This window comes from Electrophorus electricus, chromosome 6 (assembly GCF_041902795.1).
Source record: "Electrophorus electricus isolate QZ-2024a chromosome 6, ASM4190279v1, whole genome shotgun sequence".
Lineage (NCBI taxonomy): Eukaryota > Metazoa > Chordata > Actinopteri > Gymnotiformes > Gymnotidae > Electrophorus > Electrophorus electricus.
The window spans coordinates 36688076-36832254 of NC_137502.1; the positions used below are offsets into that span (position 1 = coordinate 36688076).

At 38.6% G+C, this 144179-nt stretch overlaps 5 protein-coding genes and 1 pseudogene across 8 annotated transcripts; 1 reads left to right on the top strand and 5 right to left on the bottom strand.

Moving 5' to 3' along the window:
* Nucleotides 1-2112: 2112 nt before the first annotated feature.
* Nucleotides 2113-9335, bottom strand: LOC113587481 (tripartite motif-containing protein 16-like; annotated as a pseudogene).
* A 12829-nt stretch (nt 9336-22164) lies between these two features.
* On the bottom strand, nt 22165-37212 carry LOC113587473 (tripartite motif-containing protein 16-like). Of its 2 annotated transcripts, XM_035525268.2 has the most exons (8): nt 37176-37212; nt 35915-36070; nt 35029-35602; nt 31087-31182; nt 30644-30877; nt 30264-30423; nt 25448-25504; nt 22166-23494 (listed from the first exon to the last, which is right to left on the bottom strand). In XM_035525268.2, the coding sequence occupies exons 2-8, from the start codon at nt 36007-36009 to the stop codon at nt 22968-22970; spliced, it is 1743 nt and encodes a 580-aa protein (XP_035381161.1). In that variant the 5' UTR covers nt 36010-36070; nt 37176-37212; the 3' UTR covers nt 22166-22967. The 2 variants fall into 2 exon arrangements, with proteins under 2 accessions (XP_081572864.1, XP_035381161.1); XM_081716738.1 differs by lacking the exon at nt 30644-30877 and having other exon boundaries at nt 22165-23494.
* Nucleotides 37213-54315: 17103 nt separating this feature from the next.
* On the top strand, nt 54316-62737 carry LOC113587480 (tripartite motif-containing protein 16-like). 2 transcript variants are annotated; one of them, XM_035525270.2, is made up of 7 exons: nt 54316-54945; nt 55818-55913; nt 56125-56358; nt 59136-59295; nt 60503-60559; nt 60765-60818; nt 60985-62737. In XM_035525270.2, exons 1-7 carry the CDS (start codon nt 54358-54360, stop codon nt 61506-61508), a joined length of 1713 nt encoding a protein of 570 aa, XP_035381163.1. In that variant the 5' UTR covers nt 54316-54357; the 3' UTR covers nt 61509-62737. The 2 variants fall into 2 exon arrangements, with proteins under 2 accessions (XP_035381163.1, XP_035381165.1); XM_035525272.2 differs by lacking the exon at nt 60503-60559.
* Nucleotides 62738-68752: 6015 nt separating this feature from the next.
* LOC113587479 (interferon-induced very large GTPase 1-like) lies at nt 68753-87469 on the bottom strand. The gene is made up of 7 exons (XM_081716716.1): nt 84305-87469; nt 77811-77912; nt 76686-76763; nt 76078-76203; nt 74897-75004; nt 74328-74420; nt 68753-73717 (listed from the first exon to the last, which is right to left on the bottom strand). Exons 1-7 carry the CDS (start codon nt 84326-84328, stop codon nt 68936-68938), a joined length of 5313 nt encoding a protein of 1770 aa, XP_081572842.1. The 5' UTR covers nt 84329-87469; the 3' UTR covers nt 68753-68935.
* Nucleotides 87470-87607: 138 nt separating this feature from the next.
* LOC118241182 (GTPase IMAP family member 8-like) lies at nt 87608-93617 on the bottom strand. Of its 2 annotated transcripts, none has more exons than XM_081716734.1 (5): nt 93402-93617; nt 91370-91470; nt 90623-91249; nt 89416-90054; nt 87608-89283 (listed from the first exon to the last, which is right to left on the bottom strand). In XM_081716734.1, the coding sequence occupies exons 2-5, from the start codon at nt 91425-91427 to the stop codon at nt 87947-87949; spliced, it is 2661 nt and encodes an 886-aa protein (XP_081572860.1). In that variant the 5' UTR covers nt 91428-91470; nt 93402-93617; the 3' UTR covers nt 87608-87946. The 2 variants fall into 2 exon arrangements, with proteins under 2 accessions (XP_081572860.1, XP_081572859.1); XM_081716733.1 differs by having other exon boundaries at nt 90605-91249.
* A 4303-nt stretch (nt 93618-97920) lies between these two features.
* LOC113587477 (uncharacterized) lies at nt 97921-116066 on the bottom strand. The gene is made up of 8 exons (XM_081715726.1): nt 115851-116066; nt 113095-113145; nt 111209-111892; nt 109776-110384; nt 107407-108723; nt 100285-100380; nt 99616-100206; nt 97921-99226 (listed from the first exon to the last, which is right to left on the bottom strand). Coding segments are annotated over exons 2-8 (4038 nt in total). The 5' UTR covers nt 113096-113145; nt 115851-116066; the 3' UTR covers nt 97921-98486.
* Between the last annotated feature and the right edge of the window lie 28113 nt (nt 116067-144179).

Consider the following 144179-nt stretch of genomic DNA (forward strand, 5'->3'; position numbering starts at 1 on the left):
TTATTGACTCACAAGTACACTTGGGTGGGCATCAAGGACATGTGCTCTGCTCTCATTTAAACATCTTGACTCATCTCTCCTCTTTCCTCTTCTAATCTCCTTTTCAGTCATCTTTTCCTCTCCTCTGCTCTCCAGTCACTTCTTCTGTTACTCAACTCTCCTCTCATCTCTAGGTCTCTCCTCTTCTTTGTTATCCATTCTTGTCATCTCTGCTATCTGTGTCTTTCTTTCTCTCCTCTGGTACTTCTTTGCTTCTCCTCTCCAGTGATCTATTCTCCTCTTTTTTTTTCTTTTTAAAAGAACGCACACACACACGTGTGACTAATTAACTTTCCAGGTAACTTAGCTAGTGTCAGTAGTGGTTGTTCATTGATTAGGATTTACAAATTGGCCCATTTTCAACAAAAATGTTTGTTTCCACTTCATACAATTACTAACACTATTTAGTAAAATATTTCTTCAGTTACAGTTTCAGCGCAAAATTATGTACTGACATTACCTTTTCCTACAGGACAGAGATGACTGCTAGTCAGCAGTGCTAATACAGTGGGATGGTGTTACAATAATAAGTGTACCATCAACAACAGACGGGAACATTGACGGCTCTGCTGCTGTAATTTCTAAATGTAACCACCAGAGGAAACCCTTGACCAGGTAAAGGTTCAGAACAGTTCAGGTAAAAGTGAGGTGTAGGTGAGTCATAAAGATGAATTAAGGACTCATATACTTCACAGTGAGGATGTCTGGTGTCTCTGGTGTGCTGTGGGGGAGTTTGGCTCGCATGATTTGGGTATAAACCATGTCCCCTTCAAGAAACACTTGTCCCATATAAAGAGTCATGGAAAGTTAATCAAAGTTTTTCTAATTATCCTATAATTAAATATTTCTGTCATGATTGGAATTATTTTCAGTGTGGCAATGCCCCCACCCACAGGGCATCAGAGGTCCCCAAATGGTTAGATAAGTATGAAAATGATTCCTATAACCTTCACAGTAAGGTGGACTCAACAAAGTTAACACCTATGGGACATTTTGGATCAACATGTTAGACCAGGAGGGGTCAAGTGCGGTCCTGGTGCTCTATCACCTTGCAGAGTTTAATTCTAATCTGTAATGTAATACACTTGATCCAGATAATCAAGTCCTTCAGTAGCATCTTAATACTATAGTCTGGTGTGCTGGTTTGTGTTAGCAACTAAACTCTGTTCAGTCTACCTCTGTTCACTGAGGAGATGTCTTTAGGAAAACTCCCTTCAGCACAGCACATCTTGTAAAGTCATATAATTTGTTACCTGTCACTTTATATATTTTAGATTTGACAAACGTGTGCCTAAATGTAATTAAAAATGTATCTTGTGCCTTATATATTGTTGATTTCACACTGAAAGGGGAGACATCTTTTGGCAGTGTTTGAACTCTGTGTGATTTGTTGGTACTTGTTTTTCTGTAAGGCTGTTATAGTATTTTTCTTGTTTTCTCATGTTTGAGTGACTTGTTGGTATGTTTGTCTCAGTGAGGGCTCATAACTGTGTTTTCCTAGATCTCTCATGTTTGAATGACTTGGTATGTGTTTCTCTGATTGTGGTCTTTTTCTCATTCCCTCATGTTTGTCATGCAGCCCTTGTCACCTTGTCCTGCTGCACCAAACCACCTTCACAGAGAAGGTCCAAGGTGCACAAAATCCAGACCTCCACACAAAATCCACCCCCCCCCCCCACACACACACGCACAAGAGAGAGTGAGTGAGTGTGTGTGAGTTGTCTTGTGTCATTAAATGAGACTACTTGAGAAGTCTTAAGATACTTTCTTACTTTTACTTAAGTGATGATTTAAATGACTACTTTTACTTCTACTTGAGTAATTAATATTATAAACTTACATTACTTTTAATTGAGTACAGTTTTTGGATACTCTACCCACCTCTGGTTGTACAGCAGAGTAACTGAAGGTTCTAGATCAAGTCTAAACCAGAGGGGATGATCTGGACTAATGAATAAAATTGACTATTTGAGAATCTGAGAAACATCAGAAAATGATCACAACTGAGGAACAATGTGGCATTGTACAATATGTTTTCATCTCTCCAATATCAACCACAAGATACTGGAAACATTAATCTGGAACACATAATCTCACAGTTGAATCCCAGCCAACCCAGAGCCCACCATACAGGGGCTGAATGAATGTGGTGTGGACTGTGTGTATGAGGGTCATTGTGTCAGAGACTCTAGAAGGACAGAGTTCCTGCACTGTGATCCACATACACTCCTATTCTGGAGGATGGTGGTCCTGGGATCTCATTCTTAATGTTATTATGCCAGAAAGAGAGAGTGGAAAAACACTGCAGTCTCCAGGACTGATTGTTGAATCCAAACATACAGTCCTTACCGTGTCCTTTCCTGCTGATATCTTTATATGAGACTGATATAAACACATAAGACCCATTACTTAGCTCAACCTCCCAGTAACAGCATCCACACACACTCTTCTTACTCAACACCTGAGGCAAGTAGTCAAATCTCTCTGGATGATCAGAATATAGATGGACTTTCTCACTCCGTGTTACCACTTTGTTCCTCTCAGACAGACTGAGGCGACGATGTGTTGTGTTTGCATCCAGACTCAGCTGACAGAAATCTGAAACAGAACATTTGAAGTTTTTATTTACAAATACTTTTTAATGTTAGTTAATATGTGAAGTTTAAAATATACTAATGTCGATTAAAATACTCCTCATACATTTTGATAATGAAAATGTAAAGATTACACCATGTGTTACCATGGTAACAATAGCATGATCATATTAAAACAAGCTGTGCAAATGTATGTGTGTGAGAGAGTGGGGTTTGCATGTGTGTGTGTGAGGAAGCGAGAGAGAGACTGGTGTGGGTCTGTGTAAAAGGGAGTTTGTGTGTTCATGTGTATTTGTGTGTGTGAGAGGGAGACAGGAAAAAAAGACTGCAGTGTGAGTCTGCGTATGTGTGTGTGTGTGAGAGAGATAGAAAAGGAGAGTGCAGTGCATGAGTACATGTGCATGTGTCTCGTTTAGCGGTACATGTGGGTTTTCTGTCCCTTTTATTTGCAGCTAAGATCCAGAACTCCATTTCTGTCTGTGTTGTGGCTCCTCCACCTTGAGTCCAGACTAGGTGTGCCTTCCAGTGATTGCGTCATCCCCGTGTGACTATAAATGAGACTGCACAGTTCCAACAGCCTAGCACTGCCATTTGCACTTAAAATGGGGCAGTGGTTAAAGTACTTAACTAGTTATCAGAAGGTTGCTAGTTCAAGTCCTGCCACTGTTGGGCCCCTGAGCAAGACCCTTAGTGCTCAATTGTTAAGTTTTATTCAATCAGAATTGTAAGTTGCTTTGGATAAAAGTGTCAGCTAAATTCAGTAAATGTAAAATTCTGTTACTAACCTTTTTTAGAGTTTCAGATTTATACTTAGTTTCACCTTTTTGTACTGCTAGTATATATCTTGTATATATTGTGTATAGTCCTGTTGTAAATTGTACTTGTATATTAACTGTTGTAAATTATTAGCCACATTAGGTCTAGGGTTACATCTCTTAGCAGAGATGAAAACGCAATATTTATTTGAGGAGAAATAGGCTAAATGCTAGCACATGGTCGTAACAGTAAATATCACACTGGAGTATAACGTTATTTTCTCCTCCCAAAATGACAATCTTGAGTTTCTTATGTTCCCTGTTGCTGATGTTACCATCACTTGGTATTTCTACATCCATCACTACGGCTGTTATGTTTGGCCCCTCTTAGTGTCCATATTGTCATGGTTACCCTGTCTCGTGTATTTGTTTTGTTTCTGTGTTTTGTTTATCTCTGGCTCGCCTGTGTCTTGTTAATGCCATTACTATATGTATATACACCCAGTGTTCTTATCTTTGCATGTGTTATGGTTACAGCCGCCTTCTCCTTTTTGTCAGTGTGTTTCGTTTCTTTTTTGATTATCATGTATCCGCGGTCTCTCCACATTGGTTCTATGACCCTCGACTGTTCTAATGATTACAATTCTGGATTTGCGCTTAATAAATCTCCCTCTTCTGCTGTTTGTCCAACACTATGTCTGGTGGGTTATCCATTACCATTTTGTCAGTCTCTATCTGGAAGAACTTGTGGGCCCTTCTTAAACAGGAGATTTACAACGAAGGATAACAGTACAGCTCTCTGAATAGTGTCCATCTATTTGCAGAATATTTAAAGGACAACTGACCCTGCTCCCATATTGACTGACTAAATTAATACTTATTGTAGGGTATTGTTTATTATTATGTTGTTTAACAAACTCTAGCACTTATTGTTTATTGCTCGTATCGTTGTTTAAGATGGACCTTATGTATTTTGTACTTCTAGGTATCAGCATTCATCCCTGTATTTCTACAGTATTCTAGTTCATTGGTATGTTGGACTCTAACCTACTGTACTGTACCAGGATATATTCTATGAGTAAATGACAAAGCACTTTTGTAAGTTGCTCTGGATAAGAGCATCTGCTAAATGCTGTAAATGTAAATGTCTTGGAGGCTGTGGTTGCTGCTGCAGAAAAAGTTGAACGTCAACAGATTAAGAAACTGAAAGACTTCATGAATGGAAGGCTTATGACTGTTATTCAAAAGAAGGGTCGCTAAATTGATCACTGATTTTTTGAAATGTCAGAAATGTTTACTTACTAATTTTGAGTTGTTTGTTGATTAATCTTACTTTAACAGATGAAAATAAACAAGTGAGATGGCACAATTTCCATTTTTCATTTAGTTGCATAATAATTCTGCACACTAATAGTTGCCCAATAATTATGCACACATAAATATTCTTCTAAGAAATCCAAAACCTCACTTTTACTTTCTTAGATATTTAGGTTTGAGGTTTATTAATATTTTGGATTGGCAGAGAACACTATAGTTGTTCAATAATAAAATGAATCCTCAAAAATACAACTTGCCTAATAATTGTGTACACAGTGCATCTGAGTTTTTACCAGGGTGTGGGCAATATTTCTTTCATTCTATTTTTATTAAAATTCTAGATTTCTAAAATTCCTTACTAAGCACAATATTCTGAGTAAAAGCCAAGTCCGATTTTTACCAAATGATTACAACCTACACACCCTAATTGATAAATATATTGTCCTAAGTTTTATAGACTTTAAAAAGATTTTGATTCTATCTGGTACCAACATTCATTTTACAAAATTATAGAAAACGGTGTAGGAGTAAAACATGTATAGGAAAAATAGGTGTGGAGTCAAAATTGGCCATAAATAAGCAAAGTCTACAGCTCCTGATCTTTGCAGTCAGTCCCCCACTGCACAGGGTCTACAGTAGAACCTGCACCTGCTGGACCAGTACTGTCATACCTGGGCCCTGGTGGTCAACCTAGAAAACACTAATGTCATGATATTCCAGAAGGTTTAAAATGCACAATTATGTTATATATCAACAATATTGGATGTTCAAACAATTAAAATTATTTAGAGATGAAATTGAGTTCTTCTGGACACTTTAACTTGGCAGTGAGAGAATTGATGCTCTCATTTTTGGGAGCCTCAATCAAAATCACACAGTAAAATGGGTTATCTGATGTTAAATTGCAAATACAGTGTAGCAGATTACCTGAGCATGCTTACTAATTGTAAACTGAATTCCACCTTAATGAAGTACAGACTCAGAGACCATTGTCTGGCCATAAAGAGAGGTTCAGCACTGACTCAGTGACCACTGCTATAGAGACAGCTGGCCATAGAGAGAGAGGCAGATGCAAGAAGTCTTGGCTGCCCAAAGATCAAAGACTGTGCCAGCAATGCCAACAAAATAAGAAGGAGACAAAGCTGTACTTTTTAACTGAATGTACAAAATTCAATCAGAAGAGAACAATATTTTATTACAATTAGCCACGTCAGTCATAGATTTAAAACCCTCTCCAGTCAGAGAATTTGCTTTCTGTTCTAGGAGAAGATAAAGAGTTCTGCACACAGGCTACACAGTGCATTAGACACAGTACACTACACACAGTGCATTTACACTGCACATTACAGACAGCACACTACACATAGTACATTACACACAATGCATTAGACAAAGTACATACCCACAGTACACTTACACACAGTACATTACACAAGGCACGTTAGACACATTAAACCTACACACAATACATTTACACACTGCACATTACACACAGCAGTTACTTGCAGTACGTTTAAACCTGCCACAGTCAGAGAGATAGTGAGTGATCACACCATGTTATGAGCGGTCCTTTAGGCCATTATTCAAACTTACCGCTCACACACACTATCAAACCTCTTACACTCACCATCATGAGAGAGTAGGATGTGTGTACATATGGGTAAGAGGAGAGAGAATGGTGTATGTGTATGTGTTTCTGTGTGAGTTTAAAAATAGGGTGAAGTTATTTAAACGAATCAAGATGATTTAAGGTGTGTGTATGTAAACAAATACATAAAAACAAATAATGGTTGAGTGTGTGTGTGTGTGTATTACATTTCAGGAAATCTTCCCTGGTCTTTGGCTCTGAGGGTAAAATCTGAACCACTGCAGCTGCAGAGAAACAGAATCAAAATGGTCCAACAAAATGAATGAAAGAGGTCAAATTGTTCAATTCAGAAAGATGATCAGACTAAAAGTGGGATTATATGTGGATTATGTGTTTATGACAAAAACATTCTCTAATCGTTCTGTTAATTATGGACTTTTGGAAAGTCACTATAATCAGGAAGATTCTCTTTCTCTATATCTGTGTCTCTGTCATTTTGTCTCTTTCTCTCCATCCCTCATGCACAACTCTTTTACACTTTCTTTTGCTCCCTTTTCTTTAGTTTTAATTTTATTTATCCACCCTTGTGCTTCCTGCTGATGGTATAGGCTCCACCCCGAAGATCAATGAAATAGATAATATTAATTAATCTGGAGATGAATGAATGGATTAACATTTTAGATGCATGTTTTTCACTTTTAATTCTTGCCTGTCCTATAACAACACAAACACAGTTGGGGCATGACATTGAAATGTTCTACAAGACGATTATTATGGGAACATCAAGGTAAAAGTGATTTAGGAACAGTCTGCAGAAACCTCAGACAGACACGTTTTGTGAATTAGATTTGTTAGCCCATTACAGTATAGTTTTGGGGGGTTGAGATTGGCAAGTGCTGATCAAGCAGAGGTTGGCAAGGCTAAGCAAGCAGAGATTTCCATAATTATTACCAACCCTGTCCAATTTCAAAGGCAAATGACAGCTCCTCTTACCATGTTGAAGGATTTTGTTGAATTCCTCCTTGCAGAATTCCTTTAGTCGCTCTTTCAGATCAGAGATAGATTTCTTCACTCCATCAAATGAGGGATGTTGATGGACAGGGATACTGGGAGAGTCCTCAGATCCAGAAGAGACACAGAGAGACTGGAAACTCTACAAAGAGAAGAAAACATAATGGAGAAAGATAAAGGTGCACAAGAGTAATGAATGATCTCACACCAAATCAAACCAAAGACACATTTGTTATTAGACAGAAGTTATATTTATTGTTGGCTTAATGAGCTTTTGTGAAGATTCATTATAGAAACTTGATGAGGAGCAGGTTCCTCTGTAGCTGAGACAGAGTTTGTTACCTGGAGGAAATGGATGTCATCATCTGTTTGGGAGAACTGCTCCAGTTCAGTGTCTCTCCTCTTAAGATCAGCAATCTCCTGCTCCAGTTGCTCCAGGAGTCTTTCAGCTCGACTCAGTTCAGCCTCCTCCTGAGCTCTGATCAGATCTCTCACCTCACAGCGCCTTTGCTTAATGGAGCGGATCAGCTCAGTGAAAATCCTCCTATTGTTGTTCACTGCTGCCTGTGCAAAGCGCTGTTAGGAGACACACAGACAAGCTGAACTATCATTCACTCTCTCACTGTGACCCCGGATGACTTATAGTGAACATTGTGATTGTGTAGGATCCCAAAGTGTGACAACTCAGGTCTCCTCACTGGATGACTGGAGGAGACGCCTGACTGAGCTCTGAAATAGCTGCTCCAGCAGCTTTCTGCTTAGTACTCACCTTAAGAGTGTCCACAGCCTGTTTTAGCTCTTGGACCTTCTTCTCTTTCTCCTGGATTCTGAGCTGGAATTTCCTCTGCACCTCCATTAGATCCCTCTGTGGACAAATACATTTATCGGTTTGTGTGTTATGAGCTTTATATCTGAATATTGCAGTTTTCTAGAACTTCTTAGACATATTTTCTAGTACTCTCTATTTTTCATAAAATTATAAGATTATAAGATCTATATATATATATATATATATAAATCTGTGTTTTCGTGAGTAAAAAAGAACAAAGTTAAATATGATAGGATGTACTGAATATGTATCATGTACTGAATGTATCATATATTGTGGTGGAATTTTGAACAAACAGCAAGTCAGATGTGATTAAGAGAGTAATTTAATAAAGAAAATAGGACACACAAAACACAGCTGTGTGAGAGCTAATGCTCGAAAGCGAAAGCTCTAAAGGGGTAGACTGACTCTACTCCTTATATCTAAACTTCAACCCCCTCCCCAAGGAGGGGGTGCTCTGTGATCTTGTTTACGCACAAACAAAAAAAAAAAAGCCTAATCCCTCTTTACGACCCCTGCAGGTCACAAAGCACATGCAGGTCATAAAGCAACATTCCCACAGTCATTTGTTCACACAATATACAGAGACAGAGTTTGCAGACTAAACCATTCATATAGGATTATATGATGGAAAGGATTAACATGATTATATATGAATCATTACATATGAATCACATGATAATACATGATCAAATAATATTTTACATCACATATATATACACATACAGTCTGTCCTAGATGGGTCCTAATGGTATGTAGAAATACAGTCTAAAGTAATTGATTACAGATCAGACAAAGTTAGCATGAAAAGATTTCTTGTTCTCACCTGTTTTTCATTTATTTCTGCTACAGCAGCAACTGTATCATGGCCTCTGTGTTCATACATCATACACATATAACATGCAGTTTTGGTCAGTATGACAGTAGAGCTTGATCACTTCATCATGCTGAGAGCAGATCTTCTCTTGTAGCTGTGAGGAGGCATTAATCAGTTTGTGCTTTTTCAAACCAAGAACTTCATAGTGAGGTTTGAGATGAGTTTCACAGAAGGAGGCCTGACACATTAGACTAGACTTAATGGCTTTGAGTTTTCTCCCAGTGCAGAAATCACACTCCACATCTCCAGGTCTAGTGTAACAGTGAGCAGGAGAAGCAGCTTGGAGTTGTGTCCTTTTCAGTTTCTGTACAACTTCAGCTAGCATGTAGTTTCTGCGTAGTACAGGCCTTGGACCGAATGTCTCTCTGCACTGAGATAAATATCATGTTCAGCTAGGAATGCTTGTAGGTAAATAAATACAACTTTATCTAAGACATTTGAGAGAAAAGGTAACTTGAAGATAGGTCTATAACTGAGGGGTCTAATAAGATTCTGCACTTCTTAATGAGATGCTGTACTACAGCATATTTAAAAGCAGCTGGAACACAGCCTGTGGTGAGTGATGTATTTATCAAGACAAGAATGTTATTCCCTGGTCTCTTAAATAAATGGTAAGTACAGTAATATACAGTATGTAGATGTACAGTATGTAAAGTAAGTAGGCTTCAAACTGTGTAACGTTGAGCGGTAAGGTGGCGGACACATGCTGAGAGGAACGAGATTTAATAGGGGCAAATCCAAAATCAGAGTCGTTTATATGGTCCAGGGTCACAGAGCCAACATGGAGGGTACTCAGATACATTACATAAGTTAGCATTACATTACATTACATAAGTTAGCACAAGGTCCAGAGTTTATCTTTCTTATGCACACTCCATAGTATCAACATATGGAAAGTGGCTGGACTGGAAAGAGTTCCAGGATGGGTTTTGAGAAACTATGCCACTGAGTTAGCTGGAGTTCTTACTAACATTTTCAATCTATCCCAGTCAGAGTACACTGTCCCCACTTACCTAAAGTCATCCGAAAGTGTGCTATTTCCAAAGCAAACAGATTTAACATGCCTCAATGACTAAAAGCCAGTCACATTAACACCAATAATTATGAAGTGGCTGGAGACAATGGTCCTTAAATACATCAAGCCTGCACTTCCAGTCATCCCAATAAATTGGGAACTGAGCCCATTCACCTCTGCAGCGATTTCTCTACCAATAACATACTCCTTTCCTTGATCCATCTGCGGACCCTAGATGACCTGCGCCCTCTTAGCCAACAATCTTTCATATGCAATGTGGAGCAGGGCAACAGCATGAACCATATCAAGTAATACATTGGTTACATGTTTCAGAATATGTATAAATTCATCAAAGAAATACTATGACTATTAAAATAATAGTAGAATGATATTAAGTCATATAATGCATGGCTCAAAAAGCATAACTCAAAATCAGTGTTCTCATTGTTCTGGCCATTGATTGTAAATGATCTCTGATCCTGCATCCATGTTGAGGAACTGAAACACTAGTACTTATTGTAGGATATTGTTTGTTATTGCATGTATTGTCTGAGATGGAGGTTGTATGTGTTTTTCACTTCTGGGCATCAGAATTGATCCCTGTGTTTCAACAGTATTCTAGTTCAGTGACATCTTGAACTGTAACCTACTGTACTGGCTATGAAACTTATCACTTTGATAAGTCGCACAGGATAAGTCCATAAATGTAAATGGCCTGACACTTTAACTGCAGGTCCAACACTGCAATTCACCTTTGGAGCATATGCTTTTGGAAGTATTGTCATGTTCATCAATATACATTTGGGACGATAGTGATACAACTGCTCTTACAATTAAACCCCTGATACATAAAATGACTTAACAGCCACATAACACCAATAAAACCATTCCTACTAACAAGGTACACAAGAAAGCCACAACAACTTTTTTTTCATTTTCCAAACAGTGATTCAAACGATCCAGTGAAACTTGTATCTACCTCAAAGGTTTTCTCCAATTTGTTATGTAATGTCTCTAATTTTGATAATGCTCTTGTGGTAGAGCCATCTGAATCCGATAGCATGCTTTGTTCACTGGTTATGCTCATGGTTCATGTTTCTGTTCATGTTTATCATTTATATCATGCTGCACTGGACTGTTATACATGAGTGCATTTATTGTTGCTCCGTGTTTTGTCTTGTCCAATAAATTGTTTACATCGAGAGTCTTTTGTGTAATCTGTTCCTTACCCTGAAGCATTCGGGCTGTCAGAGACTGACCAACCACCACAGGACGCTGACTCTTCACAGATGGATTGCTCATGGGGGTACACTTAAGGTTGAGTCTTCTGGACGGCACTGAGCATGCGCATTCTGAGAGGAAGTGTGCTACTCATTTGCTAGTGGGCATTCTCCTAGCCGTCTAGGTGGCTCCCTGTTTGTGGCACCCCATGCTGCTGCCTGGTTCCCTGGATATTGGAGAGGAGAGGAGAGGACCAGATCTTGCAGCCACACCAGAAGAGAAGGAGTAGGAAACAGCATGAACTATTCCTTTCCCCCTCATTTTTTGAGAGACTTCTCTTGATGGTGTCTCCTAGACAGTGTTGTATTGTGTAGGCACCAGGCTTTGCCATGTCATAGTGGTATGGTTCACTGTCCCAGTGGTCGAAGTGCCAGGAGCCAAAATATTGTTCATTATAAGGTAGTGCTAGGCTCACCCCTTTAATCCCTGGGCAACAGTGGTTGAAGTCTGAATTAAGAGCCATAGCCAAAGACTCTAATATGACCTGTGGAAACCTTAATCTGGATCTTCACTCTCAGAATGGTCAGCTGGTGGAGTTTGTTGATCAAAACTCCTGGTCACTGGTCTAGGGACTCTGCTTGGTCCGTCTTGTTCACCTACTTCGGTGTCTTGTGCTGGGTTCACCTCTCTCGATGGGTACTGTACTTCAGCTTCAATCCATTCTCTGGTGGCAAGCACTAGATAAAGGTTTGAGGTCTGCTTCTGTTCCAAAGTATATGGAGGCGGTTTTCCTGTTACTGTTTGAGGATATTGTCCACATCTCTTCTCTGCTTCACTACTCTGCTTATAGTCCAATGCTTTCTCTTTCAATTACTTGTTTTGTCTTCCAAATGCTCGCAATATTGTTAATCTGCATTGCTTTTCAGTAGCCTTTGCTCCAAGTTTCTTTAATTCTTCAGGTCTTTTATTATTTGACACAGCTCTCCATCAAAGGATCCTCTCATAGACCACTACTTTAATTTCTTTTTTTGTCATATTATTCAATTTCTTCATACAGCCTCTGAGCTCTTTTTTTCTCTTCCTACTTCATCTAATAATATTAGACTAATTGGTGTTGATGGAAGATTTTCCTTTTTTAAACAAAAATGATCTCAACTCACATCACCAAAAACCTGCAAGATAAAGTTGTTCTTCTGCACCACGCTGTCCTTGGTGGTAGGATAATGAACCATGTTTAGCCACGGAACTCTCAAAGAGAGCTAACAGACTGACTACCTTGAGTCAGGATAGGCCCACATCATTCCTAACAGACCGACCACAGTCAAACAGGATGGACCTCCATCACTCCTAACAGACTGACCACAGATAGTTACACACTCTGGTAAGGGAGACACAACAGTTGCTTTACTTTAAAAGAACAGGAAAGCCAACTTGCCACAAAAGCTGCTAGTGTCCTTATATCAGAGCTCCATCAAGAGTGTTCTAACTCATGGGATCTTGCTGTGATTTGGCAACAGTTCTTTAGCTAGCAAGATGGCATTGCAGACAATTATAAACACAGCCCAGAAGACACAAACCTGGCTGAAGTGGAAGATATTTGCAACTCCTGATACCTGCAAAAAGCATCCAGCATCATCTCACCCTGAAAGATCCATCTCACCCCACCTATCACCTGTTTGCTCTTCTGCCCTCAAGAAAGCACTACAGGTCAATCAAAGCATGCAGTACATGGGTAGTGAACAGTTTTTTGCTCAAAGACTATTACCATACTGAATTTGGCAAAGAAATTAACTGAACTCCATGTGGACTTGAACTCAGCTCTACACTCTCTGTACACTGAACTCTACATGGGGTACTAAGCTCTGCACAAAAAGAGAACAAAGCTTATAGTGAACAGAGAAGATGTGCAATAACTTTCTGTGCAAAATTCAATAGCTACCCTTGAGCAATATTTATGCAACACATATGAAATAACAATACCTATTCTATCTGTGCCAAGAGCTATTCTGTAAAATACTTATTCTGTAAATATATGTGCAATATTTATCATAAATACCTTTTAGCCTTCTGAGCACACAAGATGTACATGTAGACATCTACCACATTGTGAATTGTGTATTTTAAAAAATACCACAAGAGCTCTTGTAACGTTGAGTGTTAAGGAGGTGGACACGTGCGGAGAAGAGTGAGATTTATTAGGGGCAAATCCAGAATCCTAGTTGTTGGAGTAGTCCAGGGTCATAGATCCAATACAGAGATTATGGGGATACATTATAAACAAACAAACACTTGAAGGCAAACAAGGGAAGCAGGCTATAACATAGGCTAGGAAACACGAAGGCTAGGGTAACAAAACAGGCTAACATAAATGAAGGCCTTGAAACACAGCCGGGCTTTCATACATCCACCAAATACATAAATGCAACCATTCAAATAATGAACAGCCAAAACACAGGGAATCAGACAGAGTTTAATTACATGAACTTAACAATGTAGAAACAAGGGACAGGTGTGAGCAATCAAATGGGGGGCAGAGAAAATGAAACTACAGTCTGGAACTAAAATACACAAGACAGGGAAAATATGGAACATGGAAGATGGGAGGGACTAACCATGACAGCACTGCCAAATATTGAGCTTTAATTCCATTGTATATAGAGTACAATGACAAGAAAGAAAAATGTAATGTGCAAATTCCTAACGTGTCAAAGTCTAAAACAGTAAATATGAAAACATTATGACCTCTGGTGATTAAACACTTGTAACTCTATTTTATAGTGTACTAACTGAGGCTAATTCTGCTTCTAACTCAGGTACAAATCTGGCATAATTTTGTTTACTAAATAACTGGTTTAATCACATTTGTGTACCGACTGTTATGTACCAACATGTTGTTCGCAAATTGCTTTCAAAAGGATGAAACAAGTTACTAAAGAGGGTTTGCTACACAGCCAGGACTATCTTGACTGGCTAAATGGCCAGAAAGCTAATTAACCTTAAAAACTTTGGTAAGGCAATGTGCCTCACTTAGCATATAACAAAATAAAAATTGTTTGTGTAATGGAAATTTAAACTTACCTAAGGCTGACACAAAACTTTTGTGTTCCTTGTGTTTAGCAGGGCAGATCTTTTCTTTCATTTTCATTCTCATATAACAATGTCTTTCAGTAACCAGCATAGGGAGACACGTGTGTGTGTGTGTGTGTGTGTGTGTGTGTGTGTGTGTGTGTGTGTGCTTATATTTAGGGCATGTCCTTGTGTCTTTTCATGGAGGCAGTCTTTAATATGGGTTTTGCATTGACTTTTGCATCGACCTATTATAGGTTTTGCATCCTTTTTTGCATCAGTCGTTGCAACCAGCGATCTTTGTCAGAATCAAATGACATCCAGTGATCTTCAACTGTTACTTTCTTTACTTTAACATTCAATTGACATGCTTTATGATAAATCAAACCCCTGAATTGTATCTCAACAAGCAATTCTTAAAGAATTCTGCTTTAACATTTTCTGTAATTTTTATTCCTTTCTTGCACTCTCTCTGTTTCTCTTTCTCTATCTCTCCTTTTGCAGAGCATAACATGAGAAATAACCTTCAAATAGATTACTAGTTAGGATAGATAAGTTAGGAAATAGCTAACAGTTCATTTTAACAACAAAAAAATTAAGGAAAAGTTTCAAAGAATAGTAGATGAAGAACTAGTAGCATTATCCCTAGGATTTATAATAGAATTAGTGACATTAAAAAAAATTAGGCCTTTGAGACAAGCATAGAAATATTCTGAGACTTGGCAGCTTTCACTGCTTTCTGTTCATCACTCCTATAAAAACCCTAAAGAGACATGAAGCTGATCTTTTTCCATGTCCTTTCAGCTTATCTGAATATTCATAAGAGCATGCATAGTATTAATTAACCAAGGCCCCCTAACTGGGTTAATGCCCTTTTTCCCTGAATGGAGAGACAAAGTTTAAAATATTTATACACACTGAGTCAAACTTGGTAAAAAGCTCTTTTACACTCAGAAATTAGGTGACATTTCAAAAAGTGCAGTGTCACTTCTGTAAAAGCAGTAAAGAATTGTCTCACTGGTAATGGAGTAATCTTATGTACATGTTGTGCTGTATTACTAATTTTATCCTTAAGACAAAGTACAGTCACAGTCTATCCCTGACACAGTGCACTGTCCCTACCCATCCATCCATCAGCCTGGATGATTGAATAGGTGCCATCGAGTCATTGTTGGTGACTTCACTGTAGTTTTGGAGCAGTGTCTGTCTCTATCTTCCAGTGGGGAGAGGCAGGGTGAGTGAGGCAGTCCCTGTCCTTCAGCTGGGAGGAGTTGAATGTGTGCATCAGCGTGTATATCTTGCAGTTGGGAGGGGCAGTATATGTGTGTATATGTGTATGCTCACTCGCTGAGTCCACAATCAGGATCCAAAGTACACAAGCCAAGGTTGTAATCCAGAAAAGCAGTTCACGATGCAAAAAAAAACAAACAAAAAAAAACAAAAAAGCCATGGAACAGGCAAAGAGAGTAATCCAAAGCACAGGCAGAGGTTCAACAAACCAGAAGTAACAAACAATAACAAATGGCACAGAACCGTAACACAGGTTGACGAGACTTTGCAAAGACAGACCACAAACATGGGGGTTTTAAATACAGAAACTAATGCGGACTAACACAGTACATGTGATTACAATAACTGGTAGGTAATAGAACTAACTAGGGAGTGGAACCAGAAGAAACCAAAACAAGGAAGTAAACAAACATAGAAGCTTTGTCGTGTGAACCACGACGCCAAGGCAGATGCCAAACATGACATCTGCACTGGTTTCTAATAGTCACACATATACTGTTTATTATTATCACTTTTAAAGGGTCCCCATTATTGCAAAACGTTATCATTAAGTATCTATAACGTTCTCTTGTATGTAATTTGTCACCAGCCCTGCACCATGTCTGTCACTAATTAACAGGAATCATATTAACCCTCCCTCACTGTTTATTAGCTTTAAAAAGTAAACACATGTTGCAATTTAATCCTGAAGTATTGCTGATTGCTCTCTTCTTTCAAGCAATGCACCATGACAGCTTCCTGATTACAATCAGACCTTAAGATTTTATATAGTGTACATTTCTTTTCTTCCTTTGGAAAAACACTCAGCAACACTTGACATATGAGCAACAGCCATTTTTCTATATCTAGTTTATTCTACTTTGAGTCAATATGTTCCTGGGGATGACTTGATAATTAGTTGAAGAGAATAGCTGGTCTCATTCTTTATTGCAGTCTAATGGTAACAAGCTTTATTGAGCATCCTCCAAAGAATGTCTAACAATCACACAAAGAACCAATATTTTTGTATATTATAAAATTCATTTTACAATATCGACACTTGTGCAATATTCATGCAACACTTTATATGAAATAACTAGAATACTTATTCCATCTGTGCAATAGCTATTCTGTAAAATACTTATTCTGTAAATATATGTTCAATATATAATGATTAAACTTTTAGCCTTCTGAGCACACAGGATGTATATGTAGACATCCACCACATTGTGAAGTGCATACTTTATATATGCCATAAGAGTTTTGCCAAATAGTGAACATTAATTTTTGTTGTATATAGAGTACAATCAAAATAAACATTTTTTAAAAATCAAAATTCAATTATATAGTGCTTTTTACAAAAGATATCACAAAGCAGCTCTACAAACGTTCAAGTCCAAGCCCCCAGTGAGCAAGCCAAGGGTGACAATGGCCCTAGAGCATAAGGAAGAAACTTTGAGAAAAACCAGGACTCAAACAGGGGGGGGGCTTCCTCCTTTGGCCAACAATGGTACAATGACAAGAAGAAAAAATCTAATGTGCAAATTCCTTACACGTCAAAGTCTCAAACAGTAAATAAGAAAATTTGTTAATATGAATTTTTGTGTAACATTTGTGTACCCACTATTATGTACCTACATGTTGTTTGTAAGTTGTTTTTAAAAGGATGAAAGAACTCACTAAAATGTTTCAGGGGATTTGCGTCACAGGCAGAACTAACATAACTGGCTAAAAGGCCAGTAAACTAATTAACCTAAAAACTTTGGTAAGGCAATGTATCTCACTTAGGCTAGAACATTAGGTATAAGAACACCCCATTTATTAATCTGTTTCACATTTTATGAATGCTGAATTATACTGGAAAACTGAACTGTACAGGGGTTCAAAAAATGGTTGTGTGTTGCCAACTTTATTAAATTTGTTCTGTTAACATTCCCCAAATCTATTACTATAGGACGGAATAATCCACTATCATGCTACAATACACACTAATTTGATTCAGATGTTCTGATTATATGTAATCTAATCTTTACTCTTTAAAACGGCATCACAAATAACATATTCTGCAGCAACTCTACTGGGTTGCTAGTATTCGATGCCAACATCCAGGAAGTATTGAGAGGCTCTATGATCTGCCATTGCTGTTCAAAAAAAAAAGTGGTGCATTAGAGCTGACACTACTCTCTCACTCACTCTACATGGCTCTGCTAATTTTCACTTGTTTAAAGAAAATCAGCTATTCAATACGACTTGGCTCCCATATTTTACTTAACAGAGCCAACTCATTCGAACCAACTCACAAATGACACATCACTTCCCTTTGCCACTGGTGCAAACATTACAGACAGTCTGTTTTAAGACTTTTGAGGTAGAGATCATTTCTGAGGAAACAAATATCTACACCATTTGGCCAACACTTGATTTCAGATGTGGAACACCTGATAAGACTTTAAAGATTCACTGCGGTGGAGTAGTTCCAAACAGAACCGGCTTGTGGCGGAATTCCTTTAGTCCTTTCACACCTTTTTGCCTTTGAAGTTGTCCACACCACCATCACAGATGGATGGTGTGCTGAACTGGTAACTTGTCAAACAAAAATTAAGCCTAACTTCATCCTCATGGTCATCTTTGATGCCATATTGCTATCTGTAATGACCATAATATATACACACTGATTAGCTTTATGAGTGGCTGAATGACAACATAAAAACCCACACTACAAAAACATCACATCTAACTATACTCCACCAGACAAAATTAAAATACAGTCTAAATACAATAAACAGACAATAACTCCAATCCCAAACAAACCGTCCTACAACCCATAATTATGTACATACATACATACCAGAACATGTACTCTAACTCAGGGATCACAGTTATAGACAGAAAACTGGAGCACAACACAAGTGAAACCCAGTGTATGCTTACATGCCGATCCAGATGTACATAATACACAAACATGCTAACTATAGATATCAAGAGATAAGGTATGCACAGCCAAGACTGCAAACAAATGATGTGCTAAGGCAAAAACCACACAAAGCTAGGGAAATCCTAGAGTAAGCATTGTCTCCCAGCAGTGTACTTATATAGGCCACAGCAATCATTTAAGGCAGGGCAGAGCCATTAATGAAGAAGACCACAAGACTCAAATCCAGGAGCGCACTGTAGCAGCCCAGGAGCATAACACCAGTTCAATCCCACAGGGGGCTGTGGTTTCTGGCTGAGCGTGTGCAGTTGGCTTCTGCTTTTCAATGGCATTTCACTGGATGTAAAAACTGTGTGTGCTAATTGTAAGTAATTTTATATAGCACCTTGAAAGGTTCTATATAAATGTAATTTCATTCATTGTCTTGTTTATGTTAATCCCCACCTCCCTCAGGTGCTGTGTGATGTCCATTACTAGTCATACCATCTGGGGGTTTTGTCATTACTTTTTTTCCTTTAGCCTGTTTAGTTTGCATGACCATTTGTGTCATTGATGTTACATTGTCTTTTTCTGTTGGAGTTAGTGTACTTTTATGTTCATTTTTATTACTGTTGTTAAATGCTTGAGTTGGAGAACTCATGTTTGCTTCCTTTTTTTCTGCACATTCTTCACCCATGACAGGGTGGTTTCTTCTAATTTGTTTGTTGGTTGTTTTTTTTTTGTTTGTTTATGACTTTCTGTCATGGTACAGCCCCCTTCCTCCCAGACGTCTTCCTGTGTGTGTGTGCCCTCCCCTTGTATCACACCTGTTCCTCATTTTCTGTCATTACTGTGTGTGTATTTAAGGTCTTGTTTAATTGTTGGTGATTAACCTTACGTTATCCTGTGAGCTATGGTGTCTTTTGATGTGTGTAAATAAACGTCACTTTGTTTTACATGGCTCATTTCAAGTAATGGCTGCTTCTCCCTCATTTATTATAAAATTAATGTCCAGGTTGGTTTATATTCATGAGCCGATAAATCTCCAATTAATTATAAAGTTGGTGTTTGTGGGTGATATTTCTAACTGGCAATTTAATATCCCTGACCATGTTAGAACTTTGACCAAAGTGAGACAGAATTAATATCTATTAACATTAGTAAATAAAATCCTAATGTCTGTAGCCTATTGTCAGTGAATTAAGGGCTGTAATGAAATTAGATGAAAAATGTTTCACAAATGCAAGGTAGTTTCACAAATGTTTCACAAATGCACATGACTAAAACCTGAGAAATAGCTGTTGTCATGGCCATTTAAACTTGTTATACTGAGATTTAAATAGTAGCTTAAACAATGTATTAGAGGACACACTGACCATTACACAGTAAAAAACATCAAATTTCACTGTCAAATACCATAGACAAATACATTACAATATCCATCTAGAAATCTTTAAGCAGTCTTACCTTTACAAGGTTCCGTCTGTAAATATTCAGTGAAATTCCAAGTGTTTACTCCTAGAGCAGGAAATATCACTTTAAGCCAACACGGTCACATACTCAGTCTCCATTTCTATACTGCAGCTTCACATAGTACTACATAGTACATGTACTGTACCTATACTGTATGATTCTCCACTGAACAATAATATGGCCACACTTTTTTTCTCATTAGAAGGAAACAAACCAGTTGGAGCACACTTCAGTCACAATACAATTACAAGCATATATGGACTTGACATGTCATGCTTAGCATATCTCCCTGAAAGAGTGATGTATGTATATTGGTGTGTGTGTGTGTTTGTTTGTTTGTTTGTTTGTTTGTTTGTTTGTTTGTTTGTTTTCTTTCATGGACTTCTATGGAATGTGTTTGTACATTGTAGTTCATATACGTATGGCCTTTGGTAACCTTAGTATAAGTATAGCATATGTATGATCAGGCATAGTGTTAGAAATTCAGCAATGAAGAGTCAGGACAGTGATTGTGTTAATCCACATATTCTCTGCTTATTTGTGCATGTGAAGAAACTTCATATTGCTTTCTTCTCATCCAGAAAAAGGGTAGTAATCTAACCTCCAGCAGCCTCCTCTCTAACCCCACAGGAGTGCAATGACTAACAAAGGATGGGTGTAACGCCCGAGCGCCACAGGGTGCAGAGCAAGACACACAGACTGCCTCAATTTGGTGAAACATTTAATGACATAAAACATTAATGACAGTGGTGGCACTCACACATAACATTAACAGTGAACACGAATACACTTACCGCTAATGACGATGACTAGAACACAACAGAGAGTATACACACTATAACCCTAGCACTAACGATATACTGACATTCTACACAAACACTAACAGTGACAATAGCAATGACTAACAATGAGGTGCACACTGACACGGGTTTAACTAGACAAACACTTAACATCAAAAACCCTGTGCAGGTGTGTGCCCTCATGGAGGGCAAATGTGAACTCCCCTGCACACGGCAGACCGTACCACATGACTCGTGGGGGGGGAGGGTTCTGTGACAATGGGGAGTTAACTATATACCTGATGTCTATGGTGGAAGGGTAAATCTAATCCTGAGAAAAATAGTCACAATAGCAGAGATGTACATCTAATGACTAAACTAGTCAGAATTATTTATTCTATAGTGGGAAAAAAATGGAAATAGTGACTTTAGGTAGCATCAAATGTAGAATAGATGAATAGAAACCCGACCTTACTTTGTGCTGGCAAATTTTTAGCTCAGTAACTGTCGGCAGTCCGCCCATGCAATGGGTGCGTAATTCCTAGGATCTTTCGGCACCACCGATGCAGCCGTATGTTGAACTGTTGTAGATGTTCCAACAGGACGCCATGACACAGCCCTGCTGCAGTACTGCTCACAATCCGTAGAGATCCGTGAAGCCTCTGAAACCATCCAAGAGATGCATACAGGTAGAATCTTTTTGCCTGGCTAACAGGGTATTCAGAGTGCGCAGTTCACAATTGAATAAAATAATAATAATAATAATAATAATAATAATAAATATTTAACTCTATAACCAACAAAAAGAAAACAAAATGGTGGTGCAAATTAACAATTTCAGACAGACTACAGACAAAATAAAATAAAATAACAAAATAAAGCACAATCCTATTAATTATGTCTTCTATAGCAAGAGGTTCTGGAATTCTGGACATTTCTAAAAGTTGTTTTGGAAGAATCCCTGTTCTCTGTTGGGTATTAACTGTTAATCTGGGCCATTATGAGAAAGGAGTGGGCTTTGATTGCCATATAAATTAATATAGAGAAAGAAGTTCTCCTGACAATTCAACAACGACATGAGTTAGATTTTTCCCAAGATTGAGCACAGTTCTGAAATGTTATGTATCCCAATCTACTATGATGAGGTAATAGACAGTTAACTGATCTATGTTTAAAGCCTTGCACATGATGGGGTGCAATGTGGATCCATAGTTCAAAAAGCAGTCAAATGTGCAACTTTTTTATGGACAAATTTGATACTGATGTACATAAGGTTAGAATCCATTCAGGAATATTTAGTTTTAATATACATTGCAGATCTGAACACTCTAGAATGTGAATCTATTCTTAAATTCCATGTTTTATGTTTTATGGTTTTTGAGTCCCCCAGACTGAGGTCAGACGAACATGGACGAACATTTAATTACACAAAACAAAAAAGCATGGACGAATATTTAATTACACAAAACAAAAGACAAGAGTGGCACTTACGTATTACAAATGATAAATATGAACACAACATGGTCAACATTAAACAAACACGATAAACACGGATACATTTAACAACTACGAAAAGAACATTTAACATTAACATGCTACATTAACATCTACGAGTACAATGACCAATACCCTGCACACAAGGACAAGGGTTTATATACATAAAGACAAGGTGCAGGTGTTTGCAGGTGTAGCCACAAACAAAAGATCCTCCCACTTCACTTCAAAAGATCCTCCCAAACCATGTGACTTGCGGGAGGTGAGCATTCCGTGACATTAACAGAATTCTCTGCTAGTGGAGAATATCCTTAACCTGAAACAGCATAGTTCTAATAGTTAAATAACCTTAAAACCCACAAAACAAAAGTTAAAACTCATGTAAAGTTTTCTTTTAAGTTTATTGATGTTGTAATCAGTCGAGTCTTTACACAAGAACATTTTTGATACTTGATGCATTTTCAACTCAAATGCATCCTAATGTAATGATGTAATTTTAACACAGCTGATATTAAAGAAAACCTGTTTTCACTGTTTATGTGTATGTTGTACAGCAGAGTAACTGATGATTCTATACAGAATCTAAACGCAGGCTGATCTGGGCTAAAGAACAATATCGATTATCTGAGGATCTGAGAAACATCAGAGAATGATCACAACTAATGAACAGTGTGGCATTGTGCATTAATTTTTTAACTCTTCATTACTAAACGCAATACACCACAAACATTAATTTGGATCACATAATCTCACAGTTGAGCCCGAGTCAACCCAGAGCCCAGCATAGAGGGGCTGTGTGAATGTGGTATGGACTCTATGTAGGAGGGTCATCCGGTTAGAGACTCTGTAGAAGGACAGAGTTCCTGCACTATGATCCACATAAACTCCTATTCTGTAGTGTGGCAGTTCTGGGATCTCAGTCTCAATGTTATTATGCCAGAAAGAGAGAGTAGCAAAACACTCCAGACTCCAGGACCAAGTGTTGCAACCAAACCCACAATCATAACCCTCTCCTTTCCTGCTGATTCCTTTATATGAGACTGATATAAACACATAAGACCCATTACTTAGCTCAACCTCCCAGTAACAGCGTCCACACACACTGTCTTTACACAACACCTGAAACCAGTGATCAAATCTCTCTGGATGATCAGAGTATGGCTGCACTCCCCTTCTGTTTGTGACAACTCTGTTCATCTCAGACAGATGGAGTGAATGATGAGCTGTGTTGGGATCCAGAGTCAGTTGAAAGAAATCTGAAACAAAGAGCATTTGAGATTTTAAAAAATCTATTATTGTCAATAAAAATATACTCACCAGTGCTTGAATTACATGATACATTCTGACAATGAAAATGTAAAGGTTACACAGTATATTACCAAGGTAATAATGGCACTTTCATAAAATGGAAGAGGATTGTGTATGAGAAAGAGTGGTTGGGGTGTGTGTGTGTGTGTGTGTGTGTGTGTGTGTGTGTGTGGTTTTATGTGTATATGTCACTGGGAGAAAGAGAGTGGTGTGTGTGTGTGTGTGTGTGGCTTTATATGTATATGTCACTGGGAGAAAGAGAGTGGTGTGTGTGTGTGTGTGTGTGTGTGTGTGTGTGTGTGTTCATGAATGTGTGTGTAGTTGTATGTGTATATGTCACTGGGAGAAAGAAAGTGGGGTGTGTGTGTGTGTGTTTATCTTTTTATTAGATACATCCACAGAGGTCAGCCTAGTATGAGGTAGCTACCCGTAGAAGTCATCCTAGTACGAGTGCAATATTACAGAGATGAAAGAAAAAAGATTTAGTGAGAGATAAAGGACTCAAGGGATTGTAAAATCTAGAAGTTGTTTCAAGTTTCCAACAACTAGGGTGGGTTTCACAGTCATATCTACAATTTTAATAGCAAAACTGCACAGTTTAGAGACACGGGTCTTGGGGCCTACTAGCATGATCGCAGTTTTATCAGTGTTTAATTTAAGAAAATTCTTCACATTTGCAGTGTTGGCTTGTCATAGAAGTCTACCATATGAGAACATATGTCAGCTTGTAGACATTGTTATGTTTTATAGAAATTTTCATTTTCATTTGCTCAGTAATACCAGGAATATCAGTAATACCACTTTTGTGTGCACTAAGGAGCTGTATTTATTATATTAAAATAGCCTGGAATGTACTAAATAGCATTATAGTAGCACAATACTGAAGCACACTACAGTATCACAATACAGTAGTACACTACAGTAACACACTATAGTAGCACACTACAGTATCACAATACAGTAGCACACTACTGTAGCACACTACAGTATCAGAATACAGTAGCACACTACAGTATTATTATTATTATTATTATTATTATTATTATTATTAATCATACTACTTATAATAATAATGAAAAACATGAAACCCCGCTGACAGTATGTTTGAGAGGGAGGCCGAAGTTAGCTAGCCAGTAACACTAACAAGACTTACTGCAAAATGTAACATCAGCTTGCTAGTAACTCCAAAATATTTTTGACACATTGATTCTAACTAATATTAACATTACAAAATGTATAGTGAAGGTCATCAAAACTATCTAAAGTTACTTATAATGCACTTTTTCTGTCTCTTTGGTGATCCAAAAAAATAAAGCAAATTAAGATGCCTTTTCATTTTCAGTTTTTTTTTCTTTTTCTGATTTGTACTTTCAGTGCTGGTTTTGACACCAAAGGGAGGGCATGTTTTGAACCAGTAACCAATGGAATATGATCTTAGAAAAAGTGCTAACCAGTGCAAAATGTTCTTATCAAACATGTTCATAATGTTTGTGTTAGTGGAAAACAATGTAATGTCTTAATTTGGGGTCAGTGGCAAAAGTGGGGGGTCTCCCCCTGTATTGTGTGCCAGTGGATGGCGAGGTAGGAGTAGGTCCAGCTGACATGATGAAGAGTGAGACTTGGTAAGAAGTTCACAAGTCTCACTCTTCATCATGTGTTGGTGAAATTAGTGAATGTAATATTAGGGATTACAAAAGAGAAGACTGGTTGAGCAGCAGAGGAACTACTGAAGAAGTTTAGTAGTACTAAACTTGAATTTGTCCGTGGTCTTAAAGAGCTAGCCCTATTGCCTTTAATAATAGAATGTATGTGAGAGAGCGAGTGGGAGAGAGAGAGTAAGAGGGAGACAAAGTGAGTGGGGTGTGTGTGTGTGTGTGTGTGTGTGTGCGTGTGTTAATTACATTTCAGGAAATCCTCTCTGGTCTTTGGCTCTGAAGGTAAAATCTGAATTGCTGCAGCTGTAGAGAAACAAAATGAAAATCAATCTTCATATTCCATCATTGATAGAATTAGGATTAGTTCTGGTCGATCAGCATCAATTAATCAAAGTCAAAAAGTCAGCGACAATTAAGAGCCCAAATAGCCTACGTCCATGGCTTATCACAAGGCTAAAACACCTGCAAGCATCTCTGGAAGACGTAAGAGGTATTGCAGATCTCTACAGATTCTTAGCAGTTCTGCAACAGGGCCAGTTTGTTGTATCATATTTGAACATCTACAGACAGTTCAGTGTAGAGTTGGGATGTCATTGGTGCCAGAAGGACTTTGGAAGTGCTCACAGTTGATTACACTGTGTCCGGGCTGTCATATGACTAAGTTAAGGCCCCTTTATTATTATTAGTCACATGTAAAAAAATAAATAAATAAATAAATAAAATAAAATAAAATAAATAAATAAATTATATATATATATATATATATATGTTAATATTTATATTTATGTTCTTAACTCAAGGATGCTTTACAGACAATCAGTCAAATCACTGACATACCAATGAGAAGTGGCAGTAACTTTGCCACAGTATACTCTCTATCAGAAACTACAGCCCCCTGCAGAACTGCACTAGGTGCAGGGGAAGGGGAGGAGGTTAAGACCAGAACAGAGCTCCAACCATCACTGGACATACATACACACACACACACACCACACACACAGACACACAGACATATATATATATATATATATATATATATATATATATATATATATATATACTTACATAGGTCGCGTTCATACAGGCCAATTTAGAGCCGCTATTTAAATTTAATTGCTTACCCTTACAAAATAATGAATAATTAATAAATGTAAGATTCATTAATACACACACAAAATTACAGTTATATACGGACATTTCTTCAGTATTTATTTATAATCAAAGCTTTTCAATGCTAGTTTCTACTAGTATTAGCCTGTTTCACGTGGACAGACATTGTACTGTATGCTAACAAGACTACAAATGATATTTAGTGGCTGCCATCATTACAGGTCAGGGTTTTATTTTTCTTTCAAATCTGATTAACATGAAACATTATCAGTATAAGATGAGTTTATATTTGCAGGCACTTGCTACCAGGCCAGGCTGCTAAGAGTTATCCAGCTGGTTGCTGATAAAATCCCATGCAGTCATAGCAAAACTGCACAGTTTAGAGACACGGGTCTTGGGGCCTACTAGCATGATCGCAGTTTTATCAGTGTTTAATTTAAGAAAATTCTTCACATTTGCAGTGTTGGCTTGTCATAGAAGTCTACCATATGAGAACATATGTCAGCTTGTAGACATTGTTATGTTTTATAGAAATTTTCATTTTCATTTGCTCAGTAATACCAGGAATATCAGTAGTACCACTTTTGTGTGCACTAAGGAGCTGTATTTATTATATTAAAATAGCCTGGAATGTACTAAATAGCATTATAGTAGCACAATACTGAAGCACACTACAGTATCACAATACAGTAGCACACTATAGTATCATTATACAGTAGCACACTACAGTAACACTATAGTAGCACACTACAGTATCACAATACAGTATCACACTACTGTAGCACACTACAGTATCAGAATACAGTAGCACACTACAGTATTATTATTATTATTATTGTTGTTATTATTATTATTATTATTATTATTATTATTAATACTACTAATAATAATAATGAAAAACATGAAACCCGGGACAGTATGTTTGAGAGGGAGGCCAAAGTTAGCTAGCCAGTAACACTAACAAGACTTACTGCAAAATGTAACATCAGCTTGCTAGTAACTCCAAAATATTTTTGACACATTGATTCTAACTAATATTAACATTACAAAATGTATAGTGAAGGTCATCAAAACTATCTAAAGTTACTTATAATGCACTTTTTCTGTCTCTTTGGTGATCCAAAAAAAATAAAGCAAATTAAGATGCCTTTTCATTTTCAGGTTTTTTTTTTTTTTTTTTTTTTTTTCTGATTTGTAATTTCAGTGCTGGTTTTGACAACAGAGGGAGGGCATGTTTTGAACCAGTAACCAATGTAATATGATCTTAGAAAAAGTGCTAACCAGTGCAAAATGTTTTTATCAAACATGTTCATAATGTTTGTGTTAGTGGAAAACAATGTAATGTCTTAATTTGGGGTCAGTGGCAAAAGTGGGGGGTATTGTGATTGTGTGTGTACTTCCAACAATTGATGTCATTTTGTACAGTAGATTTTTGTATTATTCTTTTGCTTTGTTGAATTATTGCTAATGGTACAAGGTTATTTTAAAAATGATTGATCATATGATGTACTCTCCAGCTGTGTCTATTGACTGTTTAATTGTATTAATAGTGCAACTCAAGTCACCACTGAACGATTAGTCATTTTCTCAAAAATTGTGAAGGGCTGTGAAACTCAGGTTTACTTCTAGGTTTCTCACCCTAACAGTATGGGTTTAACTCGCAGCAGAACAGATCATGCACTGCTGCAAATGCTGTATGCTGAAGAGACTACAAGTTATGATCTATTTTGTGGTTGCAGACTATGCTGAGTATAACCATGTATCATCCACTACTGAACGTCCATCCTGACTCAAGACAGACGACAGTGTTACATGTATAACTGAGCCAAATCTGCTATTTTATACAACCTCTGACTTATAATGTTTAAATGATATTGATTAATCAATAAACTTCACATTTCTCACTTTCAGTGTAATATTTGTTGTCTTTTCTACACTTTATCCAACTATTTCTCTTCCATTCTCACTCCAAACACTCAGTTCCTGTCCACATATCCCACAGATCTCCTTCACGCTATCATCATAGACGTCGCAATCTGAGCAACCTCGCAACGTCCGGCACCATCACAGATCGTACTGGCAGGAGGGCTCTGGAATTGCCAATCTGCTGTCCAGAACGCTGACTTCATCTCAGCACTAGCATCCCTCCGCTCGCTACACTTCCTGGCTCTAACAGAAACATGGATCACCCCTGAGAATGCGGCAACTCCCACTGCCCTGTCCTCTGCCTTTTCATTTACCCATTCTCCAAGGCATCTCAGCAGGGTTGGTGGCACAGGTTTACTAATGTCTCAAGAGTGGCGTTTCACTCCACTTTCCTTCTCTACTCTTTCCATGTCCTCTTTTGAATTGTATGTCATTACAGTGTCTTTCCCCACCAAACTTCATATCATTGTCATCTACCGCCCTCCGAGTTCCCTAGATCACTTCATTGATGAGCTCAACATCCTCATGAGTCAATTCCCCATAGAAGGAAATCCACTCATTCTCCTTGGAGACTTCAATCAGACAAGCTGCAAGCTCCAAACTCACTCAGAGGTTCACTCCTTCCGCTGTTGACAGCATTCGACCTCACCCTCAAGCACTCTCCTCCGACTCACAAAGTCGACAATATTCTATACCTGATCTTCACCCATACCACCACAACATCGGACATCGCAGTCACCCCCCTCCACCTCTTGGACCATCACTTTCTAGCCTTCTCTCTCTCCCTTCCTTCTCATTCCATCCTGTCCTCTCCAACATGTTCCTCCTCCTTCCATGGCAATCTGCACTCTATAACTCCCTTTTCATTTACTTCTACTATTTTGTCCACCCTTCCTCACCCTGACTCTCTAGCTTCTCTCTCTTTGGATACAGTTACAAATTCTTTCATTTCTACACTCCTCATCAATGGATCTTCTGTACCCCTCTCCTCTAGACCTGCTAAGTCCTCCCCACCTCCCCCCTGGCTAACAGAAACACTTCGCTGCCACAGGAGAGAACTAAAGACTCCAGAGAGGAGGTGGAGGAAATTTCATCTAGATTCAGACCTCAGATCATACAAGTCTCTCCTTTCCAAGTTCTCACTGGAAGTAACATCTGCAAAAATCTGGCATCTGAGAAATTTGAATCCTCAGCATCCGATCCACGCAAGCTCTTCACTATTTTTTCTTCTCTCCTTAATCCTCCCTCTCCCCCTCCTTCCTCATCTCTTACTCCGGAGATAATCCGGATGATTATCACCTTCTTTGAGGAGAAGGTTGCAGCAATCCACCATTCCTTTTCCTCTGTTCCCACTCTTCTAATGAGTGTGCATTCCCCAATATCCAACTCTCTGACCTCTTTTACTCCTCTCTCCTCTTTAACTCCTGACTTCCAGCAATCCAACTACAAATCCACTGGATCCAATTCCTTCCACTCTGTTCTGGACAATCGCAAGTGATCTGCTTCCTTTCATCTCTGTCATCGTCAACAACTCCTCATCTTCTGGATACGTGCCAAATGCATTGAAAACCACCAATCCTCAAGAAGGCCACACTTGATGGCTCCAACATTATGAACTACAGACTGGTATCACTTCTCTCTTTCCTCTCAAAAGCCCTCAAACAAGCAGTGTATAATCAATTGTCTCTTTTTCTCACCCAGAACCAGCTGCATGATCCCAATCAGTCTAGCTACAAACTGACACATTCTACAGAAACAGCCCTCATAGCAGTGAAAGAAAAACTTCATGCTGCTAAAGCTGCCAAACTGTGATCTGTTTTGATTCTTCTAGGCCTTTCAGCAGCCTTTGACACAATGAACCACAACATTCTTCTCTGTATTCTCTCCAGGGTGGTGTGATTGGATCTGTTGGAGAATATTCATTCCCTTCTATTTAGTTTAGTTAATCTTATAGCCATCTTTACCCCATCACTGAGTAAGTAGAGAGTTCCATCTTTATTTTTCACAGCAGGACAACTCCACTTACCCTGTGGAGGAATTTTGTTGAATTCTTCTGTACATAATTTCTCTAGTCGCTCTTTCAGATCAGAGAGAGATTTTGTCACTCCATCAAATGTTAAATGTTGATTAACAGAAATCATGGGTGACTCCTCAGATCCAGAAGAGACACAGAGAGACTGGAATCTCTATAAACAGAAGAAAACATTATGGGCAAGGATAAAGGTGTTCAAGAGTAATAAATGATCTCACACCAAATTACACCAAACACACATTTGTTATTAGACATATTTATTTATTTATTATATTTATTTTGGTCTTAATGGGGGGGGGGGGGCTTTTGGGGAGAGGCATTATGGAAACTTGGTGAGGAGCAAGTTCCTCCATAATTCAGACAGAGTTTGCTACCTGGAGGAAATGGATGTGATCCTCTGTGTGGGAGAGCTGCTCCAGGTCAGTATCTCTCCTCTTAAGATCAGCAATCTCCTGCTCCAGTTTATCCAGGAATCCTTTAGCTCGACTCAGTTCAGCCTTTTCCTGATCTCTGATCAGCTCCCTCACCTCACAGCACCTTTTCTTAATGGAGTAGATCAGCTCAGTAAAGGTCTGCCTACTGTCCTTCACTGCTGCCCGGGCAGAGCACTGTTATGAGACACACAAACCAGATGGAGGTCCATTTAAAAATGAACTATCATCCACTCCCTCACTGTGACCCTGGATGACATAGTTCATATTGAGGTTGTTTAGGATCCCAGAGTGTGTCAACACTGGTCTGCTCACTGGCTGACTGGAGGAGAGGCCTGACTGAGCTCTGAAATAGCTGCTTCAGCAGCTCTCTGCTCAAAACTCACCTTAAGAGTGTCCTCAGCCTGCTTCAGCTCCTGGACCTTCTTCTCCTTCTCCTGAATTCTCTGCTCGAATTGCCTCTGCTCCTCCTTTAGCTCACTCTGTGGATGAATGCATCAAACCCACCTATTTATGCATTATGAATGTTATAACCTTTTTTGATATTATACTTTTCCACAAATTCTTGGAGATATTTTCTAAAATTGCCTAATTTTTTCAAAACTAAATACAAAATAGACTTCAAAACACCACAAAATATTTGCAGATTAAGCATCTGCATTTTCCATCATCTCTTCTCAAAATGGAGTTTTTGCATTAAAATTGTACAAACCATTTATGATTTGATCTGTATAAGAACCAACTATACACTCTATATAAACAACTATATACTACAAGCTCTACAAGTATGATACGTCCGAGTCGAGAGAGAAGTATCATGCTTTTGTGCCTCCGGTCAGCCTTCATTGTTTGTTGTCTTTTGTTGTGTCTCCTTGTCCTCATTCCTGGCCAATTTGTTGTCCTCAGTCTTCTGTTCAGTGCTCTGTTCCTGCTCCCACTTCTGTGTCTGCATCTGTTCCTGTTGCTTCTGCTGTTCTGTCAGCTCCTGTTCTTGCTTCATTTCCACAGTCTGTTTCCTTGTCTGCTCCTTTTGTGTCTCTGGTTTCTGTGTCTTCTGTCCCTTCTTCTCCTCTGTCTTTGATTCTTTTATCTGCCCATGTCCTTCCTGCTCTTGTATTTGCCCCGGGTCTGTTTCTGTTTCTGCTCCTGGAAGAGGCTAATTACATTATTAAATATAGACTATAAATTGCTTGCCCTAGTTTTTGCTAAAGGGTTAAAATATGTACCTGGCAAATTGAAGAAACAAAATATTAATTCATTAAGGGTAGACATAGTAGCTGCAACATACGGTTAGTGTTAGGTCTCATTGATTCCTCAGAAGTTATTGAGTCAGATGTAGTTTTTATTTTTAGATTTTTTTTTATTCTTTTGATTCCTTCAGTCATTCATTAATTATTTTGTTTCCCTATTGAAGTCTTTTTAGTTGTTTGGATTTCATGAGAAATGCTATAAGTCAATGGACATGTTCCTTGCTTTCCTGAATTTTAGTCATGTGCCAATACAAAAATGTATTATCACAATAATTACATTTTATCACAGTTCACAAATATAACCAAATAAATGAATAACAAAAAAGGATGCATAAGGAGAAAATCTCATTTTATTGCTTCTTTTTATACTAAATGTAACATAACAGTAATTGATAAATACTTGCTGGACATTATTTTTAACATTTCATTGTTCGACCAGACTACAGTGAAGCTTTTTATTTTATTGCTGGACATCTCTGTTGTGCTTCCCTTTTTATGGCCAGGCATGAAATCGAGCATATTGAGTATGAAAGACACAAATCCATTTGTAGGTTTGCATACTTACAATATTGTTTATCAATATAATTTTGCAGAAATTATAATGATTCATGCTAGTATTTACAGTACAGTTAGCTGTGTTTTTAAATAGCCTACAGAACAATGACCAGTAATGTTAGCTACAGGACATATGCAGCTTAACAGACAGTGGGCTATTAGCATAGCCTTTAATGATAAAAACCATGTCTTACTAGTAATTAAACTCTGAATATTCAACAACTAAGCTCATGTTTTGGAGAGGAAGATTAGAGAATCCATGACTTCAGCACAGTTCCTCCTCTAAACATCTGTTAGCAGCTCTGCTAGTGTCTTGTCATACCATTGTTACTTACAGAAATATTTGCCAGACAGCTAGCCTTCCATCCACATGCACCACTGGTCATAAAGGTTCACTCATTCTTCATTCACTATTCACCAGTGTTTACTCTATAACTGGTTAACTCACTGGAAATTAGAATGAGATTCTAGGCTATATAATGCTCTTTTGCTGAAATGCAGGGTGATTTTAACACATCTAGCTAGCTATAGACTATATAGAGAGAGTGTGTGCAGGAGAGAGAAAATCTATGCATGTCATAGAACACAAGCAGGAGCCTGAGCCAATACCCAATGTCAGTTTTGCTTTGCTTTGCAAATGGGATTGCAATTTTACCTTACGTGTGCTGAATTGCTCTGAGTGATTAGCATGGTCTTGCACTATTATATTGCTTGTATTGGCTAACTTTGCTGCTTCAAACACATTATGTATATTGGCCAGCTATCTGTAATCAATCACCTGTGCTTAATTTAAATTACTCAGGAGCTACACAATGTTTTCCAGTAGGCATCCTAGACATCACCAAAGTACCCAAAAACCTCTCCAAATGCACACAAAGTCAACCGTCACTATACATTAAGTGTGAATTTTTTTTTACTAAAATATCACAACTATGTTCAACAGCTTATTAAAAGACAATATTAGATTCATTATAGCTTCATTGTTAAAGGTTAAACAATATTAGCTTCATTGCTATTAGGCTGTGGAAACTACCATAATACTGTGAATGCTATAATACTATAAAGAAAGTATGCTTTCTCATTTATCCTTGTTTTTCCAGCATTTTCCAGTGATACAAACATCGTGGCCCATGCTAGAAGCCACTGAACCATCTCTCAGCTTCCAGCTCATAACTGCAGCAAAAGAACTCCACATAAACTCCATCTAAAATAAGGTTCTTCCTTTCCATAATGTTCAAAAATATTGGTGATCAAATTGTTCACCCTAAACAATATCCATGACTGTATCAGTTTCAAAAAACAGTGTTACATGCTTGTCATGTAAACTCTCCACCATTGTCCTCCATGGCTCAATATTAGGCCCTCTTGTCTTCTCTTTGTATACTCGTTCTCTTGGTGATGTAATATCTTCTCATGGCTTCTCCTGCCACTGTTATGCTGACAACACCCAATTAATTCTTTCTTTCCCACCCTCCAACACGCAAGTTTCCAGACGTATCTCAACATGCTTGACTGACATTGCAGCATGGATCTCAGCCCACCACATGAAGTTCAACCCCAGTAAAACCGAGCTTCTTTACATCCTAGGAACTCCTAGCCCTTACCATGACCTCACAATTTCCTTCGAGAACTCCTTGGTATCATCATCTGAAGCTGCTTGTGGCCTGGGCATAACTTTGTACAACCATTTGGTGTTCTCAACTCATGTTTCAAATCTGACCTGGTCTTTCAAAACTTGATGCTTGCCTACAAAGCCAAAAATGAACGTCCATTCATGATGTTATTGGTCAAAGCCTGACCCATACCTCAAGTACTTCAAACCTCAAGTATGGCTCAGCTTGGTATCATGCTTCAAGTCTAATGGAAGACAAGCATTGAGACTATTCTCTGTCCTGTCTCCCAGATGGTGGAATGAACTTCCCCTGGCTGCACAGACAACAGAGCCCCTTGCAGTCTTCAAATGCAGAGTGAAGACCCATCTATTTGTGGTATATATAAATGATCACTGATCTTGCACCTATGTTGAGTAACTGAAACTCTAGTACTTATTGTAGGGTAGTGTTTATTGCACTTATTGTTGTATGTTATAGAGCTTATGTGTTTTGCACTTCTAGGCATCAGCATAGATCCCTGTATTTCAACAGCACTCTAGTCCAGTGGCATTTTGAACTCTAACCTACTGTACTGGCTAGGATACATTCTATGAGTAAATGACAAAGCACATTTTTAAATTGATCTGAATAATGGAAAAGGTACACATTATGTTGAGGTTGTCAACATGACTCAATGTGGCATTTTATCCATTTGAATGTGGTATTTTATTATTTGAACTGTATGTAGCAAGGCCCTATGTATAACAAATAGTTCAAAAGAAGCATTATTTTTGCTCTTGACTTGTTTGCATTTAAAGAACTTTAGGTGCCAAAGCAAAAGTTGTAAATAAAACTTTTTTTTTTTTCCTGATCAGACATACAGTTGACATACAGTATGAACTAAATGAAAAATATATTTTTTTGTTCTCACCTGTTTCTTACTTATTTCTTCTCCAGCAGGAACTGTATCATGTCCTTTGTGTTCATGTAGCATACACAAATAACAGATGCAGTTTTGATCAGTACGACAGTAGATCTTGATCACTTTGCCATGCTGAGAGCAGATCTTCTCTTGTAGGTGTGAAGAGGCTTTGATCAACTTGTGCTTTTTCAGGCCAGGAACTTCATAGTGAGGTTTGAGATGAGTTTCACAGAAGGAGGCCTGACACATCAGACAGGACTTGATGGCTTTGAGTTTTCTTCCAGTGCAGAAATCACACTCCACATCTTCAGGTCCGGCAGCTTGGAGTTCTGTCTTCTTCAGTTTTTCCATCACTTCAGCCAGCATGTTGTTTCTATGTAGAACAGGTCTTGGAGTAAAAGTCTCTCTGCACTGAGGGCAGCTGTAAATTCTCCTCTGATCATTCTCATCCCAGCAGTCATTAATACACACCATACAGAAACTGTGTCCACAGGGAATAGTCACTGGATCCTTCAGCAGATCCAGACAGACTAGACAGCTGAACTGGTCCTGATCTAGTGAAATACTGGCTTCTGTCATTGTCCTGCACAGAGAACAATTTCAGTTAAATAATATAATTTCAGTCAAATTCAGACATGTTTGATGTTCAAATATCATTGTTGGTCTTTTCAATTTTCCTTCTTTTTTTAAGAAGGTAATGCAGTTTTCTAATAAAGGCAACTTATTCCCCTACATAGTATCATAAAGCTATATGCAGATGTGTCTGAAGGGAGTCAGTGTGTTTAAAACAGCTATGAGACTGCTCTAAAACCCATTCTATACAGTGAGGGATTTACACTGTGTCTGAATATCACTCTACTGTAATACCCACATATGAATCATTAGTTCCACTAACCTATCCTCAGCAGACAAGTTTGGACGTTTTTCTTCCACAGTGACATCACAGTCAGCAATGTCTTCTGCTGCTCTCTTGATTCCCTTTTCAGCCATGATTCAGTCTGGATAGCTGATATTCAGAATGAAGCCCTCAGACAGAACCAGCTGGACCAACCTACAAAAAGTACAGAAAAAGTCAAATATATTTCTGTTATAATTCTTGATCAACTCCTGCAGCAGTTAAATGTATGAACAGGTAAAGTCAGAAACAATATTTAAAGGCTTAATGTGTTAAACTAACTGCCATTTCTACTATTGAACATAAGTTAATATGGATGCACTGTGCTACAGCTTTATAAGGTACAGGCTATAAAACCTACTAATAAAAAATAAAATAGAAGTATTCTGTAGAGTTCTCTGTAAAGTTTTAATACTGTATCCTTCCCCATCTTGTTTGTCTACTGAGTCTGTTTAAATGTTAGTAACATTTCCTGGTTACCAGCATTCAGTGTTCAGTATAACAGATTTAAACAACAACGTCTGATAATCATCAGATCATTTCAGTTCAGTTTTATTTCTATAATGGTATTTACAAGAGACAATAACACAAAGACACTTTACAGACATCCAGGCACATATTTCAGCTAAAGACTAATGTAATGTTTTTACCGCAGGAGTAATGTGCAAATTAAATGAAAAAATACACTTTGTGTCTGTCTTTCATGCTTGGCATGTGCAGCAAAGCAACAGTACAAAATGAACTATTATTGCTATTTAATGCAATCTAGACCCATAATGAAAACAGAAAATATCATAAGGCACAGAACAGACACTGCATGCACACTGAAACAGGATATCATCCTCATGTTATGTTTGAGACCTGTTCATTACCAAGTAATGTAATCATTCTGCCTGTTTGTCATTATAAATTATTATGAAATTATACATTTCATAATAATTATATCCATGGGAACCAAACAAATGATAGTGGTAGGAACCCCAAGAACGATTTAAGTTATAGTGGAGTAGTCCAGCACATTATCAGAGTGGAGCAGATAGAGTAAACTGTACACCAGAGCATTTAAGCTTTCTGAGGTATAAAAAAAATCATGGTTTATGAAGAAATGAAGGCACGGCATCAATTTTGCTAGGAACACATTACCAGTGTTAGATAAGGTACAGTTTATAGTTATGACAAACAGGCAGAACTACTCTAGGAAGTTAAAGTAAGAAAAATGCAAACATTGATCATAATTTAGCTTTGTGAAATGCAAAATTACCTAAGTCAAGGCTGAGAGCGAGCACGTGTATTCTTAGCGCTTAGAGAAGTTTTGTTTCACTTTCGTTTAATCTGCCAGTGTTTTTCAGTGACCAACAGAGGGAGACACAGTGCCAATCTGCATTTAAGCCTTGACAAATGATTTTCTTTAAACTCAAAAATCATACTATAATTCTTCGTTTTAATATGTCTTTTGCTGTATTATTTCTGTATTATTCTGTATAAGCTTTATCTAGATGTATGGCCTGTTCTGTGTACAACAGTGTAACTGATTATTCTAGACAAGGTCAATATTTCATTTCACTTGGGGGGGGGGGGAGTTGGGGGGTAGAAACCCTTATTACTATTATATATAGTGGATAAAGTAGTGTTGTATTAAATGCATACAGAGGAAACCCTTATTAGTACATTAGTACCTTATGAGTACATTAGCAAGGTTTTAAGTGTATACAGCTTGCAAACTGGAAGTTAGCTAAAATATCATAATTTAGTATTTCAAATGCTAATATATTTTAATTCCATCAAGCTAAGTGCTAGTGTTGTGATCTTTTTGCTGGTGTGTGTGCATATGTGGCCTCATTAACCTCAGCATTTGCTGATTTTCTTTACCAGGAATCTTCCATATTCTTTGGGTTTTCTTATTGTGGGTCTTGTTCAGTATATATTGCCTTTAGGTCATATTGCTGGGAAACACTTCATTTTACTATTGTTACTGATACACAGTTGTATCTGACATTGAAGTGTGTCGATGGCTTGGTATTAAAAGCTGGATGGCTACTAACCTTCTTCAACTTAATGAGACTAAGTAACAGATTCTAATTGGTTTCCCTCATCTGACCATTGAATACCTGGGATAATTGGGTCACCTGACACCTTATTTCAACCCTCAGGTAAAACGCAAAGGAGTGACTTTGATTCAGATCTTGTGTTTCATAACAATATTTCCAGTATAATATATAAGCTTTTGGTTATTGCATGTAAATAAAACAAATTCCTGGCATTACGATCCTTGTCAATAACTTGTTTTTGCTTCTGGTTGTAGTAATCCAGGTAACAATCATTATGTTAAAAAAGAGGTGAGAAAGAAGGCCAGAGAAGGAGGTTTATTAATATAGCACATCTCATACAGTTGAGCAATTCAAAGCCCAAGAGAAGACATAGAATAAAAGGTTCTGTCATGGACAGCTCCTCCCCCATAGGTCACGTGGTAAGGCCCGCCGTGTGCAGGGGGACCCACATACGTTCTGTGAATTTCTGTTTTATAACCACGCCCCTTCTGGACTGCATACATGTGCACTAGGGCGATTGAGTTGGCAAGATCTGAGGCAAAAGATGCTAGAGCCCAAGTTGTTCCGCCTCCACGAACCCACCAGAAGGAGGACTGGAGGGGTCCACCCAAAGAACCGGAGGGGGAGTTCCTCTGGGGCTCTGCGGCAGAATTAAGCAGGACTGTTAGGGGAGGCTGCACGTACGGAGCCAGGGTGGACATGCACCCCTGCATGTCTGGTGGGCCCAGGGACACGTTAACAGTGCCTGTGGGGTTAGCAGGTGCGGCAGCACAGCGCCTTGTATGTTTGTGGTTTGGCACTATTGTTTATGTGTATTTGCACCTTGTATGTGTTTTTAGGTGCAACATGTCGCGAGGAGCATATCAGACTGACCCTTGCTGATGGAGGTCTCCCAGGTAGGAGGTTCCTGGCTTGCCTTATGCTGGGTGGGCACCAGCCAATGCTTTGAGGTGTCTGTATGTATGCATGGCGGCCTGGAGTTCCCTATCCCAGAACCACGCCCCTAGGGAGGGGTTGTCTTCGAGGAATGCTTCCCCCACACACTTCACATGGAGCGTACTGGAATACCCCGAGAGAAGCAGGGACACTGCCTTTCTCCTTCAAGAGAAGTCTCCCCAGTTGGCGGTTTCTGGACCACCTTGTATTAGGTTGGCACTGGGCATATCCGTGTGGTGTCTGTCTGTGTGTATGTGTACAGCGGCCTGGGATTCGCAGTCCCAGAGGAGGACGCTTTGGGAGCCGCACCCCTTGGGAGGGGGTTCTGTCACGGACAGATCCTCCCCCATAAGTCATGTGGCAAGGCCCGCGGCGTGCAGGGTGATCCACATATATACTGTGAATTTCTGTTTTATAATCACACCCCATTGGGATTGCTTACATGTGCACAGGGTTTATTGTTAAGTGTTAATGTGTCTATGTAAATCCCTGTCCGTGTGTGCTTTCTTTGTTGGTCATTGTCGCTATGTGTGTATTCAATTAGATCTTTGTAGCTGTAATGTTAGTTTGTATAATCCCATGTTAGTGTATGTGTTCTCCGTTTAATGTTAATTGTATAGTCATGTTCAATGTAAATGTTGTATGTGAGTGCCACCTTTGTCTTACATGTTTAATGTTAATAAATGTTCTGCACTGTCAAGGAAGTCTGTCTGCCCTGCCCTGGTACTCGGACCAGAAACGTTACAGCTTCAAATAAATGAAAGTCTTTTATAAAATATATAACAGATAAAACTAACAGTCTAAATTTGTGAAATCTAAAATGCAGAAACTGTTGTGATTTATAGCCTACAAATGTATTCAACAGTATGAGAGAACAGAAAAAGAATAAAACTTTACAGAAGCTTGTTATCAAAGATTTCTTGATGAGTTAGAAAAAAAAGTGTCCCTAACTAAAGGTGAGACTGGGGCGGTAGAATGATAAGAACAAGGATATAGTCAAATATAGTTACTGTGGTTTTAACATCAATGTGATAATGATACTAAGTGCAGGCTATTAACAACTTTTCCTAGTTGTAACCTTTCTGCTTGAATTTTCTGGCTTATTCTGTGAGACATCATAATAACTTGTTTTTGTCTGTCTGTTCTGTGTGACATCACTATAAGCTGTTACTGTCTGCCTGTTCTGTGTGATTTAACCATAGACTGCATAAACAATGGAACGTTTGTGACCATTGACTCCCATTGTGAATTTCTGAAGACACTAAGATGGCCAACATGGGAGCTGTTATTTTGGGTGTGCTTGTACAGTAGAAAAACTGGAAGCAGAGCATGTGCAGTAGACAATATCGCTGCCCAAACCCCTAATCACACTTGTTAGGGTACACACATCCCTCTTTTTATGGGGACACGCATAGTGAGTGATATCACTTGATTTTCATCTGAACATAGACTTTGCGTCGGAATCTTATGAACCAAATAACTTGCTAACGCTAACATAGCTAACATTAGCTTAATAAATTATAAAGCTTAATAAGTTTTAAAAGCTAATGTTAGCTAGCGTAGTTAGTTGAGTAAAATAGAGCACTTTGCTTTTTAAAATAAACTAGCTATCAATCTGGCTTAACTTATTCCAGCCTAGCTAGCTAGTTAACAATATAAAGTAGAGTATATATTCACAGAGACCACATACACAGATTTAGTTATCCATGCATTTGCCATCAATAGCACACACTATTACGTTTAGGGATTGCATCTCTCTCGGCCTACGTTATAAGGTAGCTGTTGTACTGTCATATAATTATAAATTACATACAGCACAGAGAAATCTTCATAACTACTCTCCATAAAAAAATATCAGTTTGTCTGTGAACCATCTTGACATTTTTAGCCATTTCAATTACTCATCTTGCAAAATGATTAAATCTGACTTTATAAAACCACCAGGATGCCATCATGGATATGATTATTTCAACACATGTGGCTGCTGAGCTGGGAAGAGCTGTTTCTCAGTGGCTGCTGTGATCCCACATCCACAGAGAAGCTGAGCTCCATTGCATCCACTGAATACATTTCTCTGTGGTCTGACATACAGACACCATGTCTGCTGATGGTTTCTGAAGACCACCTCTATCCTTGAGAAGTAGATAAGGATAAATAGCATCTTCAGATGTTAACAAGGTTTTTGAGTGTCCTTTTTCTGACTGCTCAGCGTTTCATCAACATTTTGTTGTCTCTGACTCTCCACATAAAACCAAGTGCTGAGTAAAAGGTAAATTAGAACGTGAAGCTCCTTAATTGTCGCTGCTGTTTTGTGTTTACTGTTTACATTGGCATTATCTGGGAAATCACATGATCAAAATGCAGCCTCCAAATACTTTGCCCACATTCATGGTTCTGTTATGCAATAGGAAATGAAGACAGGTTTTCAAACAGGGTGCAGATAGTTTAGAACCGAGCTGTACCGCACTGCCCAGTGGAAAAGCATGATTACAGACATTACAGACTATTGCAGTAGACGCTGACTGTAAGTGTATAGGAAGTGTTCATCAAAGCCAGGATTGTCCTTATAGTGTGAACAAGGGCCTCATTAATGCATTGAGTGTCACGATTCAGCCCTGCCCTTCTTTTCTGTTTTGTTTCTGTGTCAGTTGCCATGTGCTTTTGTTTACGTCTTGGTGTTACGAACCCCAGGAACAACCCTCAGCCACGCCGACTTGCACACACCCCCAATCTAACTCACCGGAATTCTTGCACACACCTGATTCCTATTCTCATTACCAACCCCTCATTACCAGCTCCTCCTCCCTGTATACTAGTCACAAAGTATTGCTCCTATGTGGCATACTGAGCGTTTCCTCATCCTTTGTGGTTTCCCAGTTATTGGCTCCTGGATCAGTTAGAGCAATTAGAGCCTTTCTTCAGAAAGGCAGTATTGCTGCATTATGGAAATCGTCTTCCATCTATTCCAGTCAGACATGCTGTGGATATGAAAGAGACATATGACAACATGAAGCAGCTGCTGGATTGTCTTGAATACAGCAAGTATGGCTGGCATATCTGTTCTGACCTTAAGGTAGTCACTCAGTTGATGGGTCTGCAGCTGGGCTATACAAAGTACTGCTGTTTCCTATGTGAATGGGACAGCAGAGCACATTCTTTCCACTATGTGAAGAAAGACTGGACCCTGAGGAAGTCTCTGAAGATTGGAGGGAAGAATGTGCAGCATTCAGCACTGGCAGAACCAGACAAAATACTTCTACTACCCCTACACATCAAACTTGGTTTGATGAAGAACTTGGTAAAAGCCATGGATCGGAATGGCTTTAAAATACCTGTCTGAGAAATTTCCTCGGATAAGTGAAGCAAAAATTAAAGAGGAAATTTTTGTGGGTCCTCAGATCCATCAACTCTTCATAGACGAGAAGTTCGACTACCTGCTTAAGGGTGACGAGAAAAAGGCTTGGGATACATTTTGTCTGATGTCAACTAACTTCCTCGGGAATGTCAGGGCTTGAAACTACAAGGAATTGGCTAAAGACATGTTGTCGATGTATCACAAACTTGGATCAACAATGTCTTTAAAGATCCATTTCCTTCATTCCCATTTGGAATTTTTCCCTGAAAACTGCAGCATGGTAAACGATGAGCATGGCGAACGCTATCATCGGGACATTTCAGCATTTGAGAAAAGATACCAGGGGAAGTGGTCCACTTCTATTTTGGCTGATTAAAGTTGGACGCTAGTCAGAGATCATTCTGAGCAGGTCCACAAACGACAGGAAAAGCAAAGTCACAAATAGACAGGACTTCAGGTACAGTATGTGTTATTTCATAATTTTTCTAATGCATAAAAAAACTGAATTTCTAAGAAACAATAGCCAAGTCAGCATTTCTATTATCAAATTCGTGCTCAGCACCTTCAACTTAATTAAAATTGGCAAATTTTATCTCAGATGCATGCCTTTTGTAAAAATGTGTTGTCCAGTGCAAAAACAATAGTGTTTATGGCTGAGCTGACATCAAATATTACAAATTCATCTGGAATTTGAGAAAAACTCAATTAACTGCAGAAAACTTTAAAGAAAATGGAGAACTCAACATCACAGCTAGATATGGAATTCAATTCCAACCTCAATTCAAATTTAGATAGTACAAAGAGCAATGCAAAACTTTAAATGTTTAAATTTATTTTATTAATAATGTTAGTTTCAAGTTTGGTTTATTTGTCATACATAGTCATACACAATATAACTCGCAGTGAAATGGTTGGGAGTGCTGTCCAAACTGAGGAAAAAGAAAAACAGGGGTGCATAGAGAAATATATTTTCTATATATATACAAAAATATATTAACAATGTATGTACAATATATGTATATTATGTATATATACACACAATGTACAATGTATATATGGATATGTATATACACAATGTACAGAATGTACAGTTCCATCTTGTAATTGACATATTTACAGTTATGTTACATGGTGGTGGTGGTTCCAACAGATAATCAGTTTCCCTGATTCAGGGCCCGAATGGCCTGTGGGAAGAAGCTCCTCTTCAGTCTCTCCGTCTTGGTCTTCAGGGAGCAAAAGCGCTTCCCTGACCTCAACAGAGAGAAGAGCCTATTGTTGGGATGGGTGGGGTCCTTCACAATCCTCCTGGCCTTGGTCTGGCACCGCTTGTAGTAGATGGTCTGCAGGTCAGGAAGTTCCATATGAGTGATGCGCTCTGCTGAATGCACCACCACTGTGATGTTCCCCGTGAGGATGCTCTCGATAGTGCAGGTGTAGAAGTTCCGCAGTACCTTGGAGGGCAGTCTGAAGTCCCTTAGGCGTCTGAGGTGGTAAAGACGCTGACAAGCCTTCTTTGCCAGGGAGTTGGTATGGCGGGACCAGGACAGGTCCTGCATGATGTGAACACCAAGGTACCTGAAACTATCTACTCTCTCCACCGTGGTTCCACTGATCCTCACAGGCTGGTAGTGCTGCTCCTGCTTCTTGCTGCAATCCACGATCAGCTCCTGTTTTACTGATGTTTTGGAGGAGATTATTTTCCTGGCACCAGTTTTCCAGGTGTTTAATCTCCTCCAGGTAGGCCCTCTCATCGTTGTCCAAGATCAGGCCCATGACAACGGTGTCGTCAGCAAACCTGACAATGATGGTGGAGCTGGAAGTGGCTGTGCAGTCGTAGGTGTACAGTGAGTAGAGCAGGGGGCTTAGGACACAACCCTGAGGAGCTCCAGTGCTGAGGGTGAGGGTGGATGAGGCACAGTTGTCCACCTGTACTGATTGTGGTCTGTCTGTTAGGAAGTTGGAGATCCAGTCGCACAGGGATGTATGCAGTCCTAGATCCTCCATCTTAGTAGTGAGTAGGGAGGGGATGATAGTGTTAAATGCTGAACTGTAGTCGACAAACAGCATTTTAACATAATTACCCCTTCCTTTGTCCAGGTGGGTCAGTGTGGTGTGGAGCAGATGTAGCGGTATGCAAAATGCAGTGGGCCCATGGAGACTGGCAGTGAAGATGTGATGAAATCTCTGACTAGCTTTTCAAAGCACTTCATCACGACTGATGTAGGGCAACAGGGCAGTAGTCATTGAGGCCGGAGGGTTGAGGTTTCTTCGGGACGGGGACGATGGTGGATCGCTTGAAGCTGGACGGGATGATACCGAGCGTCAGGGAGAGATTGAAGATTTGGGTGAATACCGGTGCTAGCTGGTCTGCGCATGCTTTGAGGACTCTCCCGCAGATACCGTCTGGTCCCGCCGCCTTTTAAACACTCTCCTCACGTCGCTCTCCGTGATGAGAAGGCGCTGTTCTATGGTGGGCTCTGGGCATGCGCCGTTGGCTGTGCCGATAGTACCATTAGCACTAGCGCTGTTAGCATTGGCGCTTCTAGCATTGGCGCTGTTAGCATTAGCGCTGCTAGATGTAGCCTCGAAGCGAGCGAAGAATGTATTCAGCTCGTTCGCCAGAGACTCATCCGCACTCATCAGTCCAGAGGGTGGGCTCCTGTAGTCTGTGATCGTCCGTAGTCCCTGCCACAGGGATCTAGAGCCACTCTGCTGGAACTGTGTCTCTAGTTTCTTCCCGTAGCGCCGCTTCGCCTCCCTCACCGCCCTGCGCACTCCGTATGCTGCCGACTTGTACTCGTCCATGTTCCCGCTGATGATCCCCGCATTGTAGGCAGCAGTGCGAGAGTTCAGAGCCTCTCGCATGGTTTTGTCCACCCAGGGCTTCTGGTTGGGAAACTTCTTGATGGTGATTCTTGGAATCGTGTCGTCCACCAGTTTCCCAATAAAACCTACTACTGCCTCCGTAAACATGCTGACATCATCAGTACTGCGCCAGAAGACGTCCCAGTCTGCGTCATCCAGAGCGTCCTGCAGAGCGGCCACCGATTGGTCTGTCCAGCGCGCGACCTCCCTTTGAACCGGAGCTTCCCGTTTCAGCCTTTGTTTATATTTTTGGTTAGTTGGAATCAATAATGTTAGTTGGAATCAGTTTCTGGCAGAACAAACTGTAGATTGTAGTTAATACCCAGTAGGCACCAAACATTAGTTTGACAAAATAATTAAAATGAATAACACTGGAATTCCTTATGTGAGCCAAAGCTGTAAACAGTGATCACTTCTAGGACATAAGTTTTGTCAACAAATAAAATAAATACAAACATAAAATCACCTAAACCACCTCTTCAGAGACCCTTACGCCAGATTTTTTATCTTATTAGAGAAGCAGGCATTGATTATCTTTATGGACTATTACAGTACGCCCTCTTGTGGCGAAAATGAAACGTGAGGCTGCAGGGTTTTCTGGTGTATTCTGAAGCAAAAGTGCATACTTGCAGTGTAACAAACTTGACCATCACCTTGTCTAACAGTCACCTACTGCGCTGGCGCTGGCTGCTACGTCACTATAGGTGGGCGGGGCAGAATGAGAGCAGACCGAGTCGTGGGCGTGTGCGTCAGATACACAATGAGTCTTTGGCAATGTAGCAGCTGGGTGGAAATGCTGTTTAGATCTGCGCAAATACAATCGCCAGTAGGACGCTCGCCAGCATTTCTGCTACTGAGCACTTGGCGAGCTGAAATGTTAATGTCTTACGGCCCAACACCCGTTTGCTGTGAAAAAATGAAATAGACAGGTTAGTTTCCTTTGTTGTTTTTAAACATACTTCTACTTTCCAAATGGTCTCATCACTATGACGTCATGTATAGGACATTTCTAAATAACCTGCAGGATTAGTGTCATACACGAAACGAAGATAATGAGGAATAACATGTACCTTTATTCAAGGATGTACATATTTGAATATGAATAAGCAATATAGAGAATTAAACATTTGAGTGAGGTTGTACTTAAGGAAAAAGTTTGACACCTCATCAGTAAACTTTGTCTTCCAGAATGTTGACTTTTTTGTAGCTCCTGGATTATAAAAATAAAGGCTGTATTTTATAAAGTCCTTTACATACAAGCTCTACATGCAACAACTTCCTTAAATATTACCAATCAGAATTTCATCATGCTTGGTAAGGCAGGCACTACTGCAATAGCCCACACGTCTCATAACTATAATCACAGCCAAGAGAGTCATCAATAAAATCTTACTTTAATCGTATTTTAGTAGATCACATTAACCACTTCTCATACCACTGACTATTATCATAAACATTATCACAATAGGTATAAATCATTTTCTTCACTGAATTATGGCATTAAATTTAATTTATTAGCTGCTTTTATTTTTATTTATTATTGCTTAATAATAAACAGTCAGATTGGTCGCAACATTCACCAAGACACGTTTAATTTCTAATGAGTGCAATAATATATTTAGTGATCAGAGCAATGCAGATAATGTTAACGTTAATATTTATGTTTCTGTCTTTGATAACTAGCTACTGAGAAACGTCTACAGAATCACAGTTTAGCAAATTCTTTACCCTTTCATGTCAGGATTAAGGCATAAAACCACCACTTTTAAACCACAAGTGTCACGGAACGCTTGCCTCCCGCGAGTCACGTGGTTCGGCCCGCCACGTGCAGTGGGAGGACTGTCTTGTTTGTAACCACACCTGCACACACCTGCACCTCGTTCGTCTTTATGTATATAAACCCGTGTTAAAGCGTGCAGGAGGTTGGTTACTGTCGGTTTAATGTCTAGCTGTAACGCGGTTCTGTTAGATGTATTCTTGTGTTTCGCGTTTCGCGTTAACTGTTTCTTGTTTGTGATGGGTGTGAATGCCTTTATGTCTTTAAATGTTCGTCCCAGTTGGAGGAGTCTGTGCGTCCTGCCTGTGAGTCCCGCCCTGCGGCACTCGGGCGACCGCGCGTTACAACAAGAAAGTAAAGTAGGATGTTATGTTGATATGCCAATTACTATTTTTAGAACGATGACTTTGTAAGCACGTTAACTTGGATATAGTTAGGTAATACTACAATATCTAGGTAATAGAACCAAAATAACAAATAATAACATCATTGGTGGCATTTTTATATATTTGAAAATGAATAATGCACCTGACGCATGAAAATAAATAAAACCAACCAAGAAATAAGGAAGAACATATGAGATTCCTGTGGAGCAGAAATCAAGCCACTTCGGCATCACTCTGTTGTCCTTTTTTCTTTAGGAATGGTTTTTTTTTTTTTTTTTTTTTAGAAAAACATTATGGTCAATGTTGACCATTCTTTAACAGCTCTTATTATTCTTGGTATTTACATTGATCTATCCCCTCTGCCAAACACAGACTCAGGAAGGTCCTCCTACTCTATTCAGAGTAAGACTGCAGGAAAATGGAATCAAGACCAGTTCAGCTGTCCAGTCTGTCTGGGTCTACTGAAGGATCCAGTGTCTATTCCCTGTGGACACAGTTTCTGTATGGTGTGTATTAATGGCTGCTAGGATCAGGATGATTTGAGAGGAATCTACAGTTGCCCTCAGTGCAGAGAGACTTTCACTCCAAGACCTGTTCTACACAGAAACAACATGCTGGCTGAAGTGGTGGAGAAAGTCAAGAAGACAGTGACACTGAACCTGGAGATGTGGAGTGTGATTTCTGCACTAGGAGATACATTAAACATGACTTTATGGATTTGAGTTATCAGGCCTCCTTGTCTGAAATTAATCTCAAAGCTCACAATGAAGTTCCTGTTTTGAAAAAGCACAAGTTGATCAAAGCCTCCTCACACCTAAAAGAGAAGATCTGCTCTCAGCATAACAAAGTGAGGGAGATCTACTGTTCTGATCAAAATTGCATCTGTTATTTATGTATGATGGATGAACACAGAGGCCATGATAGTTACTGCTGTAGCAGAAAGAAGTGAGAAACAGGTGAGAATGAGAAATATTTTAAATTCAGTTCATATTTACTCTGTGTCTGATCTGTAAACCATTACATTAATCAATAGTGGTTGTAAACTGTCACTTGTTATTGAATTTATGGGACTTATGTTTGCTTGCTAAAAATGAAAGTGTTTTTCTAAAGTGTTTAAGAAGTACTTAATTGTCCTCAGTCAGTGGTGATGAACAACTCAGACCAGTCAGTGAACATCTGCCCAGCCAACATCCATCTAAGCTTTTTATAGATGAGGAAAATGCTCACATAACAGTGTCAAAGTTCAGGAGGAAAAGAGTGAATTTACAAGAGTAAACTGATACTCTTTAAACTCTTTCTACATTAGTACTGCATCAATATGAATGCTTAGTTTACTTACTGTAGACTTTAGCAGGAATTAAACAGTATGAACACTTTAATAAATTGACAATTAAATGATCTGTACACCACACAGATTCCTGGGATGTTTTGTGATTCACTGATTAACAGTTCATATTAATTCAGTGTCACAAAAGCCACAAGTTTTTTAACATGGTCATTAATCCTCTATCAAAATTAAAACATCACCCACAGACCGCATGCATTACCACTCATTTAATGTTTATTGACTAATCAGCAAAACAGGTACTTCTCTCATTTTGAAGTACAAGAGTTACAGTGTCAACCACTGCACGTATGAATGGAATTATTATGCCTGAGATGGTTTCAGTGGATCCTTTCTAGTTAAAACTCACTAAGTGTTCAGGTTTGGACAAGACCAGTTCGATTACTTTTGCTAACTAAACCCATGGCCTTGTCTGAGGTCAGGAATTACCATGTGAAGACCTGGATGGAGAACATTGTTTTCCAGATGTCTCTGAACTGGGATACCGTTGATACTGCTGAGATGAACTGTATCCATAATTGGATGTTGAGCCACTTCTGTAATTCTTTTAACTCCATAAGGTGAAGTTCCAAAGCCGTTAATAACCAAGCGACAAAGATACAATTTAGTCCGTCTCTATCTTTATTGTAGCTAACCCCCTCCCAAAAAACAAGTTCACTAAAAGATAAACTAAATTTGCTGGTTGCACGTTTTGAGAGCTAATTAAACAAATACAAAATGAGCCTGAAAATGAACAAATAAACACACAAAAACATTTTGTTTGAATGGAAATCGGGTGGTCTGATCTTCGCAGAATGGTCTGACTCAAGTTTATTGTTGTGTAAACATTAGTTATTGTTGGTTCAAATTCGACTAACTCAACTCTCTTCCAACTGCCGCTGACTGCCGCCTGTGGGAAAGTGGAGTTGTGCGTCTAGTCCCGCATGTATTGTACGCGTCCCAGTTCAGCTCCATTGCCTCAGTCCCTGGACAAACTGCTCTAGGAATTTGAACAGGTAAGCGTCGAGAAGTAGAGACGCACCTGTTCAGGATTCATACATATTAAAATTATTTGTTTCACCCAGACGGGGTTAAGTTTCTAGGGAGGTTCACCACAAACAAAGAGGAATATATAAGAAAGTAAAATAGGAAAAACATAAAATATTTTTGCACAATTTCTTAGGCCTACCTGATGAATTTATGTTGCATACCACAATGAATGAACGTAATAACATTGTAGCTATGTAGCATAAGTAGCTATGTCGCTACTTATTTGTAAACGTCGATCTATGTAAACATCGCTGTAGCCATAACGTTAGTCTGTGTACTCGCCATTATTGTCAATGTGTTTTTCGTTCACTGTTGATGTGTAATCATGTTCACCGTAGATGTTTTATGTGAGTACCACCTGTGTTGTCTACGTTTAATGTTAATAAACGTAATTCACCGTCAAGAGTCTGCACGTCCTGCCCCGCGCCCTGCGACACTCGGGCCAACAAAAAAAAAGACCGTTACTTTAATTCCCTTTCTACTTTAACTTGAAAGCTGCGTTTAAAATCAACTAATATATTTCCATCTAACTATGGGATTACCAGTAAACAATTAGAAATGGTTAACTTAATTCAGATGTTACACTGCATTCACCTGACATTAGGCTACTTGCTTGTTACATAAATTAAAGCCACCGTGAACACGACATTATACCTTTTATATTGTTGTTTTGTCAAACTTACACCTGCACAGGAAGCAGCATAATGTTACAACACTTAATATCAGCAGGGTGGATATATGATATGAAAGTTGTTCATATGAAAATGTTCTTTTGAATGAAATCAATACAAAAGTGTCCTTGGCATCCTTGACACATGAATTCTGTATAAGTTTAAATGTGCTTTGGTAGCAGACCCTGGGATAGTCGTGATGGAGTCTCACATTGCAATCTAGTTTATAGCCAGGGAGAAGGGTACCATTGCCAGAGGACAATTAGCCTCTGGCCAAGTCAGAAACCCAGAGTTAATCCTGTTAATAGTGTGAATGGCAGACAGGATGGCACAAGCATTGTCCTGTTGATGATACACTGACAGTACCCATGGAGAGGGAGACAGACATTGGTCTTAAGAGAACAACAGATTTTTAATACAATAAAAGAAAAGTCTGCTACCCACTTCACTACATATCAGTAGGAATGTGTTCTGTACTTATTGTAGACTGTAGTACTACATATCAATAGGAATGTTACTGTACTTACTGTAGACTGTAGTGCTACATATCAGTAGGAATGTGGTACAGAACTTACTTTAGACAGTAATACCACAAATTAGTGGGAATGTATTACTGTATGTACTGTACAGTATAAGTTAGAAAGTCTGGATTGCTTTGGGAAGGTGGAAAGATGAATGAAAAGAAAAAAAGATTAGATGAATGCCATTAGTATGAGCTACAGTTTAGTGCTTGAGGTCAGATACTGAGTCTTTTTACCAAGTTTTATGGCTATAACTTGAACGTTTGGACAGTGCTATAGGCCTCAGTCTTGTCACAAATCTGAATGGTCAACTTGCATTTGTGGTTAATGGCTCTCACTGTGGTTCGTTGGAGTCCCAAAGCTTTTGAAATGGCTTTATAACGTTTTCCAGATTGATAGATCTCAATTACTTTGTATCTCATTTGTTCCTGAATTTCTTTGGATCGCAGCATGCCATCTACCGTTTGAGGATATTTTGGTCTACTTCACTTTGTCAGGTAGGTCCTATTTAAGAGATTTCTTGATTGAGAACAGGTGTGGCAGTAATCAGGCCTGGGTGTGGCTAGATAAATTGAACTCAGCTTTCCAAAGATGTGATAAACAATAGTTAATTTTTTTTTGTTTTTTGGGGGGGGGGGGTCAATCACTTTTTCATACAGGACCATGTAGGTTTGGATATTTTTCCCTTTAATAATAAAAACCTTCATTTAAAAACTGCATTTTGTGTTTACTTGTGTTATCTTTGCCTAATATTTAAATTAGTTTGATGATCTGAAACATTTAATTGTGACAAACATGCAAAAAATAAGATATCAGGAAGGGGGAAAACACTTTTTCACACCACTGTAAATGCTCTGCTCAGGGTGAATGTAAATGCTTTGTTCATGATGGATGTTAACTGTCTGCTCTATTTTCAGCTTCACGAGGCAGCACTGACAAGGCCACATTGTTAAAATTAATAAAAATATTAACACAAAAGAAAACCTAACAAAAAATGTCAGAATCTCCATCAGTATGCCTTTAAAAATAAAACTACATGTTTGTGAATAAGCAATTAACCCTTTTTAGGAAAAATATAACAATATAATGCAAAAAAAAAACCTCTTTGCACTACCAGTGCTTCCCTCCAAACAACCGATCTCCCAGCATCCATTGCTATTTCCAGTTAATGCTCACATGTGGACAATCTAATTACAGTGAAAATACCCATAATGCTTGGCAGTCTGCAGTAATGTTCTTTATCTAAATGAAACAGTAGTTTACTGTTAGAATGTACCTGGAATTTACCTGTTAGAATGGCAGTTAGATATTTCTACATCTTACCAACTAGTAGTTTTATTTCACAGTGAAAGTAGCTATTAAATAAATAATGTGCATAAAACCAGGACTTTAATATCAATATATGAAAACCTGTAGGATGAGATGAAGAATCCACAATAACTACCAAGTGCTGGGAGGGAAATAATTGTGAAGGAGGTTATTCTGCACAGGGAAAGTCTCCATCCTACACAATGAACAGCAGCTTCAGATTAAACTATCATGTTCTGTACAAACTTGGTTTAGTCATGATGTCCCTCTTGTGGCGATTTTAAGTTTTGCACTAATTTTTCCATCTTTGACGCTATTCGCTGATTTAGTCAGGTGATGCTGTGAGGTCATCTGATTTATTTCCATGACGTCTGCCCTCAGCTTTAGTTAGCTACCTTTATTTTTCCGTCTCGGTTCCTGCCTTGGAAAATTATTGCTTGCACCTTTTATTTGTATTGTTGAAACATTATATTGTGTAGTTGATTGTGTTTTGTTTATAGATTTTTGATTTTCATGTATAAGAATCTTCAGTTAAAGTGTTTGCTGCACAGTGGGTTAGTTCCTGGTTAACGTTTCTGTGGGAGAAATTTGTGTTTTGCTGAAAACGTGGTAAACATTCTGCTCAGAGAATGAGCACATGAACGCATCTATAAATGTAGCAAAACTACATACATGTGTGACGGAGCATCACAGCAGGGTGTAGGCACTGCTGCCGTATGAAGTGTGAAGAACCCTGAAGGTTCTTTTCTTATGGTGTGTAGTCATGTGCTACATAAATAGCTGATGAGAGAGAGAGAGAGAGAGAGAGAGAGACTCTATATACTTAAATTCCAGAGATTTTAGAACACAGTAATGACGCATTACTGTGCATCACCACAAGAGGCCAGCACAACACTGTCAATGAAAGCTGAATTATTAAGGATAAAATCAGAAAATAGTTTGAGTAGCCAAATGCAATTCATCCCAGATACAGTAGATGAGAAACTACAGGGTCTGTGTCTGGTTTCTAGGTTGTAGGGGGTAAAGAGTCTTTGGAGAGGTGTTGTGTAGGTGAAGTACAATCAGATGGAATTTATTTCGGGAAAATAGCAACATACTGTTCTCCTTCTGCATGTGATAGTGTGAGAAAAGAAATTTACAATGGAAAATTCAAGACATGTAGCTCTTTATACACATAAAGGAAATTTAACATTGCATCTTTATTTTGCAAAAAGTAGTCATTTATTTGTTTAAAACCAGCAACACAAAAGGTTTTTTAGGAGTATTGATTTGAGTATTGTAAAGTCTTTACATCAGTTTTGATTATGTATTTTCAACTTCTTCCTAATCTAATTATTTTTGTTTTAACATGGATATTTTTATCACAAATATAACCTGACCCTGTCAGTAAATAACTAGCTAGCTACATTGAGTGTATTACTATTTTACAATTCAGTCCAACCTAATGATATACTGGCTAACTCAACTCAGTTTCTGTCCATATACTTACATTTAGAGTGTTACTGATTTCAAATCATATTTTGTATGCATGTAAAAACATCACACTGCAGATATGATAGTAAGAATAAGACAATTGACCAGCTGGTCATTGTAACAGACCAGCTAACCAAACTGGTCATTGTAGCTGACCAGCTAACCAAACTGGTCATTTTAGCAGACCAGATAGCCAAACTGGTCATTGTAACAGACCAGTTAAGCAAAGTGGTCACTGTAGCAGACCAGCTAAACTATCAAACTTGAAAGAAAACATTGTCTATGCTGTAAATTATTAGCACAATTTGATTGTAGCTAGCTAACCAGGCTGAGATCTGTACAATGTAGCAACAGTAAATACACAAGAATGCAGAGCATGAACAGGTTAGAGGGACACAAAAGTGGTGTAAAAAAATGCTGTTTTAGAGTACTGAAAGCGGGGCTTGTACAGCGTTTTAAACTGACATATAACCGTCATAAAGTACAGAGTTTTTGATGGTTTTGTGGCATATTTTACAACATATTGAAAAATAACACCATATTTTGCAGTGTAAAAACATCCAAAACGCCACTTTTTTCAACATTAATCAATGGCGAATTTTGACCACTCTGGCTTTCCATAGCTATGCCCCTCTGCCAAATACAGAACCAGGAAGCCCCTCCTTCTCAGTTTAGAGTAATCGAAACTTATCTCAGAGTTCTGCTCTCTCAGTGTAGTTAGGCAGGAAAATGGCAGAAACCAGTATTTCAGTATTTCATCAAGATCAGTTCCTCTGTCCAGTCTGTCTGGATCTACTGAAGGATCCAGTGACTATTCCCTGTGGACACAGTTTCTGTATGGTGTGTATTAATGTCTTCTGGGATCAGAATTATCAGAGGAGAAACTACAGCTGCCCGCAGTGCAGAAAGACTTTCACTCGAAGGCCTGTTCTATGCAGAAACTACATGCTGGCTGAAATGGTGGAGAAACTGAAGAAAATGCAAGCTGCTTCTCCTGCTCACTGTTACATTGGACCTGGAGATGTGGGGTGTGATTTCTGCAGTGGAAGAAAACTCAAAGCCATCAAATCCTGTCTGATGTGTCAGGCCTCCTTCTGTGAAACTCATCTCAAACCTCACTATGAAGTTCATGGTTTGAAGAAGCACAAGTTAGTCAAAGCCTCCTCACACCTACAAGAGAAGATCTGCCCTCAGCATGGCAAAGTGATCGAGATCTACTGTCGTACTGATCAAACCTGCATCTGTTATATGTGTTTGATGCATGAACACAGAGGACATGATACAGTTGCTGCTGTAGCAGAAAGAAGTAAGAAACAGGTGAGAATGAGAAATATTTTACATTCAGTTCATATTAACTGTATGTCTGATCTGTAAACCTCTATATTTATTAGTTATTATAATAAATAATTAGAATGGTGGTTTTACATTGGCACTTCAGTTGTTGAATTTATGGGGACTTATGTTGGTTTGTTAAAAATGAAAGTGAATTCTAAAGTGTTTTAAGAAGTGCTTAATATGTCTGTTCTCAGTCAAAGCTCAGGAGTGAATTTACAAGAGTGAATATACATCCTATAAAATCTGTTACAGCAATATATGTCAGCAAGAATGTGTTGCTGTACATACTGTAGACTATAGTACATATCAGTGTGAATGTGTTACTGTAGGCTGTAGTACTACATATCAGTGTGAATGTGTTACAGTATTTACTGTTGACTGTAGTACTACATAGCAGTAGGAATATTACTTTACTTCATGTAGACTGTAGTACTACATATCAATATGAAAATGTTACAGTACTTACTGTAGACTGTAGTACTACACATCAGTAGGAATGTGGTACTGTACGTCATGTAAACTGTAGTACTACATATCAGTAGGAATGTTACTGTATTTACTGTAGACTGTAGTACTACATATCAATAGGAATGTGTTACTGTACTTACTGTACAGTATAAGTTATACATTCCAGATTTCTATGCCATCAAAATTAACAGTAGTTTGGTTCTTGAGATCATATAATGAATGTTTTTACAAAGTTTTATGACTGTAACTTAAGCATTTGTACAGTGCTGTAGGCCTCAGTCTTCTGAATGTTGAACTTGCATCAAATCTGAATGCTGAACTTGTATCAAATGTCAGTTGATGTCACATATCACATAAACAGATAAATGTAATGTATTCATCCACAGAGTGGTCTAAAGAAGGAGCAGAGGAAATTCCAGCAGAGAATCCTGGAGAAAGAGAAGGTGGTCCAGGAGCTGAAGCAGGCTGTGGACTCTCTTAAGGTGAGTACTGAGTAGAGAGCTGCTGGAGCATCTATTTCAGAGCTCAGTCAGGCCTCTCCTCCAGTCAGCCAGTGAGGAGACCGGTGTTGATGCACTTTGGGATCCTACACAACCACAATGTGCACTATAAGTCATCCAGGGTCACAGTGAGAGAGTGAAGGATAGTTCAGCTTTAAATGGACCTCCATCTTGTCTGTGTGTCTCCTAACAGCGTTCTGCACAGACAGCAGTGAAGGACAGTGAGAGAATCTTTACTGAGCTAATCCGCTCCATTGAGAAAAAGCGCTGTGACGTGAGAGAGCTGATCAAAGCTCAGGAAAAGGCTGAACTGAGACCAGCTGAACAAGTCCTGGAGCAACTGGAGAAGGAGATTGCTGATCTTAAGAGGAGAGACACTGAGCTGGAGAAGCTCTCCCACACAGAGGATCACATCCATTTCCTCCAGGTATTTCTTCCATTTCCTCCTCTGTTGCAGCTATAGAGGAACAATCAAGTTTCTGTAATGACTCTTCACAAATGCTCATTAAAGCAAATATATATATAACTGTCTAATAAAAAAAATCCAAATCAAAATGTATTTATATAGCGCTTTTTACAAAAGGTGTTGTAACAAAGCAGCTTTACAAATGTCCAAGTCCAAGCCCCCAGTGAGCAAGCCATGGGTGACAATGGCAAGGAAAAACTCCCTAGTGTAACGTGTGTGGCCCGAATGCCAAAAGGTGAAGGGCAGGATACACAGACTCCAGTGACGTGGATGAACATTTATTGTTACATAAAGACAGTGGCACTCACATATGACACAAGAAATAAACATAAACACAAAACCTTTAACATTAAACAACAACGACGATAAACACGAATACATGTAACAACAACAAGGGGAACAAGCATACAACGACACTGCTAACATTTAACATCAACATGCTACATCAACAATGACCAGCGATACTGCACACACTGACACGAGGACAAGACGAGGTACAGGTCTGTGCAGGCATGGCCACAGACGAGGTTCCCCCCACTGAATGTGGCGGGCCAAACCACGTGACTCGTGGGAGGCGAGCGCTCCGTGACAGTACTCCCTCCCAAGGAACACAGCTCCCGACGCGTCTGTCCAAATAATGCGAACATCTGGGCGTCATGTACACGTAAACACATAACACAGCATGGCAATGCCCAGTGCCCACCCAGTACCAGGCAGGTCAGGTGCTGCCAGCAAGGGAGACCTTGCAGCTTCCCTGCCTCTCTCAGAGCAGTCCGGTACGCTACCAATGACGTTGCGCCTGTAAAGACAAAAGGCGCAAACACAAAACACACAATAGCACCCACACACAAACATACAAGGCGCTGTCATGTGGCGCCCACCATCCGCGCAGGTCGCCTCAAACGTGTCCGTGGCGTCAACAGACACGCGGGGGTGCACATCCGTCCTGGTTCCATATGTGCTATTTCCCCAATGGTCCTCCTCTCTCCTGCCACTCTAGGAGTGTCCTAGAGGCAGTTTGCCTCCGGGGCTTTGGGCAGACCCCTTCAGTCTCCTTGGTGAGTCTGCTGAAGGGAAGGGACTCGAGCTTCAACTCTGTCCTCCAGAGATCCTGATGGCTCCATCCAACCGCCCTCATTCTGGTCATTGTGGCGCCCCTCGGTCCTCCTTGGCCCAGGCTCAATAGCCCCAGCCCCCCCCATGAAATTCCTGGGGGTGTTCCCCTCCACTTCCGGAGTGGACTTGGATGGCAGTCGTGGTCCTCTCCCCAATCACCTGGGATCCTTGCAGCAGTGTGGGGGATGCCTACGCACCTCCCGCTAGGAAGTCTGTTTTTAGGGGAGCTGGCGTCCTGTGGTGGTTTGTCATTCTGTAACACGTGTGGCCTGAATGCCGAAGGGTGAGGGGCAGGATGGACAGACTCCAGCGATGTGGATGAACATTTATTGATGTAGAACATAATGGCACTCACATAAAACATGAACGATGAACACTAATACATTAAACAGTAACTAGAAGAACATGTACAATGACTATGCTAACATTTAACGAAACATGCTATAATAACAATGACCAACACACTGCACACTTTGACAAGAGTTTAAATACATATAGACAAGACGAGGTGCAGGTGTGTGCAGGTGTGGCCACAAACAGATCCACCCACTACACGTGGCAGGCCAAACCACATGACTCATAGGAGGCGAGTGTTCCGTGACACTCTGGCTGCTGCATTTTGAACTATCTGGAGCTTGTTTAGGCACTTAGTAGTACAGACTGATAGTAGATCATTACAATAGTCCAATCTTGAAGTAATAAATGCATGGACTAGCTTTTCTGCATCATGTGAAGAGAGCATGTTCCTAATCTTTGAAATGTTCCTAAGCTGGAGAAAGGCAGTTCTAGAATTATTATTTACATGAGCTTTGAATGAGAGACTGGGATCCCTAATAGCTCCCAAGATCTTTAACTATTAGGGAAGATGTGATTGGGAGACCATTGAGGTTCATCGAGTAATTAGAGAGTGAGGACATAGCTATATTTAGGTCTAATAGAAGCACCTCTGTTTTGTCAGGATTAAGTGAGAGAAAGTTCCTCGACGTACAGTGTCTGACGTCCCTTATGCATTCGTCAATAATACTAAGATGATATATGTCTTCTGGTTTCTCTGAGTATCATCAGCATAGCAGTGGAAACCAGCACAGTGTTTACATATAATGTCACCTAGAGGTAGCATATATAAAGAAAAAAATCAAAGGCCCTGGAACAGATCCTTGTGGGACACCATAGCTAACCTTGTAGTATGCTGAGAAGTCTCCATTTACGATAAACTGGTAGTGACCAGCTAGATAAGATTTAAACCAGGAAAGGGCTGTTCACCTAATCTCAACAACATTTTCGAGTCTATCCAGTAAAATGTTGTGATCTATAGTGTTAAATGCTGCAGTCAGATCTAGCAATATAAGCAAACAGACATAACCCTGGTCAGAAGCCAACAACGGGTCATTAACTACTTTAATTAGTGCTGTTTCCATACTATGATTAGGCAAAAACCCTGACCAAAAATTTATTGTATCTGGTTCCAATTCGGATATGAGCTGAGCTACAGCTATTTCAAAGATCTTGAAAATAAATGGAAGGTTTGTTAACAAATGTGTATTTGGTCTAATTTGGCATGAGATCTTTTATTACTCATGTACACCTTTATCCTTCTCCATTATGTTTTCTTCTCTTTGCAGAGATTCCAGTCTGTCTGTGTCTCTTCTGGATCTGAGGACTCTCCCAGCATCCCTGTCCATCAACATCTCTCATTTGATGGAGTTAAGAAATTTCTTTCTGATTTGAAAGAGCGACTAGAGGAATTCTGCAAGAAGGAATTCAACAAAATCCCTCCACATTGTAAGAGGAGCCATCCTGCTGTGAAACATAATGATGGAAATCTCTATTTACTTAGTGACAGGATAAAGAAAGCTATAAGATTTCCTAAACTACATAGAACAGATTTAATCTTTTTTGAAATTGGACAATTACTGCTGCCCTCTAATGGTAAATATCATTCAGGCAGATTGTGCTTTGACTCTCGTGTGCTGATGGTTTGAAATCTTCAAATATCTTTAAATATGTCTTGTTTTCAATGTTTGTACTATTAAAAAAATAGTCTCACACATTCAGAGAGTGACAGAGAGAGACAGAGAGAATGTCAGAGATACACATAAAGAGATGAAAAGGTTATAGAGAGATGACATAGATGAGGACAAGAGAAAGGTAAAGAAGGTAAATGAGAAGGTAAATGATCTGTATAATTTATAGAAATTAAACATTTCATGATTGATTATACTGATAAATGATTATTTTAAATTATTGTTTAAATTTTCAGTCACTAGTGAAGCATATCAGAATCCAGCAGTTATATTTGTCCATGATGATGTCAGGAACAACAAGCATTAAGAGTCAAATATATTAGACAGTGAAAACATGCTGCATCAGTTACCAAACAGTAGACAGTAAATAGTAAACAAAATAGTAAATAGTAAACAGTAAACAGTAAATAGTAAACTGAAATACCAGGTGAGAATCATAAACAGAAATCCAAAACAAACGTTCAAAACTGGGAGAGCCAAACACAAATAAAGACTCTTAGAATTGCTGGACATGATCAAACTTCACAAACAAACAAAACTTAAATAACTAACCAAAGCAAATAATGTATGAACACATCAATATTTTATTTATTGTATCATAACACAGATAACACACATTTAGTTTACAAACACACACAGTGTATGTGTGTGTGTGTGTGTGTGTGTGTGTGTGCGTGCGTGTGTGTGTGTGTGTGTGTGTGTGTGAGAGAGAGAGAGAGTGAGCAAGAGAGAGAGAAAGAAAAGACAAGAGAAAGAAGTAGAGAAACAGAAAATCTTCCTGATGATATTTACTGATCTTCCCCAAAATCCATAATTAACAGAAAGATTAGAGAATGTTTTCTTCATAAACACATAATCCACATATAATCCCACATTTATTCTGATCACATTCTGTATTTCTGGATGGATCATTTGGGTCTCATTCATTCATTCTGTTGGATCATTTTGATTCTGTTTCTCTACAGCTACAGCAGTTCAGATTTTATTCTCAGTGCCAAAGACCAGAGAAGATTTCCTGAAATGTAACATACACACATCCATACACATCCACACACGCACAATCACACTTACACATTCAAATATAACTTGTACTCATGGTTTTAATATGAAGATGTCACTGTTACCATGGTGACCACCACTAAATGTTCCTTAATGAAATGTATGAGACACAAATGAGTTTATTTTAATCGACATTAATAGAACCATTTTGATTCTGTTTCTCCACAGCTGCAGCAGTTCAGAGTTTACCCTCAGTGCCAAAGACCAGAGATTTCCTGAAATGTAACACACACACACACACACACACAGACAAAAGCACACTTGCACATTCAAATATTACTTGCACTGGTTTTAATATGAACATGTCATTGTTACCATGGTAATCACCATATTTTAATTGACATTAGTAAAACTTGTAAATAAAAACTTCAAATGTTCTTTGTTTCAGATTTCTGTCAGCTGACTCTGGATCCAAACACAGCACATCGTCGCCTCCGTCTGTCTGAGAGGAACAGAGTGGTGACAGGGAGTGGAGAAGTCCAGCGATACTCTGATCATCCAGAGAGATTTGACCGCTGGGCTCAGGTGTTGAGTAAGGAGAGTGTGTGTGGACGCTGTTACTGGGAGGTTGAGTGGAACGGTGTGGGATGGGTGTTCGTATCAGTCTCCTATAAAGGGATCAGCAGGAAAGGACGGGGTAAGGAGTGTGTGTTTGGATTCAACTCTCAGTCCTGGAGTCTGCGTTCTCCCACTCTCTCTTTCTGCCACAACAACATTGAGACTGAGATCCCAGGACCACCGTCCTCCAGAATAGGAGTGTATGTGGATCACAGTGCAGGAACTCTGTCCTTCTACAGAGTCTCTGACACAATGTCCCTCCTACACACAGTCCACACCACATTCACTCAGCCCCTCTATGCTGGGTTTGGGGTTTGGAGAAATTCAACAATGAGGTTGTGTGATCCCAGCTAATGTATTTGTGGTATAGTTTTTGTTGTGTTTTGGTAAATACTAGAGAGATGACAAATTAACATGAGCTTTATCTTTTGTTTTACTGGTTTTAAGGTAGAATAGCTGATTGCTGCAAAATGTCAATACATGTTAAATTTTTATTATGTGTATAAAGATGTCTTGTGGCCGCAGACATGTCTTGAATTTTCCATTGTAGATTTCTTTTTCTCACAGTATCACATGTAGGAGGAGAACAGTATGTTTGTATTTTCCTGAAATAAACTCCATCTGATACTGCTTCACCTACACATCACCTCTCCAAAGACTCTTTACCCCCTACAACCTAGAAACCAGACACAGACCCTGTAGTTTCTCATCTACTGTATCTGGGATTAACTGTATTTGGCTACTCAAACTCAGTTTTGATTTTATCCTGAAGAATTCAGTTTTCATTGACAGTGTTGTGCTGCTTCCCTCTTGTGGTGATGTACAGTAATGCGTTATTACTGTGCTCTAAAATCTCTGGGACTGCAGTATATGGAGTTTCTCTCTCTCTCTCTCTCTCTCTCTCTCTCTCTCTCTCTCTCTCTCTCTCTCTTTGTTATCATCTATTGCAGTGTCACATGACCACACACCCTAAGGAAGTGATCTATTTGTCTGTTATAGATTATGTGATTATTCAAATCATGATAAATGTGTCTTATGTACGTATGTGTGATGGGGTTAATTGTCATGGAATGCTCGCCTCCTGTGAGTTACGTGGTTTGGCCTGCCACATGCAGTGGGAGGATCTGTTTGTGGCCACGTCTGCACACACCTGCACCTCGTCTTGTCTATGTATTTAAACCCTAGTCTTGTGTGCAGTGTGTTGTTTTAACTATATGTATCAGTTGTGTCTATGTTTGCTTAATATCATGTTAAATGTTAGAAGTTGTTAGTGTGTAGTGTGCTTATGTTAATTGTTTGTGCTTACACATGAGTGCCAGTTTTGTCCTTTGTGTTTTATGTAAATAAATGTTAGCCTATGTCCAGAGATTCTGTGCATTCCGCTCCATGCCCTTTGGCACTCAGGCCACTGCGCGTTACATTAATTATGGGGTTGACTAGGTTTTAATAAAATACTGAATATGTATTGTGTTAATGATGCTGATTAACCTTGAGTTAATGACCACCGTATTTAATCAGTGTTTTCTGTTTTTAGTTCTTATGGTGTTTATGTGCAGTTAGTAAATAAAGGAAACATGAATATGTTGGAGAATTGATCCATAATTCAGTGGTGATGCTAAATGACAGCATTTATGTTAGAGTGAACACCCTCACACCTCCAGGGTGATTTAGGCTACTGGAGTCTCACATCTTCAGGGTTCTTTATACGGCAGCAGTGCCTCCACTTTACTGTGATGCTCCATCACATATGTATATAGCTTTGATACATTTATAGATGTGTTCATGTGTTCATACACTGAGCAAGAACGTTTACCTCGTTTTCAACAAAACACAAATTTCTCCCACAGGTACGTTAACAAGCAAATAAGACACAGTGCAGCAAACACTTTATCTGAGGATTCTTACACATGAATCTCAAACATCTCTAAACAAAACACAATCAACTACACAACGTAATGCTTCAACAATACAAATTTAAAAGGTACAAGCAGTAATTTTCCAAGGTAGGAACTGACATGGAAAAATAAAGGTAGCTAGCTAAGGCTGAGGGCAGACGTCATGGAAACAAATCTGATGACCTCACAGCATTACCTGACTAAATCAGCGAATATCATCAAAGATGGAAAAATGAGTGCAATACTTATAATCGCCACAAGAGGGACATCATGACTAAACCATGATAGTTTAATCTGAAGCTGCTGTTCATTATGTAGTATGGAGACTTTCCCTGTGCAGAATAACCTCCCTCACAATCATTTCCCTCGCAGCACTTGGTAGTTATTGTGGATTCCTCATCTCATCCTACAGGTGTTCATATATTGATATTAAAGTCCTGGTTTTATGCACATTATTTATTTAATAGCTACTTTCACTGGAAGCTGTAAAGAGTGGTTAAATGCAATGTTTCATTCACAAGAATTCCTTAGTAGTTCAGGACCTTCTGGTAGACTGTGAAATAAAACTACTAGTTGGTAAGCTGTAGAAATATCTAACTGCAACCACTGACATACCTTCTCCATTGAAATACCTGTGAAAGTTAATGTTAAATAAAAAGGAAATGTGTTGATATTATTTACAGTTATGTAGATAAAGCTAATTAAAGATAAAGCTTGCATGTATCAAAATCCAGGAACTCACTGAAGATCAGTTTGGCTAGCAACTATCTATGCAGCTTTTAATGGAAATTGGTGTAAATGATGAGTGAGTTAAAGATAAACACCCATGTTCTGCCATATTTTCCTAATTATCTAAACCTATTAAATGATCCTCCCAATCAGCAGTTTTGTGTTAAATTTCCAACTACACAAAAAGTAGAGATATCAGGAATATTATACGGAGTGTTTGGAGTAGCTGAACAGACAAATGCACAGAAAACAATTATAGAAATAATAAAAATTAAAAAGTTGAGATCTGACATATCGTGTAATGTATTAATTATTATTATTATTATTATTATTATTATTATTATTACAAATGAAATACAGACATTTCAAATATTTTCTTTCTCTTTAGAGATCTTCTTCAGTTTTTATTTTGGTGTGATTATAAATTGTTCAGCTGAATAAGGTGGCAGCATTGGTTAAAATTCTCCAAAATAAGGATCTTATAGGTATGATGTACATGAGCTAAAACAGTTCCATCACATAATAGCAAACTCAAAGTTGAGGCGAGCACTCTGAGGCCAAAAAACAAAATAAACAAACAAACAACAAAAAACCCCACAATAAAACACTCCAACACTTTTCTTATGCAAGTGTGTTTTCATAAGATATTTGACCTAATACTACACCAAGAAACCATCCTACTAATATGATCCTCTCACTGTCACGTGGTACAGCCCGCCGCATGCAGTGGGAGTTTGTTGTTTGTAATCACGCCTACATGTCTGCACACACCTGCACCTAGTTAGTGTTTGTTCTGTGTTTATGTATTTGAACCCCTGTAGGTGTGTGCATCAATGTCGGTCATTGTTCACGTTACCTTTGTGTGTACATTTCTTCACAGTGTCAAAGTTAGTGTTCGTCGTTCAAGTTATGTGTGATGTGTGAGTGCCATCGTTGTCTGCGATGTGTGTTAATTAACGTTTGTCACTGTCGAGGGAGTCTGTGCGTCCTGCTCCGCGCCCTGCGGCACTCGAGACGTTACAGATCCTATATAAAACTGTTATTGACTAATCCACAAATTAGATAAAGCAAATGAGATGACTGAATTTAATTCTTTGAAGAAAAGAATGAACTGTTTGCGCTCTCCAGTAAAGCTTCATCCATGGGAGGCTTTTCTAATCAAACGGTTCTGAGTGTAAATTACATTTAATATAGTTACTGAATTCATGAGAAAGTAAGTGTTATTTAATTTTTCCCAATAATTTTATGTAGTTTACATTACCTTGTATAACTGTTCTTGTGAATTTCAGCGGTATATCGCTAATCTACCCGCTACAGCGCAAATGCACACCAGGCATTCAGAGAGAGAGAGTACTTAAGTACTACGAGTATTTAAGCTCTGCTCAAATCAATAGAAATTTAATCTGATAATATTTACAAGGTGGTTATTGTCTAGTCAAAAAACAAAACAAAAACAACAGCACTATGACCGTTAGTTGAAGTTAGCATATTCTCCGCCGTCGTTCTTGAAATATCAAGTCTACATTAGAACTCAGCAGGCTATCGGACAACAGCGGTTTTCCCTCTTTTTCATGCGGTTTGAATATACTAAAGCTATAGAGTATTGAACTTCTTGAATTTTGAGAAGGCGAGTACTTTATTAGTATGCTTGTTCTTTCGCCTATCTGACTCTGTTTCTGTCAGTTTTCGGCTGCTCTCTGTACTTTCCCGAATGGTCAGAGATATAGCAGTGCACAGTGCTAAAACACTATTTTGTCTCGTTTAAATGCTCTCATTAGAAGGTTGGTAGCCTGTTCCCCGCACTGCGTTATCAAAATGATAGTAATGAAAATCATGCGTGTCTGAGTGTATGGATATTTGAGGCATTGTCCTGAGGCATTTCGTTGTTCTAAGGAAGACGCTCGCAATGTGGTTAAAATCCTAGCCAATAGATTCAGATCAGGGACCCTGTTTCAAAGTTACTCAGAAACTATGCACCTATCTAACTATTGACTGGAAGTTTCATATCCCTTATCATCCTTAGTCATCTGGCATTGTTGAGAGAATAAATTGTACCTTGAAAGAAAGGTTAACAAAGGCTATGATGAAAACAGGAAAGAAGTGGATAGATGTACTGCCAGCGGTGTTATGTGGGATCAGAATGACGCCCAGTGCCACCACCAAATTGTCACCATTTGATGTCATTTTTGGTAGACCATTTACCACCCCATGGGTCAGAGATAACCCAGGTGTTTCTCATTCAGGTGACATGGACGTGATCTCGGTGGACTACACCCAAATGTTGACTGAGAAATTGAACAGTGTGCATGGTAATGTCTCTTTCACTCTCACTCTTCCCGCAGACAAGCCTACTCATCCATTTATTCCAGGTGACACTGTTTTGGTCAAATCATTGAACCCTTGGAAAGTTGGTGAAGCTGTGTACGGACCCCCAACAACCGTGATTGCAGTGACCCGAACCGCTGTGCTAACATCGGGATCAGCACAGTGGATACACACCAGCCAGCTGAAGAAAACACCATTAGCTGACGCGTCCGACAAGCAAAATGCACCTTAACATGAAAAGGTTTTATATATGTTGTTTGATGATATCTAAAGGTGGGATGATGAAGTGATTGACAGCCAATACTGATGTGAATGTGAACAGACAGGCAGCTGACAAAACATTGGCTAAATTAAGCTTCACATCTTTTCTTTACCTTTCATTGTGTTAATAAAGTTGACTGTTTGATTTTACAATTTTGATGTAAAGCAATGTCTTGGGGTTTAATTTCTTCCATTACAAGACCAGGAAGAAAAATCCTTCCTCCCAAAATGGTGCATCAGTGGTGTTAGATTGTTGCTTTTGTTGTCTTTTGAGCAACTTGCATCATGATTTCTCTTTATGACCATTATACTTGGGCATTCCTGTCTCAGGCAGTAGAAACTTCTTGTTTTAAACATTGACTGTATATAGAAATGCACAGTAAATCTGCATTAAATTCTGAACACCCATTGAATTTCTGAAGTGACCAAGAAGGTCAAAATTAGAGTTTCCAGAGTGCTCTCCACTTAAATGGTGGAAACATTTCTGGCCACTTTCTAAAGGTGGCCATGCACCTTCAGAACTATGTTGATAAAAAAATAACACCTTGCTCAAAATAATACCATTTTAAACTTTTAATGCATTCACTATCATTAATATGGTAAATACTGTTATTTTTGTATGTGCTCAGAATTAATTTAGTTTATCTTAAGTTACGATGGAATCTTAACCAGCTGTTCCCATTTCACTGGTGATTTTTAAATTTTTATTATTGCTTTTTTAACTAAATTGATATATGATATATACATAGGTATTTATAACAGAATATACAGAACTGAATTCAAACAAATGAACATCAGTGAACAGATGTTGCAGACGAAGTTGCGTATTTTAAAAATTATTATTACTGCTGCATATAAAGTACTTCAACAAGTACAGTACACAACATTGACATATAAAAATACAAAAAACACATACCCTTTATTATAGTATTTATTGATTGTATTTCTATGGTTTTCCTGCTGGTCATTTGTTCTAGAAGCTGCCATGATTGCACGTAATCTCTCGTCTTCTTTTTTCTACCCTCCATCTGTTCCTTTCAGTGTTTCGTCTTGCCGTGTTTTGTCTTCTCACAGTGTTCTATGTTATGTGTTTTTGTCTGTTTATCTGTAACCTGTTCTAGTTATTGGGTTTTGTTTCTGTTTATCATGCATTCCGGTTCTGTGTATCTTGATTTCGTGACTCTGACCCATTCTACTGACACTGCTTATGGATTTTCCTCTAATAAATCTCGCTCCACTCCGCATTTGCACCTGCCTCATAATTGTTCCACATTACAGCATCCTCTATGGCAGTGATAGTAGCCTATGGTTTGGTTATGTTCTTTGTTTGTTCTCTTTTGTTTTTGTGCCATGCTTCAGGTAGCGCATGTTTCCATCTTATTAGCAGTGCCACCTGTTTGTTATGTCTTTATTTCTTTCTTTAAAACCATTTTTGTTAAGCCACAGGATCAGTTACTTGGGTTTCTTTCATTTTTGTTTGCATACAGGTTTTTTTCTTTGTTCCATTTGTTCTTCACCAATACCACAAATGTATCTACAATATATGTACATACAACACATGTAATGCAATATTGCTAAAAGTCCTATATCTCCTTTATCCCCATCACCAAGTTGACTCCGCCTCCTCTCTAATTTGATTAGTTGCCTCATGTGCGGCAAACTTGTCCTTTCAACTCTCAGAATTTGTTTGTATAGCTAAAATAACTATATGTGACCTGTTTCATTCTTATAATCCGAATGTATGTTTTTGGTGTTTACTGTTAAATATATTGAAGGACTATATGCAATACAAAAAAACTAATGAATCTATAAATGCACTTTGGACATTCTGAATATACAAGCATTCATAAGGTTTCTGAATACATTATCCTCAAACACATAATGATCCATTCAACATTTAGTCATTTACTCAAAGCTACCCCAAAGAGACTTAATCTCAATGCTGGATTTAACTGTGTGCAGGGCCCTACACAGTTGAAATCTTGCCCCCCCACTCCACAAATGATCTCCTAATATGTATGTTTTTGTATCCGTTGTAACTGGGCCCATAGGCTGGTGTCTCCTCTGATTATTTGGTAACCTGGCATTGCTTCATCCCCTCAGTTTCTAATATGGAATAATTTATGTTCGCAATGTTAAAACCATTAAACTACTCACTTGTTTATATCTTAGATCTTAAATTATACAGATTATCCAGCTCAGTTGTATTAAATGAAAGAGTATGCAAGATTGAAAAGCCAAAGCCACATTTGCATGAAGTTGCAATGTATTTATTACTTTATTACTTATTACTTATATATTAATTTTTTATTACTTCAATCAATGAAATCATTATTTTATTTATTATAAATATTACTTCAGTATATGCAATTATTACTTTATTTATTATTATTTATTATTCCAATAAGGGGTCTGAGGCAGTGTATGTTACTGTTTTGAAAAAAAGATATCATGCAATATTTGAATTTATGTGCATTACAAATATGACTGTGCATAATATTGTACAGGAGGATCCCAGAGTCTTTGTAAAATCATCATTGTGAAATAAGACATTCAGTAAGTGACAGAATTTTACCAATGTCCTATGTCTAAGCTTGCAACAGCATCTATCTGATTATAATATTTCCATTCATCAGGAATCTTCCCCCTATCATAGAAGGTTTTGTTGTGATGCTTTTCAAGGTTTTCTTGGAATTCACAAATAAACCACTTCCAGTATGCCAGCTCGGAAAAATCAGTAGAGATGCCCCACTTAGCAAATGTTCCTCCTGCCCGCCTGTACTCTTTGTAAGGAAATGTACTCTCAGGGTCACTCGATGGCCAAAACAATTTGTTACTTGCTACTAGTGTTGTGCAAAAGTCTATGCAAAATTCTGCTGAATCCTTGTAATGCTGTCCATTCATTCCCAATGAGCGATGGAAGTCGGCATTGTGATCTCCAGTGTGGTCTTGTTGACTGTTGGTGCAGACAGCTCCACAGAAAGGACACTGTTCCCAGCAGCACCTGCAGAAGTGCTTTATCAGAATCTCATCTGGCCTTTCTCTGGATGTATCCGGTCTGAAGGATGAAAGCTTACTGAGGCTACATTTTAGCTCTTCGACAACCTTTGACAGTTCTTTCTGTATTACTTCCACAAGAAGGTCATAGTCAGTTATATCAGTACTCATGAGAACTCTAGTGTGAATATTGGTGTTTCCCAATTCATCTACCAGGTTGTTGGAAAAATATTTCAGCCATGTATCTGCATTTGATTTGACATTCATATAGATCATTGAATGTGTTGCCATTTTAGCTGCACTTATGACATTTCTCTCTTTCTCCTCCAGATACTCTTTTATTACAGAAACTGCCTGAAGGTTTTCTGTTCTCATATACTTTTCCACACTTTCTTGGATAAAAATTTCAAAGTGGGACCTCGGGTGGAACATGTATTTTAAGTACTTCTTAAACTTCTCATTCTTGTCTCCCTTCTGCTCTGCCAGGGACCTCAGAATGTATTTTTCCAGATCAGCTCTGTTCCCATTAAATGGAGGCTTCCCTCTCATTTGTCCACACACATATGTTGCCATCATATTGTAGACGCTCTGCTTGATTGGTTGTTTTAGTTTATGGCAGATTTGTTCTCCAAGCACAGCTGCTGATGTTGCTCCCTGCCAGTATTTCTCAAAGACTTTGAAATACTCAATCTGTTTTTGGTCCAAGTATAAAAAGGGATCATTTGCTTCCTTGAATTTCCCATGCAGCTCTGTAATTAGATGTTTTGCATCCTCAAACACAAAAAGTGAAAGATCAATCACAAACTCTTTCTTCAAATCAAAAGATTGATGACTTGAGTCAAAGTTTTGCACTTGTTTTTTGATATCACGTGCAATGTCTTGGATATAACTTGGATTGTATCCCTGGACTGCGAATGGAAATGAATTCACCTTTATTTTTACTTCTTCAGTGACTTTCAAAATAAGATCTTGTATTAATTTTTGATCTCCTGGTTTAAGAGATCTTTCCCAAAGATTTCTCTTTTTCAAGAGGACATACTTATTGTAATCAACAACACTGCAAATATTTTTGTAATCAGAATATTTTTTTCGCTCATGGACCAGGGCACTTTCGTGAATCTCTCCCAGAATGTTAACCACATCCTCCAACATGTCCATATCTTTTATTTTGGGGGCTTGTTCATGTAATTCAGAGACCCACTTTCCCCACATTTTTTCAAATTCTGCTTCTGAATCATTGTTACTGTTCCCATTTTCTTTAAGCTTCAAAGCAAGTTCTTTGCACTTTTCAAAGAGAATCTTCTCTTTGTCTGCTATCTGCTGGTCCAGTTTTTTACGAATACTTGTTTGCTTGATGTTGTCTTCCAGTTTTCTTTTTGCTTCATTTATAAGGTCTTCATGGAGATGTTGAATTTGTTTGTCAAATTTGGACTTCCACTGAATCAATGTTTCCTTGTCATCATCTTCTTCAAAATACAGTTTAAATGATTTCTGGACATTTTCCATGGTCGCTGCAATTTGATTCTTGAGCTCTTCTCTGTCAATTGTTTCCACTGTGCCACATGCCACTCTGTTAAACATTTTGTCTTCAATACTCAACATGGCACTCCTAAGAGTCCAGGTCCATTTCTCATACTCCTCCTCCAGTTTCCTGTACACTGATATCTCCTGGGCATTCTTGAAACTAAAGACAAAATTCTCATTAAGCAATGCATTCCATAGGTCTTTCACTCGTGTTCGAAATTGTGATAATTTTATGCCATGTGTATGTGATGCGTAAGAAAGAATGTCTTTCTTTAGCTCACGAACATTTTCGCTGTAGCATGGGTTTGGTGGAGCCATGGGTGGGCTGCCCTCCCAGAGCTGTGCAAAGTACTTCACATCCTTCTGTACATCAAATGCTATGACATCACTGAAACATTCTGCATCATACATTTCTTCTTTGGCTGATAACCGGGTCATTTTATCAAGTGTTTCCTGCAAACGTCTTCTTCCCTCCATGATTTTCTCTCTAGCTGCCACATCAGACACATTCTGATGCACAAATATACACCTGGAATTCAGTCTGACCTTCTTCATCCTCATGAAGGCATGAACTACAATTTGAAGGATGTCCTGCATCTCAGCAGGGTTCTCTCCAAAGATATTCATCAAGGTCATATTTCCAAGACCCACTACAAATGTAGCCAGTTCATTGTCATGATGTATGGTTGCTCTTCCAGCAAGTTCTAATGCTCTCAGGCCTTCAGTGTCAACAACTAGAATATAGTCAAACTTCAGCTTTGTCTTCATCTCCTCTGACACTTTGACCATCTGCATGAAGGCTCCTCTGGTGCACCTGCCTGCACTGACTGCAAACTGGAGTCCAAACATGGCATTCAGCATGGTGGATTTCCCAGAGCTCTGGATCCCCAAGACTGACAGCACAAAGACTCTCTGATCTCCCAGAATCTTGATGAGTTCATCTAGAACTGCTGAAACCCAGATCAGAGGAACGTGACCAGCATCACCATCCATCAGCTCCATTGGAATCCCAGATCTCATGAGTTCAGCAGCAAGTCTAGGCAGGTGAGTAAAGTCTTGAATTATTTTCCTTATCATGCCTCTATTCTCAGAGATTGATGCTTCATAAATCTGTCCCATCTCTCTGAGCATGTGCTCTAAACCAAAGGTGGTAGCATTAAGTTTGTTTGAGATGTTTTCTAGGTTTGACTGCTCTACCTTCAGTTTATCTGTTTTGTCATGTTTCAAAGTCAAATTCCCTTTGAGATTACATGCGTTTGAGACTCCTTCCATGTTTCTTTGTTCAGTTTCTGGCCTCTCGAATTTTTTCAAAGCCAACACTTCTGCCCATTTTTTGTCATACTCTTGATGGATGTCAGAGATTTTGTTTGATGTGAACTCATCCAATAAGATCCTAATCCACTTGAGGAAATACATTTTCTCATTAACAGACAGAGAGTCTAAATTTCCAACAAATCCCTGCATGGGTTTACTGAATTCATGTGCCTGCTGTTTACATCTTATTTCTATCATTTCATTTTGAATTCTGCTATTCTCTATTTCGATGTTGATACTTTGAAGCCGCCGTAGGTCTTTGTTCTTTTGGCACCAGGCATGCCACAGTTTTCCTTGATAGGGCAGATATGTTTCTTTGACTGTTGTTGGATCTTTTCTTTCCAGGAATCCCATTATCATTTTTGCTGCTTCCTTTCCTCTTTGACAGTCCTGATTGTGTTCATCCAAACTGAGCTCTGAGAATCTTGTCATGTTCTCAAGCCTGAAAGTCTTGGATGTTCGTAAGAGACAGTTCTTGATCACACTTCTGAGAGCATCAGACACATCACAATGATTTCTACCCCTCAGACCCATCCTGTATTTTCCTTTTCCTATCTCACACACAGCATCTTCATCATCATCCTCTTCATCAGTAAGAATGACAATTAGGGGTTTTGGGGAGTTGTAGAGCTCCTGCACAATTGCCATATTGTTGTCATTCTCATCAAGTTTAGGCAGAAATACAACATTTGTAGAGGCTATTTCAGTTACAATCTTTCTTTGAGTCGCATTGGTGCTAGAATCACCATGGAGATTACAGAATGCTACACAGTCAGGGAAATGATCAGTGCTCTTCCCAGATGGGAGGTACCAGGTGATCTCTACCACTCCATCCATCAGTAGACGGTTTCTGCTGCTACCTGGGCAGTGTCTGTGGAAGAACGTGTTGTGCCTTTCATTGATCAGACTATTCATCAGTTGAGACTTGGATGAGGACACAGAGCCAAACCTGAAGAATGCCACCATTGGAGTTTCAGCTTTGTACATGGGCATGGTTCTGCTGGTGACTTGGTGTGAAGGATCAGTCCTCTTCCAGCTCTTGCTGATTTGGCGCATTGTCCACAGAGGAAACTCAATTTTTCCAGTGAAGGGATTGGGAACCAGTAGTGGAAGTGCATACTGACACTCCTGCAGTTTAGTCACTATGGTCTGGCGAAGGAAATGATCTGCACAGAGAAAAACTGCCATCTGAACATCCATTGGGTGAATAGGGTCCTGCTTTCGTTCTCTGTTCACAGTCTTCTTTTTAAACAGAGCATGATAGACATCTCCTCCAGTGTGCTGAATCTTTGGAATTGTAGGTTCAGCATTAATGATGTGTCTTGCTTTGTAGTCTACTGTCAAAAGCCGTTGCATAAAAGTGTGAACCAGTTCCTTTTCGTTACTCGGCTCCTGACTGTGTACTGAGGATGGGGACAGTTCAAGAAAGTTTGTCCTTGTAAGTTGGTTATTATGTTTATCTTCAAGGCCAAGCCTATGGAAACAATCTCCTGTTAACTGGAGACTTGATTCGTCTTCCTGAAAAGTAATACATAACAATGTTAAAGATCAATTACCATAAGATAATTTAAAAATCAATTAAATTTCAATCAATACAAAATTACACACTCTCTATTCATGATTCATTATATATTCACAAAAATAATGCAGTCTGGAAAATAAATGACAAGGTAGTTTTATTAAAATTAAGAGAAACGTTTTTTATGCAAATCTATTATAAAAATGTATTCTAATCAACATTTGATATAGTTCTTTTTACAAACACTTTCTTCAACATTTATCCTCTTAAGTTTGTTGGAATAAATTTATGAGGAGCAAAATGCAAAATTTAGTTTAAAAATAACTCATTGGCAGCTGTCTTATCTCTATGCAACTGAATATTCAGATCTATAGTCATTGGCTTCTGCCAGTATGAGTGCTCTTATCTCTATTCATCTAAATATTCAAAGGGTTGAAAAATAAATACATTTCAAGTGATACTAAATCCATTGTGTGTCTGTTATGATTTACCTTATTGCACTCTATGTATATTATAGTAAGCCAATTCTGAGGATATTTCCCCTGCTGAATCATGTTACTTGTGGACTACACAGTAAATGACATTATAAAATATGAGGCTTCTACTTACCTGGTAGTGTACTTCTGTTGATCTGTGAGCCTTGGAGCCTCCTTTATCCTGCCCGAGCTGTTGCTGTGTGTGTAAATGTTCCCTTGGCGGTACCTGAAAGCATATGGAAATTGGGAAGTGTGGCCCTTACACTAGTCATCATAATAAGGAAATATGCCATAATACTTTTATTATTGTCTTAAAATCTGCTAAATAATAAAAATATTGTTTGAATGTTTGTGTTTATTCTTTAAAAGTCACTTTTATGGTTACTTGCCATAGTTGCAAATGATTGATGGTATCAACAGCACTAGGTTTAACTGCCTACCATAATGTTTACTGATAAATGTTTATGGCTACTAACACAACCTGGTTTAAACACTTACAGTTAACACTCATTATTCTACGTGTTACTGTGCCCATGCTCTTTACAAAATCAGAAGGCTTCCACTTCCACATAATACATTTTGTTTATGTAGTTCTTTTCAAGGACCCAAAGACACTACAGTCAGTACAAATAAAAGAAATTACATTGATAGACAAATAAAACAACACATACAGTATACATAACATTTACAAATAGCACTTACAGGACACAGACAGTGTTGTAATTCTATTGGTTTTCCACCCTCTAACTTCAAGCTTCCAATGTTCTGCAGCTCATGCTGTTGTTGTGTGTGCTGTTTCAATCTTGAGATCTAGAAGAGGATTATGAAAATTACTGGTGCATCTAGCTGTAATAATAGTCATAAAGGATGCTCCACCTACCCAATGGTTTGATTGGAATGTCTTAAACTGTGGACCATAACTGTTTTTGCTTGACTTGAGCAAATGGTAAATCCCGAATGGCTTGACAATTTCTTTTTCTATAGAATTACATCAGAATTACATTTACATTTACGGCATTTAGCAGACACTCTTATCCAGAGCGACTTACAAAAGTGCTTTGTCATTTACTCATAGAATGTATCCTAGTACAGTACAGTAGGTTAGAATCAAACATACCAATGAACTAGAATACTGCATTACTGTATTATTTTATAGAAAATAATTGCACTTATTAACATGACTATACTAAGTATTGAATAATGTTATTTGGCTGCATGAACTGTTTATTAGGGCTTTATCTAGTGTAGTGTAGGCACTACAGCACTGTACGGGCACTTGCCTCATTCTATCATGAAGCTCCTTTTTTAAAAACCACTGGCAGATGTTTAAAAGCCTTTATAACATTATATCTGGCATACATAAGGTGCGTGATACACATTTGGAATGTTGTCAAAGGTTTATTTCTACCAAAAACCAAATTTAGCTACATACAGGGGATTCATATTTCTCTACATGTTATTGTACCCATTCTGCCAAGAAGGTGATGGCACTTATGATCTGGTCTGGAATAGACCGTAACAGAAAAAGTTTGTGTGGGTCCATCTGTGTGTGTGTGTGTGTGTGTGTGTGTGTGTGTGTGTGCGTGTGTGTGTGTATGTGTGTGTAATAATCCAAGAGGAAAACACCAAGACAGCAGTGCAATAATACTGCAGCTGCCTCTCACACACAAGCTGCTACTGTGTGACATTCACTGTATGTCTACTGGAAAAGGCCTGGACACACGTATACAACCATGAAGCACACTGCTAGAAATTCCACAATGCAGTATTTCCCTCTGACTGGCACTCTGTGCAGAGCTGGTGGAGTAAATGCTGAGCAATGCTGGCCTTCTCCACAACCCAGGCCCAGCAGCCACAGCCTCACCTAGACACATCAGTCTTACCCTGTGATGTTCTTCTGTCAGTTTGCCACCACCTGACCTAAAGTGTCCACTGTCCTGCTCATGATGCTGTTCTGTGCCTCTGTGTTGCTGCTGCTTTATGAGTGCATGCTGTTCCCATGCGGACACCTAGAACAGAAGTAGAGATTAGCAGCACCTCTCTATGTCCATCATTTTAATGGGTCCTGCCTGTATTGAGTGGTTTCATTGGAATCTCTGATATCACTTTCTGCCCCTAATCTGAGGTTTATTTTTATTTATTTTGGTTTCTGTTTTTTGTGTGTGCTTCAATAAAAAACATCAGAACACTTGTTTCCTGTTGTCTGTAAGCTCAGACAGTTGTTTGATTATCTTTTATTATTTGATTATTGATTATTGCTTGATTATAGATCATTGTTTTATTAAAAAATCTTTTAAAAAAGATGCACAAAAATGCAAACAGTAAGGGAACACATGACAACGGATTTCTCTTTCAGTCCTTCTGATGCATGCAAGTGTACTTGCTTTGTGTTAGCTAAATGAGTCACAGTGCAGAGATCACCACTGGTTTAAGTGACAAAGTAGAAATGGAAGGCATAGTGGATAACATAAAGCAGAGAGATTGTACTCACCAGGTGTTTCACCTCTCTGTGTAACTTGAAGCCTCCACTTTCTTGACCAAGCTGCTGGTCTTTGCCTTCATGCTGTTCCTATGATGGGGCATGAAAGAGGAAGAAGTGAAAAAGCAATACACAACAAGTAACACAAGAAGCTTCTGTGACATTGCAACCTTCTGTAGTCTGTAGTTAAGAACACTGGGCAACAGTCATAAAACTTTGGAGCAGTGTTCTAATATGATTAGCTAGTGTCATATCGGCACAGTTTCCCCCTCTGGCGATACGGTTCCCATGGTGCTAAGCTCCATGTGGTTTGGTTTTTATTCAATTGGTTTCCACCTTTGTCCCATGACGTTTGACTTGAGATGTTGTATGTTGTAGAGTTTTTGTTTTGGTAATTGTTGTGTTTAGGTTCTCTGTGTTTTCTCTTGTGTCTTTGGGTTTGTTTTTGGTCCCATTTGTTCATGTTCTCTGGTTTTGTTTTCCCCTCATGGTTCTTCAGCCTTGGACTGTGTTATAGCTCATGATTTTGTATATGCAAACAGTAAACATTGCTCATCTCTCCACATCCGTCATGGCCCTCACATATGCAAATGAGGACAAAATGCAGTTTGCACCATATATCAGTAAATCACACCAGCAGTCCACACAAATGAATGCAGCACTGATTGCTGTTAATGGCATGGTAAATCTGGCACCATGGTAACTTGAAAGCTGTTTAAAGTCTGGATTGGATTGCAATTTAGTACTGTGATGCTCATTCATTACACACTGTCAGCTGACACCAATAACATGCTAAATATAAGGCCATCATAACAGTGTATGCTATATTAGGCATGCAGTATATATTCATTGTCTGCAAATAATGTCTTCATTTTGTCAGTTTTTCTTAATTCCAGGCCTCCCTGACCACATTCCCTACACCGTGTCCAGATCTGGGTTATGAAAGCAAGCAGTTTTTATCACTACTGCTATGTTTGAGAGTCAGAATATTATTTTGCAAGCCAGTGTCCACTGACCTATGAACCGGTACCCTATTTAACTATCTACACATGTGTCAGATTAGTCTATTTGTTACTCCACCCATGCTAATGAGGATACAATATATCAATGCCACAGAAAAGCAGAGAACCTCCTTACCTGCAGATGTCTTTCTGTTGGTGTGTCTCCACCTAACTTGGAGCCTCCACTGTCTTTCCCATGTCGGTACCATTTGCCTCCATCACACATCCATAATGGTATCTGGAGGAGTAGTGAGAAATATATTTAATTATAACAAGTGTCTGTGTTGAATAGATCCAGAAATAAATTTCCTTATCAGAAAGGAAAAGTACATACAGTGGTATGAAAAAGTGTTTGCCCCCTTTATGATATTTTATTTTTCAAATCATTTTATTTTTCAAAACATTTTTCAAATGTTTCCAATCATCAAACAAATCTAAATATTAGACAAAGATAATACAAGTAAACACAAAATGCAGTTTTTAAATGAAGGTTTTTATTATTAAGGGGAAAAAAAATTCAAACCTACATGGCCCTGTGTGAAAAAGTGATTGAACCCCCCCCCCCCCCCCCCCCAGTTAAAACATAAATTAACTATGGTTTATCACATCTTTGGAAAGCTGAGTTCAATTTCGCTAGCCACATCCAGGCCTCATTATTGCCACACCTGTTCTTAATCAAGAAATCACTTAAATAGGACCTGCCTGACAAAGTGAAGTAGACTAAATGTTCCTCAAAAGCTAGACAGCATGCTGTGAGCCAAATAAATTCAGGAACAAATAAGATACAAGGTAATTGAGATCTATCAGCCTGGAAAAGGTTAGAAAACCATTCCTAAAGCTTTGGGACTCCAGCAAACCACAGTGAGAGCCATTATGCACAAAAGGCAAAAACATGGAACAGCGGTGAACCTTCCCAGGAGTGGTCGGCCGACCAAAATTATGCAAAGAGCACAGCGATGACTCATCCAAGAGGTCACAAAAGACCCCACAACAACCAATGAACTGCAGGCCTCACGTGCCTCAGTTAAGGTCAGTGTTCATGACTCCACCATAAGAAAGAGACTGGGCACAAATGGCCTGTATGACAGAATTCCAAGACAAAAATCACAAAGCAAAAAGAACATAAAAGCTCGTCTCAGTTTTGCCAGAAAACATCTTGATGATCTTTTGGGAAAGTACTCTGTGGACTGATGAGACAAAAGTTGAACTTTTTGGAAGGTGTATGTCCCATTACATTTGGCGTAAAAGTAACACAGCATTTCAGAAAAATAACATCATACCAACAGTAAAATATGGTGGTGGTAGTGTGATGGCTTGGGGCTGTTTTGCTGCTTCAGGACCTGGAAGACTTGCTGTGGTAAATGGAACCATGTATTCTGCTGTTTACCAAAAAATCCTGAAGGAGAATATCTGGCCATCTGTTCATGACCTCAAGCTGAATTGCACTTGGGTTCTGCAGCAGGACAATGATCCAAAACACACCAGCAAGTCCACCTCTGAATGGCTTAAGAAAAACAAAATTAAGACTCTGGAGTGGCCTACACAAAGTCCTGACCTGAATCTGATTGAGATGCTGTGGCATAACTTTAAAAAGGCAGTTCATGCTCGCAAACCCTCCAATGTGGCTGATTTACAACAATTCTGCAAAGATGAGTGGGCTAAAATTCCTCCACAGCACTGTAAAAGACTCATTACCAGTTATCGCAAATGCTTGGTTGCAGTTGTTTCTGCTAAGGGTGGCCCAACCTGTTATTAGGTTTAGGGGCAATCACTTTTTCATACAGGGCCATATAGGTTTGGATTTTTGTTTCGCTTAATAATAAAGACCTTCATTTAAAAATTGCATTTTGTGTTTACTTGTTATCTTTGTCTCAGATCAAACAAATTTAAATATTAAAGTATGACAAGCATGTAAAAAAAAAAGATATCAGGAAGGGGGCAAACACTTTTTTACACCACTGTATATTATCAAAAATATAATTCCCAGAATTTACAAGCAATTTACCATACTTGGAGTTAACATGTGGAGATATATATAAATAATTTCCTTAGGTATTTAAAAACAACATGAAATGAATATCATAGCATTTTCTCCTTCCATATTGTGGTGTATTTATGAATGTAAAAGGCCATTCATCTGGTTTATACTTGGACTTATTCATTCAGTCATTCTTCCTCCAAACAACTTAATCCAGTTCAGGACTGCAGGGGGCAGCACCAGTCCTGGCACAATGACAACATGAACTATCTATTTATTTATTTTTAATCTCAGGTTAGCTTTTAAGAAATTGTGATATTTGAAAATTATTATTGTATTTGGCTGGGCACATTATAATTTTATTTGACTAAAGACATTCTATGATTAATTAATTGGAGTAGAGGAGTCAAATTCCATTGTACACCGGTATAATGAAAATAAATTTGTTGTAATAACAAAACATAAAGTAGCAATGCAGTGTTCAGTACAGCTGCACACCTCTTCTCTTTGTAGTCACACTGGACTGTAGAGTTGTGGCAGTGCAGTATTCAGTGCAGTTGGACACCTCTCCTTTCTGTAATCATGCTGGACTTTAAGGTTATCCATTTTTATCCAACTCAGCCAAATCTCTAAGTGTCCTTCATTTCCAAAGAATTTACTTTTGCTCTCAAAAAAGTGCCAGCTTTTTTACGTCAGTCTGCAGGTGACACTTGTGCTGTTGCTCCAGCACACTGCTGCACAGAGAATCCAACTAGAAACAATGTAAGCCAACATACGGATAAACCACTGACTGTTCATCCAGTCCCAGCTGATGAAGGACCTCCATCTGAAACCTCCTGTTTCTCTGCAACCATATACTTCATGGCAATTTTGACTACTATTAATATTGTTTTCATGACTGAGTATTATGTGTGGATATTCTGTTAGCTAGTAAATTCTGTAAACTTACAGTAAGCCTATGTGATGTTTATTTTTAACAGAGAAAATGGCTTGTATTATTTATTGATAGCATCACATGATTTATAGTTGGTAGCATACTGCACCATATTGTTAATGTTACTAATTTATGCATATATAATGCAATATACAGTATTTTGCAGTGTAACACAACAAAACATACAAACAAAAAGAACAACCCATAAATGCATGAGATTATTATTATTATTATTATTATTATTATTATTATTATTACTAATTTGTGCATATATAAAGCAATATACAGTATTTTGCAGTGTAACACAACAAAACATACAAACAAAAAGAACAACCCATAAATGCATGAGATTATTATTATTATTATTATTATTATTATTATTATTATTATTATTATTAGTCACATTTATATAATGCCTTTCTGAAACCTAAGTGTTCCAGACCAAAATCAGCTTTTACAATCAAATCATGCACACACTGATGAGAGCTATGCCAGGAAGTTTATTATTTCTTAATAAAGATAAGAATAAAGGAACTCTGACCCTGGGGGTGAAGGGATCCTGGAGAATGGAGCTGGGACAGAGCTGGTGGACTGAAAAGTTAGGTATGAAGAAACTTCTCCCTAAGACCCAGTTGGTGGATTGAGGACTTAGGTTTGGAGAAATCTGTCCCTGAGGCTTGTCTCTCTGGTTCTGATAGAAGTGAATTAATCTTGAAGATTCTTAACATTTGTAAACTTTGTGAACCACAAACAAAACACAGTTGATTTTTACCTCCACCCAAGAAAGCAAAAGTGGACTGTTGGAAAGCAGAAACATAGCCATAGCCCTAAACCTAACCTTAACCCAAACCCCTAACTCTAAACCTAAACCTAACCATAACCCTAACCCTAACCCCAACCCTTAACTCTAACCCTAACAAGTGGAATACACAGCAAGTGCATAAAACGTCAGGTAGGGCAGCATGAGTTAACAAGGTTAGATAATTATTGGCTTGACTGAAGTTAACACATGTTCATGTGTCCCTGGGTGAGACACCTTTTTTTTATATATATATATATATATATATATATATATATATATATATAACACATTTTTATTGGCAACAAGGGTAAATCAAAGTGTCATAAAATTAGATTAAAACTCTAAGTGTTTAGAATAATTAAAGGCAACAAGCTAAAATAAACTTTAAATCAATTAACACAATGTAGAAAATTGATAACAATAGAATTGATGTATACATGTATGTGTAAATGAAAGTCATTGTGTTTGGGGTTTTTTCTGGGAGGATTAGCATAAGTAACTGTGTGATGGGCGTGTGGATGAAAAACAGAGCATCAAGGAAGAATTATGATTTTTAGGCCATGAAGGCCCCATGCAGGCAAATATTTCAACTCACTATATGTATCCATACCAGTCCTCTCTAACAATCTGAGGTTGCTAGAATTTTTTAAGAACATTCCTTCCCTAATATGGGAGAGGTCTAAGATATAATTTACAGTATATATACATGCAATCTGAGGAGTATTTCAGAACAGCAACCCGATGTCTTTGGGGTGATAATTAATGGCAGGTATTTTCCTGTGATATTGAGTGATCTTCAAATTCTTTGTTCTTATATTTGTATAGTGTGGTGTCCTTCATCTCAGCAGAATTCCTCATCTATTCAATTTCTCTCTCCCCTCTTTGTCTTGGCATCCATTACATAACATTCAGGTAGTATATTGTCTTTTATTTATAGCATGTACTTTGGCCTTATTAGAATAACCAATTCTAATGTGCAACTAATTGTCTTGTATTATGTTCATAATTCTTGTGTTACCTTAAACTCACATGAAGCTCAGCTCTTTATATAGCATTACATAAAGTAAATTCTTAAGTAATCACTAGAGTGAAGAACCAAATATAGTTTTATATATTGCTCACAGCAATTCCCCGTAAAAGATCCAATCTCTGCTATATACGTTTACTAGGTTAAACTATAACTCAGGATAGGCAGACTTTAACCTTATGACAAAGCAGGCTGCCTATCAATGAGGAACTTTATAAAGTTAGTGATGAATATTGACATGACTTGCACTGGGCTTTGATATAGAATGAGCTCTTTCTAACACATTTTAATTACAATTTGTGTCAGATAAATATATTACATATATTACATTTTACACACATTAAACCTTTGCAAATTCCCTACACTCCTACACCCACATATTATAATCACAGCCACATGTTATATCCACACACACATGTTATATCCACAGCCAAGAGGAGCTAGAAACCATGTGGTTTTATCACAGAAAATAGATACTGCCAAAGAAATAAACCTGCCAACACAGGAAAAGAAATAAGTAAGAAAGGAAGGAAGTAAGAAAACAAACAAACAAAAAAATGTATGGCTCAGCTAGTGCTGAAGGAACATGTTTGTGGTGCCTTTGAGTGTTGTCAGAAGGTTTTACTGCAACCCAGAAGATAATCTGAGAAGATATGACTTCAGAATGACACATCAGTACACAACACCAAGACCTCAGGCAAGGCCCTGTGTAAATCTTTCACACACCTCCAACATTCATTCCACTTCAGAGCACTAGCAAACATGTTCTTGCACAACAGTTGCATACACATATACTGGTCTTGTCTCTGTCTGCTCATTACCATAAAAGCCCTTTTGGCCATTTAAGATAAGATATACTTTATAAGATAAAGTATGCAAAGGCGATTTGTCCTGCATTCCATACTACCTGCACTGTACACAAGAACATTCAATGCAAAACACATCAACATTGGCAATTCCAAGATCACAAAAAACAATAAAATTCTTAAACATTTGTTATCAACTACACACCCCATTTGAATAGACTTTACAGATTTATTGTGTTTGGCTTGGATAGGTTAGGGATTTTAAAGGCCATTGAGGAAAAGGATTGCATGTATCTAGTCAACCTCAGGGAGAGGTGATAACACCTAAGGAACTGATATTTGTGGTGGAGAATGGGGGATGGGTGTGAAATCAGTCCAGCACAGGCTTTAGGTCTTTTGAGATGTTTAATCAGCAGGTATGATATGCTGTTGATATGGTCCACTCTGAATGATGTACTCTAACAAATCAGACAGCCTCACTATCCCAACTTTGCAAAAATAAATGAATTTTCTGCAGTTCATAAATTATCCTCTTTTTTATGTCATCATTAATGCAAAAATCACAAAAAAATGATCTCTTTAAAGATTAGAACATGAACATTTTCTTTCCCAAGCATAAAGTTGCACAGTACTGCTAATAGCAATTAACTACAAATAATAATAATTAGGGTTAACTTGAAATATGCATTGCAAATTCACTATTTATAACAAACACAAACATGTTGTTGCCACATTCAAGTATATGTGTTTAATTATTTTCCTATAATATATTAACATTATAGGAGAATAATTAAACACATATACTTGAATGTGACAACAATACTATTAAAATTGTTGCGTTTAGTTCAGGCACAATAATATAAAATACACCTCGCAAGATACTCTTGTTTAAGTACTAGTTTAAGTTACAGTCACCATTTGTATTCATGAATATACTGACATTATATTAACATCCAAAATCAATTAAAGCTATCTGACTACAGATTTCACCATTTATATTGTGAATAATAATAAAATACAACCTGAGAACAGATACCTGCCTGCTTTAATAGTAATGTGTACCACCTGAGAATGGACATCTACCTGCTTTTGGTCTTTGTTGGCCATCAGTTCCTCTTTGCATGACTCTCCCTCTGCTGCTCCTTGGTTAAAAGCACTGAATTATAGCACTCAGCGCCTTGCCTTTTACAATGGACGTGAGCGTAGCTTAAAGTCACATGATGCAGATCTCTGACAATAAGGAAGTATGGATAACAAGCATCATCACAATGAAAGGGGTAGCAGTGAGATTTCACTCAAAATCAAAAGTAAAATTTAGCATATCTTAATCTGAACCTGAACTTTTAAACTGTTAGGCAGTGGGTGGAGACTCCTAACTCCCTCCAAATGCATTCAGTATTGTGCAGTCAAACAGTCCTCCACCCATTCAGGCATACCGCGCCACTGTTTTGGTGACACACGACGTGTCAAGAGGGCACAGTCCAGGTTGTTTGGTCTAAGATGTCATAGGAGACTTTAAGGTCACCTGACCAGACATGAGGACCCAAACTCAGATCCTTTCTGTCTGAGTGTGAGTGTGTAAACTTTACTTCAATAACAATAAATGCTATTATAACTGCCTTGTGCCTCTTTAAGTGCTAAAGCCAAAAAAAGTCCACTTACATTCTTCACTCTCATAACCACATTCCTGGTGGGAAAATATCTCGCCTATGAAAAAACCTAATTCATGCAGTGTGCGAAATATATGATTTAAGCAGTTACCTAAGATAAACAGTCCTTGCACCCACCCAAGAGGGCCTTGAATCCTAAATGCTGTCATGGGTGGGGCCATGTAGCCCAGGAACTGTCATTGGTGGGGCCTTGTGTCCTTGGTGCTGTCATGCTTGGTGTTTACATTCAATTACTTAAACACAAACATTGTACATTCCAATGTATATTGTACATTGCTTTTCCTGTTGTATAATGCTGTTATTCACTTGTGCTGATGCAGGCCTAAAGTTAGAGAAATGCTATTACATGTATTCTACATACCAAAAGAGATAAATATTGTTTATAAAAAAATATTGTATTGTTGAAATACCGAACCACATTTATGCTCCTAAAGAAATAGGGAATATATAATGTGTGGTTGCTATGACTTAAGTATCCTTAGACGCCATTGCTGACTAAGAAGTTGAGGCTTGAATAATGACAGTGCAGTTACCACAATAGGTTGTGAAGTAGATATATTAAATGATTAATTTTATTCTTCTTGCGCAAATGCAAATGTTTTGTTTCACCTTTACACATTTAATTAACAGTATACAAGCAAATTAGTAACATATTAAGTTAATAAATGTTTTTATGGGGTGATTATAAATCCAAGTCAGACTAGAAGGGGACAGAGAGAAAAATAGAGAGAGAGAGAGAGAGAGAGAGAGAGAGAGAGAGAGAGAGAGAGAGAGAGAGAGAGACATGTACTTACATTGGCTAACTAACCCAAACTCAAACCAATATGTAGAACCAATGGCAGCATTGATCACAGCTGCAGAGAATCACACAGAACACTTTTTATGTGGGTCTGTTTGTATTAACCTTGGCTATGAATGCAGTGGTAAAAATTGTAAAAATGTCCATTGGGGTTATGGTGGAGCACAACAGCCAAGTGTAAGAGGCCTAGTAAGAGACTGAAGATATTTAATTCTAATACTAGACATATGTAGAGATGTCTGTGAGTAGACACCTCAGTCTAATACTAGACATACATAGAGATGTCTGTGAGTAAACACCTCAGTCTAATACTAGACATATATAGAGATGCCTGAAAGAAACAGATATTATCTACACAAATGACACAGTTATTTTAATCATCAGTTGTCTTTGAGCATTCATCTCTGAACCATCAAAACCAAAATCAGATTGTTCCCTAGAATAACCTTCTGAACCCAAACACTCTTTAAACTGGATTAATTAAAATAAACTTCTGGAGTAATTAATGCTCTTTATAAATTTGAGCTTGTTGGTTTTAGGTGTTTCCAACAATAGATACCAGGCCAGCACCAGCATTTTAGTTTTTAAGTCTACAAATTATGTTTTTATGTCTTCCATACAGATCTAAAATTATTTCTTGTTTAGATATGCAAACAACCTTAAATGAAATGCATGACTATTTCTGTACAGGTAGGTTTAGTAACAAAGCTGAATTTAACATAATGTAATTAATAATAATGAAAAAAAAAAACACAAAACAGTAAAGTATTTAGCCTAAAGTTGAATTGAGTCTAAATAATAGAGTAGGATCAGAGGTGATATGGCTTAAAATGTTAACAATCAATGTACTTAATTCATCATTAGACCGCAAGGCCCATTTGGCTTTAGATGTCATATTTTTTAAGGGAGGAATATGGCCTCCTGACCAGACATGAAGGATATAGAAACATGGATGCATGGTTTACTAGGTGTAACTTGCTCAAATAGTTTAAACATATGAACTTTATGTAACTTAGGCAATAATAAAAAATTAATTTAAATTCTATATATTCTGCATTTTATCAAACTGCAATTCAAAAAATAATAAATGCTAATATAGCTTCTGTGTGCCTCTTAAATGCTAAAGCCAGTGGTACATTTCACTGCATACAGGAAAATATGACATAAATAACATGAACAGAACATTTACCCACAGTCTGATAGCCAATTACAATTGCAACCACAAGAATAAATACAGAACTGTGTTCATCTGAAAAGCTGACTCCACAGCAGACAGGGTCTTGAGGATATGAAATTACACCTTTATTACTTGTCACTGATGAGACCACTAATCGGCTGCCACCTAAAAATAGGTGTGATTGTCAAGCCAACTTAGCTAAACAAAAAGGAAAAGTGAGAGAGAGGGGAGAAAGTAAAAATAAATAAAATGCACATAGCACCAGACTACCCAGTCAAGCTACCATAGGACACCATCAGGGCATTATATCCACTAAACATCACTATGCCACCCAGCCAAGCTACCATAGGACACCATCATGGCATTATATCCACTAAACATCACTATGCCACCCAGCCAAGCTACCATAGGACACCATCATGGCATTATATCCGCTAAACATCACTATGCCACCCAGGCAAGCTACCACAGGACACCATCATGGCATTATATCCGCTAAACATCACTATGCCACCCAGGCAAGCTACCACAGGATACCATCAGGGCATTATATCCACCAAACATCACTATGCCACCCAGCCAAGCTACCACAGGACACCATCATGGCATTATATCCGCTAAACATCACTATGCCACCCAGGCAAGCTACCACAGGACACCATCAGGGCATTATATCCGCTAACCATAACTATGCCACCCAGCCAAGCTACCATAGGACACCATCATGGGATTATATCTGCTAAACATCACTATGCCACCCAGCCAAGCTACCACAGGACACTACCAGGAAGTTATATTGACTAAACATCACTAGACATATCTGAGGGCAAAAATGAGTAAAAATGTAAACAGCACATGTCAAATAGAAGGCAATGTTGACAACGGCCATATAGCTGCTGTGAATTTTACACCCTGCTCCTGACTCTGCCAGTATTTATGTGCTCACAATACCATTACGTGTAAATGCACTTTTTAAAGTCATACCTCATGTTAGTTTAATCGGTACCACAGGTGGCATATGTGGTGAATACCAGGGTTATCAGAAATACTCTTCCAGAGACAAGACTGCCACATTAGATCTACCTGTGCTTTTTTTTACTGAAAACATCCATTTTCGAGTTGTAATTTCTAGCTGTAAAAGCACCACATATTGCTCCTACAGCTCCACCAAAGGCCAATCCAATTGCAGCTCCAACAGGACCAGCAGCCAATCCAACTGCAGCTCCAACTCCAGCTCCAACAGCCAATCCAGCTGAAGTTCCAACTACAACTTTGTACCCAGCTCCAGCTTGCCCTGCAGCAGTTAAATGGTTGCCATGAGCTCTTAAAAATGTTCCTAATCCAGAATCCAACTCTTTTGCTCCTATTATTTCTTTTTGTCTTAGATAACTTTTATGTACCACAAACATCTTCTCTCTTTCTGTGAATTTTACTTCCTCCTTTCTACATACCTTAGCTTCCCCAGACTTATTCAGTCTACCTCTCTGAATTTCAGCTTGTATTTCTTCTTGATCCATCTTTTTTCTCTCCTTATACAGTTTTCTCTTAAATTCTTCAACCTGGCTGCGCATTTCCATCCACCTCTGTCCAATTTTTCCACCTCTTGGCTGATTAATAATAAATGGTGGTTTTATTTGTTCCTTTTCTATCTGACTTTTCTCCTGCTCTGTGCGTGTCTCTACCCCAACTCCCTTTTCTCTCTCTATTTCTGTTTGACTTTGTTCATGCTTCTTACTACTTTCCTCGTCCTCCCGCCTGAATCTTGCTGCATCCTCAAACATCTGATTGGAGTAGAAGCTTCCTCCATTCTGCTCCAGCATTCTGTCTATCTTCTCCAGCAGCTCAGTGACCTGCTGTCTGTTACTCTTGTCTTTATTGTTAAATATATGATACCCTCTACACTTCTCAACCAGTTTACTGAGGGCACTGTTTTTTTTAATCAGTGTGTCTACATCCTCTTTTTCTAGCATGTCTCCATGTGTGAACAGAATGATCATGTACTTCCTCAACTCTTCCCCAAACATCATCTCTAATATATCAACGACCTCTTCTTCCTGTTCTGTGAATCTGACATTAATTTGGTGAACATAAAGGAAAGCATGTGGTCCTGGACTGGACATGTAGATACTCCTTCCTATCTCTACTTTAAGATCTTCAGGAGAGATCTGTGTGTCAAAAAGTCCTGGCGTATCCACCACAGACACCTTTCTCCCTGAAACCACTACCTGATGCATTTCTGATTGTGATGTTACAGAGCTGAAGTGAAGCTCAGATCTGAATCTGTTCTCTCCCAGGATGGTGTTTCCTGTTGCACTCTTCCCCACTCCAGTCTTTCCCAGCAGCACAATTCTTCTTTCATTAGAATTCTTTTCAGGTTCAGGGGATTTTGTCCGAGGGAACCTTGTCATCTTTGGAGCTGGATGTTGAGACAGCAGGCATATCAGAAAAAAGTTGTTATTTAATATTGGAAATTTATCTGGTTTAATTTATTTCTGTATAAGCACTATCTTCCTTTAAAGTCAAGATACTATTCTGCATATGTACGTACACATATTCAGCGGGGTTTCTTTGATTTTCTCAATCAGTTTTCTGACTTGATCTTTAATTTGGTTCTTGTTATTGAAGATGTGGTATCTGTTCTGTAATCTCTGTATGATTCTCTTCAGTTCCTCATTCTCTTCTATAACCTCTTCAATAGTGAGATTCTCTCTCTCTAGCACATCTCCTCCAGTGAAGAGAATCCAGGTGTTCTGGTGGAGCCACTGTGGTAGCTTCTCAAAATGCCAAATCCTTTCTTCTGTATTTATAGAAAATCCATCCCGTTTTCTTGCAAAGTTTTGAATTGTGCTCTTTTCTTCTCTAGCAAATGCATCTGCCTTTATTATTTGCAGAATGACAGTGGGGACTGACTCATCTAACTGGCTGAGAACATTTTTCTTCTTCATTATGTCTTTTGTGTTCACTCCTGGGTCATATTGCCCTGGTGTGTCATACACATTAAGCTTCACTCCGTCAATGATTACACATTCCTTCTGAACACACTGAGACCCTGAGAATTTCTTAATATAGGTTCCTAATATAGTGTTCCCTGTGGAGGTCTTTCCAGCTCCTTTATTTCCAATCAGAATCACATTGAAACAAAGTAGAGCACTCTTGTCTGTTGGTTTCTGCATTTCCGTTAGGATCCCTTTCAAATGACAGAAGAGTTGTATGAAAATAAATTCTTCCATTTTTAGGATCAGAATTTTAATAATTATTCTAGTTTTATGAAAATTATCTTTAAATGGATATGAAATATAAAATTAATTCTTAAAATACTTTTAATAATAAAATACATGTAATATGTGAAACATAAATTAATGAAGACATTAAAAGACTTGTAATATAACAGTGTTTAAACAGTGACTGAGTTGTTAAAAAAGTTTTAATGATTGAATAACAACACATCAGTGTATATCCACTGTTATATTACAAGTCTTTTAATGCATTAAAATAATTGTGTTCACACACAGCACTGAGATTTAGCACTCAGCACAATCTCAGCTGAAGCCATATTGTAGACAATACGATACAACTGGAAATCAAACATTAAATCTCAATCCATTAAATGAGGGAGGTATTTTTATCTTATCTGGTTTTGTATTGTCCATCATATTTTGCTTCAATATTTATTGTTTATTTAAAAATAATAATTTTAGTGTTATTACTTGGAAAATATACTGCTTTGAAAAACCTACCTTTAAAAAAACACGTACCACTTTTTTTGCTCCTTCTCTCTTGGTGGTCTTCTCTGAGCTTTAATGCTGTGTGGTACATCTCAGCAGTGTAGCATTGCTGTTTGTTCTCAGAGACCAGTTTGTCAAGTTTCTCCATCAGTGTTCTCATCTCTGTTTGGTTGTTCATTCTCTTGCTGCAGGTAAGATATCTGTTTCCACACTTCTTCAGCAAGTCCTCTACAATTTGATTTTTCTTCAGTTCTTCTGTGATGATGTCACAATCTTCTTTCTCATAAGTGAAAAGAATCATCACATATGGTAGAACACTTTCACCAAATTTACTCTGGAGCCAGTCTAACCCAAGTTTATCAGTATCTGTTATCTGGCTCAATGTGAGTACAAAGATAAAAGCATGGATTTCATTTTTGTCAACAAGCTGTCCAGTGAGCTGGTCCACAGAGTCTAGATAAAGTTCTGCATCTTGTAGACTGAGTATATTGATCACTGAGACATTGCGTCCTAATATGTTTCGCCTGGGAACGACCAGAGAGAAGTCCCTGCCAGATTGACTAGGCTGCTCTCGTCTGAGTAGGAAGTTCTCTTTTCCAAAGTAGACTGCAGATGTGCTTCCGAACAGCACAATGGTGAGATTGGGTGACTTGTGGTCTAAAAACATAAACAAGCAATAAACTACCACACATCTGAGGTAAATATCATACACTTCAGCACATATAAAGACAAAGTACTCTTTATTTCCTCTGTGTAAATGTTACTGCTTATTCTTACCCATCTCAATGAAGTTTGGGACACTGGGGCTAGATGACTGGAATTCTGTCCTGTCCATTTCTGCATATGTCAATGTTGTCTTACTTTATGTGTTTATTTCCCTTAAAGAAAAACAAAGTTGTAATGTAAATGACTTTTGTAAAATTAAAAGTTAATAGCCAAAATAATTTGTGTAGACAGCCATTTTTTATTTAAATATCTGAAATAATCCATAAACCACCCTCTTCTGTGCTCACCACTGGACATAATCCATAAACCACCCTCTTCTGTGCTCACCACTGGAAATAATCCATAAACCACCCTCTTCTGTGCACACCACTAGACATAATCCATAAACCACCCTCTTCTGTGCTCACCACTGGACATAATCCATAAACCACCCTCTTCTGTGCTCACCCCTGTCCATAACCCATAAACCACCTCCACTGTGCTCATCACTAGTCAAAATCCATAAACCATCTCCACCATGATAAGTCAGAGTATATCTGTGTATTAAACCAAATGGTTCCACTCAAACTCCACTCATGTGGTCTTGCAATGGTTGATATGTGATATTAATATGTTATCTGGTCACTCAGTGTTAAAGTTGATAAATATTACTATGTTGTTTTGAATTGGACTGCTTTATGATTTTAATTTTACATTATCTCTAGATAAACTGTGGTTCTGCCCAGTTTTTCACTCTGGTAAATGAAAAATTAATGTGTTTGGTTTGGTTTGATATTTTCTCCTTTGTAAAAGCGAACTGTTAGTGTACCAGCTATGGTTATTTTTGTTAATATAATCATTGTGGATATCGAGTCCCTGTGAAGTCTCAATTGCTTTCTGATAATCAGGATAAAGAGCTTTCATCTTGCATTACCTATACGTTCGTTGATTTACCTCCTTGCATTACTTATATGTTAGGTGATTTTAGCTGAAGAGTTGACCTCTGACATAAGTGTTTTTGTTTCTTTCATTCTGTCTATTCCACAGGATGAAAAGCTTCCTGACATTGCTTGTTTTTAACTTGTACTTTACCACAAGCCACTGAAAAAAATTGATCAAATAATCAGAATATTTTTAAAAATTGGACTTACATTAATTCATTTGTTAACACATGCTATGTCCTTTCCACCCTGCTGTTTCTATCACTGACCTTTTTTTAATTGATCTGGAGTTTCAAAATTGCCAAATAAATGATATACTGTGTAGATTTTAGTAGAAGGCTCCACTGATAGAATATTTGTTTCTAAAAATAAATACATAAATACATTACAGTTTGATAAATCATTATATATATATAAATAATCAATCACAATGAAAACACTTGTACCAAAACTTGCACTTAACACTGATAACTTAGATATGTAATTATTGCTATTTTCATGTTGTGCAAGGCAACCAGTCGGAAAGGCACACCCACTGACTCACACACACACACACACACACACACACACACACACACACACACACACACACACACCTGCCCCAGTTCCAATCACCTGATTATTGATCAGGCACCTATGCCTTATTTATCCTCTCCCTATATGAAGCACACAAGCTCTCTCCCCCAGTGTTGTAGAAAACCCACAGGATTCTCCTACAGTGCTGTGCATTGCTTGCTGGCAGAACCCAAGAAGACGTGCTCCGGAGTGACCTGCCCCCTACTGTCAACACACTACAAGCCTTACTGCCAGTATGTTTGCTTCTTTGGTTTCATTGTACATTTAACCAGCTTGACATTGTGCCTTCTGTTTGTTATTATTACTATGGCAAATAAATACTCTCCTCAACCACGCTCACATCTCACTCACCCCAACACAGCTGTTAGTGATGAACTGTTCTTTACACTGGACAATATTTTGTAATGATGAACACACTCCAAATATATTCAGGTGCACTGTCAAATTTAACCCTACTAACACTACATTCCAAAGTAACAGAGTAATGAAGAGGATGAGATGTCAAGTGTAAAGAAGAGTGTAACAAAGAGGACAAGATGCTGCTTCACTTTAACAAGATGGAGGGAACAACCAACAAAAATCCATACCTGAATACACTTGCTTGTCTTGGCAACTGCAAAAGGACATCCAGATGTGACTCAGATGAAAAGAGAGAGCTAACTGAATACTACACTAGATTTAGTATATATGTAATCTTTTCAAACACTTAGAAGTTTGAAGACTTTGCTCAAAACCACAGCCAAAATGATATATCTGAGAATGTCTATCTGTTTCCTGTTCAGCCTGCAACAGGATGTGGGTAAAAGCTGATGACTGTCAACTGAGGTCTGGGTCTCTCATCTCTCTTCTCTATTTTCACTTTTCTCTCTCTCTACCCTACCCTTTTCTAGAGTACGTTCTTGCTGCAGATTCATTCTGATGCAGGTTCTCTGTAGGTCCGTTGAATGGTGGCCATTTTGGCTCAGAGAGCTGAGATGGCTGCAGGTTAGAGTGCCAGTTTCCTGATCCTCTCTTTATGAGGCAGGCAGCAGAGTGAAACCAAAGCAGCTACATCTGAATCACTGCTCTCTCTCTCTCTCTCTCTCTCTCTCTCTCTCTCTCTCTCTCTCTCTCTCTCTCTCTCTCTCTCACACACTACAACATGTTGAGGTAGAATTAGTACTAGAAAATACATGCCATGTCTTTTGCATATAAAAGCAGCTGTCTGAGAAAGAGAATACTGAATTGAATACGACCTTAGTTTCAGAGAACATTTAAATCGTCTTTCTGAACATCACAAAGTTTTAGAACTTCACTCAAAAGCACAGCTAAAATATCTGAGAATCTTCACGTTTTTGTTTTTTTCTGTCTTGCAGGATGTGGGAAAAAGTTGAAATCTATCTGTACCTCTGAGAGATACAGCTCTCTAAATCATGTACTTTCAAAATCAACAACCTTTCTTTCTGAAGTGAAAGAGAACTGTGCTAAGGAATTCTCTTCTGTAGCATCTGACATTAATGCATATTTACAAATGTAGCAGTGGGATTTATTGTTATTATTATTATTATTATTATTAGTAGTAGTATTAGTATTAGTATTAGTATTATATTATTAGTTCATTTATATAGCACCTTTCGCAAACCCAAGCATGCTTTACAGACAGAAATCAGCTTTTACAATCAAATCACACACTCAGATTAGAAGCAGCAGCCAATTTGCCAAAGCATACTCTTAAACAGAAACCACAGCCCCCTGGGAAGGGGAGGATCTTAAGACCAGGACAGAGCATCACTCATCATTGGACATACATGCACAAAGTACCAACCATCACTGGAAATAAATACACAGAGCACCAACAACCAGTGGACATACATACACAACACCCACCTGCCTGCTGTTCTCACAGGTTGTTTTTACAAAGAGATGAAGTCTCTGAGAGAGTAAAAATCAGGCAAAAATGAATTAATTCTGTAGATTTATTCACAGCTGACTTGCAGAGGATTCATAAAACTCCTACATGTCAAACAGTTCAGAAATATTGCTCAAAACACATTTTGGCAACTTATGAGAATCATTAAAAACCGAAGTGCCTACATAAGTTAATACAATGCTAACTTTATGTATTTGCCCCTCCTCAGGTGTTGCAGTAGCCATGGCGATGCTTTGCCTTGTGCTGTCTTTTTTTGGTTTTATCTTGGTTCCACTTTCATTTTTGTCATGTGCCTTGCTGTGTTTATTAGTGATTCCACCTGTGTAGAGGTAGTGTTCATCAGTCTGTGTATAAATACCCAAATACCCCTTGTTTCTAGACTTCTAGACTTTTTTTGCTTGTTGTTGTCACACCCTGTTTCCTTCTGTCAAATGTATTGATTTATTTCTTATGTCTGTTTCCTGGTTTTGCTTGATCTTGTGTCCTGTCCACTCTCCATTTATGTTTCCTGCAGTTTGGTTTGCGGTTTGTTTTCCCAGTTTATATATATATATATATATATATATATATATATATATGTATTCTTAGATTAGCGAAAACTCTTTGTGCGTTTCTAATCTCTTTTTCCTGCCTCTCACTTTGTCCACTTCTGTGCATCACAGTAGATGGAAAACAAATAAAAATATTGCGTGTTTGCATTGTGTAGATTTGCTGCCAGATGTTGCCACCGGAGGGAGACAGAGAGCTGCCACCTAGTAAATAGTGGCAAAGCCTCAGTCTTGAAATCATTCTGCCATGTAATGATGTCTCTCACTAAAGTCTATAAACTGTTAATCTTTTATCAATTTTTGTTTTAATTCGTTCTCAATTCTACTGAGAGGTCAGTTTACATATAGACCAAGAGGTCTGCTTAAAACAAACAAACAAAAATTGTTTATTGTTCTCTTTAGCCTTTACTGCATTCTCACGAGTCTTGGCTAGCCCCACTCATGGCTTCTGCCTTGTGGGTTTAAAGCTCTTTCAACAGCATGCTTGTCTTCCTACTCTCATGACCAGTTTAAAGCCCAGTGTGCGTTAAGGCTTTGTTTCTCCTCTTTGCTGGTTTTTCCTCTCGAGTTCTAACCCTGCTTATCTCAAACCACACTTTGCTCTTGGGTTCAGCTCCACAATGGTGTAGCACCAAATTTTGTGCACCACACATTCTTAAACCTCTGTTACACCCTATTCACTAAACAAAATTATTTTAAACAAGCCTAGATTCTAAATGACATATGCACACTTGTCTCAAGCTAAAATAATTTTAACAGCCAAAACCTTAACATATTGTATAAATCAGGCTTCAGTTTTCCAATAATTAAAAAATGTAGCTTTTAGCTATAGATACCTGACCATCACTAATGTTCCTCGCACAAAACCAGCGTTTGTGTTTCCGGTAGACAAATACATAAGACTTCATTTCTTGGGCCATACTGGTTTAGGGCAGCTGAGATAATGTTGTCATAATGAGTGACAAGGGCCTTAGGAGATGACAATTTACCGATTAAAAGTTCCATACAAATTAAACCATTAAAACATTTCCATGTAAATGTGGTGGATTCCTGCAGGAATGTGTGAACTTCAATATGGACAAAAAGTGAATTATTCTTTGTTACCTTGAATTTATTGATAATTATTTTATATTATACTAACAGACTCTGTTAAAGTTCCTGCCAGTGTATGCTTGCGTCATGTCCGCAGACCTGAGCATTCCCCATTGTCATGGAAACCAAATCACTTCCGGGTTTTCATTTGTCTCCATGGTTCCTTGTCTCCTCTCCTTTAACGCCAGCTATTTCTAGTTTGCCCCTGATTGTAGTGTTATAAAAACCCCATCCCTATGTATCTTGTTTGTCGGTCATTGTCTTTGTGATAGAATGTCTTTCATGGTTGCTGGTTAGTTCTCGTTGCTCTTTGTCTCACTTCATTTAAGTAAGAGTGTGTTTCTAGTTATTTCTCGTTTGTTTCTGTCTTTCGTTTGTGTTTCTGGTAAGATCCCATTCGTCCTAGCTCTTTGCCTGCATGTGTTTTTGTTAAAGATCATGTTTGTCTTAGGTCCTCCGTGTTTAGTTAGATCTCATTTTCTTCCTCTCAATTGTGTTTTGTTATCTCCTGTTTAATCCCGCTTCCCATTCCTCACCCCACGTTCATATATGTTTTCTCCCCATGCTCTCTCTTTAATTATCCTTGCTGTTTTGTTGCTTTATTTGTCTAGCTCCTCTTATGTTTGTCTGTTTAGTCTTTGTTCTAGTCGGTATTGTTAGTCTGTGTCTGTTAATAAACACATTTCATTATTATATCCCTTATGTTATGGCATCCTTAGATAGTTCCGTGCATCATAACATCCAAGGCGCCGACATTTCGCATGTGTGTTCACCCTCACTCACCACCCCTCCCACCTTACAGCTTGTAATTATTTGGCAGTTTATAATATATCCATTAAGTAATGATGGTTATGTGCAAAATAATAGCAGTCTAACATCACTAATGTATTTAATTACTGATTTTGGCAGAAAAGATAATTAACAAAGTTTATAGTAACCCTTTATATGAAGGATGTCCACATAAGTTGTTCTTTCATTTGTATCTTACATAAACACTTCATATTTTTATGACAATTTACTCATAGAGATGTAATAGCATATATAATTTTCCTTACACTATATTATTTTTTTATTATTATTTCAAAATACCCTATATTTGAAAGAAATGTTTACCTCTTTTTCCTCCTCTGAAGTCGAATCAACATTTTGCAGGAATGTAAAATGATTAGCTGATATCTAAAATCTAACACTCCACATTTTCGGATATGAAATTAATCTCAACCCATTGTTTTAAGTAAATAAAATTTCCCTATTTATATGATACATGTAATAAGGAACATCTCACTGGCACAGGTGTATTTTCAAACCTTATCTAATATGTAAGTGAATTTTTTCACTTAATTGGGGTAATATATTTAGCATATATTACATATTCTTGTATCTCTGAAATAATAACTGCTTAAGAATGAAGGAAAATGCTCTTAATTTTAATATTATGTTAATGTTAAGGACCATTTGTTATGAAATATTCATATAGAGTAAACATCAACTAGAATTCAACTAGAAGTAAATGCATATTTAGAGAATACTTATATTTGGATGTTATTTTAATGTATTATTACATGTGGCACTTTACCATAATTTAACAGTCATTTACAGAAAATACTGTCAAACATTGTGGTGTTTTCTACACATTCTACACAGTCATTTTACGCCACAAACACCCCTTGTTCAAGATTCAGGACGTTGTGCAAGAACTTCTAATATGGAGGTCATATGTTTTGGACCTTGCATGAATGACTGCTTCTCGGTTGTTGAAATGTCATTGATGTGTAAAACATGTTGGTAGCTATCTGGAAAAAACAACAACAAAAAAAACCAAAACGACTATTTTTATTCACAAACTCTTTCTTTGTATTTGACATATTTTTTCTGGACTAACTTCCTTGTTTCATATTTCTCTCCATTTTTGCTTACTTTTCTTCTTGATCTGTTTTCTCACATGTCTTTTAAACTTTTTTCTTTTCAACAACTTGCTTCCAGCCTTTCCATCCTTTGCCCTGTTGGTGCTAACTCTCTGTTCTTCCTCTATCTTTCTTCTCTCCTTTTTCTATTCTCTCTGTAGTGCCTAAATCTGGGCTTCCACTTCATTCTGCATGCTCACCTCTGTCTCTGAATTTTTTTCAATATCTTCTTGTCTTTGTTGTTCCTCTCATTTTTCCCTTCTCGTCCTCCCTCTGCTTTCTCTCATTCACGTTTTGTTGGTGTCTTGCTGCATTCTTAAACATCTGATTGGTGTAGCAGCATTTTCTGTTCTGCTTCACCATCTTGTCTATCTTCTCCAGAAGTTCAGTCACCTGTATTCTGTTACTGTGGTCTTCATTGTTAAAGATGTGATACCCTCTACACTTCTCAACCAACTTACTGAGAGCACTGTTCTCTTTAATAAGTGTGTTTACATCCTCTTGTTTTAGACTGTCTCCATGTGTGAACAGAATGATCATGTACTTCTTCAACTCTTCCCCAAACATCATCTCTAATATATCAACAACCTCTTCCTCCTGTTCTGTGAATCTGACATTAATTTGGTGAACATAAAGGAAAGCATGTGGTCCTGGACTGGACATGTAGATACTCCTTCCTATCTCTACTTTAAGATCTTCAGGAGAGATCTGTGTGTCAAAAAGTCCTGGCGTATCCACCACAGACACCTTTCTCCCTGAAACCACTACCTGATGCATTTCTGATTGTGATGTTACAGAGCTGAAGTGAAGCTCAGATCTGAATCTGTTCTCTCCCAGGATGGTGTTTCCTGTTGCACTCTTCCCCACTCCAGTCTTCCCCAGCAGCACAATTCTTCTCTTGCTGGGATTATTTTCATGTGCAGAGAGTTTTCTCAGAGAAAGTCTTTTAATCCTTGCAGCTAGATTTTGAAAGAGCAAAAATATATTGTGATATAATTTTTCAAGAAATCTTAACATTTTTGTTATATCAGCATTTTATGATTAAACTGGAGATATTTCATACCATTATTAGCTTTTTACACATTTTATTCCTGAAATATTCACCTTTGTATTTTGTAATATGCCTGTTTTAAGCATACCGCACTGCTACTTTTTTCAATTCTTTGCTCTGATTGAAAAAGGTTTCTGAGGGAGAACTAAAGGGTGATGTGGAGAGGACAGGTGAGGACCTGCACTGTGATTCATTTTGAAGGCAAAAGTTAAGGACCTGCTCTGTGAGTCAGTATGGAGAGAACAGGGTAGAATATGGAGGGGGTTATTAAAATCAACTTTTTTCTCTTACTCTCACCTCTCAGTTTTTCCGTGGTGTGGGACACCTCAGCAATGTAACTGTGTTGATTGTTCTCAAAAACCAAATCATCAATCTTCTTCAGTAGTGTTCTCATCTCTGACTGGTTGTTCATGCTCTTGCTGCAGGTGTGATATCTGTTTCCACACTTCTTCATCAGCTGTTTGAGAATGGGATTTTTCTTCAGGTCATTTTTGATGCTGTCAGAGTCCTCTTCTCTCTCATAAGTAAAGAGAAGCAGTACACGAGGTAACACAATTTCATTAAACCTATTCTGCAGCCAGTCTAGCTCTACCTCATCAGCGTCTGTTACCTGACCCAACTGGAGCACAAAGATAAAAGAATCAATGGCATTTTTGCTGAAAAACTGTCCAGAGACCTGATTCATAGAGTTCAGACCAAGTTTGGCCTCTTCCAGTTTGAGCATGTTCATTACTGAAACATTACGGCCCAATATGTTTCTTTGGCTAAGGACATTCAGAGAAGAATCACAGCTGTCCCAACTCGATTTTTCTTGTCCAAGTAGAAGGTTCTCATATCCAAAGTGGACTGCAGAGATCTTTCCAAATACCACAACAGAGAGGTGCTGTTCTACAATATGAAAACACAGATTTTTAAAGCTCAGGCATTTTATTTCTATTTCTGAAGATGTATATTGTTTACTCTTACCTATTTTCTTGAAAGAATAAAGAATAGGAATGGATGTTTTTAAATTTGTCCTCTTCATTTTTGCATTCAACAACTTCTGAAGTGATGCTATGTCTTCTTTATTATGAAATGACCAAAAAATTAAACAGTAATTAAAAATGGTTAAATAAACCATGTTCATCTTATAATTTGAATTATTCCAAGTAACCAGTCCTCACATTAGCATATCTCTCATTTTAAAATCACATCCTATGATTGGACTACCTATGACTACTAATTAAAATCTGGCTGGTAAGCATTGGGTAAAGTGTAATTACAGTCGAAAAAGGTCACATTTTAAAGCTCATCAAATTCTAAAGCAGAACATCACATTCAAATGCTTGCTTTACAGGCCTTTAATGCTGTACAGCTGAATTCAATTGGCATGCATTTTTAAATCATTCAAACTTTGCTAACTGTATATATAGCTTGAACACCAACATTTTAAGGTGGTTGAAGTAACACATCTGCTGTGCAATGATATATCAGAAGAGTCTATAAGTCCATGACCCTGCCTCCACCTGCTGATATTGATGGATGTGGCTTGTTAGTTTCTAGATGTGTGTGGGCCTATACATTCAGCATGAACTTCAGATAATCACCTAAGTAGGGAGTAAAGTCAAACTTCAAATTTGAAAACAAACAAAAACACTCGCTAGAAGAAAACCATCTTGTTCTCATGGAAAACCACTTGTTTGTGAAAAAATACTTTTACTCTTGCAGTCTTCAGTTCTCTCTGTTCACTATTAAAGTCTCAGACCTGTTGAGATGCCCAGACTCGCATTAGTCGGTCTTGTAACTACATGTCTTTCCTATAAGGTAGCTGTAGCTACTGAGTCATTCACATTCATTACTCTTAAATTAATAACTGACTAATAAGGACATTTAAAATGTTAATGTGCATGCCTGTGAGTATCCTACACCAAAATGTTCACTAATGGTGTCACATGACATGCTGTTTTCTGTGCTGTGGTTTATTAATATTAATACCAATTCTGTACTTTTTGCGATAAAATAGGTGCAGCAGTATCATTAAGAGTAAATGAAGTGTTTCTGATATTAGTAAGTGAATGTAAATGAATGAAGTGAGTTTCTGATATCAGTATGAGTGTAAATAAATTAAGTGGGTTTTGATATTAGTACATTTTGATAGTGTAAATGAGGACAGGCCTTTAACATTCTCATAACAGCGTGTAAAAGACGCTTTTTCAAGAATACCAGTAGAGGTAAACCATTTACTAAAACTATAATCTTTCCCTTTTAATTATGATAGGACCAGCATGCTTTGGAAATGTATACTCTCTTAAAATCAACAAGTCAAACTTAGTTATGTTATGCTTTTGATATGGTAATTCTAAGTAAAATAATCTCCTGAGCTGCCAACAAATTTGCTAGTCAGTAATAAGACTCATTTCAGGCTTTTTGGAGATGCTGTATTTCTTACATGGAATATCTCAAAGAATATAGAATTAGATTATAGATATACAAATTAAATATTTATTAACAACATAAATATTCGCAAAGAATGAGCCAAGAAGTAAAGGAGTTATATCAACAGATGTTGTAAATAAATGTCTCTCTAATCCCCTCTCAAAGCTCTAATTAACACAACCCAGATGCTACCAGTTTATTACCATACCAGTACATTACACTACCAGTATATTCCACTACTAGTACATCAGCTCACATGATGTCGATGTCCTGGATCTGTCCTAGAGTAGGAACAGCAATGCTGTTGTCTTCTTCACCCTTTAAGAACATAAAGAACAGAGTATAAACTATAAAGGAACCTCACAGGAAAGTAGTTAAATATATTTACATTTTAGGCATGAAAGAAATATCAGATTTCAGTCTGGCTAACTGGAGACATACTGATCCATCTTATATAAACATGGTTATATTGTATCCCTAATCTTAATTTATCATTATGACTTCACCCTGTACAATCAGCCTTTGGAGACTTAATATCATTAAGAAGACTTGTACGGCCTTCCCCATGTAGAGAAAAGAACCTCTTGTGACTTGTAAGGCCTGCCAAATATAGAGAAAATACTGCCTGTCAGGACCTGCACGGCCTGCCACATATTTGTATTAGCACCCTACAGAAGCTCTAAAATTGTTTTTTTCTGTGATAACACTGTGATAAGATAACAGACATCTCCCCTACTGTGTCCTTCTCTGCATTTATTTCTTTGTTTGTTTGCTTGCTTGTTTTTTATTTATTTTTTTATTTAAGGGTTTCCTTCTTACCTTTTGTTGAAAAAAAAAAAAACAAAAGTAAAAATTTCAGTGGAGATCTAATTTTGTAAGTTTGCCAATAATTGTCATACAGGTTTTAGCCACTAGATGGTGGACTAGAGCTTTCTCTCACAAACCTGTTACATTCCCTGCTGTAAGGCACTCTATAAGATAAACATAACGCTCAGAAATGCTCCAACATTTCTAAATAAACGTGTGGTTTTGATAATCAGTGGTCTCTCAGGTTACACTCTCACAGTGGGGGAGGTTTTTTTTCTTCCCAAACTAAAACAGGTGGACATTTTGTGATGTCTACTGTTGAATTCAAATCTGCTTTTACATTTTTTAAAAATATATTTTTTCTTTTAGAATCAGGTATGGTTTTTAGGTGTGTACATTTTATATTAATTATATTCATATATTAATATATTAATGATATTACACATAAATTGTGTACCAGTGTGATTCTAAAATGTACAGGTGTATGATTTCATGCCCAGCAGTAGTCAGCCAACATACAGGGGCACCACTTTCCCTGCTACTGCTTTTCCATACTATACATACATATACATAATGACATGTGAGTATACTGTAAAAAATAACTCAAGGTTAAAGAAAAATTCTGAAAACATATTTGGATTCAGTGTGCAAAAATAGTTTTTTTTTTTTTTTGGAGGTTAAATCACTGTTGGCCAGTGTTACATAATGTGTTCTAGCATCTTTATGAAAAAAGACAAAAGTCGACATTTCTGCTCATGAACACAGGTTTATTAACAGGCTCACACCGGAACAGGCAGAACAGGATCTAGCTTTACAGGGTAGACCGGGGGAAGGTGTAAGCATTGGCACCAGGCCGAGGCCCCCTCCAGCCACCAGAGGCAGGCCTTGAGTCAACCACACCACTAATCAGGCTTAACACCCAACAGCTGGGCTAGACCTTATATAAGCCCAGTGAACCAGTCATTCAGTGCTGGGTCTTTGCCAAAGTTTTGAGCCAAGCACCTATCTGGTAACTTAAGGTATTGAGGTCTGTGAGCTCTTGTGCTACACCTCACTTCTGGACTGCGAGGGTGTCTGTGTTTTCAGACGTCCCCTCCTTTCTCCAGTTTTCCCTCTCGAGTCTGTCTCTCTCTGGAAGCTTCCCTTAGCCATTCAAGTTTCTCCCCGTTTTCTGGTTTTCTTTGGGAAGTTTTAGTTTGAGTTTTCTCCAGTGCATCAGGGTTGCCATTTCTTCCCCTGGTGTCCTTTGTTCTCCCTTTTTTCCACAGTCTGCATGGTGTATAGTTTTTCCTTTTGTTTTACCTGACCCAAGCTCTAACTGTTCGGCACATGGACCCACTGTTGTTAGAGCATGGTTGCTCATCCAGTAAGCTGTTGGTATCATCACCCAGCTGAGCTGGGTTTGAGACCACCTTACCGAAGGATAACTAAAAGTAAAACACACCATGAAGAGAGTGACACACTATAGTGTTACCTAAAAGAGGCTTTCTAGACTAAATAAACATGCAAAATCCTCTAATAAAACAGCACATTTTTAACACATTAAACTAATCACAGCTGTGGGGGGGTGCACATCACCCTGAAAACCCTAGTTATACCCTCCCTGTGCCTCTCTCTCTCTCTCTGGGTCATGGGCAGACATCACTATATGTGTGTGTGTGTGTGTGTGTGTGTGTGTGTATTATTTATTATTCCAAGACATATTAAGTTTCATAGTAGGATTTCATGTATTGCTATTCCATCCAGTTTGGTTAATTGGTTAGTTAGTCTTTTTTTCAGATATCTGTCACAACTTTTAGCTCTTACTCCACTGTAACTAGGGTTACAGTGTCTAAGATTCCAAATACTCATGACTCATTCAAGCTCGGTACTTTAAACCTAATGCCTTTCAAGTTGGACCTAATAATTTATTAATCATTTCTGAATTAAGATTACAACATTAATGAGTTGCCAAGTAGCAACACAATTGCTAATAATCCTGTATGAAGTTTATAGGGTTTCTATACATATCAGTTTGACTTGGAGAGTTACTGACTGGGTGGAGACTTACTGACTGTCGTAACCAGATCCATATGTAAGTGTTGAAAGAACCAGGCTTCACCCATTACCCAGGTGACTTAGAGAAAGTCACATGTTCATACCTGACATTCTGATCATACCATACTCTGCCTCTCAGATTTAATAGGTAAAAATACATGGAGGTAAAGAAGTACAGAAAAAAATCAGTGTTGTACAGCAACAGTAAATAAATGTTTTACCATAAAATTCACTCAGCAAATACTTTACCAGAAAGAGTTGTATATAGGAAACGCATGGTACATGTACACAGAGACTTTAGGACATCTGTTACTATGAGCACTTTGTCTTAACCATTCTCTAGCCCTTCACCAGTTGATCAGAGGAAATATAAATTTGGGTTTCTGGCCAAACGTGCCCCTGTGGCCCAAAACTGAGGGAATTTTGCAATATTGTGCATGTCAACAGATAAGCTGCAGTATGTAACATTTAAACTTATAAAATGCACCCCTATGGTAGATTACTTAATAAAACAGCCAGAGAGTGTAATTAGAAGGTTGGTATTTTTCAAAAAAGGGACCTGTGAGTGTAGAACTAAATCAGTTTTTCATTCTGTTGGATAAATGTCTTACCTGATCTGAGATCAGTGGATGCTGGATTCTCTGTTCACTCAGTGATTGCTGTGTAACACTAAGTGTGCTGCTGAAACTGTTTCCCTTAGAGAGGGGGTGGGATTAACAATGGCTGGTCCTCGAGGGCTGAGACATCAGTCTTAATGTTCATTGGTTGTTTAACATGGCTGTGCATATGATGCAAATTATTGGCTTAATGACTTTCTCATAAATTTCTCATACTTTCTGATAAATTATTTTGTGTCCCTGGAATATATATCACCATAATGACAGAATATGCAAGATTGTTTTGCTTCAGGGAAATTGTCATGGGCTCTGTTTCATCACAGGGTTAACGTGATCATAGTTCTTTATGTTCAGATGTTATTCCAATACTTGTTTTTTGGGTGGAGTTCATAACCCAGTGGTCCATCACTTTGAACAGATACTTATTGAAATATGTTTACTTCGAAAACCTAGGATTCCTAAGATCACTAACAGAGTAAAGTTTTGTTATTTTTCATCTTTTACCCATTTATGCTTTGGGTTTGATGAACCTTTACATTAATTTATCATATTTAAATAATTTCCATAAATTGTTAAATTTAGACAGGGAGATTTGTGTTACATAAATCTAATGCTAATTATGCTTACTTTAGGATAAACAATGTGTTAGTGAGGTTAATGTATCTAATTCACTGTTGGGTAGTGTTTTGTACCTATGTTTAAACTTAAGTGATGCAAGTAAACCCTTCTCCTTTGTGTAGCATGTTATGATGTGAGTAGTGTCCGGATGTGATGCATGGAAAGGTCCCTTTTGGGTTAAAATGTGGCCTAACTGGAGAGGTGACTTCAGAGGCAAAGACTCATTAGGGAGCTGCCTCTAGAATGGATTGCACTGATAGACATATATTATTCTCTTTTAAGGTAAGAGATGAGAGAGAGAGAGAGAGAGAGAGAGAGAGAGAGAGAGAGAGAGAGAGAGAGAGATATTTCTGTAGGATCCTAAGGTTCAGAATTTTGTCTTTTTTCTTTCCTATTCTTACTCAGAGTTTACCCTATATGCTATATTTTAGAAGCATGAAACAGCATCTGGAGGCCACAGTTGCATTCTGGTTAATGTGTAACATACAGTTATGACAAATGACATTTTAAAATGGGATTATGCACAACAGCCCTGTGTGATGATGCCTGTGGACAGTATCATCCCACATCCCACACACCCAGTTATGGACTGTTCATCAACTGTTGTTTAGTTTTTCTTTCTTGAGATCACCAGACCAATCAAACCCCATAGTGGACAGTCTGTAGAATAATCAATGAAACTAAAACCCAGTTAGACATTATCATTAATCAAATGGGCCCAGGATAAAAATGGTCCAAAATAAAAAAAGAAAGGAAAAAAAAGTAAAAGAGGAAATGTCAACTTTTGAACTTCTGAATGGCAATCACGGTAATGGAATAAGCAACATTATATAAATTGTCATGCCCTGCCTGTACCAAGCCAGACCTCATAGACCACATCCACCAATCACAGCCCGCACAGACCATACCCACCAATCAGAGCCTGCACAAACCATGCCCACCAATCACTTATATTATTTATATAATGTATAATCTTGCCTTATACCTTTTTTCACCACAAAAAAAGAGTAGGACAAAATATACCATTATGATTTAATGACATTCCTTGTGTGTTTTGATAAAATGATCTAGAATTTAATGATTTACAGAACAGAAATAAAGATACACAAAAAGAAAAGATGCTTTATATAATTTGTTTATCTTATCTGTTTGTTTAACTTATCATGTGACATCAGACAAGTGTTTAACCTGAAAATCTCAAGGATATTGATCTATAAAAAAAAATCTTAGCATAGATATGAGAAAAGTGAATGCTCTTTCAGAATGGTCATTTGTAATGCTGATATTTAGATCTCAACAATTTTCATATAAACATTTTGAAGCTTGTTAGTCTTAGTGTGTACAGCTAATTTGCTTTGTATACTATTCAAATTTTTCTGTTTCTTTTTAATTAATATTTTCTTTCTTTCTTTATTTATTTTTTTGGATCCCAAGAAACAAATGAGGAGCCCAACAGAGAAATAAAGAAACATTAAAAGAAATTAGGCCCATGGATGAAGAGGAGGAGCCATAGTCCAAGTCAATGCAGAAACTTCTCAGACACTTCTCCATCTGACCAGACATGTCATGTGGACACAAGGTTAACCCTATTTTTTAGAGTGCATTGAAGCTGCTACAGCACCCCCTGCTGCTCCTAAAGCTCCCCCTATTACTCCTCCCAATGCCAGTCCAATTAAAGCTCCAACAGGACCACCTATCAGTCCCACTAAAGCCCCAAAAGAAGCTCCTAATGCAAGTCCAGATAAAGTTCCAATTGCAACAGATCTAGCTCCCAGTTGCCCTGCAGCAGCCAAGTGGTTGTGATGTGTTTTCAAAAATTTATCAAATCCAGGATCAGTAGCTGCTGAGTTTACATTTTGGCTTCTTGTCTGATTTACATTAGTCATCAGCATTTTACCTTTTGGGAGGGATTTTTTGGATGCTCTTGTCTGTATACTCATTATTTGATTACTTTCCTTCTTCATGTCTTCCCTACTATCAGTTTCTGCCACTTCATCTTTTTTTTTCTCCTTTTTCTGTTTCCTTTTTATACTCATTTTAAAAGTCCCCCAGTGACCTTTTCTCTCTTTGGCTTCAATTTTACTCTCCTGTTCCTGTTTAATGTGTAGTGCTTCCGTCTTTCTTTTTGCTTCTTCCATGAATCTTTTCTCTGTCTCTTTCCTAAATGTTTCTACATCTTTTTGCCTTTGCTTTTCCTCTCTATGTTTTTTCTCCATTTCCTCTCTCTGTCTCCTCTCCTCATCCTCCCACCTGAATCTTGCTGCATCCTCATACATCTGATTGGAGTAGCAGCTTCCTCCGTTTTGCTCCACCATTCTGTCTATCTTCTCCAGTAGCTCAGTGACCTGCTCTCTGTTACTGTGGTCCTCGTTGTTAAAGATATGATACCCTCTACACTTCTCAACTAGCTTACTGAGTGCACTGTTCTCCTTAATCAGTGTGTTTACATCCTCTTGTTTTAGACTGTCACCATGTGTGAACAGAATGATCATGTACTTCCTCAACTCTTCCCCAAACATCATCTCTAATATATCAACAACCTCTTCCTCCTGTTCTGTGAATCTGACATTAATTTGGTGAACATAAAGGAAAGCATGTGGTCCTGGACTGGACATGTATATACTTCTCCCTATCTCTACAGCCAGATCCTCAGCAGACAGCTTTGTGTCAAATAATCCTGGAGTGTCGACCACGACCAACATCTTTTCTACAATGTCTGCCTGGTGCATTTCAGACTGTTCTGTTACAGAGGAGAAGCGAAGCTGAGATCTGAATCTGTTTTCTCCCAGGATGGTATTTCCTGTAGCACTCTTCCCCACTCCAGTCTTTCCCAGTAGCACAATTCTTCTTTCACTGGGATTCTTTTCAGGTTCAGAGGGTTTTGTTCGATGAAATCTTTGAATCTGTGGACCTAAAGTACATAGATATTGAGAAAGGAAATTTTAGAAAAAAATATAATGTATTATAAAAACACAAAGTACACTTATAAAACAAGGCATTTTTATTCACATGTATGTAACAATCAGCTTTTGCTTTGTATCAAGTGTTTAAGAAATTATTTACTGGGGAACATAAACAAGGATGCTGAGGAGGCTCTGTGGAGTAGCTTGGAGGGAGATGAGATCTGTCAGTCATATGGAGAGCATATTGAGGTCAGAGTTATACAGAGAGTTCACTGAGATATGAAGAGCACACAGCAACTCTGTATTATGGATTATAGTGTGTTTTGTTTAGATAATACAGTTCCCACAACGATAGCATGGTGCTCCCAGAATAACACACCACAGAGCATAAAACACCTGAAGGACCTTAGATACTAAAAAAAAAAGCAGAATGCATTATGGTCCATAATCAGGTGGAGCAGCAAGCAGAGTCTATTCCTGTGAGAGGAAAGACCAGGTCAGGAACAAACTGAACTAAACCGCGGAGCACTGGCGAAATCTGGTGGTGGACAGAACTGGACTACGTCTGGACTGGGCTACATAACACATGTACGGCATGACACACACATTCACACTCACATTTTCACACACATTTGCACATACACACACACACACATGCATACCCATTCACATGCACACACAAATGTATGCACACATGCACACATGCATGCACACACATACACACACACACACACTACACTATAAGCGGATTTCCCTCACTAGAAGATGCGATGGAGAAGAAGATAGCAACAAAACTGATCAATATAGATCAATATTGATCAATAGATCAATGTCATAAATTTCAGTTCTTTCTAACAGTTCTACATTAGAACAGTTCTACATATGTTATATCCTAGAGCACCTTTAGAACTGGCTCATTGCACACTCAGCACACTCAGTGCTACAGAAAATCATTTTCTTGAGCTCCCATCAAGTGCCATAATGCCTCCTTCTCTCTGGCCCTATAATTATTAATCTTTCTATCCTAGAACATATAATACTATATGGTAAATGTACTTACACATTTCAAGTGGAACCTTTCTGATTTTGTCAATAAGATGTTTCACTTGATCAGGATGTTGGTTCTTGTTATTGAAGATGTGGTATCTGTTCTGTAATTTATCTATGATTTTCTTCAGTTCCTCATTCTTTTCTATAACATCTTCTATAGTGATATTCTCTCTCTGCAGCACATCTCCTCCAGTGAAGAGAATCCACATATTCTGGAGGAACCAATGTGGTAACTTCTCAATATCTGATAAGCACAATGAAGTTTTTACACAGAAGTCTGTTGCACATGTGTCAGCTTTTATAACCAGAAGATACACAGTAGGTATTGAGTCATCAAAATCACAGCTAACTTGACAGTTCTTCATTGCAACATCCTTGTCCACTCCTGGGTTATAGGGCACATACACATCAAGTTTCACTCCTTCAATGACCACACTCTGCTTTTGAACACACGGAGATTCTGAGGTTTTCTCAAAAGTAAATGCTTGTCTTCCTGTGATGGTGTTTCCTGTTGAGGTTTTCCCTGCTCCTTTATTTCCAAGGAGAATCATATTTAAATGAAGAGGCGTGCTCTTTCCAACTCGTCTCGTAAAGATATTTGGCATTTTCTTTATGGCTCCTTCAAAATAACAGTAAAGAGAATTAAAAACAAATTAAGTTTACATAACAGAATACTAAAGGGACAATGCAAATATTCTTTGTATTGAGCACTGAGGTTCTCCATTCAGCACAAGCCCCACTCATGTCCAAGCTGAATATTGTAATAGGTTGTAAGTTGGTAAGCCAATTAAAATGTGATGATAAGCATGTCATGACTGTATTCAGTGGATTTCAGAATGCATTTGATTTACTTTTAACTTCAAATCAGCGTAAACAGTTGGCATGTCATTTTTGTCGTAAACTACAGGGAGATGACTGCCTGTTGGTTAATAAATTTTTGCTTACAGTGTTGTTTGCATGAATGGAATATACCACTGACAAATAGCAGAGGTAGCTGATATAAACATAATTCTATGTACCTTCTGTTAGACACGTAACTAAACTAAACTGTAGAATTGCATGTAGCAACAAATGGAAATAAACCTATCATACATGTTAGCTGCTTTAGCATCTGATATGAAACACTGAGGCAAATGACAAACATCTCCATATATCTTGTGGAAGACATTGTAGATGTTACCTTACTGATAATTTGTCCCTAGTATTAAATTAACAACTGCTGAAAAATGATGAAAAAATGCTCATCACTGAAAAAAATGATGAAAAAATTCTCATCACTGGCATCAGAAAAAACAACAGCCACCTCCCACCAATAAATAAATAAATAAATAACTAAACAAACTCCTTGGATCTACACAATTCACAGTGATTTTACATTTAATATTTCAGATTTAAACGGTGAATGTTGCTGAGGTTTCATGTATGATTTGGTGAACCTTTTACCTTCTTTCACTTCTAATTTTCCTCCATCCATATCAGCACCTGCCTTTGCTGTTCCAGTGAACTGATCTGTTCCTCTCCCAGATGGTTCTGACTGCTTTTCCTCCTTAAGATCTAGTTCATGTGCTTCAGTCATTTCACAGGTCAAATGTCCTCCTCCATTCTGCTCCACCACCTCATCTACCTTCTTAAGAAGCTGAAGAACCTGATCTTTATTACGTTTAGATATGTCCTTACATACATAATGTCCCCCTCCACATTGTCCGATGAACGTAGATAAACATTCTCTTCTGTCATGGTCTTCACCTGTAGTTACCACTACTGAGTGTTTGATAACCAGTGGATCATAAGAGTCCAGGACCCTTCTGATTCTGTCCTGGTCCTCCTTTGTGAAGTTGTCAGACTGGAGCACCAGTAAAAACACATGAGGTCCAGGAGCAGACAGAGACACACACTCTTTCACTCTCTGAGTCAGATCCTCTTCAGAGAGTTCAGTATGTAGCAGGTGGGGAGTGTGGATGAGGGTGATGCATCTCCCACCCACCAGTCCACTGGCTCTCTCACTGTGCTGCTCTACTGAAGGAGGAGGAACTTCAGTCTCAAACATCACCCTTCCCAGGATGAAGTTTCCCACTCTGCTGGTCTCTGGAACATTTTTCCCCAGCACCACAATCCTCAAATCAGACACTAGAAAAATAGGAGGGAATTAATTAGTGGTTGACTGTGTATTTTTTACTGGCTGATGCTGATATTTAGAGAGCAGGGGGGCCAATGACTGATATAATATGCAGATATCATTTATCATATTATAAAATTCAACAAATGAATATTAATAAGAAATAAGACAACATTGCTGAACTTAAATGAACATTTATTTAGTATTGTTATTGTCTATACTGTCTCTGTTTTAAATGAACATTTTCTGTCTCTGCTTAATTAGATCTTTACTGTAATGGGTCGTGCACTTAATAAAAAAGCACCAAATAAATGAAACGTATGAACTAAATATCAAGTAATCAAAAAGTAAACAAAAAAATATTCAAACGATACATAAATTTTTTTTTAATGATGTCTGAACAGCACTAAATTGATCATGATTAGAAAAATACTAACACTGCAACAATATTGTATATATATATATATATATATAATAATAATCACACACACACACACACACACACACAAAAAAAAAACAACAACAAAAAACTGGGTAGTGCAAAACCAGACTAAGGAATGCTTCAATATGTTTTCTTGGACACAGGGTTACAATAACCATGGAACCCATCCCAGCCTAATGAATTAAGCAACATCAAAAACTGAACCCCTTCCATCATATGAATAATTCACTTTGGGCAATACATAATCATTTTGATTCTTTGAATAAAAGGCTTTGAACTATCTATAAGATCCTTCACAAAAACATATTGAACAAATTGTATACAAATATGTAGTAAAATTTATAATACTTCATACAAATATGAAGTAACCAGTTTAATTTGATTTTTGCAGTAAAAGCTTTGTCTACAATATGGTTCATGTTTGACCTGGTAAGGAAAAGTACCAAACAAAGTGCAGATTATGCAGATTTCCCACTATTTCTACAATCAGAATTACTCATAAAACATTACACAGTGTAGCTTCACTGGTAGTTTGATGATAAAAAAATCTTCACACTGTAGATGTCATAACCCCTGGTTCCTATAACACTGTTCTTCACATTCAATCACATTCAATCTCATTCAATAACTGAATCACATTTGGTCTAATTCAATCACATTCAGTCCCTTTCTCTAAAATGGACCAATTTTAGAGAAAAAATACACTTGTTTATTACATAATGAACAATACAATATAGTCTCAAGCCCAAAAATCATGCATACGAAACTTACTTCTATGAGGTTGAGTTATACTGTTCCTTTGCTTCTGTATGTGTGATTGATCTGTGCAAAAAAATATGTCATTATGCAAATTTGAAAAAATGGTCAATGTGGCCTAACATACAGACATTATTTCTCAATAGAGATAAATACAAGCCAAATGAACCAATCCCCATCTCAATGCTCAATAATAACTTATGTAGCATGGGCTTACTGTTAACATGCTATGAAGATTCAGATGTTTTATAACATAGTAGCTGTAACGAATTGAGTAGTGCCATGATTCTGTTATGGAGGTGTAAGATGTGGCTATGAGACAGTGACAAATGGGGAAACTTACAGGACTTGTTTGTTATATATAATACATGCAATACATATTTTGTTCTTAGAAACATAACACTAGATCCAGAGAAACTGAGAGATGACTCTGGTCTGAAATAGTGGGATGAATCTGGATGCAGGAAGAAGCATTAAACTCATCAGCATTAAACTCATTCACACTCAAAAGCATTAAATGTGCATTTAATGATCATCATGAAATCTGTTTCTCATCCCTCCCTTCCATAAACTGCTATCACCTTTCTATAAACTATCACTCTTCTATAAACTATCACTCTTCTATAAACTATCACTTTTATATGAACTGCTTTGACTCTGATTAGAATGTTTGTGTTTAATTATTATATTGAAAGAGAAAGAGTTCAACCAACAGAATAGCATGGGTGAATGAAAACATGACAGCAATGAAGTGAAAAACAACAGATTAGAAATTGATGTGGTACACATTTATTCATGTGGCGTTTTCAATATTTGAAATAGGTCATGGTTCAGTAGTATGTAGCTCTGGTATTCTCATTCCTGTTACAGTCCTGTTATATATACTGAGTGGAGCTCCTTATTTTCCCTAGATAGTCCAATTAGCTATTGATTCCTTATAAACCCACTAGGTCAGGTGACAAAAAGGGCCTGGATAACAAAATAAAAACTGATGCAGATTACTTTGATCAGTACATTTATAATGTTTTGAATATTTGATGAGTTTTTACATTTTCCAACTTTCCAGATTTCATCATTCACTTTCATTGGTATAGTCCTCTCCCTGATAGTCTGCGTTCTGGAAACTCCTTCCTCCTCTAGAATTTCAACTATCCTGCAAAATCATGAACTATTACCTGTAAGGCTTCCCTGATTAATGATCTGAACTGTCAAACATACATGCTTTTTCTGCAACCTGGCAACACACTTGGGTTTATGTACACTTAAGCCTGCTTTACACTGTACAATTATTGTGGCAAATAGTAATAGAATGTGCAAGGTTTTGTGGGATAGGAAGGAAGTGGAGGGCAAACTCCAATCCGCTTGCAATGGAAAAAAACTATAATGAATCACTTTAGTGTGTGCATCCTGCCTCCTTGTTGGTGTTTCCAACCTCAGTTACACTATCTTGCCGTCTCCATTGGTCTTCTGCTGCAAGCTAGAGGGCCTGTATCATTAACCCTGTTAGCTTAGCTTAGTTAACTTAGCTTAGTCTAAATTTTAATACAGGTGTGGTTAAACCAATAACTTGGGAGGGTTTAACACACAGCCATGCGATAATTAATCCTGATTGCTCTATCAAAGCAAACACAAGTCCACCTGAATCACCTAAACTTCAACTAAACAGGATGTACTATCACATTATGTCATGAGCAGCCCAACTCAAACAAAACACTGAATAATAAGTATATATTTTACTATAGAAATGCTTTCAAATTTGTGCTAACACTTAACATCTGAAATCAGATTTCTAGGCCAAATCACCCAGTCAGAATGCTTGCATCAAACATTAAAATCAACACTTCATAAGTTGGTTGTGTTTTAGGAATATTATTTTAAATGAAATAAGAAATAAAAGAATTTAATTAAAAGAATAGCAGCCAACATACCAATACCAAACAGGCTACAAAATACATTTTATGTTAAACATTACGAATCAGTGTCAAACCTGGATGCAGTAGAATTTAACTTAAGTCTACAGGATTTTCATGCACGTTGGAATCTGGTTCAAAAGGGTATCTTCAGTGTGTACATAGTGACAGCAGAGGGTTCTGCAAAAGCGTCAACGTATGACGAGGTGGGAATGAGGATGGGTTGCTGCTTCATTGTATTCAGCAAACAGAATACTGCTGGCTTTACATCACCTGTGATGACTATTCTTGTTGGCGTGCTCTCTGCTCTCTGTTCAGTGTTACTGAATTCCCTCTCAGTGACGGAAGTAGGCCTCGCCCATTACCCCACTGACTTATGGAAAGTCCCATATCCATACCTAACATTCTACACATACTTTACTGTTCTTGTGAAGATAATACAGAAATACACACAAATGGAGAAAGGGACATACACCGCCTACAATGAATATATTATATGTGAATTCTTCACCTATAATTGCTCTCACTGAATTAGAAACACTAGTTTATACTGTATGTGTACAGTTAAAGTGTATATGCCAAATGTTGCCATGCACACTTTGTTTTACCCATCCTCTAGCCTTTTATCAGTAGTCAGGGTCTGATTAGAGGCTGAATGAGTGTGGGTATCTGGCCAGCAGTAGGCCTGTAATCAGACACTGACCAATGATGAATGAGGTAGGGGGAGACTGATTCATTATGCATAGCACCATAGCACAGTCTGTAATCTTGCACTTTTACAATATACCCATGTGATAGCTGTACATTATAAGGTAGCCAGTATGTACAATATTAAATCATTGTATTATTTAAATTACTTACCTGATCAGAGTTCAGTGGATGTTGGTTCCTCTGTTCACTTGGGATTGCTGTGCAGCACTATCTGTGCTGTAAACTCTGTTTCCCTTAGGCTACATGGGGCGGGATTGACAATGACAATTCTCAGAAGGCTGGAACTTCTATCTGTCTGTAACTTCTGCTATCAATATATTATGCTCCCTCAGAATATTATCTCAGGATTCTTACAGACTGCAACTGATCTATGATTCAGGTTTCTCACCTCACTAATAGGACAAGAATAACTTAAGTAATTTTTATTTGTTCACAATTTGATCCATAACAAACAGCATATTACTAGACAAACCTGAAAGATGAGATTCCTTTAAACAGGTCCTTTCCACATTCACATCTTTAACAACACAAAGACTAAGCATTCATTTTGCTTTTATTTAACCCTGTATTGTACAATGCTGCCTCAGGGTAACAAACCTGTTTTCCTCACTACAGCATGTCAAGAATGATTAATAGAGGAGATTGAATTAACTGATACAGAGCTTTTACTTGGTCAAGCCCTTTCCTGGGCCCCATTTTAAATCCTTTTCTTGTATTTTGCAGTTTGTGAATGACATGGTTCTGCTCCTGACAAAATCCCTCAGATGAACTATTTTTATCAAGTCATATATTTATGTTAGGGTTAAATAGCAGCATGTAGTAATTTCTCTGTGTAGCTGCTGTCATGATCCAAAAATGATTGTGACCTTTGGTACAACAAGTCAAGTCACAGCAGATAATTCTGTTATTTCAGTCAAACATCACTGGAACATGGCAGGAACAGCCATCTCTTCAGGCCTCTCACATCGCTTGTAAGGTGACAGGATCACAACACACGAGTCGGGAGCTGTGTCCCTTGGGGGCAGGGGGGAGGTGTACTTTCACGGAACGCTCCTATTCCCACTGTTCATGTGATATGGGAGATCATAGACTTATATGCCCCTGTTGTTACTGCACACCTGCACTAGGTTTATTGTCATTATGTTTGTATGTATTTAAACCCCTGTTGGTGTGTGCCTCTTTGTTGGTCTTTGGCTCTGGTTTTGTTTGTGATGCACGTCGTGATCATGGTTGTTGTATTGATGTTCACCCTGCATGTTCTACATGAGTGCCATTTTGTTTACCGTTTGTGTAACATCCTTGTCCACTCCTGGGTTATAGGGCACATACGCATCAAGTTTCACTCCTTCAATGACCACACTCTGCTTTTGAACACAGAGAGATTCTGAGGTTCTCTCAAAAGTAAATGCTTGTCTTCCTGTGATGGTGTTTCCTGTTGAGGTTTTCCCTGCTCCTTTATTTCCAAGGAGAATCATATTTAAATGAAGAGGAGTGCTCTTTCCAACTAATCTCTTAAACATATGTGGCATTTTCTTTAGGACTCCTTTAAAAAGGCAAGAAAGAATAAGAATACAACAGGATACTCAGGGCACATAAATAGTCTTTGCACTGACATTTTGCTTTCAGCACAATCCCAGCACAAGTTCTAATTTTGTATATATGATTAACCATTGAAAAATCAGTACATGAAGGAATTGGTTTGAATCTCATCTTAACTGTCCAAGTTTGATTTGTCATTATTTATTAGTTACTCAACAACAGATTTGTAACGGCTCAAGTGCCGCAGGGCAAGGAGCAGGACGTACAGACTCCCTTGACGTGGACATTTATTGAACACTACACAACTGATAAACACTATGGCACTCACGTGGAACATACTGTGTTTTACATTGCTCACGTTCACCCTGTGTCACAAACGGAACCAAAACCATAGCAGCTTTACTACTTTGAAAACATGTTACATGAACAATTACCACTGTTTTTTGTCTTGATTTCTTACTGGTTTGACGACATTCTTGTTGCCATGTGGTACATCTCAGCAGTGTAGCAGTGTTGGTTGTTCTCAGAGACCAGATAGTCAATCTTCTCCAGCAAGGTTTAGGTGTAGTATTTTTGCTGTACAAATGGCTGTCGTTGTTTTACAGTTTTTATGTACTTTTAAGATAATTATCTGAATAAACTGATGAATTGCATAACATAACAGTAAATCCCACCTCCTTCTTGCATCACACACTCATGAGTGCACACATCTACACACAAGCATTCACTCCTTCACGTTTCCACACACACAGTAAATATCCATTTTGCTTTTTTCCCCCCCAAAATTAAAAAATACTGATGGTTGATGCTGTTTGTTTTAGGGTTGTTGTGTTAATAAATGTATCAATTATTTTCACCAGGTTGTCTGACTTAATATTCAATTTTGCTTCAGAGATCAAATCATTAATGTTATTTTCAAAGTTCCAGAATTTGCAAAGCCAAAACCTGTTTTCAATACAAAAATAAACAATCCAACAGTCCAATACAGTTCATGTAACTCCACAGTCATGGATTAAAGTGTCACATCAGTGTGCAGAGTGGAGGAAGCTACGATACTCTCATGGTCCAGTGTTGATCTAGTGTCCTTTATCCGGACAGAAAGCCACTGGCTACTGAATACACACAATGAGCTGCATGGTGTTGAGTGAGAGGTATGCAGTGTATAAATAATAATAAAGTTCAACTATAGTGGGTAAGTCTTATAGGTCACCTTATGCTTCACACTGCCCTGACTGTAAATGTTTTACCTAGGGCTGCACTGGGTTTATTACTATGGTTAGTTTACAGTCAATAAACAGTAAATGCAGTCAAAAATCAGTAACATACTAAAGAACATTTTTTAATAGGAGTCTTTTTTTGAAAGATTTTGATATCTTGGAAATAAATGCATATTTGCAGATAGTCAATAATCTAATGGACAGTTCAAAAGTGTGTGTGCTTTCATCTGTGGCTTAAATTAAATTGCACATTGCACATGTCTACTTAAATGAGCAGCGTACAAGAACCAAAATGTAACAACAGATAATTAAGAGAGTTTTATCTCAAAATATCCATGGTACAAAGCATTTTTCCCCCCATTTGCAGTATGTGGTAGCCTAGATATCAATATGAAGGGGGTTATACATTCCTTTGAGTGTATTTTATTAACACACCGAACTCCTGACAGGAAAACAAGTATTCTTCTTCATGCTCTATGGAAAACATTGTCTTTAGCACCCTCTAGTGGTTATTAGTAAAACACATACTGATTGTTCTCAGTTATACCTTTCAGTTCATATAACACAGTAGGTTTGGGGGGTTCTGTACATTTCTTACATTGCTAAACTGCAAAGAGTATCACTTATTATATTAATAATTCACCCACAGTTTGTCTCTATTATAAAGTAGAAAATTTCTTAAATAGAAATGACTTACTATTTGGATGGTAGAGATCTGGACTTTGCATGTGACTTCTGACCATTTTAATGAACAAACAGATAAGCTATAACAGAGTCTGTTAGCTGAAAATGAATCTGATGAGTAGACATGGTCTGATTTGGCAGACAGATATGTGTCTGGAAATGTACAAATACATAATTTGTAATGTGCATAATTTGATAACCCAGTATAACAGCCCCTTCCATCTCATCCACGAGGTGAAGATCACCACATCGCTTTGTGTTTTTGTTTAATTTTTCTATTGACATGTCACCGTGAGTGTGTGTGTGTGTAATTTTCCCCCACCTGTTGCCATGCCCTTCCTTGTTAGTATGTTGCCTGTTTCATCTGTCTCTTGTTCTCTCCCCAGTCAGTGTGTGTACTTAAAACCCTGTATGTAACCAGCTAAGGATTGTCTGCTGTGTTTCTCAGGTATATATTTGTATAGTCAACATGATATATACATTCGTAGAGTTTAGGAAGCACTGAAATACAAACACCTGCCAATTTACTATAGTGTGCATTGATTTGCTTGCATGATTTAGCTCTGTACTAAACTATTTATTGACGGGTCAAACTGAGACATGGTTTAGCAAAAGATGACTCATGTTTGAGCTAGCTTCCTAAGGGAACAAGAAATGTGCTCTCATTATTGCTATGTAAATGTTTGGTCTTTAAAGCATTCTACTAGTTGCCAAGAAAAAGGAACCTTCAAGATTAAAGTTATGCATTTATTCTCCTTATTTTGCTCTTAATGATGGGACCTGCATTCATTCTGCTAAGATGCCTTTTTCTCTAATGAAAATAAGTGTGACATGGTGATAAAAAGTAAATCCACTTTACAAATTTCTTAGACACCTTTATAAATATGAACCATGCTTCCACCCTAGTTACATAACTAGATGCAAATGTCTTATAACCGTTTTATATTTGTACAATTACAGGCATTTTTATTCACTCTCCTTCTGATATTCTGATTCAGATGTTATTTAGAAAGTGCTCCATTCTCAACAGAACATTAGTGCTTGTGTTACATGATAGTGGTATTTTTGTTTTAAGGTGGCACCGGTATATCAGGCATAACAATGTTGCTCCTGAGTTGTGAGTTATGCATAACCCAAAAATATCCAGCCCATGGTGATACCTAATGTTTGTAAACTGACCAGTATTAAAGTGCTGGCAGATGGCTATAAGACAGATGCTCAGTTTATTTTTAGTTAGCCTTTTGTTAATCATTTTAGTCATTCTCCTGGTGAAGGATCCTTCTTAAAGGATTCTTCTTATACCTGGACACAATACACATTTTAACACAAAAATATATACAAATTCTGGTTTTCTAGTGGATATATGGCGTGTACCTGTGTGTCATGTAGACTACATGAGTCAGTGCTAACTCATTCCAGATATGGGAGGGAACAGATGTAATGCAGAAATCAGTGTGCCCAGATTTATAACATTAAACATGCTGTACAATTTCAGTATTACATTCTGTAACTTGATCAATACAAGTGCAGTAGTTTGTACTGAATATTGGTATAGGAATACATTAAGTCGTAGTTTGTTTTAAATGAACAGTGGACAGTTGTTAAAGTCATAAAGTTGTTAGTGTTGAGTGTGAAGTAGTTGCTGTTGAATGTGCAGTGTTGAATGAGTGGTGGTTCATGTTGAATGCAGTGTGCAGCAGCTGGTGTTGAATGTTGGTGATGAATGTGCAGTATTTGGTGTTGGTGTTCAGTGTATAGTTGTGTTGAATGTGCAATGTTTGGTGTCAAGTGTTGGTACTGAGTGTGCAGTAGTTGGTGTTGAAAGTACAGTATCTGGTGTTGAATGTACACTATTTAGTGTTGAGTGTGCAGTATACAGTATTTGGTGTTGAGTGAGCAGTAGTTCATGTGCAGTATGCAGCATGTGGTCTTGAGTGAGCAGTATTTCATGTTTGGAGTACAGTAGTCGATGTGCAGTATTTGGTGTGGAATGTACAGAATTTGGTGTTGATTTCACAGTTGTTGCTACTGAGTGTGCAGTATTTGGTGTTAAGTGTTGAGTGTATAGTTGTTGGTGTTGAGTGTACCGTATTCAATGTTGAGTGTTCAGTAGTTAGTGGTGGTGTTGAGTGCGCATTAGTTGGTGGGGTTGATTATTCAGTACTTGGTGTTGAGTGTGCAGTATTTGTTATTGAGTGATGATTGTACAGTATTCAGTGTTTTTGTATGTAGTATTCTGTGCTGAGTGTGCTGTATCAGGGTTCCCTCACCTATGCTAGTTTTGGAGGCCACATTGTCTGCCTGGTGTCATTCACCAGCTGCTCTGCTCTTTGAACACTCACATAAATTCAGTTTATGTTCATCAGCCTGTAGGAGATTGTTTAGTTGTCATTAACATTGCTGAAAAACTAACTTGAGTCGTTCCTAATTTTTACAGATTCCAATACAAAAAGTCATTCCTTTCAACACTAGCATAAAACTCATATTAAAGTGAGAATGCAGGCTGCTTTAGATTTCTAAAAGTGGCCCACTATTAATAGAAACACCTTTTAACACTATATGCTGTTATTCCATAAAATGTAATCAATACAAACACAAACAAAACTTATCATCTCTTTTCTTTTAGCTATTCAGAATCTTTATTATATTTCATTAGCAACCAACGATTGTGTTTCATTTTCCCATAGTGGAGAGAGTGAATGATTTGCTGTTGTGAGTGAAGGAGAGTGAATTTGCAAACCAACATTAGGATTGACTCGCAGTAGAATACCTTAAAAAAGAAAAAAACATCTTAACAGGTTACATGTTAACATAGGACCCCTTCTTTGATATCAGCTTCACAATTCTTGCATCCATTGAACTTGTGAGTTTTTGGAGTTTCTCCTTGAATTTCTTAGCAGGATGTCAGAATAGCCTCCCAGAGCTGCTGTTTTAATGTGAACTGCCTCCCACCCTCATAAATCTTTTGTTTGAGGATACTCCAAAGGTTCTCAATAGGGTTGCGGTCAGGGGAGGATGGTTGCCATACCATGACTTTCTCTCCTTTTATGCCCTTAGCAGTCAATGACACAGAGGTAGTCTTTGCAGCATGAGATGGTGCATTGTCATGCCTGAAGATGATTTTGCTGCAAAAGGCATGGTTCTTTTTGTACCATGGAAGAAAGTGGTCACTTATAAACTCTATATACTTTGCTGAGGTAATTTTCACACCTTCAGGTACCCTAAAGGGGCCTACCAGCTCTCTCCCCGTGATTCCGGCCCAAAACATGACTCCGCTACCTCCTTGCTGACATCGCAGCCTTGTTGGGACATGGTGGCCATCCACCAACCATCCACTACTCCATCCATCTGGACCATTCAGGGTTGCACGACACTCATCAGTAAACAAGACTGTTTGAAAATTAGTATGTACGTCTGGGCCCACTCCAACCATTTCTGCTTGTGAGCACTGGTTAGTGGTCGCCGAATAGTATGTTTATGCACAACTGCAAGCCTCTGGAGGATCCTACACCTTGAGGTTTGTGGAACTCCAAAGGCACCAGCAGCTTCAAATACCTGTTTTGTGAAATATCTAATCTTTTCATACCTTGTCCAAGGCACTGCACTATTTGACACTTTTTATGCAGAAAGATCCTTTTTCTTTCCCATATTGCTTGAAACCTATGGTCTGCTTAATAATGTGGAACATCCTTCTTAAGTAGTTTTCCTTTAATTGGGCTCAGCTGGCAAACTAATTATCACAGGTGTCTGAGACTGATTTCAGTGATCCAAACAGCCCCAAGACACAATACTATCCATGAGTTTAATTGATAAACAAAAAACTTAATCTTTATGACACATAAATGCAATGTGGAATGTGGTGTATATGCTCAAAAATGTTTACTTTATTTGACAAGACCCTGGTGAATCAGGAAATGTAGAGCATGACTGAAAATGAATCTCCAGAATCTAAATACACATTATAATCTCCAAAAATAAAATGCGTATTTTGTTTTTGTTTTTTTTCTTCTATATTAGATGAGCTCAAATAGAACCTAAATGATAGGAGGGGGGGAAGCCTGGATGTGAATGGATGTCTTGACCCAAGTGTCTACTTCAATTTGAATACTGAATGATTACTGTGCTATGTGTACATTTCAGACAGTTAATGTTAACGTGAACAGTAACAAATCATTCAAAAAATGATATTTAAACTAGAGGTGAACTTATGGGAAAATTTCAGAATTAAATTAAATTAGCAAAATTAAAATTAAAATTAAATATGCATACTGGAAATGTATTCCTAAGCTTTCATTTAAATTTCCCACACATACATGGAAGCCTCACAGTAGACAGTACACAGGGTCTCAGGGCATCAAGATGAGTGCATAACTGAAAAACTATGGCTGAGAACTCTCTTGTTTTTGGATTTGGAGTGTTACAGTAGGCCAGCAAAAATGTGTCCCAATCCCTTGAGTTCCCTTTGCATTGTGTGTGTGGAAATGCTCTTACTTTCACTATTAAACATATCCCTGAGTTCTACTGTAGTATTTCTACGATTTGATTTCACCACAAGTTTAAGTGATCGGCGATCACCATCATTCAAGATTTTTTTCTGACCACGTTCCTTCCTCGAAGATGATGTTTCCCCATTGTCCTTCCACTTTTTAATAATGTGTTGGACAGTTCTTAACCCAATTTTAGTAGTTTCAGAAATTTCTTTAGATGTTTTCTCTGCTTGATGCATGCCAATAATTTGACCCTTCTGAAACAGATTAACATCTTTTCCATGACCACAGGATGTATCTTTCGACATGGTTGTTTAACAAATGAGAAGCTACTCACTGTTAGGGTTAAATCAGTTAGGGTTAAATAACTTCCCAGGTATTGGACCCTGACCTCACCACCTCTTTTCACTGAGAGCATCCACTAAAGCCGGCTCCTCATTGGCCAGGCCAGCCACAGGCTGGCGGGGTCTTTGGGGGGGGTTCTGTCATGGTAGGCCAGTCATCCAGCAGGAGGGACACACCCACTCCTGCTGAGAACCGCACTGCATACCTGCCATGGTCTCAGTCACTGCATATTAAAACAGAAGTAGATCTAACACATACAGAATGTAGCATATAAATGATAGCTTTATATATAAAATAATATTTTCAGTGGAGCTCAATACATCCAGAATCTGTCAGGGCAAGAACTGAATTATGTCAAGTGTCATGGTTGGGCCCTCCTATCGTCCATGTTTCATGGTTTCCTTGTCTCATGTTGTTGTTTCACTTTCTCCATTCCTGTTCAAGTCCTTGTTTTGGTTTTCACTTTTCATGATTTGCACCTGTTGCAACTAATTAGTGCTCATTAGTTAATGTATTTAAACCCAGTCTTGTTCCCTGTGTCTGGGCTGTTCATTATTTGTAAGTCTGTATGTTTATGAAAGCCTGTATGTTTCTGTAAATGTATATCAAAACCTGTTTGTGAGTCTAGTCATTTTTCCTTACCTCCGTGTTTTACTTCCTAGCCTTATTTGATATTGCGTACTTTTGCTTCTATTTGTTATAATGTATTCTTGCACTCTCTATGTTGGCTCTGTGACCCTGGACTATTATGACTATGACTCTGGATTTGCCCCTAATAAATATCACTCTTCGCTCACCGTTGCAGAATGAACAGCCAAACAATAATGCAGCGAGAGAGTAAGAGACTGGTAAGTGGTTGTTCCACTGGGATGAAACTCCAGTTGTTTCTACACAGTCCAACTTAGTTATGTGTCAGTGCCACCAAACCAGAGACAGCAAATCCCCTGGCACTGGTGCACGGGCATCTCTTTGTTCCCAGAAAAAAACAGGATCCTGTGTATTTTCATGACAATGAGATCTCAGGTAAGTGCCAAGAGTCTACCCATCTTGACCAACACTGCAGGGGGGAGCGGCCTGCAGTGCAAGACATGAGTAGCCAGAGTGAAGGCTCATATAACCCATTTTATGGCACTCTGTGTGCTCAAGTGCAATTGTGAGCTACCCATAGCCCGTGTGCACTCGGAGTTCATAGCTCACCCCAACGGTCCCCTTAGGTAGAGTGGAAAATTAAGTTTGTATATCCCTCAGGAAAGTACCATCACCAGTCAATAACAACCCGGAGTAGAGAAAATCGGAATAGGGAGCATCCAACACTTCCAGGTATGTTTCCACTACGTGAATGTAAATGGAGAAAATGAGAACATTTTCCCTTGGTGAAGTCCCATGAACTGCTACTTCCATCTCCTTCTTCGTCCGAGGGATACCCTATTCCATTTGCGATCATCCTTCCCATTGGGCGATAAGTCCCAACCACAGTCATCTGCTCCACTCGGGATGAGCCCTAAACTCATGTACCATGCCCCCCCCTTTTACGGGGTATGCACTCAACTGAAAACACGAGCAAAAATCAAAAAAGGGAAAAGGTAGGTACACGTACGTTTTAACCTATGTGATCATTATACCCTCTAGTCACTTCATTTGGTGTGAAGGATTGCAAACTCTTTAGTTGACATAGAAGCCATGGGTTGTTGTTTTTTATTTTCCATATTTTTTTTTATGTGTATCAGAAATTTCCTGGATTTTTTTGTTTTTCTCCTGTCTTGCCCTTTGGAAATGTTTTCCCTGTTTCATTCCTGGTTATCAACTCTTATTTTTGCCTGTGGATGTTGCCTTTTGCCTAACCCTTTTGATCTCCCTTTTTATTATTAAGCATCCAAACATGGATCCGTCTCATCTCTCTGAATCTCAAATATTGCAGAACACTTCACCAATGTTAAATCCAACAGGATTGTCAGAGCTTCATGCTGTCCTGGCATCTAAGGAAAACTATTATGCAGCCATGAATATCTTCAGCACCTAAGTAGGGCTGTAAAGATCTCACATGCACCCTTCAAGATATGTCTGATTCTTCCAACCCCAGTCAGCCTAACCAGGGCTTGCCCACTCAAATTCCTGTAGGACCAGACCTAAAAAACATTTACGGACAGAGCCTTACCTAGACTCTTAAGGCAGAAATAGCAGAAAAGGATGACTCGCTTACCCTTATTGAACTTATCCAGAGGGCCTTCTGCAATCCTGTGATGCTGCTTCCTGTTTGTGAAAGTATTTTGCACCAACACCACTGTTTAGGAATACTAGCCCTTACTGCTCTCAAACTCTCAAACTCTAAAACATAAGTAATGTCAACATTTTTCTCTTTCTATAATGGCTGCTTCCGTTCTCCTTCAGTGTGCAGAGTGCAACATGTTTAGCTGTTCGTCTGTCATTATCGAGTTTTATCTCTGAGAGGTGCAGATTAATTTAGTCTGATGGAGAAGATTCTAGCATTAGAGGTACACATCCAAACCTTAGAAAGTGTTAAACCTATTGGGGTAGCTAGAAGTACAAGCTCTGGATGCCTTAGGTGAAGTTAACAAGCCTGCTCTTACAACTCTTACAGTGGGGCGAATGGATGATATTACAGTGAAATAGTCGAACTTCAACTCACCCACTAGAGAAGCATGCATCTCCAGTTCAAATGTCCAACAGGTTTTCCCCACTCAGTGAGGCACCGCTGAGAAGCCTGTTGAAAGAACTCTGGTTATAGGGAAGTGCACAGGCGGTAGAAGCTTGGCAGTTTTCCAGTACCTTGCAAAAGGTAAGGATGCTATTTGTGTACAATCCCATGAGGGCCAAAGCAGTAGAAGCTTGGCATCCTTCTGAAACATTCCATTAGAATATTAGGAAAGCTACCCCCCCCCCCCCCCACACACACACACACACGAAACCTTGCAGTGTTAACAAGCTTGGTGCACGGACTCCAGTCCTGTGAGGCAGCAATCCATTCATGGCTGGCCATGGGCTCCTGGCCTCTGTTGTCTGGCTCTGGTTTCTACCAGGGTAGGCACCCACCTTAGGGCTAAGCACTAAGAGAGATGAGACCTCTCTTTGGGCTCTGCTCGGATGACATGGAAAACCTTGGTGGTGTTAAAAAAAGGTCATTAGGGCAGGGGGTAAGTATCCAGCCTCCCTAGGTCCACTAGGACAGCACGCAGGGAAGGTGGTTCAGGGCCAGCGGACCTTAAATGGGTGCCCAGTCTTCTATAGCATGGCATTGTGTTATGCACCTCCAACAATTCTTGTTTAATTTCTGATTCAGATTCAACAATGGCAGTTGAAGAGTGCCCCATTTATCAAAAATGCATCTCATTGGCAAGGCGTGACCAGTAAAGAAGAAAGGGCCCTTCTTTTAAAGCTGGTGTCAGGGAGGGTGGACATCAGGGTAGGCAATCTGCCCCATGCCAGGCTGCAATCAGAAGATGACCCAGATGGACCAACACCTTGGATCGCGCACTGAGCCTAAGGCAAAGCAAAAGGTGTTGATGAACAAGCTAAAAAGAAAATGCTCACGAAGTTGGCTGAGCTTCGGGCATCAAATCCAGTAGGTGCAATGGTGTCCACTTTGGACATTATAGAGGAAGAGTGGCAAGAAGCGCTGAAAGATGTGGAGCTAGGTGCTCCTGCCAAAGATGCCCCATGCCCTGTGGAAGAGGAGGCATGTGAAAAGACTGCATGCCAACAAAGCAGCATATTTTCAAAAATTACAGAACAAAATGCAGGGACATGTCCATCGAGTTTGACAGCCTTGCAGCACAGGTCCACCTCCTCAGGCAACAAAACAGGCTTCCTCAGAGGCAGCTTCAAAAAAGATCCAGTTGTCATGATCAGTCCCTCCCAGATTCCGTGTTCCATGTTTTCCCTGTCTTGTGTTTTTTAGTTCTGTTCCACAGTTTCATTTTTTCCACCCCTCATTTGATTCTCAACACCTGTCCCTCATTTAGTTGGTTGTATTTAAACCCTGCCTTGTTCCCTTCATTTTAGCTGTTCATTGTGGTTATTTATTGACTTGTTTATATGCATGCAGAAGTAGTGCAAGCATTGTGCCGGGGGTATGGCATTAAAAGGAGCCATACCATGCTTTATCATTCACAAGGAAATGGTCAGTGTGAGCATTTTAATAGAACACTTCATAATCGTCTTTGTGGAGAAAAAGTAGTGATGGACAGAATTTTTGTCAGAGGTAATGTTTGCTTATAACACCACTGAAAATCAGTGGATTTTCACTGTATGTTTTGATGTTTGGTAGAAATCCCAGTCTGCCAGTTGATTGTATATTGAGACTGGGGCAGGAGATAAGAACGGCATCAGCTACAGACTGGGTGTCTGAGCATCAGGAGGTTTTGCAACAAGCATATGACCTAACAAGAACTCAGTTGGTAAAGGTGTGGGATAAGTGGAAAGAAGACAGTGGCCACCCCTCTTATGCAAACACACTGGAACCAGGTAAGTTGGTCTATATAAGGAATCGGCGAATGCGAGGCCGACATGAGATCCACGATGTGTGAGAGAGACAACCATATAAGGTTGTGAAACAGCTAGAAGGAGAGAAGCCAGTGTATAAGGTGATACCAATGGATGATTCAATTCCTCAGGATGAAGATTAGTTAAAGGGGGGGAGAATGTGATATAGTGAAAACGGAATAGGATTACGTGAGCAGCTGATGGAAAGGTGCATGCACAGAACCCATGTAATTAAGGAGGGGGGAACCCCGTTTGTTATGAGCACATGTATTTAAGAGGGACGAATTGAGCTGTATAAAGACGGCATAGGCTTAAAGTGTGGGTGGATAGCATTTGGAAAGCATTTTAGTCAGCGTGAACAGACATGGGAAAATAGCAGTGTTGCAGTGGTAAGTGATTCAGGAGTTTACTTTTTAACATGACCCGATCCCGGGGCTGGTATAGAGTCGTGATTGTTTAAGGTGCTGATGTAATTGTTTTATATGCAACTTAGGAGTAGGTTGCATTCTGAATGAAAGGAAACTGGTGGGAAAAGTAGCAACAATTTAAGTGGGTAAACACAAATTTGGTAAGATGGCGCCGGTGAGGTCGGCTGCCGTCACGGCTGCCGTCACGACTGCTCCGTCCACACCTTGCACTTTTTTCACTCTTTTCGCTATCTTTTTCGCTCTTTTCGCTCTTCCCGCTACCCCTGATTTCTCCGCAGCCCTTCTCTACACACCACGGCCCGTATCTCGTACAGCAGAGACACCCTTATTTCTCTTAATCTACATAGCGCTCACCTCAAGCCGTCTGTAACCCCGGGCCCAAGATGGCCGGCGGAGATCCTGAGGGAAAACAAAAGACGCGGCGTGAGGAAAAGGCCTCGAGGGAAGTGAGCCGGCGTCAGGAACAGGCTGAGGGCTCGGGCACACCGAGCTCCCTTACCTAGCATCCTGCTAGCCAACGTCCAGTCTCTGGTTAACAACCTCGATAACCTCCGGGCCAGGATAAAGTTCCAGAGGGACATTCGGGACTGCAATCTCCTCTGCTTCACCGAGTCGTGGCTGAACCCAGCGGTACCAAACCACGCTATCCAGCCAGCCGAGTTCTTCTCGGTTCACCGCATGGACAGGACGGCAGATTCGGGGAAGTTGAGAGGCGGCGGAGTGTGTGTGATGGTAAACAACAGCTGGTGTAACAATGCCAATGTTGTTACTCTCACCCGCTCCTGCTCACCCAACCTGGAGCTGCTCGCCCTCAAGCTTCGTCCTGTCTACCTTCCCTGGGAGTTCACTTCGGTCATCAACACCGTGTACATCCCACCTCAGTCTAACATGGACACTGCACTGTGTGAACTTCATGAGGCTCTCACACAGTTTCAGACACAGCACCGGGACACTGCACTTATTGTGGTTGGGGATTTCAACAGCGCTAACCTCAAGCGTGCAGTGCCCAACCTTTACCAGCACGTAACCTTCCCCACCAGGGGAAATGGGACACTAGACCACTGCTACACCCCATACAAGGACAGTTACAAGGCACTAGCTCATCCACCGTTTGGTAAGTTGGACCACGCCGCCATCTTCCTCCTACCAAAATATAAACAAAGGCTGAAACGGGAAGCTCCAGTTCAGAGGTAGGTCGCGCGCTGGACAGACCAATCGGTGGCTGCTCTGCAGGATGCTCTGGATGACGCAGACTGGGACATGTTCCGGCGCAGCACTGATGATGTCAGCGAGTTTACGGAGGCAGTAGTAGGGTTTATTGGGAAACTGGTGGACGACACGATCCCAAGAATCACCATCAAGAAGTTTTCCAACCAGAAGCCCTGGGTGGACAGAACCATCTGCGAGGCTCTGAACTCTTGCACCGCTGCCTACAATGCAGGGATCATCAGCGGGAACATGGACGAGTACAAGTCTGCAGCATACGATGTGCGCAGGGCGGTGAGGGAGGCGAAGCGGCACTACGGGAAGAAACTAGAGACACAGTTCCAGCAGAGTGGCTCTAGATCCCCGTGGCAGGGACTATGGACGATCACGGACTACAGGAGCCCACCCTCCGGACTGATGAGTGCGGATGAGTCTCTGGTGAACGAGCTGAATACATTCTTCGCTCACTTCGAGGCTACATCTAGCAGCGCTAATGCTAACAGCGCCAATGCTAACGGCGCGAGTGCTAACAGCGCTAGTCCAAATGGCACTATCGGCGCAGCCAATGGCACATGCGCGGGGCCCACCATAGAACAGCGCCCTCTTATCATCATGGAGAGTGACGTGAGGAGAGTGTTTAAAAGGGTGAATACCAGGAAGGCAATGGGACCAGACGGTATCTGTGGGAGGGTCCTCAAAGCCTGCGCAGATCAGCTAGCCCCGGTATTCACCGACATCTTCAATCTCTCCCTGACACTCAGTATCATCCCGTCCAGCTTCAAGCGGTCCACCATCGTCCCTGTCCCGTAGAAACCTCGACCCTCCGACCTCAATGACTACCGTCCTGTCGCCCTCACATCAGTTGTGATGAAGTGCTTTGAAAAGCTAGTCAGAGACTTCATCACATCTTCACTGCCAGCCTCCATGGACCCACTGCAGTTTGCATACCACCACAACCGCTCCACTGACGATGCAATTGCACATCTGCTCCACACTACACTGACTCACCTGGACGAAGGGAGGGGAAATTGTTAAAATGCTATTTGTCGACTACAGTTCAGCATTTAACACTATCATCCCCTCCCTACTCACTACTAAGTTGGGGGATCTAGGACTGCATACATCCCTGTGCGATTGGATCTCCAACTTCCTAACAGACAGACCACAATCAGTACGGGTGGGCAATTGCGCCTCATCCACCCTCACCCTCAGCACTGGAGTTCCTCAGGGTTGTATCCTAAGCCCCCTGCTCTACTCACTGTACACCTACGACTGCACAGCCACTTCCAGCTCCACCATCATTGTTAAGTTTGCTGACGACACCTTTGTCATGGGTCTGATCTCGGACAACGACGAGAGGGCCTACCTGGAGGAGATTAAACAACTGGAAAACTGGTGCCAGGAAAATAATCTCCTCCTAAACGTCAGTAAGACAAAGGAGCTGATTGTGGATTGCAGCAAGAAGCAGGAGCGGCACTACCAACCTGTGAGGATCAGTGGAACCATGATGGAGAGAGTAGATAGTTTCAGGTACCTTGGTGTTCACATCTCGCAGGACCTGTCTTGGTCCCGCCATACCAACTCCCTGGCAAAGAAGGCTCGTCAGCGTCTTTACCACCTCAGATGCCTAAGAGACTTCAGACTGCCCTCCAAAGTACTGCGGAACTTCTACACCTGCACTATCGAGAGCATCCTCACGGGGAACATCACAGTCTGGTTTGGGAATAGCACCAAGCAGGACAGATAAGCACTCCAAAGGGTAGTGCGTTCAGCAGAGCGCATCACTCACACGGAACTTCCTGACCTGTAGACCATCTACTACAAGCGGTGCCAGACCAAGGCCAGGAGAATTGTGAAGGACCCCACCCATCCCAACAATAGACTCTTCTCTCTGTTGTCAGGGAGGCGCTTTCGCTCCCTGAAGACCAAGACAGAGAGGCTGAAGAGGAGCTTCTTCCGACAGGCCATTCGGGCCCTGAATCAGGGAAACTGATAAACTGTGGGGACCACCACCACCATGTAACATAACTGTATATCTGTATATATATATAGTTATATTCAATTACCTTGTTACACAACAACTGTAGATATGTTATTATACGAAATGGATCTGTACATTCTGTAGATTGTGTACATATATACACAACCATATACATTGTACATTGTGTATATAATCATAATATACATATATTGTACATACATTGTTAATATATTTTGTACATACATAGAATATATATATTTATCTTGCATATATATATTTCACATATAGAGAATATCTATATTTCTCTATGCACCCCTGTTTTCTTTTCCTCAGTTTGGACAGAGCACTCTCCACCATTTCACTGCGAGTTATACTGTGTATGACTATGTATGTGACGAATAAACCAAACTTGAAATATGGAATATGATGATGTAAGGTGATATGATGTTTAAATATGATGTTTTAATCTTTGTTGAAATTGTGCTTAATTTATGATATAGGTTAATCTCTTTTGTATCTTGTGTGCAGGGGGAGTCACGTTTTCATTTCTGCTATGAGTGCTTTCTATAATGCTATGAGCTTTTTTGTGATGTAGAATTTTCAGGTAGAGTTTTATTAGGTGTGATGTGGTAATATTTTATTTATTATGAATTGTACTGATGAAGTGATTTATGCACATGTGTGATAGTGACCACGTTAAATGTCAGTGAAGCCCTTGTGCCTAAATTCAGAACCAGATTTTCCAGTGTGTTTAGTTTTATGGTTTTTAAATTGTATTAATAAACTTGTCTGCCCTGGTACTGGCGGTTTTGCTTGGTACCTGTTACACATGGGATAACATGAACAGACTGGAAGAATCAGGTTAAACAAAGACCAGGAAACTGGAAGAATAACAAACAAGCAATGAGCAAGAAACAAACACACTGGAGGATGACGGGAATGACCACTTACAAAGAGAGGCTTAAGTAAGGATCTGAAGAGAGGGAAATCAACAGGTGAAACTAATAAGGGGTGGAGACTAGAAACAAGGGAAGGCTAAACAGGCAACAAGCAAATCAATGACACAAAACAGGTTACCAAGAGGATGTCGATGAAGTTAGAGAAACTAAGTGTTAGATGTTAGGTGACCGATAACAAAGAGCAGATTTGTAAGTGTGACTGCAAAAGCAATCAAGACTGATATACCAAAAGGTGCGTAGAAACCTTTTTGCATATGTAAATGAGGTCACCTCTAAGATGCATGTTTTAGTGCCTCACATTTCATGAATATGCATTTTAAGGAGTGGCAGTGTTGAAGCACAAAATTATGAATTTAATTGAATTATTTTATGCCAGGGAAAAGTAAGTGCAATTACGTTTTTTTTTCACATATCACAAACCTTTTTTAATTAATGAAATTGAAGATGCCACATAACCACAAACAAAGAAGCCATGCCGTTGTTGACCTTACAACATTTCTGTCCTCTATTTGTTGGGATCTGATCTATTTCAGCTTACAACAGCAGAAACTTCAGGCATGTTCAAGTTCCCTCTGTCATTTGTTCTTGATACATTCTTGAGGGCAACATTATATAGATTTTCCACTAGTACACTAGAGACTATTGCATCATATTGCCTGGCATAGGTAGTATTATTGTGCATGAAATTTGTCAAAACATTGTGTTTAGTTTATAGAAAATAAGTCATATTGTGGTAAACTTACCGTATCACGGTTTTAACACAACTACTGTCTGTTTGTTTAATATTATTTTCTACATTTTAGAAAACCAGTGTGCAACAGTTCTAACAGGAACAAGGCAAGAGGCAGAATGCAAATGCAGGAGGTGGTTTATTGAGCTAGCAAAACAGAAAACACAGCAGTCTAATAAACAGAGGCGAGGGGAAATCACTGAGGCAAAATAACACACAAACTAAACAAATGGAAAAGCAAGGGCAATGACAGTAATATCTAACATAATCTAAACATGACGGAACAAACCTAACTTACCAAAATAACCGACAACCTGGGAAACAAAATACAGGGCTTAAATAATCAAGACAATCAAAGACTAACCAGATACAGGTGAACATAGGAACAGAGAAAACTCAAACACGGACTGGAATAGAGGAACAGATGAGGGGTGGACAAAAAGAAACCAAGAAACAGAATGAAGAAGTAAAGGAAAACAGACATGACAGGGAAACTATGAAAACATTGATGCCAGGAGGGTGGCCAATCATGACAGAACCCCCCACTAAAGCGTGGAACACAGGGGCACGCAAACAAAACACAGGATTAGGACAAGACATCGACATGGGAGTAGGAACAGGAGTACCACAAAGACAGGACCGAAAGGGGGAGCTAGGGATGACGAGGAAGGACAGGAAACAAAACCAGGGGACATTGAGGAAGCTAGTCTGGACACAGGAACACGAGGGACACAAGCGAGCACAGAATCAGAACCTGGTTGAACAGAAACAGATGAGGGGACACATTGAGCAAACGAAGAAGCACGGAGAGGAGCAGAGACAGGACTACCAAACAGGCCTAGGAGACAGAACAGGACTGCGGTCAGGGAACATGGCAAGACCAGGGGTATGTATGGGTCTCAGGGATAAACCATGGACAGGCAGCGGAGTAGGGACAGATTGAGGGACAGAAGCCAGATGGGGAAAAGGAGTGGGACAGGAGACCTGGCCGGGATTGGAGATGGGTGCGGAAACTTGGCTGGGGCTGGAGATGGGCACAGAGACAAGTGGAGAGAGGACAGGAGAAAAATTGGTGTCAGGCACAGGTACAGGCACAGAGACAGGGACAGAGGCAAAAACACAGGCCATGATGTTAACTATGATAGAGACAAGCACAGGAACAAAATACACAACAGGCATGGGTACATGTACTGGAATGGGCAAGGGAACTGGAATGGGCAAGGTAACAGGATTTACAGTCTTCACACAAATGGCTATAGATACTTGAATTGGAACAAAGACAAAACCAGGAGCAGGAACAGGCAACACAGGAACTGAAGACACAGAAGCAGACAATGGGGTAGTAATGGGGTCTGGCACAGCAACTTGTGGGGCAGAGGAGGTACAGGATTTGCATGAAGTGTAGACACAGGAGGTGCATGGCTCTGAGGAGTCAGAGAGGCCATAAGAGTCACTGGCTGACTGCAAAGTGTGGCCAAGGGAGTGCTAAGTGTCTCAGAGAGCACACCTGTAGCAGCCTTATTGGGCACAGAAGAGTCACGAGGAACAACCACGGGGACAGACCTGGCACAAGGTGTCAGGGACAGGAGCTGGATCAGGACGGGTGGCATCTTCCATACCGGAGGCAAGGACTGGATCAGGACGGGCAGCGTCCTCCATGCTGGAAACAGGGACTGGCTGGGTGATTTCCTTCACATCAAAGACAGGAGCTGACAGGGTGTCTGAGAGGGTGATTTTAATATACATATGGACAATATCAGTAATGCTTTTACATGAGAGTTTGTCATGTTCTGACAATTTTGGTTTACAACTATTTTAATTTCCCTACTCATTTCAAGAGCCATATCCTTGAGCTTATCTGTTACTCTGCTGTTCCTCTTAACATTATCCAAAACAAACTGGCTTCGTTCTATATCATTCCATAAAGGATGTGTTTATCTGTTCTTTCCAGTGGAATTGATAATATTCCCAGCAAATACAACATATCTATGCCAGATTAACTGTTTTTTCATTACACTGATGGACTACATAGCCTTTTAGATGCTTTTTAGTCTTTTTACCAATTCTCCCTGGTTAACCACTGAGTAATGTGTCACGTCCATAAAATACTCCTCTCCTGGAACAACTGAACAAACCCCTTCAATCCCCAAACCATACCCAAAACATGCATGATTTTCTGAGTTCTAATGTCTTGTACCTGTTGTTTCCTATTAGTTTCCATATTTAATCCATCTGCTGCCTACTTCATGAATGTGAAGTTTTGTTTTTGCTAAGGCTAAAGATACTGAGTGCTTTTCCACTTATTTGGCTCTCTTGTTTTTTTGATTCCCCCTTGGCCATTGTGTCCACCCTTTGCCTGCTATTTTTTGTTTGATTTTTAGGAACTGGGCCTCCATTCATTACTCCTGTCTGGATCTGCACCTTTGTACTGCTGCTTGTTATTAAATTTCCTTACATCTTGGATCCATATCTTGTTTCATGACATTATGCCAGCTTCAAGCTATAGTCCATTGTCTGGAATGCATTTATGCAAAAATTGGCCTTGTTGTTGTACAATGATCATATATTTCCTTATAAGAATACTCTTTCAACAGCAAAAACTACCTTTTTATGCAAACATAATTAGGTCAGATGAAGGGTACGGAACAGCCTGTTTTCCACTGTAAATAATGTCTTGCCACTTAGTGCTTTTGTACATTACCTGTACTCAACTGCTCAATGTAATACTTTTATGACATTTCAATGCAAAATCAGAAAAGAATTCACCAACAATTGACCTCATAAAATTATAGTTTATGAAAAAAAAGATGCAAGGCCTTTTTTTTCCAGTTGTATTTCATTATTTATCAATATTTATCTTTCAAATACCTTGGAGTCTATATTATGTTTATAAGAAGAACCCAGCAACAAACAGGTCACTTAGCCCAAATATTTTTATTTTGGTAAATTCATCAAAAATATTCCTTATCATATATATGCCTTCATATTTTAAAGCCAGCCTGGTAATGTCCTTTGCATTTTCCAAATGTCCAAACCTCTCTCAAGAACACTGCATGTCCTTCAGGTGTGCCACATTGTATCTCTCTTCAGCTGGGGATTCACAACAGGACTGAATAATTATCATGGTTGGTCGGTCCTCCACCGGGAGGGACACGCCCATGCCAGACAGGGACTGTACCACTTACCTGCCCCTCTCTGAGTCACCTGACTTCTAATTGGAGACATCTGCTCCTCATTCCTTGTCTCCCTATTTTTATACCTATAGCTTCCGAGAGACAATGCTGCGCATTAGCAGATGACAATGCTATGGGTTCCCCTCAGTGCATTGCTACTTGGATCTTGTAGAGTGATCATGACTTCTTTTGTGTTGGTTTATGTGTAATGGAAAATAAAGAGCACATTAGCTTGACATCACCTCTTGCTTCCTCTGTGCTGCCTCTGTCACAATAAGTAGCATCAGCATGGATAATTACTGTTACCCAGTACATATGCACTGACAAATGTGTGTCAGATGGCAAGGAACAGCACTTCAGAAGTGATCCCGATGAACAAGTCATTAGTTCTCCCAGTCCACTTGGCTACATTGTCCATAAAGAGACCTTGGTGCTTGCATATGACTTCCACATTCAATGTAGAGATGCATTTATGGTAGAAGTAGTTAGAGCTCAAGAGACTGGGAATGTGTTCTGGATCAGCGTGCCGTCCGCTACACCAACAATTCCAGGAATGTTTCAAATTGCATGAAAACCTATATTGATTTCATGCAATGCATCTCCAGTACATGAAAATGTTATATATACTGGTGCATGGCACAGCAGTGCTTTAGTGACATCATGTACACAATTGGATACAGCAGCTTTGCTTAGACCATGGGCATGAGTCTGAAGAAAACCACCAGTTAGTCTACTCTGGCTTTACTCTAGGTTACTTATTTTTGTTTGATTAATCAGTCAATTTGATTGGTTAAGTCATAAGTACTACTACACTGGAAAAAAGCATTTAATATATAACAATCATGTTATATTGTTTTTTTTCCCAGTTATAAAATGATTTAAAACCTTAATAAAATGGAACAACATGTGCTCTGAACTGAACTAGAAACCACAATAGGAGTCTGTGTCTCTAACTATGATACATACAGCTGAAGTTAATTTAATACTATGAACATACTAACTACATAATTCAAGCTAGTTGGTTTTACATTTATTGGCATTGAATGTAAAATAAATATTAATTTTCATGATTTCATTTATAAATACAAATATGCTGTTGCTGTGTTGCTGAACCAGTGTTTGTGAGTTTTTAGGAAAATTACTGGCCTCTATCCTTTTTGAAGTAGAACTGCATGTGAACTTCAATTTAAGCAGTATTTAGTGAGATATGAATGGTCAGAATACTCTTAAATTTATGAACGAGTTTAAGTACTATTTTAGTTCCGAAGGGTACTAAAATGATGTACAGTAAAAATCACAAAAACTGCAAGATTGAAAGTACAACACACTAAAGTACTACCATAGGAATAATGACATCTCACATATTTTATTACCTTGTTATGATGTCAGCCCACATTTAGCACTCTGGCCTTGCCCTTTTGTAGCAAAACACAACCAAAAAATAAGACAAAGCAAAAAAAAAAGAACAACAACAAAAAAAACCCCTGCAATATATTTAAAAATAGTTTAGGGTGAAAATATTAACTGTTATTAAGTCAAAACATTAACATCACGAAAAATGCCTTGAATACTGTGTTGCAAAATATGCTCAAAGTATTAGTAAACAACTTTAACAAAACCCTTGGTATCTTTACACTTAAATGTAACAATGTTTTAAATGCCAAGTTTAAATATTTTAAAAAATATTTGTATTGCCAAAAACATAAAGTTGTATTCCTCTACAAATGTTTGTCTTACATAATAATATGTCTTGCATCTTTGAAAATAATAAATAAATGAAACCTCATTGCATTTTTATATTAATATGACCATTCACTTTGCTCAAGATTGTTTTAATGCATATTTTCAACCATTATTGTGAACGAAAAGAATCAATGTTTCTGCCAAACATGCAACACATTGACTGACAGGAAAGTGGTGTCATCTTTTATTACAGTGCTACTGGCAAGAAATGTAACTGCACTATCTGGCATGCATAAATCAGATTTGGACAACATGGAATAATAAGTAATTGCTCTTTTTCAGTATCCAATCAATTAACATGGTTTTCAGTAGGCCTAATGAGGGATAATGTTAACTAGGTAATGTTAGCTAGCTAGCTTTGCTACTAACAATATTTTTAGCAAAGGCTGTCTTTTTTAAGAAAGTGATAGAAAGTGTTAGTCTTTAAGTCATTAAGCAAACATCATTTAATGAAAGTGGTTATTTTTCATTTTTACTTTTTAAAAAATAAATCCAGCTCAATTGAGATGAAGAATCAGTTTCCTTTGTAGTTCCCAAATGAACCAGTTTATGTTCCATTGAGTAGGCCCCCCACATGAAGGCAGTCATATTTAAAATGAAAGATGCAAAGATTGGGGATATTGCAGGGTCACTCTTTGCAAGACTCCAGTTAGCTTCCTTTTCAGATTATTTCCCTTTGTGCTCCTGCTGGAAATTTACAAGAAGAGCAACAAATGGAGCAGAAACAGAAGCAGCTTTTGGCCACATCTGCCCTTTTATGTGCAGTGGATTGTGGAAATCAACCAAAAGGAAACAACAAGAACCATGAGGCCTCCCTGGAGCCTCCTCCATGTCTCATGTCTCAAGTACGCACCAGAGATGTTCCTGTATCTGCTTTTCTGCTTCCCCATTTGTGCTGGAGAGAACTCAATTGATGGTTGTTGACAATGTAAAATCACTATTTACATGAGCCAACACTAAAAACATAATACAATTAAACACAGACAAGACAGCTATCCTGACCACCATGTACCAAACAACTGGTATGATATAAGCATGCCACAATTCTAGCATAACTTTAATTGGAAATTGGTCTGTGACATGAAATTGCTTGAAAAGTCATTTGGTGTAAGTCCAGCATTATGTGAGCCCACAAACCATCAGCATTTGTCTGAGAGAGAGAGAGAGAGAGAGAGAGAGAGAGAGAGAGAGAGATAGTATTTACTAACCATCAAAATGATTTATTGCTTGATTTGATTGATTGATTTGACAGCTGTCAATCATCCCACCACCACCCCAACCCACCCCCCACATATTTATTATTATTATTATTATTATTATTATTATTATTATTATTATTATTGTTATTATTATATGATTTATGATATGATGTGACAATATTATATGAAAATAAATTAAAACACAATGAGGGATCCTCAAAATAGATGTTTTGAATTTTAAAAAAAGGTGTTCTTCCCCCCTAAATCCAAACTCCTCCCAGGGTCAGAAATACACTAGGCCAAAAACATCAAAATTTGCCGCCTTTTTTTCTATCCAACCACTGGTCTGACCAATAATGTGCAGCATGCAACTTCTCCTACAAAACCAGACCCTCGTACCCGCTCATTTAAGTTTAGTTGTACCGCTGGTATAGAATCATAATCGTAATGCGAGGTACGTTTTTGATGCGGAAAAAGGCAAAGTAACGCTTTTCATGATCTCGGGGCTGGGTGATACCCACTGGACACGAGATACAGAACAACTGGTGTTTGATCACTGTGACTGGAAAGACTTCAGGAGATGGCGCACGGAGTTTGACTACGTTAACGAGAAAGCTCTGGTATTCTGACGGTGTTAGCGAACATGAATGGAAAAACCAGAGACCTCCATACGGCATGTACAATGTCGTGGTGAAGATGATCTCCGAGGGTGAGGTAAACATTTGTTTCTCAGTGATTCACGGCCATAAACATCATGAACCTGGAGCAGATATCGGGAGAGATGCAGTAATGAACTTTGGATGTATTTCAGCCTGATCGATGTTATTTAAACAGTTTTGTTTAATGATTCTTTAAAAGTGAGGCTCTCTGATAAGTTTGAAGCGGACATTCGATACCCATACATAGAAGGTAGTGTCATGTGTGAAAGGGAAACTGAGCCCGGTGTTGCTGCTATAAGCAATAACCCCACCCCCACCCCGCACAGCCCACCCATCTAATATAAATGGACTCACCGAAACATTACAGCTTGAAAAGATGAGTCTAGAAACAGGTCTCATATTTCATACTCCAACAATGAATTCATATGACGAAGAATCTTACAGGTGTGAATGACAGTGAGAGTGGACCCTCTGAAACAAACTTTTGTGAAAACGTGAATAACAATGAAACCGATGGGTGCATCAACGCACCGGTGCTGGCGGTTGTTCGAGCTGTGATCAGGAATCTTATGTATAGAATTATTGATAAAGCTATGAGAGAAAACTGTTACGCTTGTGCCATTGACGATCCTAGTCAGTGTCAGCACTGTACGATCCGGATGAATCCTATTTCAGTCTCAACGCACCTAAGCTGATAAAAAAACTGTTCAAGCCGTGATTCATGCACACTCTAGCCAGAGCTTTGAAGCTGCATTCAGATACCTCCATCCTCTAGCAAGATTCAGGCTATTGCTGAGGTAGTGGTAACCGACCTGCAGGAGGAACAGAACATCAAAACCACTCGTAGAAAAAAAACGATAGCGTGTGCTGGGAGCAGGTACACAAAGACGTTGTGGACTACTGGAATCTGCACGAAAACCTGGACCCTGGTGATCAGGTCATATGGGAAACCTCTTCGACACCCACACCGGTCCTTCACCCGAGAAAAAAAGTGCTGAGGACGGAGTTGATCATGCTGTTCTGTAAAACCCTTGAAGATAGAACCAGAACAGTAAACGTTACCAATAAGATCAAATATGTATATAATTTGGAAAAGCTGATGTGTGTAGTATGTGAGTCTATCAGTCAGTGGAGTTCTCTAGTATCAGAAGCCAATAATACATGTTATCCTTTATATTCATATACATGACATTATGTTTGAAAATCTCAGTAAATGTAAAAATGGGCATATAATATGTATATTCAGCTATATGACTTATAAAGGATATTCAGCATTGATAGATTTGACTTTAGTCATGTAGACTTTTTTTTTCAATATTTTAAAGCTTTTTTCTTGGGAATGTACACCGCAGGGGTCTCCCAGAAAAATGCGGTTAACCTAAGAGTAAGATCTTCTGGCATTTGAGCTTTCAAGTCTACAAATAAATACCCGTAAGGTGTAGAAGTGGCACCTTAAAAACATTCCACAAAATATTTGGCATTTCTTGGATACATCTGACAAGCCAATATGCTGAATTGTCTCTGGGGTTCTTAAATAAAATCATGTGGTTTGCATGCAGGTTGATAGTTCTGCTGGTCTTTCCCTGAAAAAAACAGATATTGTACCAAATACAATACTCTCAGGTTCCTGTGATGAGTATATTTTGTAAAAGCCTTTTCTACTTCTTTGTTCTTACTGCCGTTATTCATCATATCATTATTAGAAGGTTAGTTTTGCTGAGGGGAAAAAATTAATCATCACACAAAGATTCTGGTATTCCCTGAACAAAAGTAATGTTTATTTTGTTCATCAGCTCATCATTCAGAGGTTGCCAACACGCATAACACCATACAATGTTATCAGGTACTTTAGACAACGTCTCATTACAATTTTCAAGTAATGTTTTGATGAAAAAAGATTTTCTGCTATTGCTAAGACCACAAATGATACATGAAAATGGTACTTGCATTCTAGCATCAAAACAATGAGTTACAGACATTTTAAAATAACACTAAAAAATACAAATCCTATATACATTCAGATTCTTAATACCCATACGGCAGAGTCCTGAAATCAAACAACAAAACACATTTGTCATAAACAATCCTGAATCTTTTCATTTGTGATTTGTTTTTGAAGAGAAAGCCCTTTTTATCTCTCACGATTTGATTGAGGGTGGTTGTAAGTACTCTAGTCTGATCACCATTTTTTCACACATTCATCAACCAGTTCTGTCAGAGATTTCAGGTTTACAAGTTTAGCATTTGAATAGTTTAAAGTGATACCCTTGGCTTTCATTGTTGTTTTATCTTTGAGAGTCCTATACCTGTATGTTTTAGGTCCTGAGCTGACAAATTCTACAATCTCGTCACCAGAGTCCAATCACTTGTAAGACCCCCCAGGTAATAGCCCAAAGGCAGTATCCAATCACCTTTATGACTTTTGAAGATGATGCTATCCATGTCTGTATACTAGCAACGGTCTTGTAAATGATCTAACAAATTGTACAGCTCGAGCCTAGCATATGGGGTCATAAAGCACCTATGAAAACATTAGCACACCCTGGTTTATAGCACCTGAAGTCTTTGTGAAATTACTTACATCGTACAGGTTTGAGAACATGTACTCTAAAATCTCATCAGAATCTCTGATCAAAACCATGTTGGACCTGTTTGGTTTTTGACACATCATACCTCACAAAGAGTTTAGCTACAGACCTCTTGGTTGGGTTCAGTGAAATTTTCTCTTCCTCCAGCTTAACCCTTTCATTCTCCTCATATTTTTGTACATTCTTTTTCATATCATTCCATTCATCTTCCCACATGTCTGAATTTTATTAAGACTGTTCTGATGAACGTCTCTGAAGATTTCTGAGGCTTTTCTTAAAGGGTGTGGTGTGCATGATGGAAAGCACGTATCACATCCGTGATAAAAGCAGCCGAGAAACTCAAACGCTTTGAGCGTTTTACCATCATCAAAGTAAACATCTACAAAATAATTTACGATCTTGGCTTCCGCATTGTTAAGTGCACATTGAATGGGTATGTTCTGTTTGTCTGAGACGTACTCAAGCCATTGAATAGACAGCATCGACAAAGATTTCTTACAGTTGATGCAATTATCTAGGGGAGGGATGGCCAAAGTGTTTTCGGGCAGGAGCATGGTGCGGAATATTTTCATGCATACGGATGCTATGGTAATTGACTTGAATGGGTAAATGCCTGTCTCTCTCAGAATCTCATTCCAGAAAATTTTACACCCTGTTTTCAAAATCTTTACATCGTTACAGCAGTATTCTTTAATCTCTTTTCTGAAGTCAAAGACTTTATCAGTGACCATTTTATACCAATCAAAGAAAACTTGCCTCTCTTTGGGCTTCATTGTATCCACACCATAAAACTCAGACTGAGGATATGACCCCACATAGTTCTGATTCTCTAGGGTGTTGTGGGAGTATAAAAAAATCTCTGTATATCTCTATAAATCACTGTTGATAAGCACTGTCTTCAAAGCACAAAAATTTCCCCCATTGTGCTATGATAGTAGGAGTAACCCCTTCTTTCACCAGATAATTCAACAAAAGATAGGAATCATAACCCCTTGCATTATGTGCTACAAATGTGTATCCTTCGAATTATCTATGATGGAA

Bases quoted from the DNA above. Each gene is read 5' to 3' on its own strand.
- LOC113587477 (XM_081715726.1), bottom strand. The intron at 108,724-109,775 runs GTAAGTACATTT...TATGTACTTTAG, and splicing joins AAAGGTTCCACTTGAAATGT to GTCCACAGATTCAAAGATTT. The intron at 99,227-99,615 runs GTGAGAGTAAGA...TTCAAAATCTAG, and splicing joins CACCACGGAAAAACTGAGAG to CTGCAAGGATTAAAAGACTT.
- LOC113587479 (XM_081716716.1), bottom strand. From the start codon at position 84,328: ATGGCCAACAAAGACCAAAAGCAG. The intron at 74,421-74,896 runs GTAAGTGCTATT...ATATGCTTTCAG, and splicing joins TACAACACTGTCTGTGTCCT to GTACCGCCAAGGGAACATTT. The intron at 73,718-74,327 runs GTAAGTAGAAGC...ATTACTTTTCAG, and splicing joins CAACAGAAGTACACTACCAG to GAAGACGAATCAAGTCTCCA.
- LOC113587480 (XM_035525270.2), top strand. From the start codon at position 54,358: ATGGCAGAAACCAGTATTTCAGTATTTCATCAAGATCAGTTCCTCTGT. The intron at 54,946-55,817 runs GTGAGAATGAGA...ATTCATCCACAG, and splicing joins CAGAAAGAAGTAAGAAACAG to AGTGGTCTAAAGAAGGAGCA. The intron at 60,560-60,764 runs GTAACATACACA...GTTTCTCCACAG, and splicing joins CAGAGAAGATTTCCTGAAAT to CTGCAGCAGTTCAGAGTTTA.
- LOC113587473 (XM_035525268.2), bottom strand. From the start codon at position 36,009: ATGGCTGAAAAGGGAATCAAGAGAGCAGCAGAAGACATTGCTGACTGT. The intron at 31,183-35,028 runs GTGAGAACAAAA...ATTCATCCACAG, and splicing joins AAGAAATAAGTAAGAAACAG to AGTGAGCTAAAGGAGGAGCA. The intron at 25,505-30,263 runs GTAAGTGGAGTT...GTTTCTCTACAG, and splicing joins CAACAAAATTCCTCCACAGG to CTGCAGCAATTCAGATTTTA.
- LOC118241182 (XM_081716733.1), bottom strand. From the start codon at position 91,427: ATGGACAGGACAGAATTCCAGTCATCTAGCCCCAGTGTCCCAAACTTC. The intron at 91,250-91,369 runs GTAAGAATAAGC...TTATGTTTTTAG, and splicing joins CCCAAACTTCATTGAGATGG to ACCACAAGTCACCCAATCTC. The intron at 90,055-90,604 runs GTAGGTTTTTCA...GTCATTTGAAAG, and splicing joins TGGTACGTGTTTTTTTAAAG to GGATCCTAACGGAAATGCAG.